General features: G+C 43.4%; 5 protein-coding genes and 1 long non-coding RNA gene across 15 annotated transcripts in view; 3 read left to right on the plus strand and 3 right to left on the minus strand.

The window, feature by feature from the left end:
- PDZK1IP1 (PDZK1 interacting protein 1) overlaps nt 1-7,844 on the minus strand; it is a 10,820-nt gene extending 2,976 nt beyond the window's left edge. The window contains exons 1-3 of the mRNA XM_081009598.1: nt 7,586-7,844; nt 968-1,076; nt 1-61 (exon numbers count right to left, since the gene is read on the minus strand). The exon at nt 1-61 is cut by the window's left edge and continues 50 nt beyond it. Coding sequence (XP_080865724.1) covers nt 1-61; nt 968-1,076; nt 7,586-7,829 — 414 coding nt within the window. The 5' untranslated portion in view covers nt 7,830-7,844. The remainder of the gene's footprint in view (nt 62-967; nt 1,077-7,585) is intronic.
- Nucleotides 7,845-35,384: 27,540 nt separating this feature from the next.
- TAL1 (TAL bHLH transcription factor 1, erythroid differentiation factor) lies at nt 35,385-56,366 on the minus strand. Of its 4 annotated transcripts, none has more exons than XM_081009518.1 (5): nt 56,265-56,366; nt 46,761-47,366; nt 45,177-45,268; nt 41,592-41,639; nt 35,385-36,704 (listed from the first exon to the last, which is right to left on the minus strand). In XM_081009518.1, the coding sequence occupies exons 1-5, from the start codon at nt 56,276-56,278 to the stop codon at nt 36,283-36,285; spliced, it is 1,182 nt and encodes a 393-aa protein (XP_080865644.1). In that variant the 5' UTR covers nt 56,279-56,366; the 3' UTR covers nt 35,385-36,282. The 4 variants fall into 4 exon arrangements, with proteins under 4 accessions (XP_080865644.1, XP_080865643.1, XP_080865645.1 ...); XM_081009517.1 differs by having other exon boundaries at nt 41,592-41,642; XM_081009519.1 differs by lacking the exon at nt 56,265-56,366 and adding an exon at nt 47,860-48,129 and having other exon boundaries at nt 41,592-41,642.
- On the plus strand, nt 51,871-53,221 carry LOC308479191. Its single transcript, XR_013987542.1, has 2 exons — nt 51,871-51,973; nt 52,526-53,221. It is a non-coding gene; the product is annotated as an uncharacterized lncRNA (long non-coding RNA).
- Nucleotides 56,367-61,383: 5,017 nt separating the features above from the next.
- On the minus strand, nt 61,384-81,162 carry STIL (STIL centriolar assembly protein). Of its 5 annotated transcripts, none has more exons than XM_081009345.1 (17): nt 80,613-81,162; nt 78,072-78,140; nt 76,344-76,448; nt 75,365-75,480; nt 74,361-74,548; nt 73,686-73,933; nt 72,388-72,471; nt 72,103-72,189; nt 71,204-71,351; nt 70,230-70,339; nt 69,996-70,107; nt 68,071-69,138; nt 67,361-67,523; nt 66,396-66,615; nt 64,700-64,895; nt 63,938-64,194; nt 61,384-63,009 (listed from the first exon to the last, which is right to left on the minus strand). In XM_081009345.1, exons 2-17 carry the CDS (start codon nt 78,104-78,106, stop codon nt 62,190-62,192), a joined length of 3,957 nt encoding a protein of 1,318 aa, XP_080865471.1. In that variant the 5' UTR covers nt 78,107-78,140; nt 80,613-81,162; the 3' UTR covers nt 61,384-62,189. The 5 variants fall into 5 exon arrangements, with proteins under 5 accessions (XP_080865471.1, XP_080865473.1, XP_080865470.1 ...); XM_081009347.1 differs by lacking the exon at nt 80,613-81,162 and adding an exon at nt 80,018-80,245 and having other exon boundaries at nt 70,008-70,107; XM_081009344.1 differs by lacking the exon at nt 80,613-81,162 and adding an exon at nt 80,118-80,244.
- Nucleotides 81,163-81,333: 171 nt separating this feature from the next.
- CMPK1 (cytidine/uridine monophosphate kinase 1) lies at nt 81,334-93,101 on the plus strand. 3 transcript variants are annotated; one of them, XR_013987446.1, is made up of 7 exons: nt 81,334-81,661; nt 85,419-85,565; nt 86,901-87,053; nt 87,917-87,993; nt 88,078-88,174; nt 89,652-90,473; nt 92,958-93,101. XR_013987446.1 is itself a non-coding variant. In XM_081009579.1 (6 exons), the coding sequence occupies exons 1-6, from the start codon at nt 81,470-81,472 to the stop codon at nt 89,691-89,693; spliced, it is 708 nt and encodes a 235-aa protein (XP_080865705.1). In that variant the 5' UTR covers nt 81,334-81,469; the 3' UTR covers nt 89,694-93,101. The 3 variants fall into 3 exon arrangements, 2 of the variants coding, with proteins under 2 accessions (XP_080865705.1, XP_080865706.1); XM_081009579.1 differs by having other exon boundaries at nt 89,652-93,101; XM_081009580.1 differs by lacking the exon at nt 81,334-81,661 and adding an exon at nt 81,689-81,926 and having other exon boundaries at nt 89,652-93,101.
- Nucleotides 93,102-116,908: 23,807 nt separating this feature from the next.
- On the plus strand, nt 116,909-118,210 carry FOXE3 (forkhead box E3; the record flags this gene model as incomplete). Its single annotated transcript, XM_081009710.1, has 1 exon — nt 116,909-118,210. One exon carries the CDS (start codon nt 116,909-116,911, stop codon nt 118,208-118,210), a length of 1,302 nt encoding a protein of 433 aa, XP_080865836.1.
- Nucleotides 118,211-143,862: the final 25,652 nt, after the last annotated feature.

A 143,862-nucleotide genomic window follows, 5' to 3' on the forward strand; every position in this document is an offset into this window, starting at 1 on the left:
GGGCATCTCTTCTTTGTTGCTGCTCATGGAGATTGCTTTGTTTTTCTCCTCAAGGGAATCACTGTGGAAATAATCAGAAGGTACACTAGGAGACCAGAAGGATAGGTCTTGTGTTCAATTCAATCACATTGATCCTACACTTGAATGCCTCTCTTTCTTTCTTTCTTTCTTTCTTTCTTTCTTTCTTTCTTTCTTTCTTTCTCTCTTTCTTTCTTTCTTTCTTTCTTTCTTTCTTTCTTTCTTTCCTCCCTTCTCTCTCTCTCTCTCTCTCTCTCTCTCTCTCTCTCTCTCTCTGATTTATAACCTGTGCCTTCAGGACCCAAAAGCACCCCCATTATAATAAAATAATGATAAACAACAATAAAAGTCTAGCAGCTATCACAATAAGGCACAGCAATGAAAACACACTATCATCAGTATAAGAACACATCAAGGTTAAAAAGGCTTGCAAAGTAGAAAAGATTTTTCCTTCTCTGGGGAGGGCATCTCACAGGCCAGGGGCCATCACTTGAAAGTATTTCTCCCACGTAACTGCCCACCTCAGCTTGGATGCCATGGGCTACTGAAGAAAAGTATCAGAGGAATATCTCAGTATACAGACAGACTGGTAAGGGGTACTTAAGGAAGGAAACATTTGACTATAATTTATTTATTAACTTTTCGTCTCATCCTTCCTGCCAAAAGAACCAATACAAATGTTGGTGTGATTTAAACATAGTGGGGACAGTAGAAGGAAGATTTCAACCCTACTCCACCAGCACTGCAGTCCCAACCCTTTTTTTTTTCTTTTCTTTTTTTGAGGGGAGAGGGGTAAATGCACTTGCTTTACATATTTTTAAAAGGGTGCAATCCAGTCAGGTATCTACTGACATCGCATCTCGTTTTGTCCCAAAGCAGCCCGATACATCAACACAGAAGCCATACAACCATCTTTGGCTGGAATAATGACAGTGGTGGTGGTACTTACTTGTTGTCCTGGCACCATAACCTATTGACAACAAAGGCAACCATTGCCAAAACCAAGAAGACAGTAACTGCAATGGTGCCCTGCACCCATGGCTGGAGGCTTCGCTGAACTGTCAAGAAAAGGGATGAAAACAAGTTTATTGTGGCTCCCAGTACTGGTAGTCTAGCTAGTTCTGTATTAGGCATGCAACACTATGCTCACCAACTTGGTGGGAAGGGTTCATAGTTGACTGAAGGAACATCTGTTCTGAATGCAGAAGATCTTTAGTACAATTACTGAAACAGTGCAAGATCTGAAACAGTGCAGAATCCCTGCCAGCCAGTGTAGAGTAGGGGGTTGGAAACCTCAGAACCAAGGTGGCCCTCTGAACTTCTTTCTCTGGCCTTCTCTCCCCAAGCCATCTCCCCCACCAGCCCTGTGTTCCACCCTCCTGTGTGAAATACTTGAGCACAACATCACCCGTGGCTTCCAGCAACTGGTCTTCAGAAGCACTACAGCCTCCAACCATGAAGGCAGAGAGCATAGACATTATGGCTAGGACGCATTGCTAGCCTTCTCCTCCATGAATTTGTCCAAGCCACTTTAAATCCTCACTCACAATGTGGGCCCTGCAAGGTTGGCCAGAAAGAAACGTGCCCCCTGGGTTGAAAAAGACTCCCCATTTCCAGTGTAGGCAATACTGAGCCAATACTGGCCTGGCTTGTTGTAATGCAACTTCTTATGTTCCCAACTGTAATTTATCTGGGCAGGGTCCGTTTCTGTTTAGTGACAAACTTACTGCTGCTGCCTAATCAAATTAAATAGAAGTAGCAGTATCTAAATAGCAGTACATGTGCATAAATCAAAAAGATTACAATCTATGCTTCCTCTGCCATAGATGCATTTCTTCCCCTTGTTATATTTTCACACCCTAGACAAGTCCCAAGGCAATTGAATATGGGGAATGCCGTGGCAACATGCAATTCATATTCTTAGCTGGCAGAGATCTCTCAGAAAGCAGTCACGTCTCATCTCCCACCAGGTATCATGCTCATCCAGAAACCTGGTTATTAATTCTGAATCAACCTGTGAGGTGTTTGTTCTTTTTTTTCCCCCTCAGCCTTCCCCCAATAGTTCTGATATTAAGTAGAACTAAAAGCATTTATTTTTGGGGGGGGAGTGTTAAATAAATTCTCTTGGGTCAAACTTTCATGGGGAAAGCCAAATTTACATCCCCCTGATTTAAGTATGTAAGAGTCAGGCTGACCCAAGGTACCGTACTTTGTTGATTAAGAGGAAGGACAAGGTCATCCCCACCAACTCCATGCACAGAAACAGTTGATGGGCAGTTGAATCTTGCTTCAGCGCTTGCTGCCTTAGGGTGGAGCAGCACCAACGCAGAGTGCAAACAAGGACCCCAGCACACTTTGTGTTCATTTGGCTTTTCTTCACTTTCGGTGTGAAGTGCCTTGTGGGAGAATTTGTTCAGGAGCAAAATCTACTTTAAAAAATAAATAAATAAAAATCCTGGCTGGCCTTCAGTGTTGGCCATAGAAATTATTTCACATAAATAAATCATAGAAGTTACCTTAAAGGTAATCTAATCTAGCGTTTTGAGCAATGGCAGTCCAGCTCCCATGGCCCCATCTGATCTGTGCATTTAAAACACCATACCAATTCCCAATACTTGGAACTGCAGTTTCTTAACATTGCTGAGAGTTGTTAAAGGTAAAGGGACCCCTGACTATTAGGTCCAGTCGTGGCCAACTCTGGGGTTGCGGCGCTCATCTCACTTTATTGGCCGAGGGAACCGGCGTACAGCTTCCGGGTCATGTGACCAGCATGACTAAGCCGCATCTGGCGAACCAGAACAGCACACGGAAACACTGTTTACCTTCCCGCCAGAGACCTATTTATCTACTTGCACTTTGACATGTTTTCGAACTGCTAGGTTGGCAGGAGCAGGGACCGAGCAACGGGAGCTCACCCCATCGCAGGGATTCGAACCTCTGACCTTCTGATGTTAGGAAGCCTCTATTCCCCTCACAGAGCTACAGTTCTCAGAGTGGTTTAGTAGCCAATTCCTCTTCCCAGGGAACTCTGGGAACTGTAGCTTTGTGATTAGGTGTCTCCGAACAACTCTCATCACCCTTAACAAGCTACAGTTCTCAGAAGTCTTTGGAGGAAGCTATGGGTGAGATTCATCTAACGAGCCCCATGTTCAGAAGCCCTGCTTGTCCCCTCTTCCCTATATGTGCCCCCCGAAATTGGCTAAAGGGTGTTGGGAGAATCTCCCAGAATAGCACACAGGGGAAAGAGAGGGCAGATCATTCACCCTGGGAGGAGGAGGAGGAGTTTGGATTTGATATCCCGCCTTTCACTCCCCTTCAGGAGTCTCAAAGCGGCTAACATTCTCCTTTCCCTTCCTCCCCCACAACAAGCACTCTGTGAGGTGAGTGGGGCTGAGAGACTTCAAAGAAGTGTGACTGGCCCAAGGTCACCCAGCAGCTGCATGTGGAGGAGCGGAGACGCGAACCCAGTTCCCCAGATTACGAGACTACCGCTCTTAACCACTACACCACCCTGGCAAGCTGCAATGCTTGCACAGTTGGAACATTCATCATAGCTCAAAGTGATTTCCACCCCATGATTGTTCATGCAGATGGGGCCAGTGTAAGACTACAATATCCCAGGTAAGCAGCCATCCAGCCACAGAAGGAAAATAAAAAGATCGGAGGTAGGGAAGTAATCCCTCCTCTAGAATTTTCTGCCAAAAGGAAGTGCTTTGCATTCCGTGTTACGGTAAAACCGCAGCCCTGCCAGTGTTGACAAACACTTTCTTCTCTAAGAGGGCAGGTGGCCCTTTCGCAAGCTTCTTATGACTACCTGTCCCAGCCCATTCATGTTTTGCTGCCCTCTCAAAACCACTTTCCTGGAACAGAAAATGCCCAACCTTTGCCTCACCCTGAATAGAAATCAGACTGTGTTCTCCTCATGCTGTAATCTGTCACTAATTGTTAGGTCGTCCCAAAGAGGAGGATGGTGACTTGGTACACAATAGGCCTGTCAAAAGTGGGGCCAATGTTCCCAGACTGGAATGTTCAACTGAAACTAAAATTTGCAAACATCTCCTTACAGAACTCACTTGACTCTCCTCAGTTTGGAACCGCTGAGCTTTGAATGCTCAGTTAAGTCAATACCTTCTGAAGTGGCAAAGGCCTCCCCTCCCATGTTTGAAATCAGATTCCAGGAGCCTAGTTGCTCAGTAGTCCTCAAACATCTGTGGAATTCTCCATGGGAGGAGGTTCAAAGCTCCAAACAGGGCTACGTGAGGACTGGTGTTCTCCCTTGGTTAATGCTGGACTACAGCAGCTGATGAAAGACAGTCCAAAGGTCTCTCCTGCCATTTTACATCTTGCCTTCCTTTAGGAAGTAGAAGAACATCATTCTGCCCTTTGACTGACACATGCATTGCAATAAAGGAAGCTCTTCTCCTTGGCATCTGGCCACCTTATGCAGAATTAAAATTGGAATTAAATCAAAGGGCACTGGAGGCATTCGTCACTCACCACCATCCTATAGAAATCCTACCCTCTTGTTTTGTCTCCCAACAGATCTAACAGATCATCCAGATAATGTCCAGATAATGTTCAACAGGAAAGGAAAAGGTGCACTGTGTCAGAGGTGCTTGTAGGACAACAGTTGGGTTTTGAGTAAATGCACCTAAAGGATTGCCAGCTTCTAGCAGAGCCCATATACGTTTAACAGCTATGTGACTGGCAGACGGTACCAAGTTAGTGTCAGCACCTGGTATCCTTGGGCAGCTGTTTCCTTGCAGGACTCGCTACTGATGCCAGTCCTGGATAACATGCCCCTGCCCCCACCCACCATTTACTTTTCCCACAATGTCCCAAGGTAGCAGCAGACAAACATGAGGAAAACAGAAAACAGGGAGGGAATGAGGTCTCATAGTTTACAATAGCAAAAGACTTCTTGGGCAGGGGAAAATATAGAACAGAAATGAGGGGGGCTTTTATGAAAGTTTATTGTGAATCAGGTCCATTTTTTGGCCATTTCCCACATATCTTTGGGAAAGAGTGGCAAACTATCTGCGAGGGGTGGCTGCCTAGAAAGATGAGGAACATGTCGCCATTGGCAAAGCAAATCCAGAATTCCTTTCTCTCACCCAGACATGTGCAACAGACCAGAATGCTGATGGAGAATGCATTTAGATGTACATCTGCATAGGCATCTGCATGGACATGGCCACCCTCATTTTCCCCAACTAGTTACTGGTATGTGCAACTAGGTCTGATTAGAAAGTGAAAATTTGCTGTGTGCTTTCCTGGTGATGCTATGAATGAAACTGACATCATGGTAGAGCAGGACAGAGGGTGTTCCCTAGCAATCTGTGCAACAGGAAAACTTCTCCTGTCTCCTTCTGAGTGAGGACAATGAGAGGGATCCATTTGCTCTCAGTGACACTGTCCTGTAGCTAAATCTGATTGGCTATGTGGCACCATGGTTTCATCATGTCACAGTGTGATCCCTAACTGGAATGGATCATACAATAAAAAAAGTCACAGAAATGCCATAATGAAAAAGCAGCAGCACATTGGAGCAGGCATGGGGTGTGGCAAGGGAGGGAGAGAGTAATGAAATGCCATTTGTGATAGACTGCCTCATTTATTTATTTTTTAAGAGAACCTTTTGTAAATTTAGCACAACTCTAGCAAAAATACAGCTGAAAAACTTCCTGAGTTGCAAACCAGAGAACGACAGCTCTGCCATGTGCCCTGCAGTGTGGGCTCTGCAGCTACCTGCCTTCTACTTGATTAGTGCACACAGGTAAATAGTCCTTTTAAGGGTTGGCACTTTCAGCCCTGTCAGCCCATCTACTCAATGAAACAGCATTTACAAGGCAAAGAATGCAAAGACCTCCTTCATGATGAAGGTAGGTAAAAAAGTGCAATAAACAAAGCTAGGTGATGTGCTGCTTTAGCACCTGCAGGCCGGCCAAAATCTGTGCCAAATTCCTCCCAGCCAAAGAGGACTTTAGAAGCCCTGCCAAGGCCAGTATGGGCGACATAGTCTGACTATTAGATTGTGGAAGTACTAATGAGCCACAACCTGTGCAATCTTGCAGTTCTTTGTAGCAGGAAAACGCCCTGCCTTTCCAGTTTGGAGCTCAACCACAGAGCCAGCCAGCTGCATGGGAAACTGCTGCTTGGACACATCCTGCACAAAGACTGCTGCCTGGCTGTGTTCAGTGCAAGCTGTCTTACTCCACAGCTTCATTCTAGCTGTTTCATTGGACAGGACATGGTGTCTGCAAAAAGTTTTCATACCTAATTGCTGCTGATGTTTCTGGCTTACATCTTTTATAGTGTGTGGCATCCTTCTTGATTTGCGTATGCATTTATTTGTTGATTAATTCTGTATCCCACCTTCCCTCCCAAAGGAGCCCACATATGCATCAGAGCTGGAAAGAAGAGAGCTTCCATGGTCAGGTGGAACATATCTGCAGATTTTTTTTCCCTCAGAAGTATTTGCAGGGATCCTTACATTCCACTCAGCAGTGCAAAATAGAAGTGAACAGAAGTCTTCCTATGTTGATGTTGGGAATACTCTTCCTGCAGGTTTTTGGGATTTTTAAAATTTCCTCCCATCTTAATTTTGCACTTAACATGAAGGGTGCTGCTATTCAAAGGTGTCAGGGAGGTCAGGCATGGGTGAAGAGGACAAGCATTGGTGGTGTATTGTTCACCTGTGTCGCAAAGCAGCCTCACCCCTGAAGATTCAGCTTGCTTGACAAATGCACAGAGCAAGTGACCAAACAAAAATGGCAGTGGAAATAATCTGGCACTCCCACAGCTGTGCTGCAACAGCTCTGACCTCGCCATCACCCTGCTCCACCCCAGCCCAGCTATAGTGAGCCCAGTGTGGGAGGGTAGCTTTGCAGCTCTGCCCGCCATGACACTGGCCACAACTACTGCTTATGTTCAGCAGGTGGCTGCATCATGTGCCCTCCTCAGACCATGCCCAGGGACATAAGGCTGTCTGGATGCTCCAGCATCACTTCATTAGTTCATGCTGGACAACCACAGTTCCTTTTGGTTTGCTTAACAGAGACATCTTAGCTCATGCCTGCCCAGAAGTCATGGTCTGTTGTGCCCTAGCAGCTTCCCCAAACTCCAGTGGAGTGGAGGCTGGCTGTGGATATTCAGTGGTAAACTAAAGGAAGGGAAGAAAACTCTGCAAATTCTATTTTTCCACAGTCAAGGAGAAGGATGGATGAAAGAGATGGAAAGAGATGAGATGAGGGGAATATGGGTGAAGAGACAGCTATGCACATTCAGATTTAAAAAAAAAAAATCAAAAGCCTATGATGAAGGAGGAAATAAAGCAGGCCAGTGAATGTAACAATGGAAGATTTTGTCCAAATAAACACAGCTAGCATTAAGCAATGCTGGTGTTGGTTTCATGGTGTCATAATTGTTATAGTAGAAAGCAAAAAACTTCGGGCATAAATTCAAGTATATACTGTAGAAGCAGAATAAATGTCAAAACAAAAGAGGTCAAATATGAGCTGGGAAAGGTGAAGAAGAATCAGCATCTGCCAGAAAAGAAATCTGTTACCTCTTTGGCAGTTCACAGGTTCCAAAGCGACCAAGAGACAAAAGGTCACAGCCAGAGCAGCATTCATTTCGGTGGTGTGGGAAGAGACTTTGCTGATCAGCGCCTTGATTTGTTTGCAGAGGCTCCGTGGACTTGTTCCTTCTCTGAGGAATGCAGGAAGGCAAAATGTGAAATCCGAAGACCCAAGGTGTATTTGGGCACGCCTCCCTCCCGGGTAATAAGCCTGGTAGATGATCAAGCCCATTAATTGGAGGGTTGCCATGCACCAGCAGCTATGCAAATGGAGCAATTCCAGAGCATTTTAGCAACTTAAGGAGGGACAGGATTGTTTTTACTTGCTGCCTCTTTGCTCCATCACACATCAGGTTGTTATGCAGCTCACAGAACTTCATCTTGACTTTCCAGCACCTCGTTAATGGCTTGGAAAGAGTACAGAAAAGAGAAAAGGGGCTCTTTCTTTGGCCCATACCCCACTGTCCCCTTCTGGTGCTGCCCATGGATAAAGTACAGATCCAAATACAGATCAGACACAACTCTGCTAAGCTTCAGTAAGGTAGTCTCCTTGTGTACCTTCAGACCATAGCCTAAGACACATTTTCAAAAGATGTTAAAGCAACCATCTCATAGTCCAGTCTCCCCTGCTATTCTGTACCCTATCATTGAATGAGGCTGTGTACACCATCCCATTTAATCTGCATCCAGTGTGCTCCCACCACTGGTATGGGAAGCAGCAAATATGTGACGTTAGCCACAATCCATATCCTATCATCTTTCTTAGGAAATAGTATATTTTGATGCATTTTCTTGGATTCAAATGGAGAAAAATAATATACAGGAGCTGCATTTTACGTGTACATGGCTTCAGTGATTATCAGGAGCAAAATTCCTCCACTAGTACAATGGTCTTGCCACTTGGCATTCTGGTAGCTATGCAGCCCCTACAGAATGAAGAAGGTAAACATCACTTTGCACATGCCTTTCTGCAAAAAGCAGGTCAGGGTTTCCTTTGGCAGGGTCTGAATCTGGCCCCATTTACCAGAGATAGCATGCTTGGTTTAGCTAGTTGCACACCACTTGCACTGGATACAGTGGGACTTGTTCCTGAGCAAGCATGCTTATGCTCAAACTGAATCTCTCCTCCATTCCACCAGTCCAAACTAGTGTGTCACCATTTTCCCACCACATAAACTGCAGGTTTCCACACACACATCTGGTTGACCACTGTGAGAAGATGATGCTGGACACTAGATGCATCATTGGCCTGATCCAGCACATTCTCAAGTTGTTGTCTTCCCCCCCCCCCATACTTTTTAAAAAGAAAATAAGAAATAAACTGCAGTCTGAATAAAAAATGGGGGAAGCCCTCTGCCACTTTCATCAACCCTACCAACAATATTACCCTACTCTTGCTTAGGAAACTGTTTCATGTATTTCACTTTGTGCTGATAAATTATCCTTTGCTGCTCAAGGAGGAAACCAGCTATTGTGTGTACTGAGATGAGAAAGACAGAGAGATTTGGTAACCATCTCCAAATATTTGAAAAGCTGCCGGAAGAAGACAAGTGAGCATTGTTCTCTGCTTCCAGACTGGGAGAGCAGATGATGGACTTACAAGGCTTAAGTTAAAGGAAGATATTCAGGTTAGGCATTAGGGAAAGGTTACTATGAGAGCAGCAGGGCGACAAAACCAAGTGACTTAAGTAGCTGTCCAATCTCCCACCCTGCAAAGCTTGAATCAGAGGCACCTGTGTTTCAGGCCATACATGATGATCCCTCCATCCAAATCAGTCAACTCTTTGGTCAACACAGTGACTTTAAGAGCCTGTCTGGTGTAGTGGTTAGAGTGCTGAACTAGGCCCTGGGAGACCAGGGTTCAAATCCCCACTTGGGCATGTAGGTCACCTTGGGCCAGTCACTTCCTCTCAGTCTAATCTACCTCACAGGCTTGTTGTGGGGGTTAAATAAGAGTGGGGAGAACCATGGATACCACCTTGAGCTCCTTGGATAAAGAAGTGTGAAATAAATGCAATAAACAAATAAGCAGGCAACAAGGTAACCTGTTTGGCCTCGGAGCAGAGAGAATTTTGAAGTTATGCTCAGCTGTGGAGCCCCTGAGTGACAGGTGTGGGAGGGGATATAGGAAGCTGCCTTAGACCATTGAAGGTCAGCTCTGAATTCCGTAGTTGCTCATTCTGGTTCTCAGCAACAGCATCTTTTTGTCGGTGCTGGTTTATTATTAATCAGCTTGGCAGATTATCTCAAAGCAGAACATGCTGTGATAATAACTGCCTTGTGCAGAGGAGTCTGGCACTGCATCAGAGGGACTGGGAGGGAGACCCAAAGACTAGCTGCAGAAGTCCCTACATTTGAGATGCTCTAACAGGCCATGCATGATAAAGTATTGATGTCTAGATGTTCTCTTGTCAGTACTTGTCAACATCATTGAGCTGCTTTCCCAAGTGATTTTAACGACTTGCTCAGATTCATCTACCTGATTGATCAGCCCCTCTGAGGACTGGAATTTCTGCTTGCCAGACAAAATAATCCCCCCATCTTCTCCCCCCTCCATGTACACCCTCTTCTGGGGGTTCTCCTAACACAACTTCCCGAGACCATGTGGGGGCATGGGGACACTTGGGGGGAGGAGAGGGGCAAGTGCCACTGTGCTGGTGGAAGGCATAGCACAAGGTGCCACTAGTAGGACTCATTCATGCTTCCACTCAGGAAAGAGTTGAGTGGGGGGTATTTGTGGCTTTAATGCATAAATAAAATTACATACCTCTTACTCTTGTTCTCACTCTCTATCTAGCTACCTTTATATGTTTAGGATTTTTTTTTACCACATTGTCAGGAAAGCATTGTTTAATGTCTGGGTGAGATACAAGGATTTGTTAGAAAGTAAAACACCAAGGTGGCTGTCACCAATGGAGGCTAAGGCTCTGAAAAAAATCAATATGGAGACAAATTGGCCAAAATATTGTGAAATCTTAGAACAAGATGGAGATAGATTAAAGTTGCAGAGCTTTGACAAATTAAAAACTAAAGTTCGAGACTGGCTTCATTATTATCAAATAAGGGAGGCTTATAATTCAGATAAGAAGATAGGTTTCCAGGAGGAAAAATCAAAATTGGAAACAGAATTGTTAGATCCTAAAACTAAGAACTTATCAAGAATGTATAACTTGCTGTTGAAATGGAATACACAGGATGAAACGGTTAAATCTGTTATGATTAAATGGGCACAAGATTTTGGACATAACATTATGTTTGCTGACTGGGAACAGTTATGGACCACAGGTATGAAATTTACGGCTTGTAATGCCTTAAGAGAAAATATAATGAAAATGATTTACAGGTGGTACTTAACCCCAGTCAAGCTAGCAAAAATTTATCATTTGCCAGATAGTAAATGTTGGAAATGTAAAGAGACTGAGGGCACATTTTTTCACCTTTGGTGGACATGTCCTAGGATTAAGGCTTTCTGGGAAATGATATATAATGAATTGAAAAAGGTATTTAAATATACCTTTCTGAAGAAACCAGAGGCCTTTCTTCTGGGCATGGTCGGCCAATTGGTGCGAAGGGAGGATAGAACTTTTTTTATGTATGCTACAACAGCAGCAAGAATACTCATCGGGAAGTACTGGAAGACACAAGAATTGCCCACCCGAGAAGAATGGCAGATGAAAGTGATGGACTACATGGAACTGGCTGAGATGACCGGCAGAATTCGAGACCAGGGAGAAGGGTCGATGGAAGAAGATTGGAAAAAATTTAAAATATACCTTCAAAAATACTGCAGTATAAAAGACTGTTAGAAAGAGGTTGGAAAAAGAAAATTAGGTCGTTTTGGTAGATATGATATAAAGGATTAAGCAAAAATGGTTGACGAAATTGATGAAACAGAGGAGGTTTAACTACATTATTTTAATTTTAAAATACGTAAATGAAAATAAGGTTAGAAGGATTTGCTGGAAATACGATCTGAACTAGAATACAAAATTGGGAGGTGAGAGGAGGTCATGGAAATAAGTAAAGGGAAAAGGCTATGTGAAGGTTTAATCTGTTTTCGTTTTATTTTAACTTAATGTATTTTTATATTTTTTGTTAAGTCTTCTTTTTTACTTTATTTTATTGTTCATTTTTATCTGTTCACTTTTCGCTTTGTTATGGTTAAAGTCTTCTTTGTATTTTGTATGGTTTTTCTTTTTCTTTTTTGTAACTTTAAATTTGGAATAAATATCATTTATATATATATATATATATATATATATATATATGTTTAGGATTTTTTTAAAAAGAAACTCAAAAGACACCTTGTACTACTTTATTGCTTCTTATGATCAAACAGAAGCTAAATTTAAAAGAGAGTTTTTGGTAAACGCCTAGAAACGTCTACCTAGAAATAATGAGGTAGGGGAGGGGTTGTTTTGTTTTTTAATTTGTAAGAAGTAAGTGTTGTTTTCAATTAAGCAAATTGCATTATAAAACAATGTGGATTGTCACAGATAAACACAAGGAAAGCTGGTCATATATTGCATGCCTCAGCTATGACATTGCAAAGATCTATGTTAGATACATTCACAAAGCAGTGTCATTTTCCTGTTCCTTAATGCCCATGACCACTATTTATTTTCTTGAGATAACAGCCAAAGCCCTGGAATGGGGAAGGGTCATTTCTGGGAACGGAATTTCTGTGCTGATTCAAAGGCCACATCAATTCACAGGAGACAGCAGTGGACTTACCTGTGATTCACTTCTACACAACTGTGTACAGGATTGCCACCTCACTGTTTTCCTTGCTTTATGCTGCTATCATACACATACTTGCATGGAAGTTACTCCCATTGAATTAAATGGGGCACTTCTGAGTAGAAATGCATAGAGTTGTGCTGTTAGGTAGCAACCTACTTCACAATGAAGTTAAGCGGCTTAATTTGAACTACCTGGAGTAAGTGGGATGGGAATTTGGCTTATTTGATCTGGTCAAGCATGAATGGCTTATTTGCTATCTCTAAGACTCTGCTCTTTATCTTTGAGGAGCTATTTCAAAAAAGGTTGTTATTATGTGCTTTGAGTATCATGGATTTACCAGTATAGCTCTTAAGTATCAGGTGTTAGGGTTCCTTTTACCAGTCTTGCCTTATAAATGAGCTGTAATTGCTTCTCCATTTGGTACAGATGATAGTTTATTGATGGACAAACCATGTAGGTCACAATGGCTGTGCCACTTCATTCTTTATTGGATAATTCTAAACCAGGAATGTCCAAAGTCCATTTTGGGGGGCCTAATCTGGCCCGCCGATACTACCCCGTGGCAGTATAAGTCCTGGGGTAAAATCCTAAAAAAAGCTCAATAACTTCAATCCTAACAACTTTGGTTGGCCCTCACGCATGTTCACTTCATCAAATCTGGCCCTCTTTGAAAAAAGTTTGGGCACCCCTCTTAAACTAACCTAAAGGCAAGAGCTTTAAGCTGGCTAAAGAGATGTCACGTCATTCTCTAACTGATTGATCTGTTAATAAGGTGAAGGTAAAGGACTCCTGGATGGTTAAGTCCAGTCGAATTTGACTATGGCGTGTGGCACTTATCTCTGCTTTTAGGCCAAGGGAGCCAGCATTTGTCCTCAGACAGCTTTTCCAGGTCATGTGGCCAGCATGACTAAACTGCTTCTGGCGCACGAAACACTGTGACGAGTGTCAGGGCCCACGGAAACACCTTTTACCTTCCCGCCACAGCAGTACCTGTTTATCTACTTGCACTGGTGTTCTTTCAAACTGCTAGGTTGGCAGAAGATGGGACAGAGCCACGGGCACTCACCCCGTCATGGGGATTTGAACCACCAACCTTCCAATCAGCAAGCTCAAGAGGCTCAGTGGTTTAGACTGCAGCTCCACCTGCGTCTAACTGATTGATCTGTTAATAATCTTGTGCATCTCAAAATCAGACCCAGTTGGTCACAAATGTGAAATGTCAGGAGTCCACTGTGCATTCCTACAGCCAAGCATTGATATGAAACAGTCCACCTATGAGCTGAATCTTCATGTGAATTGGCTCTTGACTCTTAACAGCAACAATCTTTAGTTTTCATCTGCTTAAACACAACTGTCTTGGTTTCACTGGTTTGTGGCTCTAATGGCTGAGATTGCATACACATTGTTGCTTGCTAATAACTGTGATGTTAAAGCAAATTTTAAAATGGGACTTCCGGGTTGGCGCCATCGCCGAATGGCGGACTCCCTCCGAGCTCCGGAGGGAGCCTGCTCGGCAGGGGCTGGGTCCTACCGCACCGGCGATGCGGGGACCCTTAAAAACCACGGCCACGGAGGCCGTGGACATGGAGACTCGGCTGGCACCGCTAGCGCCCTCCCGACTCGTGAAGGAGCCTTTTTAAAGGCTACGGATCGGGTGCCGGGGAGAAGCGTGGTGCTTTGAGTCCTCTGCTATCCCTGCCGAGCGTAGCCGCATGCCATCCGGCGGAGAGCGCTGACTTCTTCCTTTGAAAATTCGGACTTCTTAACAACAACCCGTGAGTAATTTGGAAACCGGGTTCAAAAGGAGAAAAAAAAAGAATTTTTTTTTTTTCCGGATTGGACACGAGCGGGGGGGGATCCAAAAAGGAAGTCAGTCCCCCTCCCTACTGTAAACCTTCCAAAACAAGGACGGGGAAACCAAGGTCCAAAAAGATTTGTATTGCTGATAAAAACTAAGAATTCCACGATGGGGAACTACAAGAACTGTGCTGGAGGAAGAATTGAGGGAGAAGGGAAACGTAACCCCCCCCCCCCTGGGAACCGGGGTGATTGAGGAGAGAGCCTGGTGAAAAGAGTCGGAGATTTTGACAGCTGTCAAAGTAGCTGTCAAAGTCGGAAAGCAGAGAGGATTTTATTATGAGAACTTTGCTGGTTAAATTTGTTACAATTTGCTATAATCCGTTAAAACTTGGATACAAAATGGCGAAAACATGGATAACAATCGGACTTTTGGACTAGAGAAAACAAAGTTACAACAATCCCCCTAGAGGAGTTTCGGGACATTACAAAGATGGTCGTAAGTGGAAAAATACCATTGGAATTTTACAGGACTGGTTATCTTCTGGGAAAGCTGCAAAACGGAAACAATATTTTGTCTACAGGGTGTTCAGCTAAAGGAGACAATAGAATTTTCTATTGAAGAAAGGAAGGGACTGAACGCAAGTTTTTGTTCCTGAATAACAATAATCCCTGCAGAGTTACTAAACTTCTGAACTAGAACGTTTCAGCAGCAGAACAAGAGGAAATTGGACTACAACTTGGAAAGAACAATGGGGGGAGGTTTATTAAAGATATGAAGTTAAATGTCTTAAAAAAAAATTATAAAAAGAAAAAGCCAGCAAGGAGTTGGGGGAAATAGGTGATTTATGGACTTTAAGAATTCCAGGCAGATAACATGGTTTGGTGGTCAGGGGGAAATTAAACCGGGGACAGGGGGGGGAGAACTAAAATCCAAAGGCTTGTCAACTTTTTTTTCTGAATTGGCTCTTTTTCATCTATTATGCTTTTTATTTCTTATTTCTTATATTTCTATTGTGTGGGGTGTCCTTATCATTAAAAAAAGGGAAATTGTGGAATGAAAATGGGGTGGGCCCTGGGGAGAGAACTTTTGTCTTTTATTAGGGGTATTGATGAGGAGTGTATAAATTTTAAATTCGAATAATGGTCTAAACAAATTAAGTTTCAATTAGAACTGAGAGCTTGTGGAGCCAACAATATGAAAGGGGAATATGGTAGGGGTGGGGGAAGGGGGGAGTCCCGGAAAGTGGCTGTATGAAAATAAGGCTTTGAATATACTTTAATCTTTACTTTCTGTATTTTTGAAAATTTTAATAAATATCATTTAAAAAAAAAAAAAAATAAAGCAAATTTTAAAATGTTTTCCATTGAGCCCAGAGCTGAGTCATCTGAACTGTACCAACAATTTTTTCTGGTATCATGGTCCAGCGGGTGGTGGAGAAACAGTACTTAAAGGAAATTTCATTTAAGCTACAATGACTGACACAAACTAGTCCAGTAAAACATGTGATTATTTTATTTAATCTTTCAAGTTGTGAAGAGGAAGTAAGCGGTGAGCAGCTATAATGCCAGGAAGTGCTATCTCCTAAGATTAAATCTCACCCCTTCATCTGATTTATGATTTCACAGTTCTTTCCATAGTAATAAGTATTTTTGAAAAATGAAGCAGGTCCTCATAAATTACAATTCAGAGTTTTAGAGCAGGGGTTCCCAAACTTTTCTCCCCACCCTAAACCACTTGAAACTTGTTGCGGGTCTTAGTGGACCACTTCATAGGGGTTTGGTTTGGTTTAGTTTACCTATTGCAGTGTGTTGTGCTAGATACTGCAAGACTTGTAATTGTATTTCTATTGCTTCTTTTATTTTTATATTTTTATTTTGTTTTATTGTATTACAGTTTGATTTCCATGGAACTGTATAGAATTCAAATTGTAAGTGTTCTTCACTGACATGTTTGGACCAGAGTTGGGGAACCCCTACTTTAGAGAATTCTCTTCCACCTTAAAGAAATGTCTTCCTCTCTGTGTCAGGATCCATCTCATCCATTTCTCAGATGAAAACAAGGCTGTTGGGTTTGCATGGGAACTGCCATCTTACTCCTCTGGAAACGTGAATGTACAAGGATCAAGAATATGTCACAGAGCTTCACTGGAAGCTTCCTTACATTCTGCTGGCGGGGGGGGGGGGCGACCATGATTATATTTAGGTTTAGTTTAAACCTAAAAATTTGGCTGGCATTTACAGTACTAGGTGTGGTTCCAGCAGCTCAAGGATTTACCTGTTGCCAGTGGGGATTTAAAACAAAAAGAAGTCTCAGAACTAATGTTAAGATTCAAACATGTTGGCACCATTCAAGCTAAAGTTTAGTTGTGTGACTAATGGAAGAGGGAAGTTCAATCCCTATCATCTCCAGGTAAGGTTCAATCCCTATCATCTCCAGGTAAGGCTGGAAGAGAACCTTCTCTGAAATTATGAAGAGCTACTGCCAGTCAGTGTGGTAGATTGGCCAATGGGTCTGACTCAGTAGAAACAGCTTCCTATGACATTCCAGTTTCATACTAAACCAGCATGGTGAGGATCATCTTGAGCACCGAGATGGTGCTTTTTTTGCTTTCCAAACCTTTGAGGCTCAGGCAGCTCAAGAGGAATCAAATTATAGTCACTTCAGAACGTGACCTGTGGTTAAACAGTTTTCTCTGTGAAAATGGGCTTAGCCATTTCTTGGCAGATCTGTAAGCGTTTTTTATGAGCAGAAATGCCACAGAGATAGAAGCAGGGGGGAACCTACCAAGCATCTTGTTACAATTAAAAGCAGATCGCCCATTTCATCTGAGGTCACTTCTAGATGGTGGAAGGAGGGCAGAAAATTCTCCTGTGGGTCAGCTTCCATGACAGATTATCACTTTCATGTGACTTCCAGTGCTATCAGCCTGGCAACTTATCAGCGAGTGCAGCTTTCAGCCAGAAATATGCTCCCATCTCACTGCCAGTTCGATGCAGCATGAAGATTAGGGACAATGAAATAGTCAATTATTCATTCTGCTTGGTGTCCACTGGGCAGCAGAGCTGACCACCTGCAATTAGCCTTTTCGCCTTTCAAAAACCTGCATGTGGGGACATCTTTGAGACAAAGCAGGGGAGAAAGGGGTCCTTTAAAATGGCAGTGTGAGATTATTTCGAACGTGAGCCTAAGGGCCTCTCTGGCCTTGCATTGTTCTCCATTGCGCATGTGCTGACCTCCAACCTCAGCTGTCACATGGTTGACAGCATCACATGACAGTTGCCATAAGACATTGCATAGTACTTTCGATAGCTAGGCGACCATACATCACACTCAGAGGATACACTGAAATGTAAAAGCTCTTTCTTTATTTTTATTTAAACATGTATTTGCAGGGATTTTAAGGCCAAGTGCTGCTTTAACATGTAATCAGTGTATCTTTCACTCCATTGGGCCTTACTGCCTTTTTTAATGGATTAATGCAATAAAATAAAGCAAAGTTTAAATGAACAGGAATGCCATTTTAAGACACACACAAACACACACACACAAACTATAAAGCTCCCAAAGAAATGTGTGTAAACATATGTTTTTTTGGGGGGGTTAAACTGTAATAAGTATTGCAGAGAGCAAGTAAGTGGACACAACTGAGTGCCCAGTTTCTCCATCTTGGTGTCTATAATCTTCTCCTAACAGAGGAAGCTCCAGAACACCCTGAGCTTATGTGGCAGACGCGGGGCTGAAGCATTGAGGAAGAACACAGGGCCACTGCAGAGAAAGAGAGGGCACACAGGAGGAGAAAAAGGAGAGAAATGTTGGCTTCTTATATTGATATTACTTTTATCATTTTCAAATGGGAGGGAGTAGCAAAGACAATCTGCTGCCTGTGACACTCTGCGTTGGCACTGTTGTGAAAACAGCAGCAGAGAAAACCCGTGGTCAGTACTGCCTCAAACAAGCTTCAAGCTGGGGAATGGGCAGAAACGTGGGCTCAGTCATTGTGGGTGAGTGTGCAAAGACGTGGGGCACTGTGACAACTTCCAATTTTTCAATGCAGAGTAAACTTGTACAATGCCATCTAGGGCTGCCTGTCAGAAGGTTTGGTGTGATAGCATATAAAAAGCCACCTGCCCACATCCGGGGGGGGGGGGGAGGGGACTTGATCTGCACATGGTTGCAACTTGTCCAACCCAGATTTGAAAGCTGTGCAAAGATCAGTTCACATGGCTATACTGGTGGTCTCCTTTCCGATCCATTCTGTGATCTCTATATTTCAGGCTGAAGGCTGAGTTTTTGCGTGGCCGACATGGTGACATGCCATCCATAAAGGGTAAAGGTACCCCTGACCGTTAGGTCCAGTCGCGGACGACTCTGGGGTTGCACACTCATCTCGCTCTATAGGCCGAGGGAACCGGCGTTTGTCCGCAGACAGCTTCCGGGTCATGTGGCCAGCATGACTAAGCCGCTTCTGGCGAGCCAGAGCAACACACGGAAATGCTGTTTACCTTCCTGCCGGAGCGGTACCTATTTATCTACTTGCACTTGACGTGCTTTTGAACTGCTAGGTGGGCAGGAGCTGGGACAGAACAACGGGAGCTCACCCGTCACGGGGATTTGAACTGCCAACCTTCCCATCAGCAAGCTCTAGGCTCTGTGGTTTAGACCACAGCGCCACCCGCATCCCTATCTGTGCCACTTACCGACTGGCATTTCAACCAAAGCACAACAAGGGCAGAACTGCAGTTTCTGCATTTGCAAGAAGAGTTGAGCAGCCATCTCTGCTCATGCAGCTGTACTGTAGAACTGCTCCTATTGGTTTATCCCATTCCATCTGAGTTGGAATAGAGATGGCAGGCAACTCCTGCTGTCCAAGATGTAGATATGAACCCAAGCACCGTCCCAATAAATTCTCAGTCACCACAATACCTTTGCATCTTCATCCAGAACTTTACCCAAAATCTAAACACAGCTACTAGCTTTCTTCGCACATGTCAAAGCGTATGTGTGAAAGAGTGTACACTTGTTGATTTGCACAGTTCAAGGTACACAGTTGGAGGTCTGTGCAAGGGGAAATTAAATGGATAAACTATAATCAAATATTATGATGCTTTATTCCGCTGCTGCTGCTAACTGAAATTATCTTCCCTTACCCCAACTGGGTTCACACACAAATTCTCTTCCTTTCAAATGCTAATCCCTACCAGACATGGACTTACAATTACAAATTCATAGGCATCTTTCCCAGGAGCAGGAATTGTTTTGCCCCATAATAACCTCTAAAATGAGGTCTTAATAGAAATTCACTCACAGTCACTGGTAAAGCTTCATTAGCCAAAGAGAAAAGACAGGGCCGGCAGCAGTGGTCCCTAACCACTCTAGGGAAAAATTAATTCAAATTACTTTGTGAAGTAACAAGGCCAGATAATGTGCTTCCTTTGCAGGATTATTGTTTTTTTCACATTCTAATGTGCTTGTAGATTAGGTTGCTGTACTTTATCCTGCAGTGGTCCACAGTGACAAGGCTGGGAACTAGTAGCATCATTGCCCTCTCGGAAAACTTGTTTCAACATGACTTGTGCGATAGCAGGCTGATTTAACACTGAACGCTTCTTCTTTCTTCTAGGAATCTTTCCAATAGCAGTGGCTAGTCTCTGCCAGAGAGCTGAGATCCAAAAAGAGGGAGGGTCTGTGAGTCTACTGATTGCCACTAGTAGGTGATGCTCAAGGAAGGTGGAGCAGCGAGGGGCCGGCCAAGTCTATGCCTTGCAAAGGAGATGTCTGGTCTCCAAAGTAATGCTTTATGAGATTTTATGATGTCTTTGGTTGAAGCCTATACATTCATAGTGTTCTGTCTTTGCAAAAGGTTTCTAGGCTTTTATATATGGTGCTGGCTTAATCACAGAGCCAGAGGCAGGGTTGTAGACCATCTAGTCCAGCCTAGAGGCAGGAAATTCAGGTTTGGAGCACCCTGTTGACCATGATAATGGGTTACTGGAAGGTAAGGTCAAAGCTGAAGACAACTCACATTGGGAGAGGCTATGGAAAACAGATTTGAAATTCACAGCATTTTGTTCACTGAAAGAAAATTATATGAAAATGATGTATCGGTGGTATTTGACTCCAGTTAAGTTAGCAAAAATGTATAGAACGAGTTCAAATACCTGCTGGAAATGTAAAGAAAAGGAGGGTACCTTTTACCATATGTGGTGGACATGTAAAGTAATTTTAAAAAATTGGAAGATTGTATATAATGAATTGGAAAGAATGTTTAAAATAACTTTTCTTAAAAAACTGGTCTTATTAGGAATTACAAGTACCGAGATACCAAAGGACCAGAAAAGACTGTTTATGTGCACAACAGCCGCATGGATCCTACTAGCCTAGAGATGGAAGGAAGAAACAACCCCGACCGAAGAAGAATGGCAAACCATAACTGGGAAGCTCAGAAATCAAGAGGACAATAACTATAAAAAAAGAATGGGGAAAGTTTGCAATTTATTTACAAGACTATTATAAGCAGGTTAAAACATTAACGGTAAAGGTAAAGGTACCCCTGCCCGTCAGGGCCAGACGTGTCTGACTCTAGGGTTGCGCGCTCATCTCGCTCAAGAGGCCGGGAGCCGGCACTGTCCGAAGACACTTCTGGGTCACGTGGCCAGCGTGACTAAGCTGCATCTGGCGAGCCAGCACCAGCGCCACACACGGAAACGCCGTTTACCTTCCCGCTAGAAAGCGGTCCCTATTTATCTACTTGCACTTAGGGGTGCTTTCGAACTGCTAGGTGGGCAGGAGCTGGGACCGAACAACGGGAGCTCACCCCGCTGCAGGGATCCGAACCGCCGACCTTTCGATCGGCAGGTCCTATGCTCTGTGGTTTAACCCACAGATCACACTTGTAAATTAAAGGAAAGTATGGATAATTTTGAAGGATAAATCCTGGATATGCAGTTGTAAATATTGTCACTAGGATCCACGGAAGGGATGGGGGGAAGTCAGAAGATTATGAGTAATCTCAATATTTGGATCTTGAATTGATTTTTGTTGTATGTTTATATTTTTAAAAATTAAATAAAAATTATAAAAAAAGAAAAGCTGAAGACAACTGAGTAGAGCAAATTGAACAAGTATTGCAGGAAGTGGTCTGACATTGGACTCCTTTCCCCTTGGAACCGCTGTCTTCAATTTTGGATGGCATGTATTCCCTTCACACATGATTGTGTCAAATCCCTTAATTATATTGTACTCCCCATCCAAATAAATAAGAGTTAGCTCTTATTTATTTGAATTTGGGATAGAAAATAATTAATGAGATTTAACACCACCAAGCGAAACAGTGGGGAAGGAAATGCATGCCTGTGCTTCTGCTGGAGATGGTGGACCAATGTTCTTAGCAACCGGCTTGCATTAACAGAGGCTGCTGGGGGCTGACAGCACACAGGGATGATGTGGACATGGCTGGGACACAGAGAGGCAGCCAGGCAAAGAATCAAACTGGCATAGCCTAATGATTCACCGCTGTTTCTTCTCATCCCTTACTGATGGACTTCCCTCCACTGACTTCTATAAGCCATGTTCATTTCTGATGATTCTTTCACACCCTAGGCAGATGAGGACTCGGCTCCCATCACCAGTTTCCGAAATGAACATCTGCCTACTACAAATACATCCAGTGTAGTTGTTTGTTTCTAAAGCGGGACACACAGAACCCCTAATAGAGTGACATGTTACTCAAAGCTTCCAGTGCCAAAATTGCTCCTTGCTCAGTCACTCAACCAGTGATTAAGAACAGCCCTACTAGATCAAGTCAATGGCCCAACTAGTCCAGCATCTCACAGTGAACAGCCAGGTGCCCCTGGGAAGCCCACAAGCAGGTCCTGGGCACAGCAACACTCCAGTGACTGGCACTGAGAAACATACTGCCTCTGACTGGGGAAGCAGAACATATCTATATTGACTAGTAGCTATTGATAGCCTTATTCTGTATTCGTTTGTCTAGGGCAGTGGTTCCCAGTTAGGGGTCTGGACACTCCAAGGGGTTCTCATCCCTTGCCTCCCTCTAACTACATTTTTGTCATTTTGGCATGGTAATATCACAAATTTTATGGTCTGTTTTAGTGCTAGGCAATTTTTCAATATATTGGCCAAAATCGGTTTTGAAATCACACCGCGATAACGATTTTGACCTGGCAATGCACAGCAATATATCACTCCTCACGCGAGGGAGAGCAAGGCAGCTGATTTCAAGGCACCGCCGATATCGCACTATAATCTCAGACAATAACGCTGCTGATCTGAGCTGCCTTCCCTCACACTGAGGGGAAACCGGGCAGCTGATTGCCCTCACTTCAAGGCACTGTGGCACTACCTTCCCCTGGCACTGAGGCGCAGCAGCTTTTCTCAGCCAGCAGAAAAGCAGCAGTAGCCACAGTGGACATGTATCTTCGCTGGCTGCCCCGTTGAGGTGGCTTGATACACACACACACACCCGTATCCATTATCTCCCACCAGCGGCACTGCACAAGCCTGTAGGGTGGGCCGGCGTGAGCACAGGGAGGGGGCAGGGCACCCCACCCGCCTGATCTTCATGACTGCTCCTTCCCTCATCCACACGCCTGATCTCCAATTTCTGACATTGTGATATATCAGAATATTGCAATGTTTAGCTGCTGGTAGATCATGATGTCGAAAACCAGATATCGCTCAGCCCTAGCCTGGGTTTGGTTTATTTATTTATTTTTAGTATAAAGGCTACACCCCATATTGTTCAAAAAATTGCTCTGCAGAGGTAACTACCATAGAGTTATCAAAATTTTCAAAAGTAGGCTTGGTGGCTTGGCTTTTGAAAAAATAAGGGGCCCTCAGTAATTAGCTAATTGGGAAGCACTCATCTAAAGCAGTGGTGACGAACCTATGGCATGCGTGCCAGAGTGGGCACTCAGAAGGCCCATTCTTTGGGCACACGCACTGTCACTCCAGCAGGACTGTTGCTGTGGGTTGGCAAAATGGGCAGGTACTCTCTCCCATGCCACTGCAAGCAGGAAACGCTCCCTAGAGCGCACGCCACCCGCAACAGCGTTGGGGAGAGTTGCGCGCCCACCAACCAGCTCCCCCCTCCCCCACGCTGCAATTTAAAACAGACTGGCCGAGCAGGTAAGAGGCAGTAGCTATTTATGTTGTTAGCTCTTATGAAGATAATAAGCAGAAGGTGGATGCACACATGAAATAAAGCCAGCCAGGTACGACTAGTTCCCAGGCAAGTTCAGCCTCCAAAATCAGTATCAGTACCTCTAGCCAACCAGCTCCAAAAATTTAGAATGATAGCATTCTCTTGCAGGACAAATGATTCAGATTTGATCTTAGTTGTGGTCAGTGCTTCTCTGCAATAAGGACATTGCTAGAAATCTGTTTTGAGAGGGGCAGTGGTTACACCTTTACTGAAGAAACCACATCTCAACTTGGTGATTTTGGAAATTACAGACCAGTTTCAAATCCAACAGTTTTGGCTAAAATGGTTGAGCAAGCAATGATTCCATCTCTTTATGACTTAGGGTTGACTTAGGGCTCATCCGCTTGACCCACCACTTTCCCCAGGGGGGAACCCACTCTGTTTCCCTCTGGATCAGAGCAAAGTCAAGTGGGTTTTCTGTGGAATGATGTTTATCCTGATTTAGTGCTGAATAACGGATTGGAAAGGCAAAACATCCTGGACCTGTGCTTTTCCTTCTCTAGGTGGCCTATGTGGTCTGACATATACCTTCTTTCGGCTGATATTATCCTTTAATATAGGGGTAGCCAACATGGTACTCTGCAGGTGCTACTGGATTATAACACCTCTGCCTATTGGCCATGCTGGTGGGGTTGGGTGTCCAGCAACATCTGGCTGCCCCTGCCTGCACCAATAGCCTGCCTTTCCTTCATCACGGAACTCAATGTTAGCATTCATGGGGCTCTTAGGCAAACTCTCATCAAGCAGCAAATAATAATAATAATAATAATAATAATAATAATAATAATAAATTATTATTACTGGCTGGGTTTATTTATTTATTTCTATTTATCTGTATGTGCGCATGCAGACAATCATTATTAGTCCATATTAAATTGCCATGTTGGCACTTTGCAATAAATAAGTGGATTTTGGGTTGCAGTTTGGGCACTTGATCTCTAAAAGATTCACCACCACTAGAGTGTTCCCTTTCTCTTGCTCAATGAGGCCACCATGTGGCAGAGAAAATGAGAGACATAAATGGGAGGGTAGACTGTAGTTCAAACCATTACCGTTGGAGAAACAACATCATTCAAGCTAGCTCTGTCCTCCTTGGATCTCTGAAAATTAAACAGGTGAGGAAAATTAATTTATCCTCTCCCTCACATCCCCATTCCTGCTTTATTTTGTTCACGTTGCAGGTGGAAGCCAAAGAGGAATTGTTGGGAATAAAACAGAGTGCAAACACTCTTCGCTTCCTTAGTTTAGCAAAATAATGTTAAATAGTTTCTACATGTTTGGCAGAAAGCTGGAATCATGTGGCACTAAAGAAATATGGAGCAGCACCTATCCAGAACCAACCTGGTGGCACAAAGGCAGCTAGATGGTGTGCCTGTCTTGGGTCTCTGTTCCCTGGTTTGGTCGATCATAGACATGCAGCCTGAATAATTTCTCTATGCCTGGTAAGAACTTGTAGAATGGCCCTCGTCTCCCCCATGACTACTTTCCCCCATTTTGAAAAACTGGATTATTTTCTGGTGTCTTCTTTTAGTTTCTTTAAGTCCCTTTGACTATGCCAGGAAGGAGGAACCTATGGCCCAGCGCAGATGTTTGGGGGCTACAACTCCCATCCCCCCGACTATTGTGGATACCGGCTTGGGCTGATGGGAACTGGATCCTAGCAATATCTGAAGGTCCGCAGATTCCCCATACTTGGATTACGCCCATGTCTCTGGTTGTCTGGCATAAGACAAGGCAGCATGTCATAGGGATACACACCAGATTCAGTGAAACTCTGCATCCCAAACTCAACCAGCCCAATTCAACCTGTTTTAAAGGTATTCTTTCACAAAAGGTACCCCTGGCAGTGACGCTACCATTCCTCCATCACTTTCCATTATGGAGGTTCAGGAATGCAGCGGCACTAGCATTGTCTGAGGAGGACTGAGGATATTTGAGTGTCAACAGTGATAAATGCATTCAGAGGGGTGGTCTGCAAAACCTCTAAATTGGTTAAGGTTTGTAAGTTTTCAAGCTCCACCTACCGCTAATCCTGATGAGAACTAAAAGCCTGATTTTTGAAAGATAAGTAAGGAGAAAGTTCCAGATTTCTGCATTTGACACCAGGCGTCTGCTAAACGGGCCTGTCCTGTCAGGTTTCAGCCATGAAGGTTTTGAGATCTGTTCCTCCACATAGTAAAGGTAAAGGGACCCCTGACCATTAGGTCCAGTCGTGGCCAACTCTGGGGTTGCGGCGCTCATCTCGCTTTACTGGCCGACGGAGCTGGTGTACAGCTTCCGGGTCATGTGGCCAGCATGACTAAGCCGCTTCTGGCGAACCAGAGCAGCGTACAGAAGCGCCGTATACCTTCCCGCCGGAGCGGTACCTATTTATCTACTTGCACTTTGACGTGCTTTCGAACTGCTAGGTTGGCAGGAGCAGGGACCGAGCAACAGGAGCTCACTCTGTCACAGGGATTCGAATCGCTGACCTTCTGATCAGCAAGTCCTAGGCTCTGTGGTTTAACCCACAGCACCACCCGCGTCCCGTTCCTCCACATATACCCCAGAAAAGCTGGTGGTGGCATGGATGCATTAGCAGCCATTAATTTCCCCAGCAGCCACCCAGATCAATGTCTGAAAGGCAGCCATCGTCTTCCTTTCCCCCCCTTTTTTTCTTTTTAGACCAGAGAGCTGATTGTCAAAACATTACATCCGAGTCACTTCCATAATGAAGCTGAAGGGGGAGGGAAGAACCCATCAGAAGGCAGTGACATGAATCTAATCGCCTCCACTTCCATTCAACGAGCTCCAGTTCCACGCTGTTGTTCCCCTTACAAGTGCACTCAAAACCCCAGCAAGTGCCTAACAAAAGGTTTCCTCTCCCCTTTGGTATCTGTTAAACAAGCTCTTTCTTTGCCACCCGGCATCTGCTTAGCAGTGGCAACGGGCTCCTTGCATTACCATAAGAACACTGGGGTGGGATTTGGCCCAGCTACTCAGGCAAAAGCACCACAACAACTGGTCTGATTGCCTCCATCAAAAAAAGAAACCAACACAGAGAGAGAAAGAGAAGAAAGAAATGAGACAGAGGCACATAACTGCTTTAGTCCTTGTGCTGCTGGCCAAAGCCCAAGTGAGCAGCTGCAGGTACCAGTGGAAACTATGCGCAAGTCTATGTGCTGATGCTTTTGCAGGCAGGATGGCAGTGAGGAGTTAGAGCTACAGAACAGGTTTTTGCATTGAGTCCAACAAGTATTTATTCTTATTTTTAATTCAGTTCAAAACTTGATAAACAGCTTGATCAAAAATTTCTCCCAACGGTGTCCAAATGTAATTATAGATGACACTTGGCTAAAATCCAGAACCCAATTAAAAGCAATCCACAAACCAAGGATGCATAAAATCATCATCATTAACATCAAAGATAATATCGACAAAACTTTTAAAACACATGTAAGCAACTGAATCAAGTGTCTAAATAGGCTTGCCAAAACAAAAATGTTTTCTGCAGAGTATAGTGAGGGTACCTGCCTAAGTGTGACTATCTTTGAAGGGTACAGCCCTCTAAAGGGAGCTTCTTACCTTTGAAAAACAACGAGAGACAGATTGATGGCAAGTCCTGAGAACAGACAGCAAGTGATGAAGGCAAGAGGGGGGTGGGAATTGGGGCTGGGAACAAGCATTCCGTTGGGGGATTGCCCCGGCCTGGGAGAGAAGAGAAGGGCAGACCTCCAGGACCAAAGAGCCTTTCTGATTAGAAAATCATAAGCTGCCACCACTTTGCCCTGCTGAGAAATAGCGTACAAGTCCCTATAGACAGATTTTCAGGCCATGTTTAACGAACTGATAATTGAAGCCCCTTTGACAAATGGCAGGGCACCCCCTGGGGAGCTGTGGAAATGTCAGCTCTGCCAGGATCCCACCAGTCACCAACAGAATTACAATCACATGCAAAGGCAACAGAGCACAACCTGTTTAGGGTTAGGGAGGCTTAAGCCGGTGGTGTCCAAGTCCTGCAGTTTGGGGCAGGAGGGGGGCAGGAGGGCTGGATGCCCTTGTTCCTGAGATCAATGAGTGAAATTAGAAATTCAGAATATAAAGTGTGCACTGAGAGCCAAAGGAATAGAATAGAATAGAACAGAATAGAATAGCATTTATTGCATTAGTTCATAAACCATAGCAGGAGAAAGCCAAAGGGGAGCCAAATGGAGTTAAACTGGTAGAGCAGAGGATGAGAGGGTGGTGGTTAAAGTTGACCCCTGGTTGACTTCCATGCAGTGGTGGAGCTTCATACTCTGGAGTGCCTGGAGGCGGTTGGAGGATGGATGGCGGCTAATGGATTGAGGTTGAATCCTGACAAGACAGAAGTACTGTTTTGGGGGGACAGGGGGCGGGCTGGTGTGGAGGACTCCCTGGTTCTGAATGGGGTAACTGTGCCCCTGAAAGACCAGGTGCGCAGCCTGGGAGTCATTTTGGACTCACAGCTGTCCATGGAGGCGCAGGTCAATTCTGTATCCAGGGCAGCTGTCTACCAACTCCACCTGGTACGCAGGCTGAGACCCTACCTGCCTGTGGAGTGTCTCGCCGGAGTGGTGCATGCTCTAGTTATCTCCCGCTTGGACTACTGCAATGCGCTCTACATGGGGCTACCTTTGAAGGTGACCCGGAAACGACAACTAATCCAGAATGCGGCAGCTAGACTGGTGACTGGGGGTGTGGCACGTGACCTGCAGGGGCATGACACCCAGCGCTGGTGGGGGAGCAGCCACGATGGCACCTCACCGGGATCACGCTGCCGGGGGCGGTGTGCTCCCCCCACACTCCTCTTCCTCCGCTAGTGCTTCCATGCTATGTTGCAGGTGAGCTTGCCACTCAGTCTGATATGAGAACATAGTCTGGACCAGGGAATCCCAAACTGTGGTCCACATGGGGCCCATGGGGGCAGAGGGGGAGTTTGGGAACTACTGGGTTAGGTTATACCAGGTCAGATGCCTGCACATCTGAAAAAAAATTTCTAGAAGGACAGGGAAAAGTAAAGCATTGAAAGTTGGGAGCAGACTAGTTGAGAGAGAGAGAGAGAGAGAGAGAGAGAGAGAGAGAGAGAGAGTACTCTTGTATATCTTGCTTCACTTATCAGGTTCTACAAATGCTATGAAATTACTCGCTGAGTTTGGTGATAGGGGGAATATTCTGGCATGGGGCAGAAGTGGGGGGGGTGCAGGGCTCTTTCTGTTGCACTTCAGGTGGCAAAATGTGATGGGCTGCCCCTGTTGTGTACACATCACTTTCGCTCATAGCTGTCAACTTACAGATTTGAAAACAAGGGACCAGCAGCCTTGAAAATAAGGGACCAGCAGCCAAAATAAGGGACCTGCAGCCTCACCTGTTCCAGTCTTCCTGTCCTCCTGCAGTCTGGTCAAATTCATGCTGGTAGCTTCGAGAACACTGTCCAACCAACTTTGTAACCAGAGGTTCAACTAAATAGAATCTGAATCACATGCACCACAAGGCCTATGCAGCCTCAACTTAAGATGGCTCCCTGGCCTGGCTTTGCACTGCAAAGTTTGCAGCAGCACGTGCAACAAAATGGCGTCCAGTATTCAAAAACCACCTCAGCTTGCATTAACTAGCCACACACAAGGCATGCACGCTCCACCCCCCAGTTGTTCTTACTTCTTATTGGGTGAGCAACACAGCCAAGCAACACAGTTGGAGCCTCCGTCCTCCCTGGCCGGCTGCTTCCTTTGAAATTTAAGGGGCATCATTTAAGGGACATCCGTCAATAAGGGACAGCAGCGGGACATGGCGCTGGAATAAGGGACTGTCCCTTCAAATTAGGGACACTTGACAGCTATGCTTTCGCTACCTGTGCATATATTGGAGATCTGCAGTTGCCTAGGGCAGGAGTTCCCAAACTGTGTACTCCAAGGCCCTTAATATCCTGGAGCCAGCACTAGTCAGTATACCCATGGAACTTTAAAGAAGCCTCTCCTGAGAAGTTCAGTCTACCTGGATATTCATGGTGGCATCTTCCTGTTTTATTTTCAGCACCTTGGACTGAATGAAAAATTTACCATAAACTGAGGTGCTCAGAGGGACAGGTGGAAGCAAGGGCCTTTGACAATCAACATAGAAAATGCTCTAACCTCCCAGCATCATATTTGCCCATTTCTAGCACCTGTCCTCACCCACCGCAGACGCATCAGGTATGGGACAAGTCCAGGCATCTGAGCTCTCCATGAAGCAAGCCCTTCCCATTTTGTTGCTTCATGCATTGTATGAAAGAGTCCTGAGAATCGGTTCCTATTTGTCCGAAAAATGGAATGTTATCATTTTCTTTTTACCCTCTCTTTATTAGCCAGCCAATTTGTCTTGAATAGAAGCAGTGTATAATGCCAATTCTTTCGTATTCTAGATTCACCCAGGAAATCACTCGCAATTTCTCCCTAGGGCCTGGTGGTGGTTCACAGCAGCTTTTGTCCTTCCGTGAGAATAAGCACAGTGAGGCAAGATAACTGGCAGGTCTCTGTCCGGCATATGGCAAGAGGGATGCACTAAGCAGATCGGAAAGCAATAAATTGCCCGTTCCCATTGCAAAGCCTGTATACTAATGAGGAGATGCAGCACTTTGCATCATTATAATTGGGAGTGATTGGAGGCGGGGGGCCTAATTTAATGCATGACTATAGCAGCTCCATTAATGAAACAGATAAGGAAAACTGAATGGAAATTGACACTGTCAGTTCAAATTGTCCTTAACCCACCTACTTTGTCTCATTATAATAAAAATTAGGAGGGTTGTGGGGGGAGCTTCTTTGCTTTTAAAAAACAATTTGCTTGCATAAGAACATAAGATCCCACCAGGATCAGACGAAAGGCCTGTCAAGTCCAGCATTCTGTTCCCACAATGGCCAACCAGATACCTATGGGAAACCACAAGCAAGAGTCATCATCCATTCTTTTCCCCAGCAACTGGTGATGCCTCTGACTCTGGAGATAGTATTTATCAGTCATCATGACTAATGGACTTAAATGGGTATCAGGTATAAACGCAGTGTAAATTCAGCAAACATGTGAGACGTCAAGTTCCTAGTGAAGGAGCTTCATCTGTCAAATTCAGAAAGGCATCCCTTCTTGAGATAGTAGTCTCTCAACGGGCACCATAGCATTCCCCAGGCACCAAACCAAGTTCTTCCTTTCATGGTAGGTGAAAGTTCTGTAACAAGAGTGTGGGCAAGCACAGAACTAAATCACGTGGCTATTTTTCTCTAGCCTATAGGTGAGGCATTGCCTGTTTTTATTATCAGTCACAACCAGACCCAACCAAACCAAACAGATATTTGTATACCAATATCCCAACCCAACCACTCCAAGTATGCTTTGCCGTCCTTCCTAACAGACTTGTTCAGATAATCTGGATTATGTGGAAGTACAGTAAAATATTTGGCAAAAGAAGATGGCATGGAGACGGTGTTGTTGTTTTTTTAAACCTTTATTTAGAAATATCCTTCATATAGTCATTATATATATATATATATTTATATATATATATATATACATACACATTACAACAAATGTGTTTTCAAAGTAGCACATCACCTTGTGGGCTTTTACAAAGGTAATCAGAATAAAAATGTACCAAGTCTGGTTATACTTTACTTCTGCTGTAAAATGCAGGGGGGAAAACAACAACAAAAGGGGGCAAAAAGAATCCATCACACAGTACGACACTGACTTGAAAGTGCTGCTTCTTCAGAACCTAATTTTGTGGGTGTTATATACACCAAGACACAGAGCAGGCGAGGAGAGGCATGGGGAAGCAGAGTTGTACCATTCCAATCACAATTTAAAGTACACATGAACAGACCTCAGATATACTGAAATTGTACTGTGATGAAAAGATATGAGTTGTACCATTCTCTCATATGGATTAAAACAGTCGAAGAGTGTGAGTAATGCATGTGATGTGTGGAAAGCACCTAACATTTTATTCTCCCCAATTTCTGGGCAACAGAACCCACTAAGGAGATTGAGATGTAAGCAGCTTACATCGATCTGTAGTGACCCTCCCAGTTACACCAGCACTATTCAGATGACGTGTGATGCAGGGAAGGGAAGGGAAGCAGAGGGAGAGAGACCAAAGGCTGGATCCTGTGACCTAGACACAGTCTGACATCTGTTTAACTAGGGGGGCAATACTATTGATCAACATCCCAGTAGGCCATTCACATCTCAAAACTCAAGATCAGGCACAGTGATTCTTTCCTCCATTCTCACCCAGACCTCCTCCTCCTGCCCCACCTTCATTGGCTACATGATAATCTCCGACTCAGGTGTAGAATTACTTATTGGTCTCACTCTTAGTCCCTCCCCGACACTTCGCATTTATAACTATCATAGAAGTAGATACCATATTGTTGTTTTCTTCCATGACCTGGAACTCTATGAGGCATTACAAAGGAATGCAAGTTAAACACAGAAGGTTAGATGCATACTAAGCTCGTTTCACTATAGCTACAGCCTTTAACTGGAAGCAGATCCCATTGAACTCAATGGGCTTACATCTGAACAGACATGTATAAGACTGCACTTTTCATTCCCATTACAATCTAGGGGACAAGTCATCATTAGTTTAATTCTGTTGATTACAATAGAACCTAAACTCACCTTAGTCTGGATCCAACCTAGAGTGGCATTCTGCATGTCTGAAGAAATTCACACATTATTTTACCTTATTTCCCACATATAAAATATCTAGGTGAGGGACAGGACTCAGCAAGTTGAGCACCAGCTATTTTTTATGAACAGTGAGGAAAGCAGAAAAAAATTGGTTTATTGAGATGGCATACATGTATAACAGTTCACCAGGGTCTCAATAAATCTAGCTGGTGAGCTGCATTAGGCTTAGTGGTTCACAGACTGGAGCTGCCATCGTTATTATTAATTTTTTGCAAATCCAGTGAAATGTACCAAATAGGTTCACACTGATGGCAAAATCAAACATTCACTGATCAGATGAGGTCAGTTGCTATTTTAGTATATGAAACAACAGTTTGCACTCATCTCTGCTGTGAAGCAGCATGGGAGCGAGGAATTTCTTCAAGATACACACCCCATTGCCTATAACGTCTCAATGGGAGAATGTGAAAGTCAATGTGTACATGAAATCAAACAATGTACATTTGGATTTTTATCATTAGGAAATGCAACACTGCCCGCACACCTCCTTTGCGGAAGACTGTGTGAAAGCTACACAATATAGGTTACTTCAACAGCTCAGGGGAGACACGCCACACTTCTGCAGAGTGACAGTACCACCAAGAGCATAGGGGGACGGATCACTTACTTGGAGCAGTTGAATGTTAACCCATGGTAAGGGCTGGTATTGAGCTCCACAGATATGGTGTTGAGGTCTAGAGAATGCAAGATGTGGAATGAGGTTAAAAAGCTCCTCACACAACTTCCCCGAGCACAGTTCTTTAGACTCACACAAACATTTACCTACAATATTGTGAAGTCAGAGGAATTTGTCCCCTGTGGAATATCAGTTGCAGAAGTTAATTCTGAAGTGGAAGTGCCTGGGGAGGGGGCTTCTCAACTTTATTAAATCTATGCTAACATCGCCCAAAGCCAACTGACATGCCTAAGGGTGAAGCCAAGTCTAAACCAAACAAGACCATTTTGGGCCCTAGAACAATAATACCAAAAACTGGGTTTGTTTTTTAACGTTTTCACTTGAAAATACTTCTCCATATAATATACCTCTCAACACAAACATACATACAGACATTTTAACATAGCAATAGTTAATGTTCATTTCCTCAGAAAACAGAAGGAGGTATCTCAGGGGCTTGCCTGGTGGGACAGAGGCAGGGGCCTCACTGGTGCTTACTGAGGTGGGCTAGATGAATCAGTGGCAAGGTCAGGGCTGTGCAGAAGCTCCCACTGGAGTGTCCACACAGCCCTGGCCTCATGCCACCCAGTACGTGGCAGCAGTGACACTGGTCCTAGGAGGCTCTTCCTGCAGCTCCACTCACCAGGTGAGCCACTCCTGTTTTTAGCAGTTCTGTGAAATCCAGTCATATTTATTTAGGAACAGGCAGCTCTATGCCACAGTTTTCATTGGTCAAAAGACTAGAGAAGGCTGTATCCCATTTCCTAGTTACCTATCAACCTAAGAAAAGAGACTGTAAAGACTGAAATAGGATAAAGTAAATGTGGGGCTGATGAACATGTCCAAAATTTGACCTATGGTAGCTGTGCAGGACCAGTGAATGAATGAAACACACTAAGAGCTCAATCCTATATGTATTAACTCAGAAGTAAACCCCAGGTGTTCAATGAGGATTACTCCCTAGTATGTGTGTGTAGGATTACATCCCAAAACTCAGAATCTGGTGCTTTGCAGTTCATTTAATCTGACTTTCATATTCCATTTCCTATCTATGGATTTCTGCCAATGCTTCCTGTTCATAACAACTGTTTAAACAGAAACTTTTACAAGCAGTGTTTAGCAAGCTATTTATTCCACCTCTACAAACACATTTGGCTGTTAATGGGATAATGGGGAAATGAAGTCCACACACATATGCATAAGCAAGCACATCGTCCAAAAGAGAAATACTTTAACTTTCACCAAAAAACACAAACCCTCAAAATCAGAAACCCTTTGGCACTAAAAACAAAAGCCTTCTGTAAAGCTGTTTGGATATCTATGAGATGTTTATTTAAAAAATAAAACAAGACTTAAGACTGAAACCCAAAAGGCCTTCTCCATTAAGGGTAGACTTCCATTTGTTTGCAAAGCTCTGTCCTTCAGTCATGGAAGCACCCAGAGTTTTCTGAATCGTGCCTTGAACCTATAAAACTGCTGTAGCTACAGAGAGTGCATAAAACAGAAGGAGTCTTAGCAACTATAGCTTCCCAATATGCATCCTAGAATTGTGGGTGTGCTTGCAAACATGTTGCTTTGTGCACATTCACATGCTACATTTTTATCCGCACACTTAGAAGATCTCCTACGCTCGTCTTGAACATGCAGTACAGTATAAGAATTGGCCCTGAGAAGTGTAAAAACTTCCTGGATCTGCAATCGCCACAGAATCATTGCCTGTAACCTTCAAAGCTCAAAGTATTTCTCAAACACTGTCATAGGCTTTATTGTTGGTTTGGTGAGATTGCAGAGAGCTAGGTGGATTCTGATGGGGGGGTAGTTGGAAGAGGTTTTGAACAAAGTACTGGCATTGGGGAAATGCCCAGGAAAGAGCTCACATGCTATCGGAAACATAACATCACAGGGTTATGTTGCACAACAGAATGCACACCAGCTCTGGCTCCCTGCAACTTCTGAGAATAGTACCCCCTGAGCATTGTCCTCCTGGGGCTTCTACTGCAAAGTCTCCTAGGGCACTTCCAGATTGGGGTTTGATTCAATCACATACTGATAAATGCAGGCTGGGCTGCACAACTATAGTTGCTTGGGAGGTCTTGTGCAACAAACCCCCAAATATTGGACTTTTTGCAATAAGTGAGAGGGGGAACAAAATAAAAAAATTCCTTCCAGTAGCACCTTAGAGACCAACTAAGTTTGTTATTGGTATGAGCTTTCGCATGCATGCATAGGTATCTGAAAAAGTGTGCGTGCACGTGAAAGCTCATACCAATAACAAACTTAGTTGGTCTCTAAGGTGCTACTGGAAGGAATTTTTTTATTTTGTTTCAACTCTGGCAGACCAACACAGCTACCCACCTGTGATAGGGGGAATGCACTGATACGCTGTCTAGCCTCTCCACAAGCAAGTCAGGGTGAATACTCCATCTGGAGGCACCCTTAGCATGTCTGGCACACAGCACAGTTGGCCATTTGCCATTCCCAGCAAGAACCTGATTCTGATGACCAACAGCATCAACCACAAATATGGTTTGTGGATATGCTTTTGTGCAACTCCCATTCATTTACACAGATCTTGTGCAGGAGAAGCTCCTAGTGGCTCATGTGACCCCTGACTTTTACGTAAGTAAATCCAAACAAGTCAAAGTGCATTACTGAAACACTGTTTATATCAGTTTTGTATATAAATATATATTTACATACATACACAATTTCTCATCACGCTTGTTTCAGGAAAAATAAAACCAGGAAACCCCAAGATAAGAACTCCAAGGAAATGCTGCTGCTCACCCAGGTTAGAAGAAATCATCATTGTGATGAAATGTCAGAAGTTGGGAAACAAACCCTCACTGATGTACCTTTTTAGTTCAACAGATACTGCAGGTTGGAATTAAACAAAAAAAATTCCACCATCATAAATACAAGACCTCAAACAACCCAAAACTGAGCTAGATTTAATTTGTTAAAAAAATCAGAGAAACCCACAACACAAAGTCAGCTGTTCCTTCGCAAAGGATTATTTCCTTTCTTTCATAAGAAAGGCAGAGCTCTTGAGTGAAGGCAGACAAGTTGCATACATTTTCTCAAAGTGAGCTGGAGAAAAACCACACTGCAGGGATGGTTTTTAAGGGCTTTCATGGCCCCACGGACGCACAATGTTATGGAAGATGCTTGGAACAGATGACAGGGGACGAGGGGCAACACAATACTGAAGCAGTGATAACTCTGCAGAAGGACAGAGTGTCAGGCCAATCCCTTTTAAACCTTGTATGAATACAAGATGAGATGGCTGCATATTTCCACCTTTGAGTGTTAAACTCTTTCAAAAACACAGAGTTAACAAGACAATCCTCCCAGGCCATCAATGCTCTGTCAGTGAAGATGCACTTGATCCATCTGTGTTTTGTTATGCAGCTCTCTTGTTCAAGCCAACAGGAAAACTTGGGAAGTACCCATTTTCTTTTCAAGAGGAGGGGGGTGAAGGACATGCATAAATTCCAGATACCATGTATTCAAGGGCCTGCCTGTGCCTCTTTGCAGGTTCATCATCGCTGTGCACTGTTTTCAATGGGAAGAATAGAATGGTGGAGAGCTCTTGTGTGCTGCTTGGGGTCTAATGGTTCGTGTTCTTCTGTGAAACTGTCTGGGCTTCCTGCTCCATCTAATGAGCTTCCACAGCTTGAGTTTGGAGACAACATGTCCTGAAGAAGGTCCTCTTGCACCAGGCCACTCTCTTTGCTGACTTTACCCCTTTGGTTTCCTTCTTCTTCCTGGTCATTGAGCAGCTTGGCCAAGAAATTGATGTATTTCATAGCCAGGCGTAAGATTTCGTTCTTGCTCAGCTTTTTGTCAGGCGGGTGAGTTGGGATGAGCTTGCGGAGCTCAGCAAAAGCTCCATTGACATTCTGCTGCCTCCACCTCTCCCGGCTATTTGTGAATATTCGACGGACCACCTTTGTGTGAGGACCTAAAAATAAAAAGAAATGCAAGTTTAGCAGTGACAGAATTCATGGGGAAACAGTAACATGAACACATCGAAACAACTTATTAAAGTGTGGCTTTCAAGTAGGGATGGGTGAATCTCTCATTTTTCCCATCTTGAATTCAGTTCACCATATTTCTGCATCAGTTTGCAATTTTTTGAATTAAAAAACCTCACAAAAATTACTCAGCATTTTAGTGTAAATGTCCCCTAAAATACACTTCTCTGTATGCAAATTTTGTTTGTATGCAAATGTTTCAGTTTGTGTATTTTTTCAGAAGTGTGAATTAGATACGGTTGCATAAAAACTGGATTTCTCCTTCATTCCTACAGTACAATCTGTAGATATCTTAGCAGAGCTGGCAGGTACACTTTTCATCACTGGAAAGGGAGACAGAAATTAGACAGGTGCCCAATTCTTTCTTCTCATAAGGTGTGACACAAACTATAATCAGTTCGTATTTCAACCCAATCTCTTCTGCAGCAACATAACCTGAGGTCTCATCCCACAGTGCAACTTGGCTAGCTACTAATCAGAGAATCCTTATCAGAAAGGAATATACATATAGCACTTCAGGGAGACACTATCTCTATCTATCTATCTATCTATCTATCTATCTATCTATCTATCTATCATCATCTATCTATCATCTATCTATCTATCATCTATCTATCTATCTATCTATCTATCTATCTATCTATATCATCTATATCTATAGCATATTGGTGGTGGTGGGTGCTAAATTGACACTTTTCAATATTGGGTCAGTTACTGTCTCTTAGCCTAAGCTACCTCACAGGGTAGTTGTGAGGATATGATGGGGAGGCGGGAAAGCATATATGCCACCTTGAGTTCCTTGAGGGAAAGATGGGATATAAATCAATCAAACAAACAAATATTATGCAGACTGTGAATTGTTTCATCTTACAAAAACTCATAACACCCAGTTGGATAGTCTGGTGTTCATGATATGACACATGCTATGTGTATTGGGGTCCTTAAGATCCACCAAATACTCTTATAACTGAGGCCCAGTGTTGAGGAGGGGGCCAAGAGAGAGAGAGAGAGAGAGAACTTCAACTGCTTGGTACAGAATGCATCCCAAGTTGGCTTTGTTCCAGTGAAAAAAAGCTTCTGCTTGTGCAAGGCAGGGCCCCTAATTTTTGTCACACGTACACAAAAGACCTCCATCTACTGCAACCCTCTGGTTCATATTCCATACTGATCAGGAGGGTCTCCTAACCATCAGAAACAACTTTTCAGGGGACACATGGGTTGCAGTGGGTAGGAGAGATTAGTTGAGGTGCCCATTGAGACTGGTATGGCAGAAGTCAGAGTGGCGCACAGTAGGTGGAACCATGCCTAGGCAGAGCCAACTAATTCTAGTTTTGCCCCATCCTCCTCATTACTGAGTTCCATAATGATGACACTGAGGACTCAGTGATACAGATGCAAATAAAACATTTTAAATGTGTTGTGAAGTGCAATATACAAATGTGACACTAGAGGGCGAAAGTGAGCTATGCCAAATTCAATGTATTTTTCAAAACATTTTTTTAAAAGCATTTTCGCAGCATTTATTTTTTTTTAAATATGTGTGTAGATTCCACCTGAGAGTAATGAGGAGGAAGCTGACAACCAACACTGCCCCTCTCTGGACTCACTATACAAAAGATGGCAGGCAGGTGGGAACTTCGACTTGGGCTGATGGGGCATTGCTCCATTCCTCCAAACAGACTAGCTTCTCCTGGAGATCAGTAAAAATCATGTTGGGCAAACAGAAATGATTTCCACTAGTGCAAAACCGCCACGGATACAGCCCAATAACTGTAATTCACAACCCATTTCCAGCAATTTGCACATACTCAATTTTAGCAGAATTCAATGCCCGTTGGCAGTCACCTCCCAAGGGAAAGGGGCCTAGGACCCAGCAGTTCCCCACAGGTTAGTCCACCCAACAATCGAAGCAGGAAATTGATCGTGTGGGATACGCCCACCTGATCCTAACAGATGATCCTGCTCAATGCTCCAGAGGAAGGCGAAAAAGCCCCGGTGTCTGCCAATGTGCCGCGGGGGGAATTTCCTTCCCGATGCCAACCCAGGTGACCAGGAAAACCCTGTGCATAAGAGCAAGAATCACCACATGTTACAGCAGAAGGCAGTAGCAAGTGTCATTCCCCTGTCTTTTCCATAAGCAATGTTTACCCTTATATTCTGCATGAATTATGCACTGTGCAGTTGAAGGAGATTGCACATACTTGACTTACTAGGCATTGTGGAACGCCCTCCCTTCAGATGTCAAAGAGATAAACAACTACCTGACATTCAGAAGACATCTTAAGGCAGCCCTGTTCAGGGAAGTTTTTAATGTGTGACATTTTAGTGTATTTTTGGTCTCTGTGGAAGCCGCCCAGTGGCTGGGGAAACCCAGCCAGATGGGAGGGGTACAAATAATAAATTATTATTATTATTATTATTATTATTATTATTATTATTATTTACTTCAGCATGAATTTGGCATTTTTTAAATCAGCAGCACTGGTGGCAGTGGTGAAGGGTAACTGGACTGAGTGGGCAGTCAGGTATCAAGGGTCTCTTCAAGTCAGGGGGCTGGAGATGTAATGAGGTCAACTGTTGCAATAGGGAAATCTGAATCGATAGGTATTAAGCGGAGGAAGCTGTTGCTCAAAGCTGGCTTTGGTTCTCAGTTTGCAAAGGGATAAGCACTAAGGCAAAAAAACTTATTGATGGATCCCCTGTCCTCTGATCCAGAAGCCAGGTGAATGGAATTGACAGAGACAGGGTCAACTCTAGGACTCAAGGAGCAAATTGCCCTCTGGCGGGTCTTCTACATTCGTGGGCACTGCAGACTTACGTGGTGGCAATGACATCCCGCTAGGAGGCTCCATTTTAAATTTCACACAGTGCCCCTGACAGAACATTGTCATGGGCCACTAAAGGAATCACAAAATGGTGGTTGTCAGGCTATATTGGCAGCATTGTGGGAAATTTTAAAATGCCAAATTCAGGGCAGACGTCACTGTCAGTGACCTCTGATTCAGTACTGGGGCCTCGGCAGTGGCCTGGTGCTGACACCAAGCCTGGACTGAGATGAATTAATGCTTAAGAAAAACAATTCTTCACATGCTCACAGACACTCTGCTTTTAGTCACACCAAGAGCCAATTCCCTCCTGACAATCCACACTTAATATACAATTATTTTGAAACCTAGAGTGGCTGTCTTCTCCCCCAGCAGCACCACCCTGTACATATGCCTGGGTGAGTCTGCAAGGACTGGCTTCCTGATGTATATGTTGCAAGGAAGAAATAGCCCAGTGCATCCATCTCTGCATACAAAATTACATAGTTTGTCTCTTTATTCAGAGTAGAGATGGGCAATTGCTGAGAAAAGCAGACATGTGTCAAGGATTTATTTAGGACTGGTATTCCAGGAGGTGCCTATTTGAGTAGGGCTGCCATATGTCCAGGAATTGGACTGCCAAAATGGCGTCTGGGTGGATTTTCACAGAATTGCCCAAATGTCGGGGGGAATCCAGATGTATGGCAACTAGAGCAATATTTTTTTTAAAAAATGCTTTAAAAAACACTTATTTTTTTGGAAGATGCTCCCCAAAGGTCAACAACTTTTCCGGATTTTAACTTTTGGGAATATGGCGACCCTGTATTTGAGATCCTTGTGCCCTTGTGCATATACAGATTATAAATCCCTCCTTGCAGGAAGTTCAACAGAAGGAGCTCCACCTGCCTAACAGTTTTCATGACAAGAAGAGTGGCAGTAAAACTAGAAACTGGCCCTGTTCCAGATCCATTTATGCATGGCTTAAAAATATTGAGGGCTTATCTTAAGAACATGTCATGACTGAGAAAACAAATATTACATCTACTTCCACTGAAGCGCTCAAACTGAGAGGATATTTTTCACAACCCATGAGCCAAACTTCTTTTTAAAAAAATAGAAATAAAAATCTAGCATTATCCAAATTGATCTGCCAATCTAAATTTTATATCGTGAGTTTTGATGGCTGAACTAAGCACTAAGCCCTAAAAACTCTTTGACTGTGGAGACATTTTTCTTAAGTTACGGGGGCATTGGTGGCATTGAGCTTTTTTCATTGGATCACAAACTTGGTAGCTGTGAAAAAGTTGTGAGAAGGCAACTCTCTATCCCCCAGACCTTATACTTCAGATCAACCTACTGCAGCAACAGTAGAGAATCTCTGGCCCACAGACTTAACTAGGGCCAGCAAGGGTCCCAGTTTGGTCTGCAAAGCTATTCCCAACAAGCCACACCCAACTGTCAAAGTTGATCCATTGGGTTGCAGATAGATAGTGATCTGGCCCACTGAGCCAAAAAGATTCCCCACCTTCTTTAATATACCAGAAGCCTTATCCTGTGGACTTGATTTCATGCATTTATTTTGGGGTGAAAGAGGGTCTCTGTTTGGGGAACTGCTCCAGGAACCCCAACCATCTTACCTGGCCTTGGAGAAAGTCATGTGTTGCAGGCACATTTGAAGTAATCTCAGTTCATAAATAAGATGGAATATGAACTCTCATCCCACAGATACAAATCCAACTTTTTAGTCCTGGTCCCATCAGTGTACCACATCCAATCTACCGCATCACAGAGATCACAAAGTTCTACCTTAGTTTCCCTGAACAAGTTGGCGTTTTGCCAGTTGATTGGTGCACATCTTTTAGACTAAAAATACTTCCCAAGTCTTGCCTTTGAGGACGAAAAGCAGGGGTAGTTCACCAAAAGCCCAGCTCCCCTCCCTCAAGTTCTTCCCTATGGCCCCTGAGAATTTGGCGGCAGCAATGGAACAAAAAATAATGATGATGTCCTCACCAGCATTGGGACTCTGCTGTCGCATGGAGGAGTACCCGCCATAGGTTTCTGCTGTAGAGGGGTGAAAAGAAGGAGGGTACAGGGAAAATTGTGTTCAGTCGTGGAAAATTGTCCTGAGATTGCTATCTAGGGTCATGGTTTCAAATCCCACCCAACCTCAGCGGTGTGTGTGTATGTGTCCTGGAGACAGTGGGTGTGAATGTAGGGCAACCTCTTGATCACCCCACACACTTTTTTGGTCACTGGCACGAGGCACATGGAGAGGTCCCCAGAGGTCAAAGCAGCCCACAGGCCACCCTTGACATAATGCAAAACTGCATTTAGAATGGATTGAATCAAATATATTAGGATCATTGTTGGTTTGGGCTTCTGTAGGCTTAGGGCTCATTGGGGTTGATCATTTTCTGCTTTCTTTTCTTAGCTTGTTCAGGTGACAGAACCACAGAAATACCCCACAGAGTTAATCCATCACAAAATTAATCCCAGTTTTTGAAAACGCCTGTAAAAATAATTGAATAGCCCTGGCGTGTGGATTCATTGTACTGCTTTTCCAGCAGCCTCCCAACCCAGGGTTGTGGCTTAGTGGCAAAGCATCTGCTTCGCATGCAGAAGGTCTCAGGTTCAATCCCTAGGAAGAGCTGGAGGAGACCCCTATCTGAAACCCTGGAGAGATGCTGCCAATCTGTGTACTTGTCAATACTAAGTTAGATGGGCTATGCCTCTGCATGTCCCCACTTTACATGTTTGCCTCAATGAGGACTGCTCTAGAACCAGTGTGGCAGCAGTTCCATGTAAATTGTTGGTTTGGTCTAAAATGAACACACTGGCAGAAGCTAAGTCCCTCACTGCCACAAGATAACTCTCATTTAAAAGACAGAGGATCCTCGCAAAGCTACTGAAGATGGTGATGCAAGACTAATCTTAAATTGAGGAAATCCTCAATTTAAGATTAGTCCAGCTGCATTGTCATTTCAAATAGCTTGTCCCTGTGTCTTTTCAATGAGGCATCCAAATTATATCCAGTCCTTTTATAAATTGTGGAAATATCAATAGGTGAACAACTGAGTTAGCAACAGACAAAGTCAAATGTTGGATGAAATATAAAAATGGGCTCATTAATAGAGCCAGCACGACTGTTAATGTGAATATTGAGGATTACTAAGCATATGTAAAGCAGCATAGCTAGCAAGCAAGCAACCACCTTGCCAATATGGATGGAGGAAATGTCAAACCTGATATTTAAAATATAATATTAAAAGGGTGGGAGATATATTTCAATCTTTTCAGTGATTTTTTTTTTAGTTTTGTTTGATCCCTAATTTAAACATAAATGATTGAATAAGCGGCAAGATCATGACCACTGGATATTTCTATTGCTTTGAAATACATTACAAATCCTCACCATGTTCTGTAAGTAGCGACCTCTCACTGGGAAGGAGTTCTGACCTCCAAATGGCATTTTGCCAGTTAATTACCCTGGGATTATCAGGCTGCCATGGTCACAATAACCCAATTTCTCCATAGCAGTTCTTGAGCAAATGAGGTGTGGGTGACAGCATGTGTCCCATTCATGGAATTAGTTCCAGGGGTTTTTAACAAAGTTTCTACTTCATGTCATTATCCCACATCAATAAAACCTGTTCTGCACCCTCACTTTGGCTTCTTTGATTCTCGACCTGCACAAGTTGTGCCCCACTAAGGCAAACCCTCTTTGTCATATTGCTGCCTACCTAAGGCTACGAAAGGGCTGTTGAGAATCTGGACATGACTGATTGGGCTGTGTTCAGCTTGGTGGTTACAAGAATACATGCCCAGTTTATACACAGTCCAGACAGGCTAGTAGTACTTCTGGGGCTTAAGTTCATGTCCTCAGTATATATAAGCCAAGAAGGAACATCTCACCAGTCAATTATACACTGATGCTTCACATGGTTCAGGTGTAAAGAAGCCTAAAATCAACCTTTTGCTCATAGGCAGCTTTTAAATTATTCCATGAACTTCAAGGCCAGTATATATACATTCATAGTTTCCAGCAACTGGTGCTCAGAGGCATATGCCTTCTCTGATAGTGGAGGTAGAGCATAGGCATCAGTAGTAGCCACTGATAAGCCCTCTCCTTCATGAATTTGTCTAATCCTGTTTTGAAGCCATCCATGTTGGTGCCCATCGATGCCTCTTGTGGAAGCAAATGCAACAGTTCAATGAGGCCCTATCAAGTACATTGTTTTGTCTGCCCTGAACCTTCCAACATTCAGTTTCAGGGGATGAAGAGAGAGGGAGCGTGACTTCTCTCTCTCCACTTTCTCCACACCTTACACACCTCTATCCTGCCACCTGTCTTACTCATCTCTTTTTGTTTTTTTAAACAAAGAAAGGCTCATGTGTTGTAACCTTTCCTCCTGTCCTGTGATCGTTTTGGCTGTCCTTTAGTTATTCTTTTTCCAGCTGCATAATATCCATTTTGAGGTAAGGTGGCCAGAACTGGACACAATAGGTTCCTATAACAGCATCACGATATTGGCAGCTTTATTTTCAATCCCATGGAATTTGCATTTTTCTCAGCTACAATATTGTGTATTGCTTCAAAATGTGGTCAGCCAGTCCTGCTGCTTTAGAGGACCCTCCTTCTTGTTCTGCTGATTGAGGCCCTGGGCTTCTGCACCCAAGTCCAGCCCTGAAAGCTCCAGAACATCTGGACACATGACCCAGCTGAAGGTCCAAAGGCCTCACCCCCTCAAACCCCATCCAACACTGATGGCTACGCTCCTTTGATTTCCAAAAACTGGTTTTGCTTAGTGCATATTGCCTAAATACATGAATAACTACAGGACCAGGGCAATATAGTAGGCAAATATTGTCTTCTCCCTCCTAGGGTGGTCATCAACTAAGCTTTACTCAGAGTAGAAGAACCACAGAACTTAATGGACCTAACTTAGTCATGCCTATTCATTTCAATGGATCTGCTCTGAGTAAAACTTTAATGAATACCACCCAATTGGTTTCATCCCAACATTTTCACATTATTGCTATTGTCACCATCATCATCACCACTATGAAGCCAACACGGTGCCTTCCAGGTGCTGTAGGACTATAGCTCCCATCATCTCCGGCCATTAGTCATGCTGGCTGGGGCTGATGGGAGTTGGAGTCCGACAACTATGTTAATTACCTCTGATTTATGTACTTAGGCATCATATATTCACCAAATGCAGATCCTTAAGTCGCCAAAATGACGCACCATCCACACACAAGAGGGAAGTGATAGCAGGCTTGGGGGAACCTCAATGTTTGCTAGGTACAAAAATCATTTGGAGAGGGGAGGAAAACCTGAAAGCAGGACAACAGCCCAAGCAGAACTCAGCATGCTGAATGGCTATGGAATGCTGTGGAGTAAAGGAAGCATGACAGGAGGTGTGGCTGGCTGGAACGCTGAGCAGAAGGACTGCTACTACAACGTTTTGTTGCAAGTTCCACCTGTAGATCATAATCTGTCCGTCCCCCGTCCCCCCGCCAGCACAAAAATAACAGGAAATTAACTAGCAGATCACAGTTCTTGAGACTCTCAGATTTAAAAAGCTTCCTCACCATCAGAGAGCTCCACTTCATAGGGGGACGGTCTTCTTTTTACTCGGTTGTTGCTGTACATTGAGAAGTTATCTGGCTCTCCAAAGAAACCACTGCAAAGCAAGAGGCAGAACACAGGAGAAAATGAGGAGAGAGAGTACAGTACTGCAAGGCAGATCTCTGCTAAGGACACTGGGCAGTCTTTGAATGTACTCCCATTCAGCTGAGCATATGCAGAGAGAGTGTGAGTGTGGGAAGGGGGGCATTGTGTGATGAGCATTCATAACATCACACATATATGCACATATTACAGATGCTCATCACACACACCGAGAAACCTTGAGCTGCAATTCTAAGCACATTTATTTGGATGTAAGTTCCCCTGAAACCCATTCACCTTCTAAATAAGATGCTCTTAGGATTCAGATGTATTACACACTGGCCTGAAGCACTTTCAGAGTGCTTCTAATGGAAGAATTAAGGTATACTTTGCAGCACCTTTTTTTAAGCCCAAGGGATGCTTACCAGGGTTAAAGGATTTGTGTAACAAGGGGGGGAAATCTTTGTGGAAGCATCTACTAACCTCAAAGAAGGCTTGGCCCCGGCATGACAGAGCTTTTTAATATACATATGAATTGCGATTAAACTGCATTGCATTTCTGCAGGCAGTGAAAAGGAACCTCAACAATTTCCTAACTAATGGAGGCAACACATTGATTAAACACTCAGAATAATCCCTGGGAGGAAATGTTTTCTCTCTGTTTTTGATCTATTCCACTATAGACAATTTCTCGGCGAGGGAGGGTGGGAGAGGGATCCAGAGCGCTAGCATTACCTTTGTTACTTTAAGGCTATCAACGTCTGCTGGTTAGTAATGCTAGTTAGTTCAATGGCATTTCACGGCACAGCCTTTTTTACAGTTCTAGCCCGTACACTTAACAAATGGCATTAAAAAAAAAAAAAAGACCTGGCAGTCAACGGGTTCCTTCATCATTATTGTTTTAAAAATGATGCATAATTGTGGTTTAGAAAATGACGTATACAGAGGGGCCACTGAATTTGATTGTCAATAGAGAACAGGCGATCCACCAGAGAGAATCTGTTTCCTTCTGGCTCCTATAGACGAAGGTGGCGGCTATTAATTTCGTAGCAAGTACAGTAAGGCAAAAAATCAATTCTCTCTATGGCAAGCGGACAAAAGGGAAAGGCAGACACAGCTCAGGTTTGGCACTCAGAGGGCATAAGAAGGCGAGAGGACACACACACAAAAAAAGAGCGGGGAAAGAAACAGATGTTGGTTTGTAAAAGAAAAATGAAGGAGAGAGAGGAAGCGTGGGGGCATGGCAAAGCCCCCAAACCAGAGCATGAGACTCTTAAACTGAAGGTCGTGGGTTCGAAGCCTACGCTGGGCAAAATATTCCTCCACTGCAGGGCCCTCGTGCTCCCTTCCAATTCCACAATTCTGTGATTCTGTGAAACCGGAGGACATCCTCGACAATGGTGGCATATGACAAAGGCGACCCTAAGCAAACCAAGCCGAGAACGGATGGCCCAGGCAGAAAAGTCCCTTCCTCCCCCCCTCCCTCCCCCGACGCTGCGGCGGACCTGCTGGCGGTGCTGAGCGGGGGGCCGAGGCCGTAGAGCATGGCTCGCGCAGGTGGCTGGAGCGGGAGCGCGGGGGCTGCCGTGGGGCTGAGCTGCACCATGCGGGCGTCGCTGCTGGCGTTGCTGCTGCTGCTGCTGCTGAGGCTGGCGCTGGCGGGGGGCGTGCCCGTGCCTGTCCCCGCGGCGGTGGCGAGGGCGAGGGCAAGGGCGCTGGCCGGCTCGGCGCGCTGCGCTCGGCTGTTGGTGCTGCTGCTGTTGGTGCTGCTGCCTCCGTCTCGCTCGCGCTGGCTCTGCCTGGCGCCGCTCGGCGCGTCCGCGGCTTTTATAGGGCGCCCGGCGCGCACCAGCTCGATCACGGGCACCGGCGCGGCGGGGGGCGCCGGGCCGGGGGAGGGGGGCGGCCGGCCTGTCTCCTTGGCAACCCCATTGAGCAGCGCCGGCTCCCCCGGGAGGGCCATCCCCCCGCGCCTCCGATCGCCAACGCCGCCGACGCTGTGGCTGCCCGAGCCCAAGCCCAAGTCCGGCTCGCCGACGCCCTCCGCTGCGGCTCCGGCTCCGTGCGCGGCATCCCGCGGCGGGTCACTGGGGGGCCTCTCCATCAGCATCCTGGGGAGAAAGAGGGAGAGGAGAGCCGTGAGGGAGGGAGGGGCGCGCGGGGGGGCGGGGGAGGGGAGGGAAAGGAGGAGAAAGGGAAAGTGGAGGAAGAGGAAGAGGAAGGAAGGAAGGAAGGAAGGAAGGAAGGAAGGAAGGAAGGAAGGAAGGAAGGAAGGAAGGAAGATGAAACGGGGAGGGAGACGAGGGAGGAAAATTGCGCTCAGGGTGAAGAAAGGAGAAGGGCGAACGAGACGAGCTTCCAACCCCAAAAAAGGGCTGGAAGACTGGGAGGAGGAAGGATCGGGAAAGAAAGCGACGCCTTCCCCGCCCGCGACGTCGCCCGCTTGTCATTGGCAGCGCAGCGGGCGCCCAGAGGGGTTGGGCACCGGCTCAGGGCCGCTCAGCAGCCGCGGAGGACAGTTGTGCGGCTAGCATGGCGCGCCGCGTAGAGCGCGCGGCCCTTGTGTGGCCCGGTGGCCGGGCAAGCTCGGGCGGGGACACCCACGCGAATCTAAGACGGGAGAAGAGGGCAGAGCAAAGGGGGTCCCTTCCCCCAACCTCCGGCTCTGAGACTTCCCTGCGCCCCAGGAAAGCGAAAGGATTTTCTCTTCAACCTGCCCTCCATCCTCTTGCGGAAAACTCTTTGCCCGCCCTGCCCATATCTCGTTTTTGGTTTTTAATTCCACACACGCACCCTTCGGACTTCGTGGCAATCGGGCGCGCATACAGCGCATAGGTCTTACGCGGGTGCGTTTCCTAAGAGAGTGAGGGTGGCCTCGGGGAAGTCATTCTAACAGATATGAGGTGGGTGGGGAGAGCGGCCGGAGGATCAGATATCTACCATTTGGTGGAAGAGGAGGACGGTGGCAGAGTGACAGTGTCAACCAAAAGAGGAGGAGTTGTGCAGTGGGGAGAAGGAGACGGAGACGAAGGGAAGCCAGCAAAGCATCTTTGTTGCTGAAATAAAAAGAAAATCGCCACCATTCGCTGAAGCAGCCTGCGCGGAAGAGAAACTTTTTCATTCCACATTAATGTCAGGGATAATTGGGGGGGGGGTGTAATAAGAAATCATATCATAATGGAAGAGTGAAAAGGAAGGAAGGAAGGAAGGAAGGAAGGAAGGAAGGAAGGAATTCACCTGTCTGTAATAACCTCTTAAAAAACAGCGCTGTAACTGGGTTCCCATCTCCTTTTTTTATTTATTCTACCGATCCAAAATTAAAATGAAATGAAAACTCAGGTGTTTCTTGAGTGAATCGCAATGCTGATGTATTCTGTTATGGTGTTTTTCCGGATAAAAAGGTAAAGGACCCCTGACAGTTAAGTCCAGTCGCGAACGACTCTGGGGTTGATATCAGCTTTTAAATTAACTTTGCATAGCCATATCGATGCCTTCAACTAATAATACTTTTTTTTGGGGGGGGGGCTAATAGGACTCTCGTCCTAAGTGTTCCGTCTAGCCAACACTTGCCTTGCCTTCCTCGCTGCAACAAAGCGCGAAATAAAGGCACTTTCCCAAAGTCGGCTGCGCCCAGGCTCTGAGAATGAAACCAGATTTGTTAACCTCCAAGCGCTCCACGAAATAGATGAATTATCCCGAACCGGGGCGCGCGCACACACACACAGCCAGTTAAATTCGAATATTTGGGCTTCACAACACATTTTAACTCGAATTCTCCCGATTACGTCAATAGGCCTTTCTCCAAGTAAATGTTCCGATCGGCGATAGTATTGTGATCAGCAGAACCAAACGTGTCTCAGTTTCAACTCTTCTGGCCGCCGCCAACACAGTTTTATTATAACGAACGGAGACCCTCCCCCTCGATCGCTTTGCAGCCATCGGATTTCTGGGGATCGCGATGAACTCTAAGGCTATTTGGTGGCACAGACTGCTGCGGGGGTGGGGAATGGCTTCCGGTTTGATCCAGAAACGCCAAACAACAGGAAGCTGTCTGTGAGCCCAAACTCGGTTTTTCCAACTATCTCCATAATACTTGCAGAAGGAGTAGCCGTGCTGATATCTTGACACCTCTCCCCGCCCCCAAAAGGAGTACTGTTGCACCTCAAAGACTAAAATTTATTACGGCATAAGCTTCATCTTAAATACTTGGTAGACCAGGTAGCCCTTTCAGATGGCAATCCGATATGCACTTAATTGGAAGCAAGTCCCACGAGAATGAGGGGTGCTATCTTCCGAATATACATCCCTAGAACCGTCGTCCACCCACCTACACACACACACACAACACATCGCTGGGGTGATTTTCCCGGAGTCCCTCTGAGTCCAAGGAGATTGGTTCCCGAGGACCGAGTGAAATATGTTCAGGATTTCAGCCTCAAACCGGCGGTCCTGGTTAGCTAGTGAATGGGTTGGTTTCGTTCAAGCAAACAGTAGATCAGGGCTCCCGTTTAAAGCAAGAACAAAACAAAGCACGAAGAAATAGAGGCGTTTGAAACGCAATTTATATTGGGGCTGATTGGCGGAGGGGGCCTACAGAAATCCATATTTTATGGTGTTTCGTTTAAATCGCTTAAATGCAGCGGAATTATTCCCGTCCGGCTTTCTCCGCTGAGCTGCGGGCTGTTAATTTCACGCCTGGAGCATAAATCCGGTCAGCGCCTCGCTCGGCTGCATAGAAAAACCGAGGCTTATATTGGTTTCTGGCGAACTGAAACCACAACAGCCCCCGGGGATCGGCCGAGGAGTTGTCTCTGCCCACCCAGCGGGGCTCTCCTCCGAACATTGGCGCGTCGAAAGGCAAGCAAGACCAGCGGCTGAAGCGGGGAGCGGAACGCGGGGAGCCCAAGACCATTGAGGGCGGGTGGCCTAACCCGACTCCTACGCTTGTTGGACCTCAAAGGTCAAAACACCACACTGAGTTTCTCGAGTACATAAGGAAGGATTCCCAACGCCTTGGCTACTAGTGCATAGGGTCTTAATTTAATAATAATAATAATAATAATAATAATAATAATAATTTTATTATTTATACCCCGCCCAGGATTTATAGCCCGTAAGGACAGCATGGAGAACGTTTAGAATATCTAGCATTCAGACCTGCCCGACTGTCCCCAGACTTACGCTGCAGCCCATAAGACCCATGAACTCGATAGTATTTTATCATTTATCTCAACGATTGGTATGACGCTTGATTGCGGTTGTCTCTGTGTGCAGGAGACCTAACCTATCATAAAAAGACGAACGCGAGTTAAAACTATAAAATCATAATTCATCCTGCAGGAAAAACGACGACAATCTTCAGTAAGTTCAGGGGTGGAAGGACTTGTCTGGCCTCAACTGGGAGGGAGCTGCACAAAATTAGGCCCCGCAACGTTGAAGGCAGGAGGACTCTTTGTGGTTACAAATTGAGCATCATCCCAGCCACCGCCCCCCCCCCAGTGACTTCCATGAAGACTTCAGTAGTCCAGCAGGGATATAATGCATCTGGCGATCCCTGGTACCTCTGGACCGACCCAAGTTGGGAATTAATAATAAAGACCTGACCCAGCAGCGAATATGACAAGTGGCTTATATATGCGATTGTCGCTTTGCTGCTCGGAATTAATCAGTTCGTATGCTGTGGCAGCAAAGCATGATTTAAACCAAGGGACCTGAAGTCGATTTCAAGGCTTTGTAGGCAGACGGACCTGCCCAAGCCCGGCCCAACCATACCAGTGAAGGACCACGCCACCAACAATGTCCCAAACGCCCGCGAAACCAGCAGGATTTCCTTGTTGTCAAAATCTCCGTTTGGGACCGGGGCTTTTCTTTCCATTCCTTCGGCCTCTGCCGGGATGGGTTGGAAGAGGGAGATCTTTGGGTGGCAGCTTTGGAGAGAGTAGGGGGCTGGAGGGGGGCGTCGTGGAGAAGGAGGAAAGCGCCATCAAAATAGCACGACTCTATCTTTGACCAGTCACGACCCCTCCCCTGCTTTCAACTGCCTCGGCAGCAGCACCCACCCAATCCGGCGGCCTCCTTCCTCCTTTTAATTGGACTTTCTGATACTGTACAAGGAGGTAGAATTCGCCTCTGCCAGATGTTAAGCAGCGGCAGCCCCTCGCCTCTTGCCTCCACAAGGCCGCCTCTCCTCCTCCTCCTACCTCGAGGGGGCTTGCATTTAGGGAGGGGCTAGCCCAGGATGCTGCCTCCTGCCACGGCTTAAGCAGAGGAAGAAGCATCTCGGATCAGGAGGGATCCGTCCCGGATATGGGACTGAGGAAGTGGAGCGCGAGGAGAGCTATTTAGATCTGGGCAGGGTAGGGGGTATATTTAACTAGAAAGCCAGGGGAAAATGAGTGTCTGTGCAAATGGGCCATAACATAATATTTCACATCAATGCTCACATCCTAAACGCATTCTCGGTCTGAAATAAGTACAATTGATTTTGATGGGGTTAGTTTCGAAGGAAATGTTAAGGTTCGCAGTCTGGTTTCGATTTCCGGTTCATGCGTCAATTATCATATGTATGTGAGAAGTGCCTTTCCTACCAGTAACCACAGGAGTCCAGCAGGAAGGGGGGGAAGGAAGCTTCACCCCCATCTCTCCATTCCCCACGCCACTAACAGTCTTGTCTCAAAGAAGTCAGTCTCACCAATGAGAGAGAAGTCGTCTACCACTGGTATGTTTAACCTAGTAAAGGAGACTGAGAGGAGATATGATAGCCATCTTCAAATATCTAAAGGCCTGTCACACTGAGGATGGAAAAAGTTGTTTTCTCCTGCTCCGAAGGCTAGGGCCCGAACCAATGGCGTCTAGCTACAAGATTCCGACTAAACATCAGAAATAACTGTTCGACAGTGGAACAGACTCCCACGAGAGGTGGTGGACTCTCCTTCCTCGGAGGTTTTTAAGCAGAGATGGGATGGCTGTCTGTCATGTATGATCTAGTTGAGATTCCTGGATTTAAAGAGGCTGGACTAGTTGACCTTCAGTGTCCCTTCCAACTCTACAATTCTATGATTCTATGACAATTTAATTTCGCTTTATGTACCCCTAAATATTTGCCGAACCACATTTTGGGATGTGAAAAGTCTGAAGGAACGGGATAGCTTCTATCTCTTACCACCCCCTCCTTCTAATCGAGTATGCTTTTGCAGGCAAAAAAAAACCCCTACCCACAATATTATTATTATTATTATTATTATTATTATTATTATTATTATTATTGCAGCTTCAGGCCTGGTGAAGATTCCTGCGCGACTCAGAAGCTTGTTTTTGTACCCTGCCTTTTGTATTCGCTCTTGGGCGCAAAGGAAACGATCATTTTCTTTCCTTCGACGCTTCCTTCCCATTGTATTGTTGTGGGGGAGAGGTGTGGGGCTCTTCCTCTTACATAGAAGGAAGCCGCGATCCCTGCGGTAGTTGTTCGCTCTGCTCCTGACACAAGCCCTGGATCTCCAGTAGCCTTGAGTCTGTCCAACAACGGAACTGCGGGAGAAGCGAGCGGCCAGCAAATTGCGGATAAGTGGCGGAAAAAGTCCGGCGCACGTCTTAGCAGGGTCTGGAGGAGTGAGCTGCGTTTGGGGTTTTGTTGTACGCACGCTGTACCCAGAAAGAAATGTATGAAACGCGAAAATGTGTGTGTTTGGGGGATGGGGAGAGAAGCATTCGAGAGACGTGGATTACACGCACACACCATACTGAATTCACCGTCAGCATATGCACTGCTACAAAATCGAGAGATGGCCAGGAGAAGCAAGTTTGTGGAGGAAGATGACGTCTGTTAAAGGTTATCTGCGGAGCTTCCATTTCGGAGGCAGTCTACCCCTGGTAACCGGATGCCTGAACAAAAGGCAAGAGAGCGGTACTCTCCTCTTGCCTTTTATTCTAACAATAAGTTACCAGTGCCAAATTTAATTATTTAAAATTTACATGCACGGGCTGCTTTTAAAAGACAAAATAAAAGAGTTACAAAAAGATGATTAAGACATAATAAGGATGGCATAGGACACCATTTAAAGCTTAAATTGAATTAAACGAGAGTTGTAAACTAGAGTATCATCCAGCTGCATTAACTATTTATTTATTATTGGACTTATTAGTCTTTTTTACAGACTGTAAACTCAAAACAACTTACAATGTAATCGCAAAACTAAAACCAATATAAAGTTTCAATACAACAACAACACCGATATACATTAAAAGCATTCTGACACAACTGACCTACTGAAAAGGGCCTCAGTAGCTAAAAGTCTCCAGGCTAAAGGTGGGGGGGCGGGGACACGTTCGTGATTGGCTCCCAAAAGCAGCCAGTAATCGCATCAGGCGCATTTCCCTGGAGAGAGAGCATTCTATAAACTGGGAGCCACCACTGAAAAGGTCCCTTCTTGTGTTGTCACCCTGCAGACCTAATTCAGAGGGGGCACATGGAGAAAGAGCTCCCGTGATGATCACAGGGCTGGGGTTGGTTCACCTGGCGAGAGGCGCTCCCTGAGGTAGTGGGGTCCCGAGTGGCACAAAGCGTTACAGGTCGAAACCAGCACTTCGAATTGAGCTCGGAAACTAATTGGCAGCCAGTGAGTCGTGTCAGAATTAGCTTTATACGCTCAGATCATCTTGCGCCCGTCAGCAATGCGGCCGCGGAATTTCGCACCGGTGTGGTTTCTGAACTGTCTTCAAGACAACCCTACGTATAATGCATTGCAGTAATCTAGCCTAAATACGCATACTTCTGTCTGGCCACAGTCGCAGAGAGGCTGCTGAGCCGATGGGCTTGTAAAGGTCATTCTGTTCTGAAGCATAGCTTAGCAGCCTTGTGGGGCCGTGGGTGTCTTCTCCTACAAAGTTATCACACATTTCAAGCGAGATGTGGGTTTCACCATCAGGACATCGCGCAGCCTGCTTGTGTGTTTACCTGATCTGTCTGTCAATAAATCAAGGGCGGAAGCGCGAGTGGAAACGTCTACAGGGAGAAAGCCTCAGTACAGGCTTCTACACGATCTGGATTTTTTTTTGCGTGTAAGCCAATACACGCAGAGGGAAGGAGGAGGAGCTGCTTGGTAAGGCTCCGCCCCCCGATTTGGACCTAGGCGACCTTTCTACATTCCCACACAAACGTCTATCTATCTATCCATCTATCTATCCATCTCTCTATCATCTAAATGCAATGTATTCTTTTGCTCTCAGTTCCTAAGCGCGCAGATGCCATAATTGTGGTGTACATATTTTGATGGATGCAAATATATCACTTTTCTGCTCTACTGTAAAACACACAACGCTCCCTGTATTAGTAGGCAGATGATAGTCTATTTTATTTATTCTTTGTACCACGAGGAATTAGAGGACTGTATGCACCAGCATGCTGGCTGCAGGAAACCGAACGAAAAAAGAAAAAGAAAGGAAACATTTGAGCAGGCCAGCGCCTCGCTTGGCTTTTGGGGCTATATTATTCAGAAATACCGTTTTAAATGAAAATTGGTATGGGGGAGGGGGGGAGTTTTTAAATTGTATTTTAAGGAACCCGTTTTACAGGAAATATTCAGAATCGGAATTCCTAAAAGACGAAGAAGGGAGCAGAGTGCGACAAATTACAGTTCGAAATGTGTTGCATTTTCAGCCTTCTGCTGTTTTTATGCACACGTGCATTAGCTGAATACTGTAACACGGTAGATCTTGACAGCATCTGAATTGGGAGAACGAAATTCCCACCCTCTGAAATATTGCCCATCTGCAAATAGGTTCTGTTTTAAGTTAATAAATAATAATCATAAAATAATAATAATTGCACTGCTCCAAACGAGCTTTCTTAAAGAATCCACCTTGTCTGTTCCCAAATCTTTAGCTTTCTCGCGAAAAACAGGGGACGACAACGCACAGAAGGCCGCCCAAGCCTTCTCTTCGCGGCCTGTTAGGCTGCCACGCACTTCGGTATCCGCTTAAGAGAGATTCTGCGCCTTCTCAGACAGGCCGTCTTTCCTGGACGCTTCCCATCCCTCTCCCATCAATACCTCGCACTTCTTATTAGTCTTTTAGTCTAATGCGCAAAAAAACGCAATTGATTTCCATCCCTGCAAATCCAAGTATCTCAGGAAGAAAGAGAGGCGACTAGAAGCGGGAAACGAGTCTGAATCCTGGGATCTGAGCGCCTGAATCCGCCGGCTAACTCGGTTTGCCGCCTGCGGACTGGCTTGGCTTCCGCAGCCACCACCGTAGACATTTCCCCCGCCTTAAAATACCGGGCCAAGCCTGAGCTTCTTAGTGCTGGTTATCTACAGTAACAGGGATAAAGTCCAGCTGCAGTCTTCTGTACACGCGTGCCGGAGAGCAGACGTGCAGAGAATGCGGGACCGGGTTCGCACGCAACCAGCCCGCCTCCCGCTTCCACTTTATTCCACATTTGCTTCTGGACTCACAGCAGGCCGTTTGCTGGATGGGAACGGGCTCCAGCACAAAGAAAAATAGAGAGTTTTTAAAACAACAACAACAACTCCCAGATAGCAAAAGCAGCTGAAGAGCAACTGCCCTGACGGATAGCTGCCTCGTTTCGTTAGCTAACCTGAAAACATCCAGGGGTTTTGCAGTGGAAAGGCGAGGCAGCGAGCGGGCGAAGAAATAAATGAAAATACACATCCATATAATTTGATATTTCTTTCATCCTGCTTTCCTCCCTTCCTCAGTGTGTATATAGGCGTGTGTGTGTGTGCATATATATGTATATGTACACGTGCGCATGAGAGCGACCTCAGAGTCTGGGAATGGCGCGGGGATTTATATATATGTAAGTATTTCTATTACTTCTCTGGCCGCCTCCCATCCCTCTTCTGTGTCTGAGGCAAGGCTACCTAATCCAGGCCCATTGGCAGGCCGGCTGCGGAGCGAAGATACCCAAAAAAACACACACACGCACGCACAAAATAACCCGCGAGAAAACAATATCGAGCGCGTCTCGATCGTCTCACTCTTTTACTCACCATTTGCTTTTCATTGGTGAAAATGACTGGAGCCATTTTGTGGCCTATTCATGGCGGATGGATGCAATTTTTCCCCCCTCTCCCCCTTTTCCTTTCTCCCCGCCTCCCTCTACCGTAAAAAAAAAGAAAAAAAGAAAAAAGATAAAGAAAAAAAAAAGGAGAAAAGAGAAAGAGAGTGTTGGGTGGCTTCGCAGCGCCGGGATCTCATTCCCACATCACGTCCAGTTTCCTATTTAGTATGGAGAGCGGAACACCGGAGCAATGTGGCCAAGAGAGATAAGGCGCTGGCAGTGGCCCGCCTGCCCTGATAAGCCCCTAAACCCATTATTTATGAAATGATTCATTATTATTTGGCAATTTTATCGAAGGAAAGCGGAAAATTATTGCAGGGATATGCAGAGAGAGGGACTTTGGAATGCATGCCGGATTGCTTTTTTAGACGGGTGCGCGCGCGCAGGGGCGCGCGTTCAGATGCGCTTTAAAAAGAGACAGAGGGGGAAAAAACGTGGGAGGGAAGAGGAGGAATAAAATATTCGCCAGGACTGCCCACATTTGAATAACGATCTTTTCTTTCAGCTTTCTTGGTGGTTACGATTCTCCCCCACAGGCTTCCTCTGCGTGCCCCCCTCACCCGCCCACCCGCCTCCACCGCACACCCGGCATTAAATATGGAACACCTACTCGGCTCTTAATTTAATTTAATGAGCCAAAATAAAATGGATCGAGATATTGAAAAGGGGGAGAAGTGTGCGAGCGTGTAACTAAATGGCTGAGGGGAGCAGCATGTCTGGTACAACTGGGTAAACAAAGGGAAGGGATATAAAAAATCCTTCCCTAGCCAATAAATAAAGAAATAAATAAAATGTGTGGGCATAAACTAGCGATATTTGCTGGTTTAATTTGATATTCGACGGAGGGAAGTGGGGGCAATTAAGGAAATCAGAGGTGGGGGTGCTATTTAGGAATAAAAGCTCATTGAAGTGCGCAGTTATGGTTATTTTTAAATAACCCGTCAAATATGTAACCTTTTCATGGGAAGGAGATGGGCTAATATTCCGGAGGGGGGCATTAAGGCGCTCGGTTGGGGAAGGGACTCAGAACGATCACTGGAGATAGATGCAGAATTGAGTTGGCGGAGCTAAGATTCATAAAGTTCAGAGGCGCTGATGGATGGAAGAAAAACAAATAGAGCCTTTTTATTCCCGTCTATTCTCTCGGATCCTAAGCACGTATTAGCAGGATGTGCGTCCCATTCATTTTAACAGAGCATCGATGAGCAGTAAATGTCACATTTCCAAACCAAATTTCGTCTCCTTTCAATAGAGTCGTATGTGTGCAAGGCGCGTTCTCATTTGCATCGAACTAGGCGAAAAGCAGCTACAGTTAATCTGGAATACATGGAAGCCCTTTTGTGTCGGTGCATTTATCTCAAATCGGTGGGAAACCGTTTAAGTGTACTCCCGGTTAACTACTGCGGAGTAATTACCTCCCTTCGGGATCGATGCAGATATAGCATTCCCGTCCGAGGTGCCTTGAAATAAAAGGATGGAAAGTGGAAGTGACTCCGGGGGTCATTAATAGGCGTTGACATGATTTAGGGATGCGCTCAAGGTTTCTTTTTAAGGCTGCCGCAGCTCCTTTACAGAACAAGGGCTCTTTAAATCAGTCCAGGAATCGGGGTGAGCCCGTCCAGGGTCGGGGACGACGCAGGAGCAGGAGTAGACTTACTTTGTGTTCTGCCACCTAGCTTTGGGGAGCTGGCTTCAGCCTGCTCTCCTCAGACTATTTTGGACTACACGATGCGACTCAGGAAGGCAAGGCTGATAGTTTTAGGAGACTGTTCTACATGATGTATTTGAGATCATCATGCGGTTTACACTCAGACGAATCAGTTTGGGAGAGTTCCACCGTATGAAATACAACCTCTTGGCCTTTTATTTACGTCCACACGACACACCAACTACAGGCGCTATGCTGCGAATCTAGAGGCGCCCTTGTCCTGTGAATCCGATTCCGACTGGGTCCCCCATTAAAATTAAACCCGAAAGTGGCAGCAACCTTAAAAGAATGGTTGTCTGCCCCGTAATAAATATGCTTTCAGCCAGATTGGCTTGAAATCATCCATTGTCCTTCTTAATACAACATAAATTGTCACTTTGCAGCTTCTAGCGGGGTAGTCTCCTGCCGCAAAAAACAATGAAGATGATTGTGGCACGTTAAAGACGAGCGCATTGGTTGTGACATAAGGCTTGGTGGAGTCCAGTCCACTTCATCAGATCAGATGCACTCAGTCCACTAAAGCTTATGCTATAATGCGTGGTTTTTATGGCCTTCTCTGCGGTAGCCCCTTCGTTTTTGGAATGCTCCCCAGGGAAGCACGCCGCAACTTTGCTATCATGTTTTTATCAGGTATTATTGTAGATCTCAGACATTGAGAGATCTTTCGCAACATAAAATTACAAAAGGAAAAACATTGGATTGGATAGTTCAGTTGATAGAGCATGAGACTCTTAATGTCAGAGTCGTGGGTTCAAGCCTCACATCGGGCAAATGATTCCTGTATTGCAGGGGGTTGGACTAGATGACCCTCGTGGTCCCTCCCAACTCTACAATTCTATGATGATATAATAATACAGTGGTACCTCTGGTTACGTACTTAATTCGTTCCAGAGGTCCGTTCTTAACCTGAAACTGTTCTTAACCTGAAGCACCACTTTAGCTAATGGGGCCTCCTGCTGCCGCCGGAGCACGATTTCTGTTCTCATCCTGAAGCAAAGTTCTTAACCCGAGGTACTATTTCTGGGTTAAGGGAGTCTGTAACCTGAAGCGTATGTAACCCGAGGTACCACTGTAATGAGAACAAAAACAAGCCAGCAATCTCTCCTCCCACTTCTATCGCGCTTCTTATCTTTCTGAAAGTGGCTGACCGAAAGGGGAGAGACTGGAAGACGGAGTAGCGATGAGCAAACGTTAAACGCGGGAGTCGGTCTGTCAGTCATCCGGACATCAAGGGGGGAACTAGGGCTTCGTGATCCAGGGAAATACAAAGAGCCCGATCAGCAGATTAGGCCCGCTTCCCTTAGACGCGAGGATTTCCCTAATGATGCTGCTTCAAGGGGACTCAGCCGCCGCCTGACGTCTCTAACCCAGGCTCTAAGATCGGAGGAAGGAGGCCGAGGAAGAGCTTCCCCCTCCCCAAGGGAGGCCGCTCACGACGCTGCTGGGAAGCCAGGAAGATCAGCCCCAGAGCAGTCACGACTTGTCCGCCAGGCCTGTCCTGCACGCTGCATCCGGGAAACACGAGCGCCACTTCCTCTCGCCGGAGAGGAGAGAAAACGAAGGCGGCAGAAGGACGCGATCGCGGGATGGGGATGAATTAAGAGTCACGTCTCGCCCTCCTTAACCCGGCACAAGATCCTAAGAGAGCTCCAGTTAGGCTGGAGGGGTGTCTGCGCTCCCGTATGACCTCGCCACAATGGGCAAAAGTAGTGCTCCGAGCATGTGCAGAGTGCAGCAGCCATGACCCTGAAAAGTCACATTTGGGCACTCCCAGGACTTGGCTGCACCCGCTTGAGCTGCAATATATCTTGTTATACAGAAGAAACCAGCTGGCACATGGTGACTTGCAGATCACCAGAATTGTGAGCTGGTAAAGTATGCAGTAATATTTCAGCTTTAAGATGCAGAGGCAGAGTGGGGGTCTGTCAGCATATCTACAAGAAGCCATGATAGAATAATCAATGCAATTCTAAGCTTATTAATCAGTGGTTAAACACTTGGCATCTTAATAATAATAATACAATAATAATTTATTATTTATACCCCGCCCATCTTAACTGACCTCCATTCAAAACTTCCCTTTGGCAGGGTCTTCAAGCTTCCATTGCATTCTTCAAAACACTCGCTACACATTTCTTGGGACACAGGAAATGCAAGAAAAAGGCAATGAGGCATCTAAGAACAGCACAGATTGGGGTAGAGGAACAGGCAATCTCAGTGCCAGAACAGATGGTAAACAACAGCAGTCTCAATGGAAAAAGCATCTCTCACATCCCTCAATCATAGACAACCGTCTCATGCATCAATATTCCAGTCTCAGCCATAATAGGGCTGAATCTCAGGTGCATAAATGTTGTTGCCAGAGACTTTTCCACATCCATGGTCCCCATACCAAAGGGGCAACCTCACTTTTTTGCAGTATGGAACACAACTTGGAATAGCAGGGCCAGAAGTAGTAGTGAAAGAAATTAGAAAAAGAGAAGGAAGGTTCTTTTTACACAACACCTTAGATAAGGCATTTCTCCACTGTCACATAAAATAAATATTTTAAATATAGGGGAATACAGAGGAAGGAGATGATAATTAAGTTGCCATAGGAGAAAAATGAATGTGAAAAGTGCATGAAGGAAAGGAACAGTAAAAGACGAAGATGTGGTGGTGGGGTAAAGCTTATGGAACAGATTTTGCAGAAAAGGGGGGGGAGGAAGTTATACCTCTGCAGCCAGTCTGTATTTAGCTTGAGGAAAGCTGAAGTATGGAACTTCCTGCTAGAGGGAAATTGCAGTAGCAAAGAATTCAGCAATTTCCAAAGAGGGACTGGATATCAATAGTTGACAGCTAATTAGTGGTACCTTGGGTTACAAACACCTCGGATTACAAACACTTCGGGTTACAGACTCTGCTAACCTGGAAGTAGGACCTCGGGTTAAGAACTTTGCCCCAGGATGAGAACAGAAATCACGCACTGGCGGCGCAGCAGCAGGAGGCCCCATTAACTAAAGTGGTACCTCAGGTTAAGAACGGTTTCAGGTTAAGAACGGACCTCCGGAATGAATTAAGTTCGTAATCAGAGGTACCACTGTATGTCAAACTCCACCTAAATTTTGTGGCTTGTTCTGGCCCTGCATTGCCAATTTGTGCCTATTGGGGCTTCAGTAATTTTCAGTTTTCTCAAGTGGCCCAAGGAAAGTTTGAGAACCCTGTTTTAGGCAATTACCAAGAGTCATATGTAACTTCTGCTAAGCTAATATAATGGATTTCCTCACCACATTCAGCAGTCCCCACTCTGCATATACCAGCAAAAATATTATGAAGTGAGGGACATCACCATGCATAATGATGGATATCATTCCAAATTTTTTATTGGAAAAAACAATGTAAAACAGGCTAAAGGACTTTAGGCCTTCATGGAAGATAATGAATTAAAACTATTATGGTAACACACACAGAAATAAAATAAACCAAATTTAATTTTAAAAAAACCCTGAGTATAACAAGTCTGCATATTACAAGTGTCAAGTACATTTTATTTAGACATTCAAAAAATGTTAATGATTTCAAACACAAATAGATAAACAGTTCAGCAATTTATCCAGCATTTGTTCTTTATGTTCATGCTACAAGACAAAAAACAAGATAAGGGTGAAATTGGTTGTCCTTGTTTTTGTTTCATGATCATAGTAAACATTATGAAATTTTATTTCAAATTTGTGTAAGAATCGGGGCTGTCTAATGAAGTGCATTACTCCAATGCTTGAACGGACTCAAAAAAGGTTAATGCTTTAAACTGAGTAACCAAAATAATCTCATCCTAAACCCCCTTTCCACTTCAGCATTAAGTTGCCAAAGTCCATTTTACAAAATTCATACATATGTTTAAAAAAGTATGTCCCATTACATATATATTTGCTGACCTTTAAGAGCATAAAGACACATCAATAAACATAAAGGTGTAAATATTTATATTTGAGATGACAGTCAAGCCATCACACCAGGCATACATTGAACCCTTTCCTCCCATTTAGTTTATTGCCAAAACCACTTGAAAAGAGTTGGTGGCTTCTTGATTAAATTGAACTACAGAAAACTGGTTCAACTTGTATTGAAAAGTCCTGCAAGGTGTTGGTTGCCAATAAATCAGACACGTTAAAATAACTTGGGTAACTGTCTGAGTTTTTGTACATCAAGGAAAGTACCCACTGAATTCATGTTGTCCACTTGCTTTAAATTATCAACAATAGGAGCTTGATGAGTTTCAGATACAATTTGATTATCTAGATTCTCTTTGTCCGGATGCTGAGTAAACTCTGCTTTTCCAGGTAGAAGTTTCATTTGGGGGTTCATGTCTTTAAAAAATGGATACGAACTCTCATCTGACTGGTGAAGGATTCGAAGTGGAATGACTGCATTTGTAACATTTCTTAATATGGGACCCTCTGGATTAGACAGATGAGTACTAGATAGTTCAGATTCATGATGTGCTGGATTAACAGAAAGTCTCTCATTTCCTCTTTCGTAGGGGTCTTTCTGGCAGCTAAAGCCATCTAAAATAGGGTTTAAATTGAGTTGCAGAACAGGTTTTATGTTCTCTCCTCTACTGAAGTCAGTCTGTTCTTTCTCTTCATCATCACTGCCATCACTGCTTTGCAATAGTCCATACCTTTTCATGTACTTCTTGGTTGCAAATGACATATTGCTTGGGGAAATTAAGCCAAAGCCCACCAAAGTCTTATCAGTATTAGTGTGCAAGAGAGTCTGTACAGATGAAGCCACAGAATTTTTTTGGCTTGAGTGACTCAGAGAAAGCTGTGACAGTTGACTTTCACTTAGGTACTTGAGTGCAATAGCATTTGCTTCCATACTCAGATCTACTCCATTGGGAGTTAAGCCACTCATGCCAACATTAGCAAAAGAGATGTAGTTTAGACCTGGGACTACAGCTTCAGGATTAATACAGGCCAATATGCTAGAAGAAAACAAAGAAAAACAAGTTATTTTAACTTGATGCAAGTAAGTATACAGGGTGTACCTTATTCTACCTAATTGTAGCCATCAGGTCACAAAATGTCAATGTACTTTAAAGATAGGCTATCCTACTAGCTAAGGAGCCGAGGACAGTATTTAAAGCTTAGGTTGACAAGTCAGTCTTTGGAAGCCTAGTTCTGTCCTACAGATATAGTAGCTGCTAACTATGGCTTACCAACTCAGACAACATTGATAAATGCTTTTTGGGTCCTTTGGAAACAGACTGCATGCCAATTCAAACTGCCAATGCTTATATCCAATGCTAATCCTACACAGAGTAGAAGCATTCAAATTAATGAACCTAAGTCACTCATGTTATTAAGTTACTAACTTTAATGGGTCCACTCTGAGTAGGACTGGGATTGGTGAAGCAGACCCCTCCCACATAGGTCAACTTTGACAGATGGAAGGGTTTCTCTCTCCTGCTTTAGATTATGTTCTTGCCTAAATGCTGAATTACATGATACATAAGTGTATCAATGCATATTTTAGGATACAGTGCACTTAGAATGCATATTTAGAAAGAGAAAAACCAAAATCTTCATGTAGATTAAAACGATTTTAGATTATTGTGGGATTGAGCCTGAATAGACCTCTGAACATACACATGTGAAACTGACAAGCACGAAAAGGACACCAACATGAATTGACTGATCTATCCATCCCTACCCACAAAAGTCATTATTTTTGGCCCTTTGGAGTATGGATATGGGAAGCCCTCCAGGTGATGTCGTCTACAACTCTCATCATCTCTGAACACTGACTGAACTGTTAAAGAATATCCGATTCCCATCCCCGCTTTAGAGGGATGAAGCCATTTATAAGCTCAGTCAGACTTTTTTGTTCTTTATTTAGAGCAATCTTTCTACCTGGCATTCTCTACTTTGTGTGCACTGTTCATCATCTTGTCAGGAGAGTCAAATTTTACTCCAAGGTTCCTCAGTTGTTTCAAGGTTGCATTCAGAACAATATCTTTATCACTTAGAAGTGGATCAGGATTGACTGAGCCTCTTCTTTCTGTTTTGTTCATTTTTGAAGCTGTGGTACATTCACTGCTGGTAATGTCCTTTTGTACTGAGGAACTGTTTTCTGCAGAAGATTCCTTCAAGAAGTGGTTCACTTGACCCTAAGGAAACATAGAAAGGAAGGTACAGAGAACTGTAGAAAAAGCTAATCAAAGCTATAGGATATTAGCAGTCTCATACTTAGCATGCTACGGAATAGTTTTGTATGTCAAGGCCAATCAAATATTCACAGAAGATCAGAACTTTTTTCATAATGAAACTTCATTTCAGATACTCAGAGTGACATCTGACTAAGTCATACTCAGAGTCGGAAAGTACAACTTAGATATCACCCCCAGTCATTGCAATCTTAAATTATTGTTGTGCCACATACTATTTGAATTAAAAGATACACGAATTACATCTTGAAAAACTATTCTGGCATGCAAAATATCAGAAATGCGTACTATGGACTGTAAAATGAAACATGAAGGCTCAATAAACAGTTGGACAACACAAATCTGTTTTATAAAAACTGCATTTTTTAAAAAAATAAAGCCTGGTAGCTTCTCTGCTAATACCACTAAGGAGCATTGGGTCAAGGAATGATACATCGAAATAACTTACCAATATATCCTGGTAAAACTTCTGGTCATCTGGTGGGGCATTTGGAAGGTAAGTGATAACATGCTCAATATTTTGTTCATTAACTGCTACCAAATGACTGTCAGCTCTCTCTGATGGGCTGGTCTGCATGCACATGCTAACACTTTCATTCATTGATGAAATTGGGGGAAGTCCTGAGTCAGCATCTGGTCCACTACTAGAAGCAGAGAATAGTGAATTAGTAGAGAAGATTCAAATGAGTTGATTTTGAACAGAAGTGGGAAAGTGGGTCAATACTAGTGTGAAGGCTATAAAATGGGATGGTCATTATCAGCAATGCCATGGCAAAATGCAAAAGCTGTATTACGATGAGTATTCAACCATATTCTACACAGCAAGTTGGAATAACTTCAATAATGAAGAAAAAAAGTATGCCGCTTAAGTATACTCTTGTCATTCCCAAACCTCAAGCACTTCCTTGATGGAGTAAGTTTTGACCAAACAACCAAGTTAGCAACACCTGTACATTTACTGCACAGTAAAGAATTATGCAGAGTCCCTTAATTAAATAAGATTTAATGCATATTTGCAGATCACAACAAGAATTGCTATTTTAACAGCTAAGGCTAGAAACATGGATAATTAATGCCAAAATGCCTGCTAGATCATCAAATGACCTGAAGAGCAGCATAGGTATTAATGGTATTCAAATAATGCAGCTTAAAGTAATCAATTGTGTATGCTAAAAGAGATAAGATTAAATCATGTACTGTCATTACAGGTTATCAGTTACTGCCAGAGAAGTGATTTTTCATCACTCAGAAATTTTTTGAAAGCTCAATATGTGAAAAATCACTTTTAGCAACTGGGATGCAAGCTTCATCAAGAGATTGCTTGCTTGATTACAGTAAGTTCTGTATGCCCATGACTTGTTTCTATAGTTTGAGATCCTAGTCATCAGTAAAGCTGCACATGAAGTTGCAGTGAGGCAGGCATGCTTTTTTTTTTTTTAATTCCTCGCCTCCACAAATAAGCAATCCATTTTTACCCATGAAAAGTGAAGTTAGGATTGATTAATGGGGCTGCTGCATTGTAGCTGCCACTTAACTCAGTCATTAGCATTTCAAGCAAGTTGTCTGCAGTATCTGGTCATATAGGAGGAAAACATCTGCTAAAGATGCACAACTTTGAGTGGCTGTAGATATATTGTAGAATCTTTGCTGATTAATTCATTGCTACAGTCAGTGTTCTACATGGTTTTAGCTGCTATACTGTTTATTTAAAACAGTGAACATAATACAAAGTCAATTAGACTCACTTTTTTTGGGGGGGGGAATGAAAATAGCCTTTTTGAAACCAACCCAAATTCTTAGAATTAACATTTTAGTTCTGACAGGTGACAAACACACATAAAATGGCTTGTTCTGAGGCTGAGCAGAGAAATACAGATGTACAACAAAACAATCATGAATGAGAGATTACTGAACTTAAGTGAATAATACAAACCACTTCAGCTCAGGCAAACAAGGCTGCCAACTGTGGTCAACTTTTTCTACAAATATGCATTATTGAAGGCAAAGGGAGGGAACTGAGGCAAACCAATGTGGAACTGTATGCCTCCACCAGTGTACTCCTGAAAAATCAGATGGGTTTCACACAACATAGTATATGTAGGTTATTAAAGTATGGGGAATTTAAACGAGGGTTGTTTTTTTACCGGAGTCCAGAGGGCTGATTAGCTCCTTCTACAAGAAGATGAATACTATCCACAAAACTGGGTATGTCAACAGCATTTAATGAAGAGGCAATGCTTGCTTCACTCCTGTTCTTCTCAGTGTTCATAGAAATATTGATGTCTTCATTGGATATTTCAACATCATCTTGTTTCACATGCTCATTTTTATTTTCCAAAGTAGCATTCCACATCAAGCTAGCACCTAAAGTAAAACAGGAAGAAAGCCTTGGTTGAATTTAGCTAGGCTGGTGGCACCACTCTCTGTCTCTGCATGTATTGTGTATTCTATCCCAGTCCCAGATGTCCATCAACTTCATGCGTTATAGCAAATCACTGGTACAGCTTGTTGCAATTACTAGCAGTTCCTTAATGTGACACTCAGTGTTTAAGTAACTGAAAATGATAAATATTAGCAGTCCTCTCATGGGCAGTTTCACAACATGATGAGCTTGTGCATTTCATACAAATTTGGTAATCTTGATAATACCAGTTTTGGACTCTAGCAGCAGCCATCAAAACAAAAGTAGTTGAAGTCACAACACACTGAAGTGTGATTTGAGGCTGTGACGATCACATTAGTAACTTCTCTTTAGCAAGACAAGATCCACTGCACTAAAAAAACCCCCACAACTTTAACATTTGAACACTGCTGTGAGCAAACCAACTCAATCACATTAATTATTCCACAAAATTTACAGTCTTTCAAGCAATTAATATTCAGTTCTCAGTCATACTATACTGTATTGGAATCTACCATGATACAACAGTCTGGGTACAGGACCCAAGTTTGTTAGCAGAGCGGAACAAATAGGAAGACAGCACAACACTACTGGATCAAATAGGAAGACAGCAGAGCAGACTCTGAACAGCTAAAATGGTGCTAAAATATTTTCCCACTGCTGAGTTATACCAGTGTAACTTCAATAAGGTGTACAATAAACCAATACCTGTGCTCACTGCAATGCTGACACTTTTCTTCATGTGTAACCCTGTGGATGATTGGGTTTCCATGGCAACAAATTCTAGTTGCTTCTCAGACTGTATGCTACTGTTTGCTATAGTTTTGGTTGAACAGGGCTGAAGAGTTTGTGCTTCTAAAAGCCGCTGAATCTGTAACCATGTAAGATCAGTGTTAATTATACTGCCAAGATAATAAAAGTGGGGAAAGTAATTAGTAAATATCACTGTCATATCAATTTGTCTCTTATGAATACAGAACTATTCTTTCTTTAAGATGATTAAAGGCAGCATCTTTAAGTCCTCTTTATATAAAAATGCAACACTGCTAACTGTAGAACAGAGAAAAGCACATATTGCTATTAAAACAGTTGAGTTTCATTAATTAAAACCTAGTTGGTTTCTATTCTGCACTGAACTTAATTCCAAACAACTTAATGGCTCACTAAATTGACTAGTAAACCAGCCAGCTTAATTCTGAAAGCATAGCTAACGAGCTATGTGAAACTGTTAAAAGACATAGTATTAACCCACTACATATTTCTACTAGGCTCTGAAGAGGCCACCTATTAACAGACAAGTACACAAGGCCAAAGTTGTAATCTGATAATATCGTAAGTACCATGAGTGTAAAGACCATGTTCCTGTGATGAACCTAGTAAATTCTAAGCACGTACACAATAGATTTAACCCAACAAACCTGAGCTTGTAGCAGTTTGATCTGCTTATCTTGTTCAGCAAGAATTTTGTAAACATCTGAAGGTAAGTTCATTATTCCATTATTGGGTCCCAACTTTGATGCATGAGTGTGCACACAAGCCGGATACACTGCATGTGATTGTGCACTGCCAGGGTCTGAAGAAGAAATCTTTACTGTAGCTGACATGTCATCATTATGCGGGCAAAACTTCCCCACTATTCCATGATGGCCAAGGTTCATAGGACTACTTGTGGTACACACTGGGTTGCAGCAAGGATCTATATATTCTATATTTTGATGAAACATTAATTGTGTACTCTCCTGGGAATTACTTGACTGGATTTCAGGTGTGTGACCGGAACCCACTGTAGACATCCCTTGCCAAACATTTGTTGGACTGTATTGCATATGGTCACGTAACTGGCAGCTGCAGACACAGTGGGGACAGCAAGGTGAGCTCTGAGATGGTATCCGGAGTTCCATGGGTCTTCTCATGTGTGGAGATGACAAAGGACAACTGTGCCAGGAAGGCTGGGAAGCTAAATGAGATTGTTTAGAGTTAGATGCTGAGGGTCCATTAAAAGGAAGCTCTCCTTTGCTTTGTGTAGGCTCATTATTTGCCAAGTGTTGTTCTGGTGTTCCAAGCCGATGGGAAGAGGTGTTGGGAGAGAACCCGCTACAAGGAGTTGAAGGAGAAGAAGAGGAAGAAGACCCAGAGCTCTTTCTCGCTTGAGATCCAACTACACCACAGTTGGACTGCTGTTGTAGTGGAGGTTTCTTTCCATTGGAAGGTTTTAAAACTGAAATTCTCTGCTTTATCTGGCTTGGTAACTGCCTTGGAGAAGGCTCTCTGGCACAGAAACCCAAGCTTTGTTTCCCAGAATCACAGCTCTGAAGTTGGTGGGATGGATGCCCTATGGAACATGCCATCTTAGCAGGTTGATGTCCCAATGAAGGTTGGGGTTTTTTATCCATCACCATGACATTTTTGGATGTTGACACAGATTCTGTGGAGATGCCATCAAACACAATAGACAGTTCAGGAACCGAAGGCTGGATCTCTGTCATCTGGAAACGAGGACAATATAAACTTAAGAAATGCATAGATCAACACGTATTTTATGTTACCAATTTAATTGGAATGTTCCTCCCCCACCTGAGAAACTGTTGTAGCAGCTTCCACTACACTATGGAGAAAGAGAAGGCAGACATCACTATGTAAGTCATACCCCATTGTAGAGGAAACCTACTTCTACCAGGAGACCTTTAATAAGATATTATCCCAAGTCCTTGCCAAAATAGGAGTCCTTGTGCCATTTTAATGGAACCTCAAATATTGATACTATACATGTACTGTAGACAGATGCACAGGTACAAGTGTTTCAAATGGAAAGAAAAAGCTATTGCAGAAAAACACTGTTTCTATTTTGACAAAGTGCATATAAGTCTCTCTATTAAAACACTACTAGCACAGTTATTGTCTACATCAAGAGACAGTCATTGGTTCCATCTTTAACTTAGGAAGCAGAAAAATTGAAGGCAATCAACATTTGCATTCTTAAGAAGCCTATCTGTACAGCTCAACCATTATTTCTTCTCCCTCCTTCAATGTGCTTTTAGAGGACCTCCCTAGTAAATTAAGTCAAACAATGGGGCTATGGGTCAGCTGATTTATTTGGTCTACATGCTTCCCACAGTAGAATATGAAGTCTCCTTAAGAGGTTTCTTTATAAAGTTAATCTGAAACATGTACTTGCAGCAATAAAGGGTTAATAGCACCACAGCACAACCTGGTGGTAAGAGCATGGAATACAACTATCCCGGCAGCACTGATGCAGAAGCTGAGTGCTTAAGAATTCCTACTAACTACCCAAAGATACTGATATTTTCTCTAAAAACTTGAAGATACTAAATCTTGGAGATACCTGCTGACTCACTGGGTGAGGACGGGGAAATGGTCTTGGGGATGCATCCTCTTCCACACCAGAGTCATGATCACTAACAGAAAGTTTACTAGCTGAGGAACCTTGTGATGGGCTAAAAAAATAAATAAAATAAAATCAAGTTTTGAGTTTTGTATTACATAGAAAATGTTTTGATTGCATAATAGAAAACAAAAATGTCTGATTAAATGCATAAGTATTTGAAAAAGGTCTCACCTGCTAAAGGAAACATTCTTTGAAATTTTACTGAAGAACTCCACTTCTGCATTTTTATTTTCTGAACTTAGTTCAAATTGAATATGGTATTTATCTGATGGCTCCACGTTCTGAAATGAAGTAGATGTAGTCAGTAAGCTCCATTTAACAATTACCACACAACTTATCCCAACCAAAGTCATGTAAGAACTCTTCAAACAAACCCTAGCAGTAGTGCTACCTTCTTGCTTCCTATGAGTTTTTATATTCAGGGCACCCTGGACTGGAGTAAAGATTAATGTTAAACAGGAAGGTACTTGGTAGAGGATAAGAGCTAGAGCAGTGGTTTCTAACTGGTGGTCTGCGGACATCTGTGGCACATACCCATCAACTATCTAGGACATCCCATTTGGGGACTGTGCTTTTACATGGGTCATGTGACTCACATGGGAACACAGCCCAGAAGACACATGTTTGGTCTTCTGGGACATGTTGGTGCTGGGACAACATTTTCAAAAGTAGGGGGTCCATGCCTTGGCTTCTGAAAAACAGGGGGTACACAGTACTTAGCTGACTGAAAACCACTGAGGTAGAGGATCATTGGATACAGCAAATCCTCAGATATAGCACCAGATCTAGTGTACACAAGTATTTTGGCACACAGAGAAATGAGTAATAATTCCCAAAGGGAATCTGCCTGCTAGAACAAGCTTACCACATTCACAGTCCTGAACAAAAAGCATGGGCAGAGATATTGGAGTACTTATTTGCTTCCTAGTCCTAATGAAGCTGTTCTCACTATAAACTCCTGATTGTTGCTTTAAAGCCATGACAGTACCTGGCCTTCACCTGACATCACATATGACTTCAGAGATAGGGAATGGTTAGTCAGGTTAGGTTTGCTGGGCCAACTTTGCCCCTGTGATAAACAACCGTTGACAAGCACCCCATTGTAGCTGCACAGCCAACTTAAGTATGGAAATCAAGCAACTTACTTTAAAGCAACGTAATGTTTCTTTGCTTGTAAGTAGCTGGAAACCTAGTTTAGTATGTCCACCACAAGGAAGGCATTCATAGAACTCTGGATCTTTATGCGTCAGAGAATAAAGAATTACAAGGAAACTTCCTGATTCTGAAAGTACCCTGAAGAAAATAAAATAAAATACACTCATTAAACAGAAACAATAAATAAAAAAATCATTTGGCAATGTGATGTACTGAATTCAAATGAAATAAATAATTTTTTTAATTGAATTCAAATGGTAAAGCTTAATATAACAAATGCCATCAGATCACCTACAAGAACAGGAAGCAAAGGGGTAGTTCATATTTCAAATATAATTCAGCAATTGTGCTTTGTTGTTAAACTAAGTCCAGTTCATATATCTTCAGCAAGTTGCCCAGCTCACTATCTGAAAATCATATTGCTCACTTAGTTCTGGGGAGCATGTAATTCTGTTATAGAAGCTATAAGGGCTAGCAGGTACAACAGTTTCCAATTCACAACCCAGGCTCAATTAATAGTGCTGCTGATCATCTTTGAATGGTTTGAGTCAGGTTATCTTAAATATTATCTCTTCCTACATTAACCTACTTAGATCTGTCTGGGACAATCAAGCAATCTCCTGCTCCCTGATTTGTTTAATCTCTCTCTCACACACCCATTCTCTGTGGTTTCTGCCCAAAATGGCTGCCACCAAGCAGCAAAGAACAAAAAAACCCAAGGATGTAAGGAAGTAAGTTGTTTGGATAAGTGAATCTGTGGGGGATATAGTGAGGTTTGGTCATAACTCTGTAAGTGTGGATAAATGATTTTTTGATAGTGAGCTTGCAGGTGGCAGGACCTGTGTGTACTTATCATTTATTGAGAAAAGTTCATTTTAATTATTATCACCTTTCTTGAATTGAAGAGTTGAATAAGTAGTGCAGGCTGCAAGTCCAGACTTGTGGGCTGTTGATATGAGAGATTCCACTCAACCAGCTAAAGGAAGAAAAAAAATAGGTTTGATGCTATAAGCCAGTGCATTCTCATGTAGCATATATATTTTACTCAACTGAGTTATCCAGTTTAAGATTAATATTTCTGCAGTACATATTAAAACATTCTGCTTTTCTGGTCAATGCCAAGCTTAAAGAAAGAAAAACAGAGGAAACGTTCATACTTCATCTAAATACTTACATGCCAATCAGTGGCAAAGTATAAGCTTTGGGATCAGATTCAAGAACTAGCAGTAGTTTTCTGGTCTGGTCCATTGTAAGATAGCTGTAAATAAGAAAAAAAAATCCAAACTGTTTGAAAACCTATCTCAATCACTTGAGTCAACAAAAAGCTAGCCTTAAAAAACCCCCAATAAAATCCTTCTGAGGATTTTTCATTGGTCACAATCAGGCATGTTACTGGTGCAGGGAACTTGTGATGCTTTTAAAATATTGGTTGTATCCAATGGTGCTCTTGTGCTAGAAAAAGTGCTTCTGCAAAGGAGGGCGCCTGATTTTCACTGACCCATCCTACACAATAAAGTCCCCTGTGCCTCCTCCCACCAATCTTCTGTGGGTTTAGAGGACCCTCAGCATAGAGTTGCAATTGATAGAAAGGGGATTGGTGAAAATAGGGTGTCTTGCGGAAGTGCTTCCACTAGCTTAAAACCATTTTATATCCACAGGTAATACTAGAACTTAACACACAGCACATCTCTTATAATGATACACAAAACTATAGGTGGTATGTTCTCACATGTGTGTCAAGGAAAACCTGATTTCTAATACCAGAGTGGGCACACAAATTCAACCTTTGACTTATATATTGATTGAAAGAAATGACTGAACTTGCTTGTATAGCACCAGTTTTAATTTCAAAATCCAATAGAAACTAAGAATCCTCTGTGTAGGCCAATTCTTACACTAGAGCTGTTGAGAAATCTTCCGTGTGGTGGAGACACAATGTGTAAAAGCTGCATTTCATATGACTAATTAGTGCATTTTTCCCATTGTGTGGAGTTTCAATACCAGTTGATATACTATACTGACCAGCAAACTGTTCACAGGATAACAGGCAATTTACGCGGCAGACAATATTAGTGTGTTACAGACACTGTCTTAAGCTGCATTTTCAGCAGCTTCCACATGACAATAAATAAATCCATTCATGCTAGGCCAGTAATTTAAAGTGAGATATAGAAGGTTGCATCAGTTAATAATACAAAAGAGAGACCGTGTAATACAGCACAGTTTAGCTGTGACTGATGAAAATAGTTTTTAAATAGTGTCAGATCTTTATATTCAAAACAAAGAAACTCCCCTAGCCCTAGTCAATTATATAAAAAACCTGGAAATCATATTGGATGATTTAAAGGGACTGGAAGCTACTTTCCAAGTCTCCTTAGAAATTATGCATTGATATATTTTACTCCAAGACCAAATGAAACAATACAGACAACTGAAATTTACCAAAGTGAATAGAAATGAAGCTTAACATACCCACATTTGCAGGTACCCTGAACTTGTGTAATGCTCATGTGGCTGCTCAGATTTCTAGCAAGAGCTGTAGGAATTATTGGAACAGAATTCACAGGAGTGTATTTTAAGGCATTGGCAAATGTAACAGCTGCCCAGTGAAAGTCAAAGTTTAGGTTGTCCATATCTTCTGTGGAATAAATGTGAACTCTTAAAGTCAGCAATTTCGAAGGTTCCAAAGAATCTTGACTGTTCAAATTCTGTTGCAGTATCTATAGGGGAAAATTATGTCCGGATTAGTCTCAGACACAAGCATGTTAGCAGGGTTTGTTCAAAGTTTAAGAACAGTAATGGCATTCTTTTTAGGCTAGGCATCTAAACTTCTGAAAAGAAACTTAGCTGGTCAGAGCTGTGATATATGGAGATTATTTTATTTCCCCTCTCCTATAAGAGTGCTCCAGAGAAAAAGATGTGAGAGAGTGAAAACAGAAATAAACAGAAGGTAATGTTAAAGAAAAACAGTCGCCCTTTCCAAACTTATACTGAATAAAAAAGCTACACCCAGATACAGCTTTTCATGTCTAAGCATCTATCACTGTCCGGGACAAACTGAGAATAGCCAATGGATATTAACATAGAAAGACAGCAGCTATTCAATAAACAACCTTTGTGTTAAAATAAGGGTCTCAAGTTTCTTACCTTAAAAGCCAAGCTGAAATCTTCAGAACTGTGCACTATGACATCACCTGATGAAAATCCCCAAGCACTAACAGTACATGGAATCAAAAAATCTCCAGGAAGCGATGCTGTTGGTATTTTCCCCAAGCCACCAGTTACTTCACGACCCGGATCAAAACGATCTATTGTTAGTGATACACCTTCACCATCTGTGCCAGAGAAGTTAGGCAAGTTAGAATACATTCTATGAAGATGGCTCACTGATCCCAAATTTCACCAAGGCTTAAAACAAGACCGTTTGTTAGACTTATCAGCACTATGATGCTCACTCACATTTCAACGTTCACACAAACCCTGCCCAAAGTAATTAGACAGCTGTAATTTTGATGAAGTCTTATTTAAGTGATAGTCATCTTTGCATACAGCAGGTTGCTGGTTCAACATTTCCAGTTAAAAGGACATAAGGTAGCAGAACAGAAGATATTTTCCTGAGGTTACAAAGTCACTGCCAGTTACAATAGACTAGTAGACCATTGAGGTAACACTGTAAACAGGTTTGCATGTAAAGTAACACAAACATCAAAATGCACAGTTCAGTGAAATAGTCATCAACATGCCATCACTGTACAGTGCAACCTCAGTTGTAGAACGTAATCTCTAGTTGAAAGGATCTCAAGCAGCAGGGTTGGGAAAGTCACCTCAGACCTTGAAGAGCCATTGCCCGTCAGGAGAGACAATATTTAGATAGAACATGTGTAACCAAGAGGGTCCCCCACCCCCAATATTGTTGGATTACCAACATTGTGAGTGGCAAGGGACATTGGAAGTTGTAGTCCAGCAACATCTGGAGAAAGCAATGCTGATTCCACTGGCCTAGAAGGATCAATAGCCCAACAATGTAAGGCAGGCTCATATTTACACCCCTTGGTATCATTCACAAAATAATCATGTTATAAAGACACACTGCTGTAAGGCTTATTTGTTGAGTCAAATAGAATGGCAATGGCCTCTAACAAGATACCTACCTTCATCTACTGCAAGATTTCCAATCAGAAAACATGTGAAGGGTTTTCTTCTACTCTGCCTAGCATGACGATGGGTCAGTCGCAGTGTTTTCTCATGCATTATCAGTTTAGGATTTCTGAAGAAACACAAATTAAAGTTTCAGTACTTGAGTTTACTATTTCTAAGTATACGAAGACTGATAGTTATCTCAAAGAATAATTCACTACTGCCACAAAATACAAATGATCCATGTTACCAAAAAAAAAAAAAAAAAAAAAGGAAAGCAAGAATTGATGTGGGAAAAATTGGAGAAGCACCTTGAAAAAGTTGCTTAGGTTTGAAATTGTTCATTTATGTGTTATTAGTCCAAAAGCAACCATGATTCATTGTAATTATTTTTAGTAATTTTCCCAAGCTCAAATTTTGGATTTATTTTACTACATAGAAAATAGTTGAGTCAATCAGTTCTGAGTTGTTTATTGATTTAAAAAAACCATTACACTTCACTGAAATTATCTTGCTCCATGTATGGCAGAAAAATCAACTATGTCACTCTTGTGCCACATTACAGAAAGCGCAAACTACAGTATTAGCTGTGGCTTCTTAGGGACACCTTTTTCTCTGCCCTAAATACAATTTGTACTTGCCCAATGTCTTTTCTTGGGGTGCTGTATGATTTGTTGTTCCAATGGGTAAAATTGAAGGAAAGCAGTTACTGGCAAAACTTTAATAAAAGCTTCCTTACAGTACAAAATTGTTCAAACATGGAACAGACCACATATGGAGGTACTGGGCTTCCCTTTACTGGAAGTATATAAGCAGCAGGTAGTCATCCATCTGTCAATAATACTGCTGCTGCATCCTGCATTAAACAGGACTTGGACTAGATGACCTCCATGGTATTATAACAATTGGATTCAGAGTTGGAGGAAGAGTTATTGATAGATGAGTAAACAGTTCAGGGCAAGAAAAACTCTTAATCTATATGAGACGCCATACCTATAACACAGGTGAGAGACAATGCTTTCTCCAACAGGAGCTGGATTCCAAAGTGCACATTTTGATGCAGGAAAGCTGAAAGGCACCATTTTCCCCAAAACACCTCTGAAAAGACATACAAATTTACTACTTTTTATTTGGGTACAGTTGGAGATAAGCAGAAGACAAGTTTACCAAATTCTCCCAAAAGAATAATAATAATAATTTATTATTTATACCCCACCCATCTGGCTGGACTTCCCCAACCACTCTGGGCAGCTTCCAACAAAATATTAAAACACAGTAATCCATCAAACATTAAAAGTTTCCCTAAACATGGTAGGAGTGTGCTCCTTTAAGATGGAAAATGTAGGTTTTTCATATTCTCTTTAAATATATGTATTGCAAAGCAGTGGGTGGTATTCACCTAACTTTTATGCAGAGTAGACCTCCTGAAATGGCTCTAAATTAGTTATGTGCATTAATTTCAATTGGTTTACTCCAACTTAATTGAATACCACCCATTAACTACTTTTACGGTATTTTGCAAAAGAAGCCATTTCAAACAGAACACTTTCAGCTTAATTCAACCCAGTTGTAAGCAGTGCTGAATGTTTCATACACAAACTTAACTTAAAACTCCAGGGCATACTAGGACTGAGCTGAATAGTCTTTTTAAAGAATCATTCAAGGGCTGAGGAAATCAAATAGGTCCTCAAAAACAGTGCAATGGGAAAAAGCTTTGGACAATTCTGCTCCTTTTTTGTGGGGTGGAGGGTTGTGTTTGCCTTATTTTACATTACAAGTTACCTGAGGGGAGCTTTATTTTTCTTTAAACACTATGTTTAAGTAGCGCAGCCCTCTCATGCTGTCTTCCACACTAGCAACAATTCCTGAGTTGCCCACATGGTCATGTCAGGAAATGCTGCCAGGCTGGGAGCTAACTTGCAGAGAGCTCTGGACTGCTACGAGTGCATGCAAGGCTTTAAACACATGTGGCACAGTCAATGAATATCAATATGATTATCTCAAGGAAAACAGCCCACACCTCTGGTTTTCCCAAGCAACAGTGGCAAACTGGTGTAGTAGAGGGGAAAGGAGGAGGGAGTACACCAGCAAGTAATATCAACTACAGTGGTACCTCTGGATGCAAACGGGATCTGTTCCGGAGCCCCGTTCGCATCCTGAGCAGAACGCAACCCACGTCTGCGCATGTTACGATTCACCGCTTCTGTGCATGACATCATTTTGAGCGTCTGCACATGCATGAGCGGCGAAACCCAGAATTAACCCATTCTGTTACTTCCGGGTCACTGGAACACAACCTGAAAACGCTCAACCTGAAGCTACTTTAACGCGAGGTATGACTGTAACAGATACATATTACTGTTACACACATAAACAAAGTCAAGCTACTGGAACATATCATGTTGTCCTGGGTTCCTTAGATGGTAGGGCAGAACCTAACTTTAATAAAAATAAAATAAATATCAGTGACACATTTAGGACTGAACTGTTATAATTAACAAGCAGTGATACAATTTCTAGCTATCCATACTTTTCAACGTCTTCAGGGTACTCTGTTCTATTTGCCTTTATAGTGACTGAGTCAGAATCAGGGCCTCCGGAAATAAACATAAAAACACCTGAACAAATAGGAAGTGCTGCTGACGTGTGACTTGGATCCCTCATGTGACAGGCTGTAAATCATATTCATATTGAAAGAGATCAAAATTTCTGCAATAATACCTTTGGTTTTGAGACACAGGTGAAATTAGTTCCATGAGGCTTTAAGCATCCGTTTGATCACTTCACCCTCTGAGAAAATGCAAGAACAGGAATAAGTTAAAAGATACAGTTAAGTACCGCGAAGTAATCATGTCTGATACCAGTATTTTAGCATATTCCATTTCTGATATATCAAGGGAAGTTATTTATTGTCTAACTTGCAACATCTAATCTGCAACCTACCAGCAACATTTTTTTCCCTAGTCAAATACAGTAGTTGTATCTTGGCTCTCAAGTTTTACTTTTACATTATTCCAGTGCTAGGTCTGGTATGCCCATGTACATAATACCCACGTACATAAAAACATAAGAGCCTGCTGAATCAGGCCAATGGGCCATCTAGTTCAACATCCTGTTCTCACAGTGGATGAACAGTACACCTCTATCATGGTTATCACAATTTTGTGGAAGGGCTGTTATTGACCATGGAACTTTTAAATAACAAGTAGTCAATGTGGTGCCCTCCAGGTGTTCTTGAATTACAAGTCCCATCATTCCTGATGACTAGTACTAGTCATTCTGGCTGGGGCTGATGGAAGTTGTAGTCCAACAGCATCTTGAGGGCACATTGGCTAACGCCATTTTAAAGGCACAAATTCAATAACCGTCTCATTCCCCAGCATAAGTTATTGCTACTGTGTTCTACTGTTTCTTCCAACTGCTCAAAATCACAGTTAAGGTGACTAACAGTCATAATTTAAAATTTATGAAACAAAAACTTTTGTTTAAAGCAAACAAGAGTTTGCTTTCAGAATAGAAAGATATCTGTATTTGAAAATCAGCAGTGAATGATTCTACACTCCCCAAGAGTTGGTAGTCAAAACTCCATCCATCTGACCTGCTCATTTCTGCCTGCCCAAGATTTCTACTTTTTAAGATCACCATCACTTTTTATTGTGCTTCAGTGGTCTTTGGGGGCTTTGTCTATTTTGCCCAGTGAAAGAAGCGCTGCACTCAAGAAAGCAAACAGCAATGCTAGTTCAAACCACTGCTCTCAGATTTCCCTCCCACCAGGTCACCAGAACCATCCCCCACAGGTCAAATACTAGTTGGCAATCATCAGCTTAATGTGATGAATTACCGGTATTGAAATCCTATTAAATTCATAGGTAGCCAGCAACCAAAAGATGGGCTAAAGTGGCATTTTTTTGAGCCAATTCATAATCAAAAGTGATCAGTATTAGAGGAATATTAATTTATGAGCATTTTATATAACTGGGTGGTAGGCAACATCACCCTAATTTCAAATATTAACTGCCTCAGTTTTTATGACTGCCCCCTCCCAAACCCATTTAATTCAAGGTTTGGGTAGTTTGCCTACCCATGTGCTAGTCCTTCTGGTGTTGTGCACTGCTACAACTGCCAGTATTCTTGGCATATACTTTTATTCTTATTTTTGTATACTATTGTGCTATTTCATAACGGTGAGCCGTTTATACCTAATAACAATAATGATGATGATGATGATGTTGGGGGGAAAACCTTAATAGTAGATAAAACAGCTGCGGCTCTGGATTTTTCCCAAGGCGATACACTGAAAAACACGGATCTGAGCCATGTTTCCCCCAACCCCACCTCCGCGTCCCAGCCCCTACTGCACCTCACGGCCAGGCAGAGGGCAGGTGGGGAGACGAGGGGACTTCACCTATTGAACGTCCACGAGGCCCACAAGCTGTGACAGAAAGAGACAGAAACGCTGATTTGCTCGTGGACACAGCTCTGTGTTTTTAAAGATGGGGGGCGGACAACTTATTTGAAAAGGGAAACACCTGGTCTAATAGACAGGCGCGGGTGGGGGAGCTAGTTATGAGGGCAGCGCACAGGGAACCGAAGGGGCGGAAAGGAAACGGCGGGCGACGCGGGCAGAGAAAAGCCACCCAGCTCAGGCGCAGCGGTTCCCCACCTACCTCACGACTCCTCGCCAGAGCCCCCTTTTCCACGCGCCGCCAACGCACTCTCGGCGCTTGAGAGCCTGGCGCGGCGGCCAAGATGTAACCGAATTCCTACCTCCTCCCTGTTGTGGCGGCTCCGATGGCGGCACGGGCGGCCAATCAGCGATCCCTCTCCCGCGAGGTCCACCCAGCCAATCGTGGCTCTCGACCCCTTCTATTAATCGCTGACATCGCGTCAATCAAAACCGTCGCACCCGCCCAGCAGGTCTCCGTAACCAATCCAAAAGCCCTAAATGAGACTAAGGCCCGTTGCGCGCGCGCGGACCTCTTGTGGGAGGGATATTTAAAAAAACATGGCTTTGTTTTAAACGGTCGCAGCAAGGGAGCTATTGCGCAAGCGCAGAGTCTGAAAGTGGAAAGAGGAAGGGGCGTGATTCCTTTTGTTACCTTAGTGATAACAGATACCTAGGCTTCGAGCGATGCTTCAGAAAGTGCTTGGGTAAACATAGTTGTGGGACGGTCTATTCAAGTCATGCTTACATATAATCTTGTATACGTTTTCTTGAAAGTAAATGCCGCTGTATTTCAGGGGATTCGCCCCAGTAAGTACCTCCGAGGGTCGTTGGTAGGACTACTCGGCATGTCTTATTCAGAGCGAAGTCCATTTTCAGTGGGTAAGCGGATACAGGATGGAAGCCTAAATACATCGCAGCAAAAACGTTATTTTGGCGCCTTAAAGACGAACAGGTTTAAGTGGCATCATCTGCAGACTGGTCTACTTTCAGCTGATATATGTCATCCCCGGTTGCAAGATGCTTCCTCTACTACACTCTCACCTGCCAACTAGAATGCATCTGAGGAAGTGGACTCTTGTCCACAAAAGCGGGAGGGGGCCACAATGCTTCGGCTTTGTGGTGCTTTGTCTTGCCCTCTTCCCAAACAATGCCAGCATAGTAGCATTTCTGCTGCCAAAAGTTTGCAAGCAATCGCAGAAAGGACAGAGACCTACAAGAAGCTCCTTTCGGGCGCGTATCGCATGCATAAATCCATATATACTTCCAAACGAGAATAGGTATTTATAGATGTCTATCTCTGTGTGTGTGTATATGTGTGCGTGCGCGTGCGTACACACATACGCGTTTCTTTGTTTCTTTTTTAGTTGCTCCTGAAAGTGTCCCCTCCTCATCCAAGGAGGATCCCTCCTAGACAAGGCGACCCGCCCCCCATCTAAAACAGCCTCTCCTCCGGAGCCCTTCACGGGACGCCGCGCGGGCACAAGCGCCCCGCCCCTCCCTGCCCGCCATGTCGCCCCTCCCCCAGCAGCAGCGAGAGTGACCGGGCGGGAACCCGGAAGCGCTTTCCCTTCCCGGTGACACCTCAGCAGCCACCTCAGCCGGAGGAGTGAGGTGGCGTCGGGACAGTTAGCGAGCCCACCATCCTGCCGGCGCGGCGCTTCCCCCCCGGCGTATGTTCTGTCGCTGCCTCTTGGCTTCCGCGGCTCGTGTCGGTCCCTCGGCTCCTCGGCTGGGCGCGGCGGCGGCGTCCTTGGCTTCTTCCGCCCCTTCCCCTCGCTTGCTGCTCCTCATGAAGCCGGTGGTTGTGTTCGTTCTCGGCGGGCCTGGCGCCGGAAAGGGGACCCAGTGCGCCCGCGTTGTGGAGGTAAGGGACGGAAAGGGCACCTCGTCTCTTCTCCCTCTTTCTTCCCTCCGCGATAGAACTACCATGCCTAGCAAGCAGCGCGCCCTTAGAAGCGCCCTAGTCCCTGTCAACCGGCGCCCAGAGGATGATGGGGGTTGTAGTTGTGACCGACTTGGCTTGTGGCCCTCGAGATTCTCAAAAGGTTTGGACCCGACTTGATACCGGTGGGATCAAATATGCTACGAGTCTGGTGTTGAGGCTCGGAGCTAGAAATAGCAGTTGCACGGTAAGCAGGGCAACGGATCGTATAAGATACACGTGATAACACGTGATAATAAAAGACTCTTTTCTTTTCAACAGAAAAAATAAATAAATAAGCAAAAGCTGTAGACGGCTCAGGGATGCTTCAGGGGAAGGTATTCCACAGTCAGGCACAGAAAAGGACAGATCCTCGGTAACTAAGCAGGTGCTTATGGAAGGAGGTGGTGGTTATATTGCGGGCTAGAAAAAGCTTGGGTTCAATGCGCATCTAAACCTCTGGTATGATTGTTTCTGTTAGTAACTTATGAAGATCCTATGTATGGAGGGTAAAGAGGGGGGAAAGCAATTTTGTGCACCTTTGCATTCATTCTTTAATTGGGGAATGGTTCAAGCTATTCAACTCTCATGGCTTCCAACTAATTGAAAGAATCTTCATAATCAATAAGCTGCTGGTCTTAAGATTCATTGGGAGATGCTGTTGGGTTTAAACCGACTTGAGTTTGTAGTATAAGTATGCCCCTAAGTTCTAGAAACTCGCATCAAGGTGTAAAACCATGTCCACCTTCAAGGCTACAATTACACGTTGAGGGGGGATGAGGCAAGTACACACAGCACTTCTGCCTTAGAAAGCTTGTTGGGAAGAACCAAGGAGTGGTCTACTTAAGCCTCTCTCTCTTGAGGCAGGCAGGGTTTCCTTTGCAGGCTTGGAGACCGCAAACATAACTTGTTAAAAATAAGGGTTGGTATGAGTCCCAAATTTTGTGGCACTATAAAACCGTAAAAGTCCAATTTATGCTGAAATCAAAAGTTGGCAACACAATTAGGTCATAAATGGTACAAATGCATGTTGAGTTATGTGTTCTAATACCTTATTCCACTCTGAATGTAACCTTTTCTGTAATCTGTGGTGATCATGAAAGCATACATTGTGGCTCAGTGCTTAATCCTTCGGTTTAGCTTTCAACTTAATCAATTGAAACAAAAAATACGATTTTGACTAGTTTCTCAGTACCATTGCAGTACTACTAATGGTAATCTTACACCACATACAGTCATGAGCAAAGGAAGGAATAAGGCATAGGTCACATGTCAGAATGATTCTTAGTAATGACTTACAGCTTGGGTGTGGCTCCCAACTGTAAAACTACTTGCATTGCGTCACTAAGATCCATTATTTGTATTGGCAAAATGCTGACCAGAAAAGATTGTCTTACAAGGCAAGGAATGCAGTACACATTTTACCCCAGCCTTTTAAGATCCTCATAACTGAGGATTTTTGCTATCCAGTATATGAAGGAGAGAACACAATTTTGCCCTTGCTGCAAAAGTGCCCTCAAGTGCAGTAATTTACTTGTCTGAATAGGTATGACCAGAAAAAACTCTGATGTATATAGGATAAAGTAAAGGGTTGCACTTTGGAATACAATCTGTTCCCTGCTTTGGATGACATCACTATTTTGAAATAAGTGAAGCAAAGACAAGACTTTCCATATACAACAATGTCGTATCTTTCATTTCAGTCCTGGCTACATTTCCAGCCCTGTCTTAAATGTTGCACAGCAGAATGTCACAGGATTGTTACCTTACTTATCTAATTACATCATACAGCCACCACATTACAATTATCTGGGTGGTTGTAAAAATTGAGGTCTACAGTTGCACTCTCTGCAAATATAGTGAATTCTGGAAGTGGAGTAAATGGCTCTATACAGGCAGTAGGGCACATTTATTTCAGTGCAGTGCTTTCAAGAAAGTATACATAAAATTGCATCTTAAGATTTTTTTTAAAAAGTTTAATGTATTGTACAAAGCAGTTAAGTCAGAATATGCTAACTGAGTTGTGGGTTAGATTTACGGGTACATAAATGGGTGCCAAATAGAGATTTATTTCTGCCTGTTCTCTTCTATAGAAAATGTTTTTAAAACCATAATCCTCAACTGCAGACAGAAATACTGCATGCTGGTGTGAGGGTTTTCAGGGTAAAACTTCTTATGAAAAGCTTTGATTTAGGTTATAGCTTCTGTAGGTAATATTAGGAATAACAGACTTATTATTTATATACAACATTAGTTTAAAATATGTAGTAAGGCTATGGAGCACACCACTAGGATCCTTTGAGAGATATCAGTATGCAAAATTTTGCCTTGATGTTTTACAAAATAACATACATTTCACTGAGATTTAGGTGAATGTGTACAGTATTCCTAACATCGTCTTCTAGCATAACTTTCCTTTAGCCCTCTGTTGGTGGAACAGGAATTCAATGAAATTGTTCCTGCTTTGGCATCTGTTGGGTTGGTGTAACATCTACATATTGTGCTAGCCAAATTAACGTTCTAAATTCAGAGCAGTAAACAGTAATTATATAAACAAGCAGAAACTTATGGTGCAATTACACCCACACCCACACACCCTGCTCTTTAGCCAGGTGGCTTACAGAGCAGTAAAAGCAAGGCAAGGTAGACTCCTGCCCTCAGGCTTGCAATGTAAAAGATGCATCAGAAAAAGAAAATGGAGAGGAAGGAAGGAAGGAGAAAATAAGCAAGCTTGGATAACAATTCTAAGTTACAAGTTCCTATAATGATTAGTTAGGATGGAAGCAGTACAGGAAGAGGAGAAACCAAAATCTACTGCTCTCCATTGCCTTGCATCCTTTCTCTTTTTCTGCTACAGCTTGATGGAATGATTCTGTTCAGGTGACAGTAGTATTTGATAACACTTGTAACAAAATGATAACCTTATTTTCTGTTAATTGTTCAGAAGTTATCAATTGCTATTAACAGTTATGATTGTTGCATGCTACTTTCAAATTCAGAGGCACAATGTTTCTGAATACTAGTCACTGGAGAGCAATGTTGGAGAGGTCTACAGGCCAATTGATGCGCGTCCAGTTGACACATGACCTTGCACATGTGCATCCACACAACCTGGAAGTGGCTGGGAAAGGGAGGGGGGCAGGCTTAATGTGTGCTTCACCAACAGCAGGGGAGTCAGGAAAACAACCCTTGTGCAAAACAGTCGTTGCCTATATTGTCCTTCCTACTGTACTTGTGGGTTGGCCACTGTGGGAAGCAGGATACTAGTCTAGATAGGTCCCTTGTCTGATCTGATGGGGCTGCCCTTATATTCTTAACATTGCCAGCTTTCCTTGACACCTGGATTGAATTGTGAGTCATTTGTCCAAGTGAGCTTGCTATAAGGGAAATTCAGCGTATTTTAAAATCCTGTTGATTACATGAAGGTGTTGAGGAAATGGAAAACATATTAACTAATAGGTTTCTGCAAAGTTCCATAGAGGAAATAACTCCAACAAATGTGAGAGTTCTTACAAAGTTACATATTAAACTTTGGTGAGGGAGCCTAAAGGAAAATGTTCTATGCATATGTGGATTGCATGTTTTCTTTTAGTAATAGTGATGCATGTGGTGCATTTAAAAAGAAGAATACGTACCAATTTCATTTAAGATGTTGCTTATACTTAATTATAAGATATTTAAATGTATATTTTTCTTTTAGAAATACGGTTACACACACCTCTCAGCAGGTGACCTGCTTCGAGATGAGAGGAAGAGACCGGGCTCTCAATATGGAGAGCTCATTGAAAGTTACATTAAAGATGGAAAAATTGTTCCTGTTGAGATAACCATCAGCTTGTTAAAGAGGGTAAGATTTTAACACTGCGCTGAGTATACAGTTTTCCATGGGGAGCTATGACAAAACAAAACAAAACAGCTTAAAACAAAACCTTCATGTGGTTAGATAAAATTTGCTTTACCTTTGTTAGTAGCTAACAAAAACATGCAAGGCCGGGGGGGGGGGAGCTTTTTCAGCCTGACCGCTGCATTCCCTTGTGGGTAGTCTTCCAGGGAGGGGCACATGCACACATTCCAGCCAGGCAAAAGAACTCTCAAGAGCTGTGTGGAGCAGAACTAATGCTAAGTGGAAACCCAAGTACCAGGCAGAGAGGTCTGGAGGACTACATTCAGGCTCCAGGCCTGAGATTTCCCACCACTGTGCAAGACAGATAGATGAATTACTTTTGTACCTGTTATGTTTTTCATAAAAAACAATGCTTTTCTCTTTAGGGTTGCCAGAACCCTATGTGGAACAGAAACCAGCAGATATTTGGTCTTTATGAATACACTGATCCATTGGGACTTCTGTCTATATTATTGCACTTTATATGTTGTTAAATGCAAGATAAACATTTGATATTGTGATAAGAATATATAGAATAGTATTGTTTATGTGAATGCACAGCCGGTTACGTCTTGTGTGCTTTAGAGCCCAGAGATAGGCAAATCACTCATCTACGAAGGATGTTTTTTATTAATAAATGCTGTACTCCATTGCTGCAAGTAATTGGACTATATGGGCTATATATTTAGGATTCATTTGGCTAGAGCATGATGCGGATAATGTCAAGGTTGCAGGTTCGATTCCTGTAAGGGACAGCTGCATTTACCTGTATTGCAAGGGGTTGGACTAGATGATCCTCAGAGTCCCAATTCTGTGATTGGATCCAGAGTTGCCATTCTGTGAATGGAAGTGGCTGAGATCCTGCAAGGACTCCCTTTGGAGAAAAGGAAGGGAGAAGCAATTCTCTTTCATCCCTTTTGTAGCTCTCACTGCCATCTCCTATTCTGATCTATGAAATCCTCCGCCTTTCAGAACATCTTCTCCTCAAGTTGCAGAGTGAACAAGGAATGAGTGGAAACTGTCTCTCCCCTGTTTCCTTCTGTGTGAATGTCCCATCTATTTTATTTTTGTGGTAGACATTTGTTCATTAAAATGCTTTTCCAGTTGTGCCATAAGTATATTGGTATTAAGATAGTATGGAATTAACTTTAAGGTTGCAGGAAATGTATTTGGTACACCTATAACAGTTCACATGAAAAGCACACGTGTATTTGTAGTACAGGGGGATTATTACTTAGATGTCACAATACTATGCTTGTAGAAAATCATGTTTAATATGAGCTCTCTGTTACCCATCAGGCTATGGATGAAACTATGGAAGCCAATGCACAGAAGAATAAATTCTTAATTGATGGATTTCCCAGAAATGAAGACAATCTTCAGGGCTGGAACAAAACCATGGATGGAAAAGCAGATGTATTGTTTGTTCTCTTTTTTGATTGTGACAATGAGGTAATCACAATATCAAGACACTTGCAACTTTCCTCTGTGCTGTATGAAGAGAGACAATGAAAAATGTTCCATTGTTCCATTTCTCTTTTCCCTTCTATACATTTTGATACTAATTACAGTATGTGTTAATTGGTTCCTTCCCACAATAAGCCTAGATAATTTTGTGGCAAAATTGTCTCGCAATTACAATTAACTGACATGGTGGAAAAAAGTTCTATTGAACTGTCCCATAGCAGAAAGAAGTATTGGTTACCAGAGCACAATTAGAATTGTAGAAAGTGGGAGATATCTTTTTTCTTTTGCTTCCAGCAGTGAAGAAGTCTTTGCGAGCACTGATATTCTATAGTATTCAGGCAAAATTAATTCTTATATCAACCACCTCTTTCCCCCAGTTCTGTCATCTTGAAAAATCACTTTGTCCTTTGCATTAGATAGGGTATTCTCTTTAGGAAATAAAAGACTGCATACATTCTTGGATGCTGTACATAAACGATAGTTCAGTATATGTGTTGTATTTTGCCTGGTACAGTGAATTTCAGTGGATAATTAGACTTCAAGGGCTTTTACCACAGTATGCTAGGTCCGTTTTGGAGATGCCTTTCTGTTCTACTGATTGTGAAATGTCAGATTTCACGTTGCTGGAATAAGGTCTAAGTTCTTATTTCACTTAAAAGTTTCCAAAAGTGGTGTTATCGATATACAGCATAAGTAATTGAAGGTAAGCTGAATATATTAATGCAAAATGTTTAATATATAGCTTTAGTCTTGTACCTTAAAAAAGCCAAGTATTTTGTTTACTTTTTGTAGCTTCATGTTTTGATAGTGGCTTCATGTTTCAATAACACTTTTATTTTTGTTTGAAGGTATGTATTAACCGTTGCCTTGAAAGAGGAAAGAGCAGTGGCAGAAGTGATGACAACAGAGAAAGTCTGGAAAAAAGGTACTGTGTCCATGCATAATTTCTGTGTTAGACTTCCTTATGCTTTTCAATTTCACGACTTTGCTGTATCTTTCTTTCCCTTAGAATCCATACATATCTAGAGTCTACCAAGCCCATAATAGACCTCTATGAGAAAATGGGCAAAGTTAGGAAAGTAGATGCCTCTAAATCTGTTGATGAGGTAAGTTGTGAAGAGAGAAGGTTTGGTTTTGAATTTCTTTACATGACCTATTAACCACACACAAGCACCAGGATTTTCTTAGGGCTTAAATATCCCAACTCTTCATTGCATTTTAAATTATCTTCTTTCTCTTACATGGGGAAGATACCAGGTAAATCTGTGGTCAGCGTTAAAACAGAAATGTCTTAACGGTCAAGCAATTTACACCTATTTTCAGTTCATCAATTCAAAACAGCTACCCACATCCCAGTCACAAGCATGGCTGCACATAAGATTGAAAGTGTGTGCAGGGGGTTTCTTCAGGGCACCATGCGTACAGGAATAGGGCATGGATCCAAGTGCAGTGTACTTCATCCTACAATTGGCATGCCCTTATTGTCTAAGACAGGATGGCACAATGGTTGATGTGGTTGGCACAGTGAGACAGAGCTGCAGCAATAGCATTAGCATTGCTTCTACTTACCAGGAGGGGGAGCACTGAGGTGGCACTGAGATTGGAATTTTGAGAGCACATTGACATGAGCACTAGATTCTCTGCCAGTATGTCCATGCAGTCCTGACCTCCCTTGCCACTTTGCCCTTCCTCTTCTTGGTAAGTGTTAGTGACTTGGCTGCAGAATCCTGAGCTTGCACTCCAGGGATCACACTATAAATTTGATTGCCAGGATTGGAAGCTCCTTGAGACCCTCCATTATAGTTTCTGATTTTTGTACTGCAGATGACATTCAAATGTTCAAATCAGTGCAACCAAAAATTAGTATCAAGGGGACAATCTATATAGTGAAGACAGGCAGTTGAAATACAACTATGGCCTTCTGTCAGGAGAACAGACACCATTAGTTTCCTTCTATCCCCTGAAATCCTCTATGCACCCCCAAAATCTGCAAAAGATTTGGGACCCTTGAGCAGATAAGTAGGAGAGGGGCAGAAGTCCCATTGTGTGAGTGGAAGTTTTCTTGTGCATCACAGTATCATCCACAGGCCTCACATTAACTTCAATGACAGATATATCAGTTAGAAAATACTGATTTCACTGTCAATCCCGTCCCTTCTGTGTTTCATTGACTACCTGACTTCCAAGCTGCCTCCATCACTGCTCTAAAACGTTTACATCTGTTTTCACCTCTAATTGCCTTAGGCTGGGTGCTACATGTGCATGGTGGTAGATTGTAACTTGAATAGGCCTGTTGAACATAGTGATTATAAGAAACTCACAGTTCCATCCCTTTTAAGGCTCTGAACGCTTTGTGTTAGTGTTTGTCCTGCCTTTTTATACTATGAATGTGTTTTTAGCTTTTACTCTCTTTTAGCTTTATGTTTTAATGTGCAGTGTGTGCTTTTTTGATACATCACTTGAGTTTATTTTTTCATTTTTAAAAAGCAGCTAATAAGTGCAATAAATAATTGTTTGCAGTATTCATGAAACGTGCTTGTTGGTATAATGTAGAAAAATTATGTAATGTCTTTTCTTTTGCAGGTTTTTGGCAAAGTTGTGAAGATCTTTGATAAAGAAGGCTAGTTCTCTACTTGAACACTGTTTTCAAACTTGCTTGAATCTTGCTTTAAGAGCTGCTACTATAGTTCATTTTATAATGGTGATAAAATATGCCTTTTTAAACACTTTTGTGTTGAAAACAGTTTAAAAATGGTTAATTTGAAAGCCTGGTTTAAAATATGAGTTAGAATTAGATATGGCTTGTCATTAAGATAGATACAGTCAAAAAGATTTGCAACTGGTAAAGAACCCTAATTGCAGAACAAAAATAGTAATTAAATGCTAATCCTAGCTATTTTCAGAAAGCATCTGGTGATCCCCTTAATTTGTCTTTTCTTACTGTCCAAAGCCATGTTATTTTTTAGAATCCCGCATACTTAAATTGTAAATATAAGTAAGAGGGCCTGTTGAATTTCTTTTCAGTTTCTTTTTCTTTTAGTTTTGGACCAAATATGGGGAAATCATATGTGTTTTTTAAAAAAATATATGATATTTGCTGTTTTGAATGACAGGCAATTGCTGTAAGCAAAAGTTTTAAACAGAGTATCCCCTTTGTATTGAATAGTTCTTGTTTAGTTGGTTGCTAATAATGCAATGACCCTCATGAGGCACCCCAATATTAACCACACTACTTGGAAGTTGTCCCGTTGCTTTCACATTTTGGTGCTCCCTGTATCCCACACATGCTTGAAGGCGAAGCCTCTGAGAAAAGGAACCACACAGTATGCAGAGTGTGTGCAAGTGTGGCAAGAGGGACAGCTCCTTTTCCAGAGATAATGAGGAGCAACAGTATCTGGAAATCACGTACGTTATAGTTTATAATCGGTGGGTTGGATTCAATCTACGTTGCACTTAGGTCCCACTGAAATCAATTTGAAAAGTTTAGTCATGAGTAATTTTAATCCCATTGATTTTAATGGGAGAATGCAATCAGCAGAGCAATCCTTAACAGCTCCTGCAGGATCCATCCTGATAATCCCATTTTGCGAGTTTTGCACTGTCTATCCCCCTGAGCACAGCAGAAGCCTCCATCACAGCAAAACCAGGCAAATACATACCATCTCAGAGGGTTAGGACTGCAGCCTAACTTAAGTTGGGTCAAGCCTAGTGCATTTAGGACTGAGGATTCAGATTATGTAGGTGCTGCACACATTTAGGTGTCTGTGTATTTGCAAGTAATATGGGCATTTTGTATTTGCAGTACCCACAAGGGTTAAGAAATCAGATATTTGAAAGCAGCTATTACGGTAACATTCACTTGCGACACAACTCTAGCTGCATGATAAAATAAATCTAGAAGCTTTGTAACAAAATTATTTATTCAGTGATTTGAAGTGTATGTTTTGAGATAGGTTGGAGGGAAAATTCTTATGATTATATTTTCTGCTAAAATTGTATAACTTGGACATTTCGACTCAATTATACGCTTGATATGGTTTGACCAATATAAAAGCATACTAGATCGTTATTGTTTAAATTTAATGTGTTGCTGGTGGCAGAAATGAGTTTTTAATAACTTGATTAATTTGGATAACAAAAACATGCTGAAATGCTTGCACAACTGTTCTAATTGCACATTTCTTTAATTTAAAAATGGCATAAAAATATGGGGCTGGTTACTTAAATCTGTGGGGTTATTATTCTTTTTTCTTTTCTTAAAATGTCCATTGAATAGGATCTGGGAAATGTGATGATGCATACTTATTAGTGCACTCATTAAGGTTTCTTGTGATGGTTGCTTCATAAGCTACCATTTTAACTATGTTTACAACTATTATTTTTCCTATTTTTGTCTCTCTCTCACAGAATAGCTTTTAGTGATATATTTTGTCTTTTAATTAAAATATAATTAAGGAACTGCAATTGACTTTGGCCAGCTGAACATTTGTGCTTTGACTTCACCGGTGTTCTCAAGAAGTAGAAAGCCTAAGTGAAAATGTGCGGTATTAGGATGAGATTTTTGCATTAAAATACACCATGTTATTGAGATTAGTTGCAAAAACTTTGAAAGGTGCAGCTATTTTGTGGGGGGAATCATGGCCAACTTTTCTCAGAGCGTGTACAAACCAACACATAGTCTTATTCTAGAGAATTGGCTTTTCAGTTACTTCCCCACAGGGAAACCTTGATTGTCTGCAAAGAGAGCCCTGTATATCTGCCATAGAATCTGCTTGTTGCACAGGATTCTGGGGAGTATTTTGGTGTGCACTCACAAAGGACTTTAGGAAGGTCTGTTGCAGCCCAGCTGTTACTCCTTGCAGACTGAGTACTCCATGCAGGACACACATTCCAGGAAACCCTCTCCTGATCCATTGTTACCAGTTTTGTTTAGTTTTTCTGAGGATCCCTTAATAAGCATCTATGGAACTCTTGGTTCCTTATGACCATAGTTTGAACCACTGTTATAAATTAACATACTGCTCCTACTTGTAGTAACAATCACTAAAGCTGATTAAAATCATCATCAATTCCCCCCTTCCCCCACAAAAATCATTCTATATACATCTTTGAAAATTGGAAAATCTACTCTTCTCCCTTTCTGCTGTGAAGGACAATCTCTGCGATTTGCTTATGCCTTAGTAGACATGCTTAAGGCCTAAAATAGTGAATTTGGGAGCTGGGATCCTTCTTGTTGGTAGCTAGCTAGCTAGCTGGTGAGCATTTCCTGGAAGTGGGGATGAACCTGGTGTTTATAAGCATGCTGTGTTCTTGGACTTGTCTCTCCCAAAAAGGAAAGGTAATCTATTTGTAGTGATTGTCTGCTACAGCAGGAAGACAAAAAGGGATTCAGTGGAACTAAATTCAGGCCTGAGTCAAAGGAAACTTGAAGATGGATGGGTACACAAAGGACTTCTTCAACTGCTCAGATAGGAAACCTGTATAACCATAGTTTGTGTGCAGAATACTTCACATGCTTTGATTGTGGCATTTACTGCACTTCAATGTGCTGGGGGTAATGGATCTATGTATGTTGATCCTGTCTGTATCCTATCAAATAAGCCAACATAGTATCAAATGACCTGAAGTGTTACCAAAAAAACCTTTTAGAAAGTCCTTCCGTAAAGTTAGTCATTAGATAAGAATCCTCATTGTAGTGATATTGCGGTGTTTGAATTTTACGAATATTAATCGAAGTGAGTATGTTTTCTTGCTATGTATTCTGCTATCTGTTTGAAAACTGAAACAACTGTATTTTTTATTTTTAAAAAATATGCTACCAATATTGAATTTGGGGTTTAATCGTGTCGTTTAAACAATTGGGATTGATTCCTTTTGTCACTCTTACAGATGCCATGAATGCAGTGTTTTTCTCTCCAACCCCCCTCCCAGCGCCATTTTCTGCAACCAGAAAAAAACTGTATAATTCCATGGAGCAGCAAATTGTAAAAAAACTTCTAAAATGTACACAAATAAAATTTTGTTCTCAAATAACCTACTGGTGAATCATTGCCATTATGTGTCTGCAAAACATAGCGGCTCTACTTTAAAACACACCACTGTTTTTTGTAGGAACACATGTGGGGGAAGTAGGGCAGAGCTGTCTGAAAATCCAAACACCATCCTAGTGATATTTGTACTTGACTATAGATGGGAGGGGGGAGTGTTTGACTAGTAGCTATGCATTTTGGAAGAAAGCCCTGCTAAATGTCAAGACTCAGAACGTGGCCGTACTCATCTTCATTACTCCAGATTGCCACAAGGAGGAGTGCTTGTTTTGTATAGAATGGCTCGAGCTCGCAGGTGAGAGGTTTAGGCTCTGTACATTACTGCTAAACAAAAGTTTGTTTTAAGTGTTCACAAAGTAATGATGTGGTTCAAAGCGGGTGAATTTCCTGAGCCACGAACAATTTTTTATGGTTTTACGGACTTTTCAAGCTGCCTGTGGAATCTGCGAGAAGTCTCTAGATAAGAAATGCAAGATCAGTAAGAAGAATCAAGTGCTTCAGTGTAAGCTCTAAAGACTGCCATCCTACAGAGCCTCCAAATCACAACTTGGGAGGTTTGGTGTACTACGTGGTAGCAAGCAAGAGCAAATGCAACGGGCCAGGTACAAGTACTTCCTCCAAAACCTCCTCCAGAACAGCAGAGAGGAGGTGTTGTTTTGTCTGGGAAGTAGAAATGCTTGTGCATGCAGAATGATCAAATCAAAACAATATTGAATTTCTCCCCGTGTTCTTAGCAGTCATCAACCAGAGTGATGAATCAGTAAGAGATCTTGTGTTGCATGTCTTATGAGACTGAGCTTCAAATGAAGATCCCTTGCTTGAGTCTTGCCACTGCCATGAACTTACCATCTTTTTAAAAGCCAGTATGTCTCTGAGCCTCAGACCCTCTCTGCAATACAGAGCTAATAATACTGACCTACCTTACAAGGTTGTTGCAAAAAGTACAGTAAGGCGATTTTGTTATTGTTATTGCTATTATTGATATTAAAAGTTGTATACTACCCTTTATCCGAAGATCTCGGCAGTTCACAGCATAAAAATACAATATAAAACAGCAAAAACAAACCAACAGATGATCCTCGTGATCCATTCCAGCTCTTCAATTCTATGATTTTGTAATAACCCTCCTCTCCCACAAGCACATTTAAAAGGATATAGGATGTGAAATGCTTTGAACGCCTATGTTGTGATGGTGTGACAGCACTGCAGGGCCAACCTCCTGACACAGGGACCACTATAGTTTATCTGTTTCGGGCAGGACAGTAGTAGTGATGTGTTGGGGCTGCACAGACGCACCAGCAGGAATCCCAGGTTGGCTCTGCCATTACATCTGTGCAGCCCTGTTGCTGTAAACCGTAGCAACTCGGGGCTTGTAAACCGCCTGGAGCTCACTTGGTTGCCTTTTGGGCTTGGGAGTGCCCTGCCCTGCCTTTCCTAGAGACTGAAACTGGAACCTTTTGCAGGCAAGGCATGTGATCTATCACTGAACTATAGCCCTTTCCTTTCCCAACTATTTGCTCCCATTGAGAAAACTTCAGCCCACCCATTCGGGGCCATTAGCCACTACAGTAATCTGCTTAGGCAAAGGAAATTTGGTCAGTCACTAACAATATTAGTTTTGATGAATCTGGAGAGTCTTTTCTTTTGTAATGCTTATGAGACATTAGGATGGGAAGCTTGAAGAAGGATGCTTTGAACTTGAAATGTCAGTGTTACTGTAAAGACAGTATCATTTTTGTTGTTGCTGTGATTTCCTTTTTGTGTCTGGAGAAAGACATTGTGCCCAGGATGGGGGAAGGGGAAGAACTTTGCGAAATAGTGCTTTACTTTGCACGAAAATGAAAGATTTGATTATTACAGTTTGGATGACATGCTTGTTAAAAGTTAATTAAAAAGGCTCTCTTAATTAAAGTGATAAGGCACAGGTGACCTTAATAAAATGTCTCTTCAATATTAAGGTAAAATTACTCATTTTAGGGATGAATGTGACCTTCTCTCCCACAGATCATTCACAGTAATACTTAATGTTTGTGAGTTTCAGACCTTTGATTTCTACAGTGCTGAAGTGGGTTACTGGTTACCAGATCCTTATTTGCATGGAAGTTTGAAACACAAAGGAACTATTAATAAGGGCAGTTACTGAATTGTTATTTTTCTGTTGACAATTGTTCATTAATGAAGGATTTTGTTATTGACCTTATTCATTAGAGAAACTTATCTTCTTCTTTTTGCTTTTAAATATATGAATCATGATAATGGCAATCTCTCTCAACTGGGTCAGTTATTCAACAACACACCTGTGCGCCTTTTGCTACAGACCGTTCCCCTTATACTGCCTTGAGTGAGTGCTACTGAGGAATAAAATGATGAGTAATCTTAGAACAGGAATTTGTGACCAGAGATAACACTGGACCTTCTCTTTGCTGACATGTGGACTTTTAAAGCTCTCCTGGTCCCTGAAGAATTCAAGGAAACTCAAAATTTGAGCCCTATTTTGTGCCATTTTGATTAGCCTGTTAAAGGTGTCAGCATCGCCCTTGAGCCAGTGCCACCAACTGGACTCACACTGGACTGGGCTAGGCGAGCTGGGTAGCACTTCCAGAGACCACCTTCTGCACAGGAACAGGTCAAAGTGCTGTGGACTCACAGCTTAGAGTTGTGAGCACCGGATTCACTCCAACAAGAAGACAGTCGTCGCACAGCAGAGTACAGCAGAGTATAGCAGAGCATAAACGACTCGGAGAGCAGCTCTGTAGAATATCTTCTTTTATTCTATCTACAACTATAATACAGAGCTATACAGAGCTAAATGAGGTCTAAGCTTAAATGAATGCTGAACTGCACTGAGTGTCTGCAGCTGCTCTTAGCAGCAACCTTATCTATACACACGATCTCTCTCTAACACTCAGTCTCTCTCTCTCCGACACACTGACTGACTGACTGATGTTAGGCTGGAGCAGAATAAGTAGGGAGCAGAACACCGACCCTCCTCTCTGGAAAATCACCAGACTCATCAGCAGATTCTTGGATATGGGAGGGGTGAAATCTCCTCAAAAGGTATTGCCCATTTTAGATTTTTCCCCCCTTATATACCAGTACAGCTACCTTTTACTGCTGTATATTTAGTCCAACTTCAACTACTCTTATATGAGATTATATTTGATGCAAGTCAGGCTAAGGAACACAAGTAGGATTAGACTGGACATGGAGGTTTATTGGGGGACAAGCACTGTGGTTGAATGGGCTTAGGTATAGAAACATCTTGCACCCACTGATTCCAGGATCCACTTAAGCTATTGTTGAGTGCTTTGCATGAGAGACAGGAGGCTGTATTTTTACCTCCTGTATTGCTGCCAATTCCGAAAAAGTAATGTTGCTTTATGTCTCATGCATGTGAGGGCCACTGCCTACATCACTTGTTTTTACTTTCCTGGTGTGCACCTGCTGTCTGGTTTAATATATTTACAGCACTGGGGGCAGGGGATAGAATAGATCACCATGTTTTGCATGTTCCAATAAACTTGTGTGGCTCATGGCATTTACACTACAGCATTCCATGTGGTTGTATCTCATCACCTCATGCTGTTTAACACCTACATGAAGCTGCTGGATGTGGTTGGCTCTGGAATTTATTTACAGTGGTACCTCAGGTTAAGTACTTAATTCGTTCCGGAGGTCCGTACTTAACCTGAAACTGTTCTTAACCTGAAGCACCACTTTAGCTAATGGGGCCTCCAGCTGCTGCTGCGCCGCCAGAGCCTGATTTCTGTTCTCATCCTGAAGCAAAGTTTTTAACCTGAAGCATATTTCTGAGTTAGCGGAGTCTGTAACCTGAAGCGTATGTAACCTGAGGTACCACAGTATTAAAAAAAATTATATACCAGTATATCATAAAAATATATCACAAAAATAACAACAATATACAACCAAAATCAGACAATAAAATCATAAAAGTTAAAAAGCAGTTAAAAGCAATAATTTAAAAAGTGAACATCAGTAGACTGTTGTGGGGGATGTACTCTTTAACTGCCCACTTAGGCCAGGCAGAATAGACAGAAATTCAGCAGGTTTTTAAGAGTTGGCACAGAGGCACCCACTGAATCTCTATTGGGAGGGTTTGCCACAGGACTGGGCTGATAACGCTAAAGGCTCGCTTTCTCATTGTCAAATGAGCCTCACCAACTTGGAGAATTGCTGTAAGGTGCTGTCAATACCCAGCTCTGCTTCTCATTTCATGCAATCAAAATGTCACATTGCAGGCCCTGAAAAAATTCACAAAGTAAAAGAGGGAACAAAGGCTAATAAACTGAAGCTACTGTTGGTCGGTGAGATGTTCTTCATCCCAATCAAGATGAGGTTGTATCTCAACCATTCAAGATGCAGTTCCCATGATGCCAATGCTTTTAGATCCAACCTTTCTTGTGGATTTGATTCCCTATGGCTGCCAAGTTGGGTTTGGGTATGGCCAACTTTCCAGTACGGAATTAAAGATGCGACCCTAGTGCAAAATTGTTTATCCATCTCAAAATATGGAGCCACATGTTTCTACAAGCCAAATTCCATATAAAGAAGAAACCAAAGCTCTCTCTAGCTGTGTGTCTGGGAAGAAAAATGCCATAAAAGCCTAATAAAGTCAAAAGCTTTTTATTATTCTAAAATGAGTTGCTCTGTGCTTTTGACCTTTCAGTACATATTGAAGACTTACCTGCCATAAAGATTTAGTCTGGGCCCAAATCCCATCACCTCGCTCCTTTCTTCTCCAGAAAGAGAGCTGTCATCACATTGCTGAATCTTTTAAGTCTGCCTCAATGCTTGTCGTCTCTCTTGCTTAATAAAAAAAGAGAGAGAGGGGGATAGGAGCTATGCATTAGGTCACCCTTCTCTTTTATGGTGGGCTGCTTGTTCTTTTACTATTTTCCCTGACCGCCTGCTTGTGGTAATTCTGTCAAACAAAATTTCTGATTGAACGGCTTATTTTAACAGAAACAAAAGAAAACAAACAAGGATTCCCACATGTCTCGATGCAGGATGAATTGGTTCGGCTGCCAAGTGTCTCTCTCTCTAATAGGGGAAATGTATTTAGAAGTTTGCTGCTGCTGTGCTGTTTTATTTGCTTGTTCCTTTTTGTGATCACTTTTTTAAAAGTCCCCCCCCCCACCACAATATTCTAGTTTTATACTTGAAGACACTTCAGAAAGGTGTGTCAAAAAGGTGACTGACAAAAAACTGCAATCTTGCACGGAATAGAAAAGAGAAATAGCTTAATGTTCTTTTGTATACATCAATCCATACATACGTAATTTTATTTGTATGCTGCCTTTTCACAGTTCAAACCATGCTCAAGATGGCTTACAGCATGAAAAACTACATAACTACAACATATCAAAAGTAGTCAGAAACATTAAAAAATACACAACCAAATGGCACAATTTCCACATAAATCACAAGAAGATCTTAAATAAAGATTGGGGGGGGGGGGGACAACAGCAGCAGCAGCAAACCCACCCATCCCCCCCCCCCAAAATATCTTCAGTAGCCTCAGGTTTTTGTAGCTGGAGTTAGTCAGGGCCACAGCTTCTCAGGCCAGGTGGGAAAAGACCTGCAAGGTAGGGGAGCAGGTCTTCCAGGATTCACAGCCAAGATGGCATAATTTGATCTGCAAATAAGTTTTTGCTTTCTCGACTCACCAAAAGTAGGTCTAGATTTTTTATTATAGGAGGAAATTGTCAATTTAGTTGTATAGGGAACTTAGTGGGGACTGAGGGAGGAAAGGAGAGAGGGAGCACCAAAAGAAGGGATATGTGGAAGAGGAAAGTGTACATGCACATTTACAGATGGAATGGACCTCAGTTTAGTCACTCATGGGATTACTAAAATTTATCAGAATACTCCCAGAGGGAGTTGAAAGCTGCATTTTCAGATTACCCCTAGAAAAATGTGAAGGGGGGCAAAATCAATAGATTTCTTCTGGCGGCACAATGCTAGTAATGCAAACAATAGCTTCTGAGGTGGAATTTATTATTTATTAAATACTGGAGGAAAGTAAGTTTGATAATAGGTCATATATTTTTCCTGTAGAAATTAAGCCTTCTGGTATAGCTGTAGTGATTTACTGACAGCGTTGGTTGTTCAAAATGAGCTCTATAAATTTACAGCTAATCTCAGAATCATTGCAAGAACAGAATTTGATCATAAACAGAAGAATTGGGGAATGCTAACGCTTATTAACATGAGTATGGAATACTAAGATGAACTATATTCATGCTATATTTAGGAATGGAAAAGGAGGCGTATTGCCTTAATTCAAACTGGAACCTCTTTATACAATCTTGAGGTAAAATACAATCAAAACCAGTGTTGGAATCAATTCACAAACTTTGCTTTCCTGGGTAATGAATATTCCTTGAGGCGCACGCCCTCATTTTACTTGTTTACCTTATTGTAAGATGTAAAAGTAATTAATAACATATTACGGTATCTGGCAACTAATCCCAAATGTTAGATATCTGACACCGACACGAGAAAACAATGCTTTGTTGCATGTCAAGAGACTGACATGTCAAAATCAGCCTTGAAAGCCTTTAGAACACAAGTGACCCTGTAACAAGACCTCCTGGGTTGACTGGCAGCTTTTAACTTCAGCATTCGAGATTAGCTGACCTTGTTTATCCAAGATCCACCTGAGATATAGCAGACATGCCCATGTCTATTACATTTCATGCTGTAAATGTTTGCTCAGGTATCAGAAACCAAGCGGAGTTAAGGGATCATAATAGCCATTTGGCCTCAGTTATAGGTCCTTGAGAACAATGCTTAGATGGGCTAGCATTAAGCACAGACTAATGCAACAGTTAATGGTCAAGAGAGGCATTGAAATGACAGTATTGCTTCCAATTAAGCTTTGGCCCCCCAAATATCAGCAGAGATTTTGGAACATATCTGTGGGGGAACAGAGGCAGTCTTGACCTACAAGCTGTTAGTAATGGGAGATCTCGCTGCCTTGACAGGAGCCAGTCTTGACAGACGTCTGTTATGACAACCCTGGGATTGTCTCAATATGTGATATTTAATAGTCTCTTACATTTGTATCCGTTCTTTCCTATCAATGGAGCCCCGGGCAGCAAACACACACAAAAATCAAACCAATACAGTTAAAAATAAAATCTAAGAATTAGAAGCATCTGAAAACATTAAAAAACAATTAACATCCAAAACCAATCACATTTCCCCACTTTGCCAAGTGCTACAGCTGGTCCTGGTGATGCGCGCCCAGGAAATGGAAGAAGCAAAAGCAGATGTGCTCATGCCGACTAGATTATCGGCACACTGCCCAGTAATGTGATTCCGATGACTCAAAACAGGCTTGAGTTGTGGAAGAAGGGGATGGAGGTAGAGGCTGGGATAGCTCTCCAAGACAAGGTTTCAAAACAATAACAGCTACATTTGTATATCTCCCCCTAGTGGGGAAGCCTGTGAGCAGGGAATCTGTGGCTATTACTCGGTGTTCAAGTTGGCAACTTCAACCCTCATCAAGGGACAAATCAATTTTGTGTGATTGTTTTGAAAGTCTCCATGCCAAGCCAGCCCCAGGCCCTTCTGGGCTACTCTCTATCCCTGAGACACAATGAATGATGGCTCCCCGCAGCATCAAGAAGGACCTGATACATTTACTGTATACAGGTATATGTGCTTTAAAGGAGCTACAGTGGTACCTCGGGTTAAGAACTTCATTCATTCCGGAGGTCTGTTCTTAACCTGAAACTGTTCTTAACCTGAGGTACCACTTTAGCTAATGGGGCCTCCCACTGCCGCCACATGATTTCTGTTCTCATCCTGAGGTAAAGTTCTTAACCCAAGGTACTATTTCTGGGTTAGTGGAGTCTGTAACCTGAAGCGTCTGTAACCTGAGGTACCACTGTATTTGTAGTTACTGCTTGTGGCCACAGGGTGTCTTACCTGATGAATTATTGTATTTTAATATTTTGCTGGAAACCACCGAGAGTATAAATTTATTATTATTATTATCATCATCGTCATCATCATCATCATCATCTCCAGTCATCTGTAGGACTTTGGGTGCCACTCTAATAAAATGTATAATGTCTTCACATTCCAAGCAAGCTCAGTGTCACAGAATCATAGAATTGTAGAGTTGGAAGGGACCCTGAGGGTCATTTAGTCCAACCCCCCACAATGCAGGTCCCTTTTGCCGAACATGGGGGCTTGAACCCACAACCCTGAGATTAAGAGCATTGTGCTCTATCAACTGAGCTACTTGTTCTCTTGTTAATAGCTTGGGAATGTAGATCAGGCCACATTTGTTTCTCTCCCAACCCTCCGTTCTTACTGAAAACACCCACTAACTACCATTTAATCCTTTGTTTCTCCTGCAACCATTGCTTTCACATAATGCAAAAACGGCTTCGTGTTAAGTTGACCCCATTATAGTTGAAAAATCCTGTTGCACTGCAAAGTATCTTTTACACAAACAAGCGATTCATGGTACAGGACAGGAAACAGGCTAAGCGCGAGCCTTCCCCTTCTGGCTCTGGATTACGTTTGTGGAAACGAGAAGCCCGCCATTTGGATATTTATTTAAGAAAATAAATATTATTATTTCAGGCGTTGGTAGCCTTCCGGGGGAGATACACCAGTGTGTAACAAGTGTGTGTTTAATGCAACTCTCTCCACTTGGATGTTATTTTCCTTCACAGTCAGGCAATTGAATTTAAGACAACTCTGGTTCCCTTGAGCAAACAAGAATGGTTGCTAATGCTACTAATGGCTCTACGCTGGGAGCTGCAACTTCAGTGCATCACAGGAACTGACTTGATGCTTTGCTTACCTTCAGAGCCTCTCTGTCCTATCAGTCTCAAAGCCATAGGAGCCAACTCCTAGGGGCCGGCCCCACCAAATAATTTTTTTGAGGGGGCTGGCCCTCCCAAAGCTAGGCATTGCCATTCAAATGGTGTGTGTGTGTCATGTCATGTGGTTGATTATGTGGGACAGGGCTCACCTGCCCCCCAATATTTTATTCAAGTTGGCACCCCTGCTCAAAGCTATGGGAATATTAGGGTTGGATCCAAACTGAATTATGCCACATGGAAATCTATGAGAAAAGTTAATAATGCCCAGGGATTTTTTTCCCAGCAGGAACTCACCAGAACTGATTTCTGGCACCTCTCAGGTGGGCACCACTGCCATTATAAGAAGACAAGGGAGATGTTCATAGTTCCGGCATAGTTTTTAAAAAGAAAAATAGTGCTGGTGATAATAATAATAATAATAATAATAATAATAATAATAATTTATTATTTATACCCCTGCCCATCTGGCTGGGTTTCCCACTAACTTCAATGTGAATGATGGATTCACATTGATGGATAACTGGTGTGAACTGCCCTTTGGACTTGCTCCTCTGTTAAGTGAAGTGTTAACTCTAGCCACAAATTAATGCAAAGCAAAGTTTAGTCGGAAATGACTCATGCGAATTCCCCCAAGTTGTTTTGGAATATTCTGTTTAATAAATGTAGATTCCACCACCACCCTCTCCAGAACTGTCCAGGTGGCTAAATATCTTGTCATGTGATATACCCTTGGGGTAAAGAGGACAGTGTGAGACACAGCCTTGAAGAAGGATGCCAATTAGAGAATGGTATAATAGTAGCCTTCCTTGGTGTTATCCAAGGTATGGATAGATGACACAGGCATAGCTTTCCTTAATGGTGCCTAAAATACACAGCTACCAGCTTTGCCCAGTGAAAGCTGCTGGCATTATCATTCCTTCATTTGATTTCTTACCCACCCTTCACTCAGGGCAGATTATGACAATTTGAAATTCAATATTAGAAATGGTTTAAAACAAATTACAGCCCCCAGAATAGGGTGGGTCCTGAAAATACATACCTTGGGTGTCAAAGGCCAGGGTAAGCAAGTCTGTCTTCAGCATACTATGGAAACTAATGAAGGTGCCAGACCTACCTTTATGGGGAGAGAATTCCATAGCCTAGGAGCTGCTGTAGGGGATGAGATCTCCTGGACCACCCTCACCCTCCTGAACCTCTGAGGGCAGTGGAATTACCAAGAAGGTCCCCTCTGCTGAGGGTCTGCAGGGAAGGAGGATAAGTTCATGAGCTGTGATGCAGCTAGTCCTGCAGAACCAATAGGACTTTGGGCTTGCCTATTTACCAAACTGCCCTGAATGCTGCATGGCAAACAGCTTTTGAAGTTTGTGATATGCCATGGAAGTGGGCTGTAAAACAGACACACATACATGCATGGAGAAATATCAGTGGAAATGCCCATGTCATTGGACATGTCTAAAGTAGATAACTGGACAGTTTAAACTGGGGTTATTGGGCATATAAAGGGTTTAAATGTGCATCTCACACACACAAACACAAAGATCCCAGATTTTGTGTTTTGCTTTTAAAGAAAAGCAGCTTGAGAAAGCAGGGAGCGCTTAGCCATATGTCTGCTTGCCTGCCTGCTTCTTTGCTCTAAATTCCACTTCTTAAGTGGTTTTTCTTTTTAAAAAAATAATAATGCTTCAGGACCTTATTACATGTGTTTGAGCATAATCTGTAGTCAGATCCGAAGAGCAGCAGGAAGAGGATTGTAGAGGAAGAGATATTTTTGAATGAGGCAGCATTCCAGATGTGTGCACTTAGCATTGTAGGGCTCGTCCTTCTTCTTCTTCTTCTTCTTCTTCTTCTTCTTCTTCTTCTTCTTCTCCTTCTCCTTCTCCTTCTCCTTCTCCTTCTCCTTCTTCTTCAACTATTAGGAGCATTGTATTTGGAAGGGGTTGGAGTAACCCAATTTCAAATGCCATCACTGCCAGGAACTTCCTGACTGGCTTTGGCAACTCATTATCTCTCTGCTCCCCTTTCCCATCTGTGAAACAAGAATGACAGTGAGCAGCCTCCACTGGTTCTTCAGGAGGCAAAAGACACGGCAAAAGAAAATTGTAAAGCACCCTGCAATTTAGGATTAGGAAATACCATTGTTGTTCTTTATCCACCGAGAAATCTTCCCGTTTGAACAATGCTTGCTAGGCCGGTTTTGGACAGCTTCATATCAGAAAGGATGCTATTTAAAAAACACCCTTTCCCCACTAGGTAAATGTCAGTGTGAAAACTCAGGCATAATTACTATGTTCTCCAAATCTCTCCCTCCCCCCTTCCTTTTTTTTTCTTTTTTGTAATTGCGTGTCAGACCAAGTGCACTCCAAATGCAAGCACTGTTGGCTACAAGGAGAGTGCAACAAGATAATCCATGTTTTCATCATTCATAGGCCACTCTTTTCACAAGCCATGGTCCGTACTTTATTAGGTTGAGCAGCTCTGGGTCTGCAAGAAAGACCCAGGCCTTTCTCATCAGTATGAGAACGGCCCAGTGAATGGTTTCCAAGTGTTTACTCAGCATTTGTCTCGTGGCTCATCAGAGGAATGGGGAGGGAGGTGCCGACAGATCTTTTGTCCGACTGAACTGCCTGATGTGTTATGACAATGTTCCATGAATATGCAGAATGGCAGAAGGGATTAGGACCAGTACAATTCCCCCCAGGCCTCTTTTTTTTTTTTGCCTAGGATGTTCAGAGCTTTAAGGATGACCTGTTCGCGGTTAGGGCACTAAACACCAGATTTTCCTGCAGATAGGAGTATAAAAATCCCACACTTGTCCAAAGCTGTTAACATCTGACTTGAAGGTCAGCCAGTCTTATTCACAGCCCTCTATCATTTTCCAGCAGGCAAAGGCAGCCTAATCAAAAGCTTTGTTTCAGAGGAGACATGGACATGGTACATTGTGAATGGCAGCCTCGTTCAGCAGTGCACATCCAGCCAAATACAAAGAGGGCAAGGCTTCCTTGCTCTGAGCAGATAATAATATTCTGGTCATCTACTGTTACTTTTCTGTATGCTGACTTCCTGCTGCCTGAGACAGCTCTTCTCTCAGTTTCCAATTTCAGGTTACCCTGGAACTAAAATGCCTACAATAACGTTGTGCTACAAGAGATTGCCCATCTAATAAAGGATCTGGGTGCTCACAAAGAAATGTGATAACATGCTCTTTCATTTAAAAGGAGATTGTGTTTATAGCTCTCAAGATTTTATGGGGGGCAGACTGGAAATGAGAGGGGTGCTGGCAGTGGCAGACTTTGGGCTCTCAAATTTCAGTGGGGCCCTGTGCATCACTAGAATTTGGTGCCCCCCCACCTCTCATGCTCCACTGTAGTGCATTGTTGTGGTGCCTCCTGCAGCCTGACACCCAGGGAGACCACGCCAGTCACACTACTCTAAAACCACCTCTGGTGCAGTGTTGTCTATAAGTATTTTGATACCCTAGGCAAAAAGCCAGCCCAGCTATTTGGGTCCTTCTGAGTCTAGCATCTTCACTAAATCTCACCAGCCCAGCTCCTATGTACTCTTAGAACCTATAAGGAACTCATACCTCTAGTTCCTAGAAACCTAGTTCCTAGTTCCTCATGGCTCAAAAATATTCTATTTACTGAAATCTTTCTCCCCTGATGAAACAGATGGATTCCAGGGCTCTCCTGTTCATGAAGCCTTGCCTAATTGCCATCACTACCTACTGAATTCCTCAGTCCACTACACTGCTGTCAGTGAATGTGGTCTCATGTAGAAGGAAAGAATGGAAGAAATACTGTGGTCCAATGACACAAGCCTATGAAGTATGGATTGGCTGCCTATTTGTTGTTTTTTTAAAAATGATATTTATTCCAAGTTTAAGATTACAAAAAGAGAAAAAAACAGTACAAAATGCAAAGAAAAATTTAACCATAACAGAGCATAAAGTAAAAAGAAAAAAGAGAACAATAAAATAGAATATATAAAAAAAAGCAAGACAAAAGATATAAAAATGCATTAAATTAAAATAAAACAAAAACAAATTAAACCTTTACATAACTTTTTCCCTTTACTTATTTCCTTGACCTCCTCTCACCTCCCAATTTTGTATTCTAGTTCAGATCATTTTTTTTCCAGCAAATCCTTCCAACCTTATTTTCATTTACGTATTTTAATTTAAAATATTATAATTAAACATCCTCTGTTTCATCAATTTCATCAACTCATTTTTGCTTAATCCTTTATATCATATCTACCAAAACTGCCAAATTTTCTTTTTCCGACATCTTTCTAACAGTCTTTAATATTACAATATTTTTGAAGATATATTTTAAATTTTTTCCAGTCTTCTTCCACCGACCCTTCTCCCTGGTCTCGGATTCTGCCAGTCATCTCAGCCAATTCCATATAGTCCATCACTTTCGTCTGCCATTCTTCTCGGGTGGGTAATTCTTGTGTCTTCCAGTACTTTCTGATGAGTATTCTTGCTGCTGTTGTAGCATACATAAAAAAGGTTCTATCCTCCCTTCGCACCAATTGGCCGACCATGCCCAAAAGGAAGGCCTCTGGTTTCTTCTGGAAGGTATATTTGAATACCTTTTTCATTTCATTATAGATCATCTCCCAGAAGGCCTTGATCCTTGGGCATGTCCACTAAAGGTGAAAAAATGTACCCTCAATCTCTTTACATTTCCAACATTTATTATCCGGCAAATGATAAATTTTTGCCAGCTTGACTGGGGTTAAGTACCACCTGTAACTCATTTTCATTATATTTTCTCTTAAGGCATTACAAGCCGTAAACTTGATACCTGTGGTCCATAACTTTTCCCAGTCAGCCATCATAATGTTATATCCAAAGTCTTGTGCCCATTTAATCATAACAGATTTAACCGTTTCATCTTGTGTATTCCATTTCAACAGCAAGTTATACATTCTTGATAAATACTTAGTTTTAGGGTCTAACAATTCTGTTTCCAATTTTGATTTTTCCACCTGAAAACCAATTTTCTTATCTAAATTATAAGCCTCCCTTATTTGATAATAATGAAGCCAGTCTCGTACTTTAGTTTTTAAATTGTCAAAGCTCTGCAGCTTTAATCTATCTCCATCTTGTTCTAAAATTTCACAATATTTTGGCCAATTTGTCTCCATATTAATTTTTTTCAGAGCCTTAGCCTCCATTGGTGACAGCCACCTTGGTGTTTTACTTTCCAGCAAGTCCTTGTATCTCACCCAGACATTAAACAATGCTTTCCTAACAATATGGTTCTTAAAGGCTTTATGTGCTTTGACCTTGTCGTACCACAAGTATGCATGCCATCCAAAGACGTTGTTAAAACCTTCTAAATCCAAAATGTCCGTGTTTTCAAGAAGCAGCCAATCTTTCAGCCAACAAAATGCGGCTGATTCATAATAAAGTTTAAAGTCTGGCAGGGCAAATCCACCTCTTTCTTTAGCATCAGTTAAAATCTTAAATTTTATTCTAGGCTTCTTGCCCTGCCAGACAAATCTCGAGATATCTCTCTGCCATTTCTTGAAACAGTCCATCTTGTCCAAAATTTGCAATGTTTGAAACAAAAACAACATCCTAGGCAATACATTCATCTTTATCGCAGCAATTCGGCCCAACAATGATAACTTCAATTTTGACCATATTTCCAAATCCTTTTTCACTTCCATCCAACATTTTTCATAGTTATCTTTAAATAAATTCACATTTTTAGCAGTCATATGAACCCCTAGATACTTCACTTTCTTAACCAATATTAATCCTGTCTCCTTCTGAAACCTCTCTTTCTCAGTCTCTGTTAAATTTTTCTCTAACACCTTAGTTTTCAACTTATTCAACTTAAATCCCGCAACTTGACCAAATTCTTGAATTAATTGCAATACTCTTTTAGTACTGGATTCTGGCTCCTGTAATGTCAAAACCAAATCATCAGCAAAAGCTTTCAGTTTGTACTGTTTAGCTCCGAGTTGTATACCTTTAACCAATTGGTCTTTTCTAATCATATTGAGCAAAACCTCCAGGACCGATATAAAAAGCAATGGGGAGATTGGGCAGCCCTGTCTTGTTCCTTTCTCAATCTTAAACTCTTCTGTAACTACGTTATTCACAATTAACTTAGCTTTTTGTTCTGAATAGATTGCACCTATACCGTTTTCAAAACCTTGGCCTACCCCCATTCCCTGTAGATTTTACTTCATAAAACTCCAAGAAATATTATCAAAGGCTTTCTCCTGGATTGGCTGCCTATTTGAAGGGTGAAGCTGTGCCTAAGAATCATACAACCTGTGGCACCCCACTATCCTCACCAACAGATTCACGGCAGAACCAATCTGCACAGCCCTGAACTCACCCCCACCCTGCCCCACCCCACCTCTGTCCAGGTAAGCTGCAGCGACACTAGTGCAAAGGCATTGAAAGAGCCAATACAACACCCGAAAGGGGATGGACCTGTTATCTAAGGTAGGTATTGAGAAGAGTTAGAGGAGGAAAGTGAGAACTGTCTGCAACACGGGGGGAAACGGAGAGTAGAATGGGCAACTGTGGATAGAGTGGGATAGAGTGAAAGCAGAGAAATGAAATATGAACTGATATCTGGGGTATCATAATACTTTACATGAAATTGGATGCATAGTCTGAATATTATTAACTGTTTAAGTTTGCACTTAGGTATTATTATTTATTATTTGTACTTAATTGCCCTCCCTTTAAGTTGCACTTGTGTATGTGCTGTCTGGAAAAAAAATATTACCAAAAGGTCAGGCAACTTAAGGCACAAAGTTAGGGCAATTTTCATGCTACCTGTTAAGGAAATTCAAAATTCAACAATGCTATCAGTTGTGAGTTTGGTAAAATCTAAATCAATACATATCAATATCAATACTGAATACTGGTGAATTGAACAGATTAGCAGATTTCCAGTGCAATATGAGTAGGTTCGTTTTTAATCCATGTTGCCAGGGACGGGCAGTCACTGTAATTTCCACCAGACTCCTTTGGGGCTATTGTCAGCTGCCCAAAATGAAGAGCTAAAAGAAGGTTACCAGACATCCCCATTTCCCGGGGACAGTCCCCGGATTTACTAATCAGTTCCCTGACAAAATCCATCTATTTAGTAGGAAGTTGAAAAGTGTCCCCAGATTCATTGAGAAAAATCTGGTAACCTTAAGCTAAAATGATTAAAGTTGGAAGGATGTACCCCTCTGTCCCTCCATAGGGGTACACACAGAGCTCTGTGGAAGATCCTGAAGAGAATAGTGTGTCTTGTGGCACATGAAAGACCAACAAATATACTACAGCATAAGTTTTTGTGGAACAGAATCCATGAAATCCTAGAGATCCTCGTTTGCCAATCACTGTTCTACAGAGCAGTAAATGAATTTGGAAGCGTTCCATCTTCCCATCAGTATTATTTTAACAGCTCTGTCTATCTACTGCAAAGCAGTGCAAGTCCCAGTCTTCTCTTGGGGATTTTGTTTAATGCAAACGAACTTCCCCCTGCAGTTTTTGTTTGTCTGCAATTGGAAACAGAGCAACAGAGACACCTAGCCAGATAGGTGGGCTTTGGGATCTTGGTTTCTAAACCATTGAGCAACGTCAATACAAGCTTCAAAATACTCGCTGCAGGCTTACTGCATTTAAGATTTGAGACAGGGAAGGAAATGCACCTTGACACACAGATTTTCACAGCCTTGGGGGCAGGAAGAGCCCATCTTGTTACAAATGAACTATATCGCTACTGTCAAGACAATTAGACAAAGAACTGAGACAAGGAGGACCAAGATGACAATGGAGGATATCTTAATTAGCAGCCTAACTGCCCAGAAACTTGAGTGTTGGCATCATCAGGAGGCCATGCTGTAATGTGCATATGCCAATCAATCCACAAAAATGAAAGTGACCTAGGATTCTTAAAGACCTGAGTTCCACTCCCTGGTCCTTAGTCATGACCCAGAAAAACTGTCTGCTGACAAACATCAGCTCCCTCGGCCAGTAAAGCGAGATGAGTGCCGCAACCCCAGAGCCGTTCACGACTGGACTTAACTGTCAGGGGCCCTTTACCTTTACCTTTTTAAGTCAAACCTTGGTCCATCTAGGTACACTGGGCAAAGTATCTGCTTTGCTTGCAGAAAGTCCTGGATATAATCCCTGGCATTTCCTGGCAGGGCTGGGGAGAGAAATCCCAGTCTGAAATTCTGGGGAGGCTGTGCCAGTCAGTGTGGACAATACAGAATTGGCTGGACCAAAGATCTGGCTAAATATGAGGCAGTCTCCTATGCTCCTATACACTTGGCAGCAGCTCTCCGAGGTTTTAAAAAGGAGACCTTCCTGGCCCTACTTGAAGATGTCAGGTGTTGAACTTAGAAGCTTTTGCATGAGGAAAAAAAAACCTGGAATGATAGCCATTCCCCACAACTATAGCCATGCGACAACTTCAGCTTCCATCTATGAAACATCAGTGAGTGACTAGCTTTGTAAGGTTGCTATGGGGCTGCCTCTGAGGCTGGTCTGGGAGCTTCAGCTGGTGCAGAACTCAGTGGTGTGTCTGTGGTGTGAGAGCCTCTAAGGAACGAATTAGACCTGTATTGAAATAATTACACTCAGGGTTGGTCAGTTTGGCCCCCACCAAGAGTGCAGGTCCCCCTCCCACCCCTCCTTCTCTAACAGGCAAGCACCAGTTTAAAACCCTCCTGTGCACCCATGCCTTTAGATGAATTCCCGCCCTGCCCCCTGTTTTTATTGCTGTTTCTTTTATTTTGTTTTGATTTTATTGTCAACCTGTTCCGGAATGCTGTTTCAGTTTTGAACTGTGGGCTATATATACTATTTCAAATAAGCAAACTTATAAAATGTGCTACTTACAAATGGTTAGACTGCCTACCAGTCTCTTATATGTCTAGATGCTGAACTGTAAAACACTTGGAGATGTTCTGAAACAGTCATACTCAGAGCAGACCAGTTGGTTGGTTGGTGTGCGTGTGTGAGAGAGAGATATACAAATGACATGAGAAAACTTGGTATACTTGTTTGTATAACATTATTCTTGTTTATAAAACCCAATTTAAAAAAGAGTAGGCCAGTTGAAATAAATTGCATATGAATTTTGCAGGTGGACATCCCATTCCGTCCATAACCCTGCATGTGTTAGAATATATTCCTTCCCAATCAGGACCTTTGGATGGCAGGAATCTTAATTCAGTAACTGATAGCAACCGGGCATATGAAGACCCTACCCTGTTTCCCCTGGAGGTTCTGGCAAGGAGGGAGGGAGGGAGGAACAGGTACTCTGATCAGCAGTAGAAAGGGGTAACCTTAAAAGTCCTGAACAGCAGAAACAGTAGTTATAAACCATATTTTTCATCCCACCCAATCTTGAGAAAACTGGAGGGTCACACCATGCCCAAATCTCCAAATATGTTCCCATCTGAACAGAGTCTATTCCCTCCCCTTTCACCTTGACTTCTGCATTTCCACGAGGGGAGGAAACTGGGAGCAATTAAGCAGGCAAAGAAACGGAAAGTGCCGGTGAAAATCTGGGCAAACAGAGGTAAAACCTCACCACCGAGTGAGTCTTTTTGTGTGTGTGCTGATCATGCCAAAGAAGCAATAGTTGTCTGCAACCATCAGGCCCACTCTGTGCTACCCAAGAGAGTTCACCTGAGTGAGCCTTGGTCTGCAGAGAAATGCAGTGGAAGGAAACATCAGCGATCCACTGTCAAGGTTTTAGGCAACCATGTTTTATTCAGGGCCCATTGAAATCAATGACCTTAACTTGGTGGTGTTCAGCAGGTCTACCCTGAGTAGGGCTACCATTGGCTACAACCCTATGACTATTCTGCGCAGCATTTCGAAGATTAAATCGCTTGCATCCACCATCGGTTAGGCATTTCGGTCTGCGGATGAGTCCAGAGAAGCATCTGGTCCTTATTTTTTTGGATGAAAGCCAGCTGTTGTGGCCGGAGGACTTGGAATAGCCTTGGAAACGAAACAACTCCCATCAGCCCCAGCCAGCATGGTCAGTGGTCAGGATGATGGGAGTTGTAGTTCAGCAAACTCCGGAGGGTCGGCAACCCCTGCTGCTTCGCGCCCGTACGCGGAAGTTAAAGCAGGTGCCTTACATTACGATTGCCATGCTTTCTGTGCATGAGCGGAAGTCTAAATAAAATCGTCTGTCGAATGGAAGCTTTTTCTTACGTCCTAAAATAAATGTGTGCTCACAGCTCAGGCATATCAGCCGGGATGCCCCGAAGGAGCTCCTTTCTAACTCGTCTCTGAGGAAGTGGAAGGCGATGCGCAACGGGGGTTGCCAACTGGCATTCACTTCGGAAACTGTTTGCTGCAGTTGGCACGATGGCAAATATGGGGTGAGAAACGGAATTACTTCGGAGATTTGAAATTAAAGTGCATTTATCACAACAACACTGTTATACTCTCAGTCACATCTGGAGTAGTGCGTGCGGTTCTACTGGCCCTTGCCCCAAAAGGTCATTGTTGGAGCCACAGACGATGGAGACGCCAGCGTGAGTATGAAACTTACTAGCCTATTATAGAAAGGTAATATTGGCATTCATTGCTCCACCTGCCTTTGCATCAGGCGGCATCACTGGCATCACGTGACCCCCAGAAAATAATAGATCTCTCCGGCTGCAAAAAAAAATCCCACTCCTGATCTAAACTATCGTCCCTTCCCCTCTTTCATAGGACGAACTCCTAGGGGCTGAGGTCCCTTCGCCCGCCCCCCCTAAAATATTTGAAGGGGCCAGCCTCCCAGCAAGTTTATGGGCATTGCCATTCAAATGGTGTGCAAATGCCGCGTCTTGTGATAGATTACGCAGGGCGGGGCTTACCTGGGTTCCCCCAATATTTTATTCACGTTGGCGCCCCTGCCCGCTTTCATGATATTGCACAGAAGTCCTACCACTGGCAAAGTGAGGGCTGGTTCAAGAAGGAGCAACGGGACCGGGTTCCCTCGCCTGGTTTCGTAACATTGAACAGCATTGCAGCGCTCTGTGCTGCAGCTCAGCCTCCAAGTAGTTTCTTCAGAAAGAAGTCCCACTGAATTCGGCGGGCTTACTCACAGGGAAGCCTGCATACGGTTGCAGCTTCAAGAAGCCTGGATGCTTCTTACAGTCACATTTGCAGCGCCGAGGACCTTCTCCAATCCACAGCCGCCCCGATCAATGTGGGGACTGTCGCTCAGGTCGAAGTCTTCTTGCTCATTGGAGCAACAGTTTAGGGACCTGTGCATCCGAAACCCGCTCAAAGGCTCCCTTGCGTTAAAGAGGAATCCTGCACAAGGGGTTCCATGGGGCTCTCTCTAGTAGGATTGCAGCTACAGTCTAGGATTGGAGACCCCGAGCAGCAAATTACGCTCCGGGGAGTCATTTCAGCTGAAATCCGCGGCGATTACTTCTGAAAGGAACGTGTTTAGTGCAGTGGGGCAGGTTTAAGCGCGCCTGGTGGCGGCGGTTCAGTGGAGCAGTGAAATGACCATCACTTACCTTCCCCGACCCCGAACTAATTTAGTAAACAGCTCCCAAATAATTTCAGTTTTGCACCGTGCAGGATCTCTCTGTGTTTCCTAACTAAGCACCCTCGTTTGCAAAAGTTAAAAACAAAAGTAAACCAGCATTAAAGCAGCAGTGGGAGGTGTTTTGAACGCTTTGAGAAAAGGTAGATAAGCAGGTGCGTAGGTAGATTATTTATTTTATTATTTATTGCATTCGTATCCCACTTTTCCCTCCAAGGAGCTCTTCTCCCCCTCCTCATTTAATCCCCGCAACACCCCTGCGAGGTAGGTTAAACTAAGAGGCAGGGACTGGCCCAAGGTCACTCAGTGAGCTTCATGGAGGAATGGAGATGTGAACCCTGCTCTCTCCAGTCCTAGTCTGACACACTAACTACTAGACTTAAGCTGCAGCAATACGTTGCAGCGCAGCTGTGCGACGTGTTTCTGTTCTGGATTCTAACTAGCCAGTCAAGTCCGTTTTCGGGGTACTATTGCGCGTGGACTGTTTCGATGTTGATGTTAAGCTTGGGGGATCCCTGCTGACACCCCCCTGCCTCTTGTTTCTCCGCGGTCTCGTGTTGGCTAGAATACCGGCCGATCGCGCTTCGCAGAGGAGCTGGCTGTTACCTATTTCGCCCCTTAAGGCTGCCATCCTATGGGATTCCAGCGGTTGCAAACGGAGTTCTCCTCGATTCGCACTACAAGTTTGCGTTGCAAATGAGAAGTCGCATTGCTCTCGAACGCTTGTCCATAGAATTTACAGCCTCAGTGTGTAAGCAGCTAGGAAGCTCGCCTGAGCAAATCTCTTTGATCTGAAGGGGAACCGCGCACCTCTGGACAGCTCCCAATTGACTTCAGCAGCGCTGAAGTAGGGAAACCTCCAGTGGGTCGTAAAACAGAATCTGCGCAGCTCTAAGGCACGCAGATATCTATAAGGCGAATCCCCTGGAATTGACTGCGCAGTCCTAGAGTAAGTCACCTGTTGAATCAAATGGGGCTTAACTCCCAGAGAAGTGGCTCTCTGATTGCAGCCTTGTGCTATTACAAATAGGTCTAGGATGGCCATTTTAGCATACTTCCTTTGCAAGAAAGCCCCTCTGGGTGGTGGTGGGGGATAGGGGAGAAGTGGGGCTTGGTTTCGAGCGCACAAGGTCGGGATTGGACTATTCACAGAACAGCCCAATCCTAAAGGAATCACCGAGATGTACTTCCAACAGGCATCGAGATACCGCTGGGAATTCAGGATTATTAAGTCAATCCTAGTTAGAGAATTTTAGACATACGTACATCAGTTTTGTGATATTTGATTGGGTACCGGACAATTTTGGGAAACTCAAGAGGGCAGGAGAGACTAGACCAAGACCAAGCAATGGTTCCCTATAGATAAAAAATTGAAAGCAGCCTCCGTTGGCCCACGGGAGCGGGCTGGACGCGGGGAGCGCTGGAGGGCCCAGATCAGAGGTGCCAACTTGAATAAAATATTGTGGGAGCCCAGGTAAGCCCCGCTCCGCATAACCGGTCACATAACGCGGTGCACACACACCATTTGAATGGGAATGCCCATCAATTTTGGGGCCCCCGGCCCCCTCAAATATTTATTGTGGGGGCGGAAACCCCCACGGCCCCTATGAGTTGGCTCCTATGACCTAGATCCACATTAGGCCAACACCCATATCGGGACCAGCTAAGATGTTACATAATAGCGAGCAAGATACTGAGTACGTCAGAGCATGAGGATGCATGTTAAAACCATGTGGGTGGTGGAGCGGATTGGAAACGACGCTGATAATGATCTCCAACCAGTTCAAACAAACCAGTTCAAATAAGCAGGAAAGTCGAGTCCAGTTTTGATGCGGTGAAAACACAGCTACTGACGATGCCCCCAACCCTCTCCTTTCACCATATGAAGGGGCAAAAAGAGGAAGGCGTGCCTTGAATTCACGAAATTCCCTACACTACAGCCAGGTGTATCATGTACTTCCTAACTGAGGACATCAGGTGGGGAGGACTTGGGTCGGAAGGAGGAAGCTCCTGCCTAAATGAAAACGAGCACACCCCTGCTGTACTCACAAAGGAAAACGAAGCCCATGAAAGGCATAAGAGAACTTTGAAAACGTGTTCATAATCCAACACAATAGGAAAAAATAAAATCGCGGTTTTCCTTTGCCTATTTTCCTCCACGCCCCTCCCTTAGCTTGAATCCCCTTGGCAAGCCTGTCGAGTTGAAGACATTCTGTTTTCGTTTTAAGGAGGATCTCCGTCCCTTGATCTAGGAGTTAGAGAGTGTGCTAAGTAATTTGGAGACAGCTGGAACAACTCCGTGTGTTGCTTAAGAAAAGCTAATCATAATTAATGTCACCCTTTCCCATCTCATCCTTCAAACATTTCTGGCGTGTGTGAGAGAAGTCTGTATGTACATCGCAAAAGAATGATATACGCGCTCTAATTGAATGTGTGGACGAGCAGAGAACCAGAACTCCCCTGGCAACCGGCTCTGAAACAAAAGCGAATCCAACCGAATCCCATGAGATTTGTTTCTGCCCATTGGCATTATTCACCAGGAAGTTCTCCTGCGCAAATCTCAATGGGAACTGTGCCAGCCCACCCCCCTCTTGCGCAACTTCCATTCTTTTAACTGAAGCATCAGCAGAAGGACTTGCCGGCCGAGTCTGCGCGTCTGTCTTCCTACATCCCGCTGGCTAAAGCATCTGCAAAGCACACTTCCTTCCAAGTAAGTTCTCTTGACGTGCACGGACAGTCTTGCCCTTAGGAGCCAGTTGCCGTTCCAGAGTCGCCTCGGGGAATTCCCAGTAGTTCTTCTACGTATCAGCCCGTCTCCAAGCCGAAAAGGAGACGATGCGCTCCGCAAACGTCTTACTGAAAAGAAATCCCCTCGTCGTAGTTGCTACGGGCTAAGGCTACAATCCTATAATCCAGCCATGCTTACTTGCAGTAAAAGTCCCCTTGAACGTGGTGCGACGCACTTCTGAGTTAGCACGCATAAGATCGCGCTACACCATGGGCTGGAAACGAAATCCTCCTTTACCTCCTCTCTACCTGGTGCAGACGAAGAAAGGAACCCCGGTTTAGTTTTTCACATACGAAATGCTGGCACTGGCTTGTGGAACGCTGTTTTCTGACAGCTCTGCGTGTGTGTGTGTGTGTGTGTGTGAGAGAGAGAGAGAGAGAGAGAGAGAGAGAGAGAGAGAGAGAAGGGAGAGAGAGAATGCATGCGAGTGAGGAGGGGCAGCGTTCAGGTGGGTGGGCAATAGCCGAGCCATTGAGGGGGTCGCACCAGGGTGGCGCCAGGCCTGATCTATATAAAGCAGGTCGTCCGTCCAATACCTGGTCCCCGAGGGAGCTGTGCTGTTTCATCTGCCTTTCCCTCCCGGGAGCTTCCCTTGTATATGAACCTGGCCGGCTTCTCCTTTTTCTCGGGTATATGCACCATGACAGCGGACTCCCTCCACTCTCCTAGTCAGGGGGCTAGCCCGGGCTCCCCCACTTTGCAGAGGGCCTCCCCGTCGGGCTGCAAAGTGGAACCGCTGCTCATCAAAGCAGAGCCCAGAGGCAGCCCGGCAGAGAGAGCAGCGGAGCAGCCGGTCGAGGAGCAGCCACCTGGCCCCGGCGCAGGTGGTGGTGCGGGAGGCGGCGGCGGCCGTCGGAGGAAGCGCCCGGTGCAGCGCGGCAAGCCGCCGTATTCCTACATCGCGCTGATCGCCATGGCCATCGCCAACGCGCCCGATCGGCGGCTGACGCTGGGCGGCATCTACAAGTTCATCACGGAGCGCTTCCCTTTCTACCGGGAGAACCCCAAGAAGTGGCAGAACTCCATCCGCCACAACCTGACCCTCAACGACTGCTTCGTCAAGATCCCCCGCGAGCCGGGCCACCCGGGCAAGGGCAACTACTGGACGCTGGACCCGGCCGCCGAGGACATGTTCGACAACGGCAGCTTCCTCCGGCGCAGGAAGCGCTTCAAGCGCACCGACCTCACCACCTACCCGGGCTACGTGCACAGCGCCAGCGCCTTCACCCCCAACCCGGGCCCCGTGGCCCGAGCGGGGCCCGGCTGCGGAGGCTCCGGAGGCGCCGCTTACCCGGGCGGCGGGGGCGCCCTCTACTCCCCCGGCGGCGCCGCCGCCTACAGCGCGCAGCTGCCCGGCCTGCCGCAGTACCCGGGGGCGCCCCCGGCGCTGCCGCCGCGGATGTTCAGCATCGACAGCCTCATTAGCTCCCAGCAGCAGCAGCAGCAGCAGCAGCAAGCAGCCGCGGCGGCGGCGGCCCTGCAAGGCTCCCCGGTGGGGCCCGAGCTGGCTCACCACCCCTTGGGCCTGAACGGCGCCGGGGACCTGGGCAGCTGCCCGGGGAGCAACGCCGAGGCCTGCTTCCAGACGCAGCAGGTCAGCCCCGGCTTCCTGGGCCGGCAGCCCCCGGCCATGGCCTACCCGTACTCAACCTCGCCGCCCGCCCACCTGGCCTTGCCGCCCGGCGCCTATTCGCCTCCCAGCGCGCAGCTCTACGGCGCCCCCAACAGGCTGGCTCTGCAGCCCGGGCGGCCCGCCGCCTCTTCTTGCGCCGACCATGCCGAGCAGCTTTTGGGCCTGGCGGCCTCCCAGCTCAACGGGCTCGGGCAGTTCGGAGGCGCCGCCAACAACTCATACATGAGGCAGCCCAATTTCCACTCCGGCCTGGAAAGGTACTTGTGAAGCCGAGGAGGGAAGCCGGCCTTGGCTGGGCAGGCGGGCAAAGCCGCAACGTGAATCACCTAGGACATTTTAAGAATCGGCACGTGGGAAGGGAGCTGCGCGCCTGGTACTTGAATGGAACTCTTGTCTGCGCGTGTGCCCCTGAATTGCGAGGAAGCCCACGGCGGGGGCGCCCACAGCAATGTCTGAACGGCATCCAAGTGGTTTGGAACCTGTGGAAACTACACGTGAAGCATGCCGGCAGCAGCGCCTCCCCACCCCACGTGTCCAAAGGAACATGCGGTGGGGCATCCCCATGCAAAAAGTGAGGACTGCCACAGGTCTTTTGAGAATATTGTACATATGTAACATTTTACCTTCCTCCAATAGGATCATGGATTTGCAATTTAGGACTTTTACATAGGGACTCTCTGCCTGTAACAGCTGCTTGAGAGGCACAGAGCCCCTCATGAATAGACATTATGGAGACCCTACCTGAGGTGTTGCCCACTGTGCTGGAAAATGTGCCGCAACATTGAGCAGGGAGCTTGAAGATCCAAGTCTTGCAGTTTGGCTAGTCCAACAGAATAGGAGATACTGAACAGTATTTTGCTTTTTGTTTTTAAATGATGTGTTGATTGGCCCAATAAGTTGTGTTTTTTTTTAAAGAGCTTTTAATGTCATCTGATCCCCATGTTCTGCAGAGGTTTGCAATTGTGCCATTTCCAGGTCACAGACAAGAAGAACTTTTTTTCCCACAGTGGCAGTCGAATCATGAGACAGAATTAAGGTCCCACCTCTTCAGGTGGCACTTCTGACCTGCAGTTTAGAGATGGCAGGTTAGAGGAACTTGCCATCTGCTAGTTCAGCCTTCTGCAGCCAGGATAGGGAGGAGGAGATAGAGAAGAAGGCAGCTGATCAGGGCTGGCTTAGGTTAGCCTCTTTGATTTGGCACTAAGATTGGCCCTTTCTTGCCATTGTTTCTGCTGAGGGAAGTGCTGAGGTGGCATTCCTGTTGTCTGCCCTCAAAAGTACTTGTTCTGACAGGTTTTACAGAGCTTTCCTCCTTGTGGGCTCTGTTCTGACATTCTCAGTCCTTTATGTAAGAGAATGGCAGAGGACATGCTTTGCATGCAAAAAGTCCCACGTAGGGCAGGAATGAGCCCTGTCAAATTCTGGAGAGCTTCTTCCATTCAGTGCAGACAATACTGAGCTAAATGGACCAGAGATTTGATTCCCATGTTATGCAGCTGCCTGTGGTTTCTAAGATCACCCAGGAAGCTTTGTGGCTGAGCTTGTATTTTTTTTTTTTTTAACCTTTTGCACCAGTGATGGGGAACCAGTGACTCTCCAGGTGTCATTAGGCACCAGCTCCCATCAGCCCTTGCTATCCTGGCCATTGTAGTCCAATAACACCTGGAGGATGGCAGCTTCCCCACCCCTGTTAGATAGATAGGATTCCATTATATCCACACAATTACTCAGATAAAGTTAGGCTGAGAGATGGTGACTGACTGAATTTTACCTGGTGAGCTTCGTGTCTGAGTGATGCTTTGATCCCAGGTTTCCTCCAGTCAACTTCAATGCTATATCTTCTAAACACTGCACTGTCTTGGAGATATCAAGAATGGCCAGTAGTAATTTTCTGGGACGCGGGTGGTGCTGTGGGTAAAACCTCAGCGCCTAGGACTTGCGGATCGCATGGTCGGCGGTTCGAATCCCCGCGGCGGGTGCGCTCCCGTCGTTCGGTCCCAGCGCCTGCCAACCTAGCAGTTCGAAAGCACCCCCGGGTGCAAGTAGATAAATAGGGACCGCTTACTAGCGGGAAGGTAAACGGTGTTTCCGTGTGCTGCGCTGGCTTGCCAGATGCAGCTTGTCACGCTGGCCACGTGACCCGGAAGTGTCTGCGGACAGCGCTGGCTCCCGGCCTCTAGAGTGAGATGAGCGCACAACCCTAGAGTCTGTCAAGACTGGCCCGTACGGGCAGGGGTACCTTTACCTTTACCTTTAATTTTCTGGTATGTAGCACCTCATTCAGTTTTACAGACCACCTAGTGGCGCAGCAATAAAACTGCTAGCGCATTTGCAAAGCTAAGTCCAGTATGGTTTCAGATTGGATGATGACATTCCTGCATTGCAGGAGATTGGACAAGATGACCCTTAGAGTCCTTCCAGCTCTACAATTATATGATTGTATGCTACTTTATTCTGGCAGTGAATAATTGCACTTGACAAAGAGCTGCCTAGTTTTCAAAGCTGGCAAATTTTACACAACAGGTTGGGCCAACGACATACCATGTTTTCTTCCTGAGTGTCTCCTTATCACTGCATAGGCAGTGTATAGTACATTTCAAATGTATAACAGTTCCATTTTTTACCATACGTTACGTATGAAAGTGGTTTGCTTTCCCCGTCAGTAATGTTTCATAACGTGCAGGTAATGGACAATCGTCGTCATGCTGCACGATGCATGTATTATGCAGTGTTGCTCGCTGGGCTACTGTATCATGTTACAACACCAACATGTCATGCTGCATATGAAATGTACAGTGTATATAGTGCATATTGCATATATAGCATTAGCATAGTTTGTAGTGCATATTGCATAATGAACAAGAATGTCTTCGGAATAATGCACGGTAGTGCTTTGCATGTATGATGCATTTAAATATCCCAGGATGTGGGATTTCTTGATAACCTATAACCAAATATCTCAGTTTATAACTTAGTTAAGTGTATTTTTATTTAAGCATATTCAGATGCAGTCATAAAAATGTGTCATTTAAAAAGTCAATTTCATTTAAATAATTAGGATACTATTGATTCCACTGATTTCAGTCAAAGATTGCAAATATATTTGGGATCAAAGCCTATATTGATTTAAATCTGAACTCTTAAATGGACTGTTGATTCATTGGTGATGCTTAAATAATTAGTAGCATTAAGTATTTCAATATTAATATTTAATACATTTAAAGCCTGGTTCTCACTGAGGTGATAAACCTTTATCTGATCCGTTCCACATCATACTGCTGGTGAGGTCTCACATGATGCAACTCTGTACCATAAATCAGTCAATCCCTGCACATAGGAAGGTGGCATGTTTGGAAGAAGGCAAGGTTAGGACCCTTCTTCTCTGACACATATTTCGTTTTGTACAGAGAAGCATTCCTTACCTGCAGTAGGGAAGTGGTACGTTCTAGGCACAGGTTTAACACTTCAGTGACAATTAGTCCTGCTTATTAAATTAAGCAATTCTTTTTGTAAGTAGGAGAAATTTATATTTTTCTAACTTAGGAAAAAAATTAAATACTCATTTTAGACATGTTTAAGTGTGCTGGTCCTGTTTTGACTATGCCTCTTGAATAGATGATTTATTATTTAAAAGGAAAAGAAAGCAAGAACAATTCTTAAGCTTTTCAAATCTTTTTTGTGACATGAGCTTTACCTGTGTGTTTTTGCTCCCATATTTGTCAACAGGGGAGTCACTTAGCTCCTTAGTCTTCCTTTGAAGTCATGGACCCTGGTAACAGGGGAGTTTTTGCATGATCGGGGTGGCAGGTCATAATGAAGCATTTGCACATGATAGTATACACGCAAAGCTTCCTGCACTACAGGGGGCCATGTGGTTTGTGCAAAGGCTGGGAAGCAAGGATTACTCACGCTGATGTACAGTACAGCAGAGCTATCCAAACTGTGTGTTGTGACATGTTAGTGTGTTGCCGTGTTGAACAAACACTCCCCATACTCTTCCAATGGCTGGAAAGGGGTCAGTTTAACTTCCGGTTTGCTACTAAAACTGAATTACTGTGTTGCGATATGATGCTTGTCTAAAAAGTTTGTCACCCACGTGAAAAGTTTGGAAAGCTCTGCAGTAGAGTCTCATTGACGGTTATGGATAGTTAAGCGTGTGCTTAGTTTCTCTCATTGAAATCAGTGAGTTTTAAGCATTTTTGTTTCTTTTAATCATGCCCCATGTCTTGTATGTCAAATCAGTGAGTGGTCTCAGTTAGGGGAAAAAGAAGTATTAAGTACTTCACTGTTTCATTTGTTGAAATGATCTAAAAGGCAGTTGTGTCCAGCAACCTTATTTGGGCTTATTCAGAAAGTTCTGTGCTTGGAAGGCTATGCTTGGAAGATCCAGCTAGAGTAGTCTAAGCTACAATTGCTTCTGCAACACAGCAACCCTGTCCTGTTACACCAAGTCTTGTGCTCTGTTATATATAGAGTTGCAATCTGGCAAAGGTTTTGTGGTTAATTGCTTGATCTAGTACACGTTTATGTGTCTGACTGAGTTCCACAGGACAAGCAAGTTTGCCGTGACAGCCTGAGGGCAAGTATTGCTAAATTCTGAGGAAATAGGCATGGCACAGGGCTGTCCATAATCTGTCTTTTTTATTTAATTCCCCCAATCCATAATTGGGTAAAATAATTTTGGCAAAAGATGTAAATAAATAATTACCAGCTCAATCCTATATATCACTACTCAGAAGTTAGCCCTTTGAATTCAGAGTGGTGCTTTCTCCCATGGAAGTGGGTTTAGGATTGCCGCCTCAGTGAAATTGCAATACTTGGATATAGAATTTTCACATCCATTAATTTCAGTGTATCAAAATTCCCCTATAGTGTATCCCCTTCAGTTGATCTGGGCACCACAGTTTAAGAAGGACACTGACAAACTGGAACGTGTCCAGAGGAGGGCAACCAAAATGGTCAAAGGCCTGGAAACGATGCCTTATGAGGAACGGCTAAGGGAGCTGGGCATGTTTAGCCTGGAGAAGAGGAGGTTAAGGGGTGATATGATAGCCATGTTCAAATATATAAAAGGATGTCACATAGAGGAGGGAGAAAGGTTGTTTTCTGCTGCTCCAGAGAAGCGGACACGGAGCAATGGATCCAAACTACAAGAAAGAAGATTCCACCTAAACATTAGGAAGAACTTTCTGACAGTAAGAGCTGTTCGACAGTGGAATGTGCTGCCAAGGAGTGTGGTGGAGTCTCCTTCTTTGGAGGTCTTTAAGCAGAGGCTTGACAACCATATGTCAGGAGTGCTCTGATGGTGTTTCCTGCTTGGCAGGGGGTTGGACTCGATGGCCCTTGTGGTCTCTTCCAACTCTATGATTCTATGATTCTATGATTCTATGATAGTGGATTACGTGACCTGTCAGCAAGGTGTGATAGTTTAAAACATCACTATCCTTCCTTCCTGTGCCTTGAAAAGTATTGAAAGGAAGAGCCAAATGTATGGTCAGATCAAAAGGATTGTCAATGGAGCACAAATCTGGACTTCTGTCAATTGTTCTGGAAGCTTTTTGGCTTTTGTTTTGCATTTTGAAATAGTGGAGCATAGCATATGCAGGGCTGGGGTGCCTGGAATGTTAGGCTCCTGTTAGAAAGCAATAGTGCATGCTTTCTTTTTTTGAAACAGATTATTTATAATTTTCATTTTATAAGAAAAAGCAAAAAACTCTTTAAAATCAAGTCTTATGTTTACAGTATAATATTTTTACTGCGTTTCTAAACTATATAGTGCATGCTTTCCGCTTCTGTGAATGCATGACAGCATGTGCATCTTGATCAGAAGAGTTCTCCTTCAGTCCTTGGTTACTCATCTTGGTCCAGACTTGCTTACTCCTCTGGCCAGTGGGATTGTGTGAAGATCTAAGTGGGAAGCAGTTGCCCACTTCCCTTTAAGAGTCATTAGCCTGAGCAAACTGTAGCATTGTTGTAATGGTTTAAACATATGGGAGGAAGATAAGTCAGAATAGTAACTTTCATTTCTTCATTTTTGACCTGTTGCTGTTGGGAGAACAGATGAGCTTTTTCACCTAAGGAAAATGACCAGAAGGTTAGCATATCCAGCAGCAAACTTTAATCTTTAGCAGGGCTCCTTTGTCTCTAGCTCAGATAAATATACATTTATGACATTTTGGGAGACTGTGATGCATTTGATATGGTTCTCGCTAGGCAGTGTCATTAAGGCCAGTGAAACGTACCTATCTCTGTCTTTGGGAAATGGTGCTTGAGCTATTCAAGCCTTTTTCAGTTCCCTGGCAGTCAGAAGAAAGCTTGATCTGCCTGGGAAACTTCTCAGAAGACTCTTGAAGATCTCTGCAGTCTTTGGTTTGGGTGAAGTGTGCCTGGAGCCAGCAGGGCTCTGGTTGTCTGAAGAGGTACATTATCGCTCTCTTTTTAGCTGGCTCCTCCTTTGCGCACTTAAAGTTGTCTTCATAGGCTCTTAACATTTTCAAGCATAGCCTGATGTGGAATGTTGCAGCATTTATTTTCCAAAGCTTCACTTAGCCCTGACGACTGTAGTACTATCTATCTGCCCACCTGCACGTGCACAAACAAACACACATATATACACACAGTGTAGAAACTCAGATATATAAGTTAGGCACCAAATGAGCACCTTAAAAGTAGGTTACAGTTGCCACTATGGAATGTCTATTCTATTTGCTACTGAGTTTAACAAGATTACCCTTGGGGTCCCTCTCAACACCACAAGTCTATGATTCTATGATCTCAAATACATTGCTTGGCTGTAGCTTGCTCTTGCAACAAATCACTTGTCTCAGTAGGCAAGAAGGAGAAATACATACAGTGGAAATGGAAATGGCATTAGCAGTGGACTAAGGCAGATGTTTTTTAAGTGTAGTTGCCAACCTGAGGCCCAGAAATCTCCACATAGTCGCAACTGGACCTGCGCCAGTAGCAAAATGCGTCTGGGGAATTTCAAACACCGTATACATCCATATAAAGGTAAAGGTAAAGGACCCCTGACAGTTAAGTCCAGTCGCAGACTACTCCGGGGTTGCGGCACTCATCTCGCTTTACAGGCCAAGGGACCCAGCAGTTGTCCACAGACAGTTTTTCTGGGTCATGTGGCCAGCATGACTAAGCCGCTTCTGGCACAACGGAACACCGAAACCAGAGCATCGCATGGAAATGCCATTTACCTTCCTGCCAGAGCAGTGCCTATTTATCTACTTGCACTTTTGGCGTGCTTTCAAACTGCTAGGTTGGCAGGAGCTGGGACTGAACAACGGGAGCTCGCCCCGCCACAGGGATTTGAACCGCTGACCTTCTGATCGGCAAGCCCAAGAGGCTCAGTGGTTTAGACCACAGCGCCACCTGCCTTTTGGATTTGGTTTTGGATATGTGTGTATGTACCGTATTTTTTGCCCCATAGGACGCACCGCCCCATAGGACGCACCTAGTTTTTTTTGGGGGGGGAAATAAAGAAAAAAAAATTTATTTCCCCCCCAGGCGCGGGGCTGGCGCGGGGGAAGCCCGAGCTTCCCCCGCCCCCAGCCCCGAGAACAGCCTGCTATCCGCAAGCCTAGGGAGCCCGGCGGGAAGACTTCGCGCCGGGCTCCCTAGGGCTGCGCAGAGCTGTGTGAAGCCCGGGACTGCAGGCAACTCTGCGCAGCTCTCGGGAGACTGGCGCGAAGTCACGCCAGTCTCCCGAGGGTTGCGCAGAGCTTCCTGAAGCCTGGAGAGCGAGAGGGGTCGGTGCGCACCGACCCCTCTCGCTCTCCAGGCTTCAGCAAAAGCCTGCATTCGCCCCATAGGACGCACACACATTTCCCCTTCATTTTTGGAGGGGGAAAAGTGCGTCCTATAGGGCGAAAAATATGGTATATATGTGTACACACATATGTACACATCCAAAACCAACATAGTAACCAGGAGCCTTATTGGCAATATGTTACTGCTTCTTAAACAGTTCTTACCACAGAGATCAACAAGCTAAGACTAAAGTTCACAAAGCACTTAATTGTCATATTCATACTTAATTAACGGAGTTCATCTTGTTTCAGTGTAAATGCTTTTATTTAAATCAGTTCGGGATTGCCAGCTTTCACATCTGCATAACAAACATCACCACTGGAATCTGGGCTGGGGATAATTAAGGAGCTGATGAAATAAAAAAATTAGTGGGTGCCTCCTATTTACTTGGTTCTGTTCACAATCTGAGTACATTCAGAAACATCCTTAGCGCATCCACCAGGAATGAAGCTAATCCAAACCGATTAAAATTAATAAAGAGATATGCTTTGCTGAATTCAGAGGACCTGTGAAAAAGATTCAGGATGAAAGCTGAAGTGGGAGAAGTTGTAAGTTTTCCCGTACAACCAGGAGGTGAGCAATATGGTAATACATATTTTTGGTGGCCTTCTTAAACTCCTGTGGGGAGTTCCTTCATGATTATCTTAATGTATCACAACTAGTCTTTTAAGCTTTCGTTTCAAAGGCTTGTTTATAGCTGGGGTGAATCAAGCAAATGAGTTGGATTAAAGTGTCGTGAGGGGCATAAGCCTAGCAGGGCCAAAGTGGATTTAGGTTGAGGGGAAGTTTATGTTTGCCTTGCCAGTAGGGTAAAGCTATGCTTCTCCAGGTAGGTGAACCTCCAGCGTGAGCAATTATTGTTAAGAAGAAAAGGCAAATTATAAATAGTTAGCCTTCCTTTGCTTAGTAAAAGGAAGGCGATGTAGTCTGTTTTAACTAATGGTATACTTACGGAGGACTGAATTGAGCTTTCATCATAAGAGGCAACAGCAAATTACCTAAAGACTTTCTGTTCCTGATGGGCAATGAGAAATGTATATATTAAAAGTGAAGACGTAGAAGCACAAAACAGAAAGAGGACCAGATGTTGCCCCAGATGCCATTACCAACAGGTTGCAATTCACCTGCAGTATCTAGTTGCTGCAAGATATGACCTTCCAAAAGCTCTGAGGAATTTTAATGAGGTTCCATTGGAGAGCTCTTCAAGCAGATATGTAATGGAGCAAATTTATCTTCTACTGAATGAATACATAGAAAATGAGTCAGTTCATCTGCAGTTTTGCTGCAGATACATGGGACGTCTCTCCTGATTATGCTGGGAATTTCGTCCTTCTCCCTAGCAATATGAACTGAAACTAACACAATGTATGGTGGCTTAGCGTGAATGTGTGTTAGAACAATTTGGTTCTAGTTCAGGGATGTATTTTATGAGCAGCTTCATCTAGTACACAAAAAAGGGTGTGTGCAGCTAGCAGGATCTTATGGGGAGCTTTAATACATGGTGTTTTGGAGATGATGGGTGTTTTGTCCAGTACTGAAAGACCTAGGCACTTGTCATGGGGAGAGGCTGAGTACCAGGTGGTCAATGAAAGGTGAGAAAATAGTGGGATAAAGAAGGGAGAATGTTTCCCAATCTATGTGTATTTTCAAAAGTATCAGTGGCTGCTAAAACGTATGCAGCTACTAGTTGTATCACTAGTGATTTTGGCAAAAAATAATATCCCCTTTACAGTCTGGTTCTTCTGTAACTGATCTATGTGTTTGGGCATGATTTCCTCCTCATTTGTGTATTGTTAAGCACAAATTGTGCAATTATATGTATACTCTTTCCTTGGTGACAATATATGTAAAGACCTAAATTCATATCTTTCCAGGGGCATCTAGATGGGAGAAGAGTTTCATCTAGGGATGAGCAAATCCGTTCTCTTGGTTTCTCATTTTTCCAATCTTAAATTCAGTTCTCCACATTTTTGCAGCCATTTTAATGTGGCCCTCTTCTAATACACATTTTTCTATGCAGTTTTGACTAGTGCAAGCAGTTTCCCATAATATACTGTAATGCATTTTTGTAAATTATTTAGTCATTTTTCTGCATTTTTATAAATGAGGATGGTTGGAGAACAGCACCTCAGAATTCTGATACATGTGAATTATCAGTGAATTTCTACTGCATCCCTGGCTGCATCTGCTTTTCCAAAGTGCAAGCTCAAAAATGAATTACAGGACTTGCCTGTCTTTTCTCTCTCTGCTCCTCACTGACCCAACCCTTACCATTCTAAATGCTCAAATAATATGAAGGAAGATGTGTACTGAAAGGTTAACTGCTTAAAAAGGCGGGTGTTGAGGCTGAACAGCTCAAGTGCAACCCCTGCTGTTGTGTAGCAAAGTAGCAATTAAGATGCAGTTTTGCGTTATCTCTGCCTATAGATCCAGGTATTTTGAAGGTATATCCATCTTATTTCATAAACTTTTGGCATGGATGGATTTCTTCCAACAAGGATTAATTTTTATTGTTACCCTGAGAAAGGTATTCGCACACATGTATGAAAAGAGAAATTAACACAGTACGACCGCATTTGGTCAAAACTCCAAACACTTCATTTCCTCAAAAATATTTACATTCTGCCTTTAATCAAAAGTTCCCAATGTGATCTAAAATGCAATGCAATGTTGGTGGAGAAATAAGTTCTTTCTTGTCACCACCATCATGGAAGATGAACTCTGGCCCACATTTAGTTGGACTAGTTTTCTTTCATTGTCACTCTTAGTGTTATTCTGTGAATGGTAAACCCAAATTAATCTGTGGGCTTAATATAGAATTAGGGGTGCTCACTGCCACTTAAATGAGAGATCTGTTCAGGGATGAAGACAGTTGCCCTTGGAAGACTGGGCTAAAAGTAGTCCACACCTCTATGCTAGGTCTTACAGGGGGAGCACTGAAAGGATGATTGCTAAAATTTCCCCTGTGAATGAAGAAAGTTGAAGTTTAATCTACTCACATCTCTTCCATCCCCAACACATTTTCAAGGCAGAGTCCTGGCTTTTGACCAATAGCAGCCTGCACCAACTTGGTGCCCTCTAGTTGCTTTGGAATACAAATCCCATAAGCCTCAGCCAGTGCAGCCATTCTGGCTGGGGCTCATAGGAATCATAGTCCAAAACATTGGAGGGCACCAGATTGGTAAAGGATGGCCTATAGTATCAGACAACTGGCATGTGGCAATTCAGGTGATAATGGCCTGTGAACCTCAATGCCAGACCTGCTAATGACCTGTCCATTCCTGTTTATGTACCCTCATGACTGTTGGGGGAAATGCAAATCTGGTAAAGCAAAGTTTTCCAGTTCTGAAGAAACAGTCCAGCCTTCATAGGCCAGTTTTGGAATTATGTTTGGGATATTGAGTTCCTCTAATTTCTGTTGTTGAATGTGGATGGATGCCCATGGGTTGTTCTGATGTGGACTCTATAGGGTTGCTATTCCTTCCTGCATAAATCACTGGAATCGCTGCGTATGCTGAAGACAAATGAACCACCTGGAGTTTGGGAGCCTAAGCCTGCTGCCTAATTTGATGGTGTGGCTGTGGGTAGATGAGCCAATGAAGCTGCTTAAAGAAGAAGTTACAACAAAGTAAAATGATGGTGCTAAGCACACATCATAGAATTGTAGAGTTGGAAGGGACCACAAGAGTCATCTGGTCCAATCCTCTGCAATGCAGGGATCTTTTGCCCAACGTGGGGCTGGAACCCACAACTCTGATATCAAGAGTCTCGTGCTCTACTGACTGAGCTACTATCTCTCAGTGGGAGCATGGTTTTTGGAAATCAATGGCATGAATGCATTGAATGTTCCTCGCTCTGACATTCCCCCCCCTACAATGTTTAAGCCACAAAGGGTTACATGGAAGTTGGCTCTGACTCTGGGCCCAATGAAGTGTGTCGCACTGGAGCCAGCTAGATGTTCCGCACCATTACCCCCATTATTCCCTTCGTTTCACACCCTGATCCATTGTTTGCAATGAAACTGTACCAGAGACATGGAAAATTACACTTTTGCACACCCCACATTTTGTGCTGGGACGCGTGGAAGTTTTGGAACAATATGCAAGCTCCTCTTTTTGCTGGTCCCAAGAGCCTCAGGTAACGTCTTAAGCTCAAAGAACTGAAAACGAGCGTGCTATGTGAACATGATTTGAACAGGCCATGTAGATCTGTCAGAAGTTGGGATGGGGAGAAGCAAGGGCAGGGAAATAACTCAGATTTCATTACTCCATTTATTAGCACCAATGGAGAAATTCCTTCCAATGCACATGGCGGCTTCAAAGAAGTGGTTTTTGTCAGGTCTGCAGCCAGGGAGGAAAGGGTTAAACTCTCCCTCCTTGTCTGATGTTAAGCATAAGAAGCCATGAGTCATGCTGGTCCAGTAAGAGGGGAAAAAACAAATCCTCAGGCAATACCTTTATGAGGACCAACCAAAATGTCACAAAAAGTGAGCAAGCTTTTGAGTTCTCCATATTGCTTAATTAACATCCAGGCTGCTGAAAACTGCAGAAATGGTAAGCTTGTTTCCCATTTCATGACATTTCAATTGGTTCTACAATAAAGGCACTGCCGGACTGTAGATGTTTGACATTTTATTATGTTTTTATATGTGTTGGAAGCCACCCAGAGTGACTGGGGCAACCCAGCCAGATAGGTGGGGTATTATTATTATTATTATTATTATTGATTTTTGCATATAGATAATAAATCTTATGTCAGGGTTTTGTTTTGCTTTTTTGCAAGGGGAAATAATACATTTTTGAAATAATTTAGCCCCTGGGACTCTAGGGGGGAAAAGGAGGAAGGTTCTGTTACTGCATTTGGCATTGCCACTGGCCTTCATGGCTGCAAGGCACCCTTGGCAAATCCCCCCCCCCCCAAAAAAGTGCTCCAAATCTCAAATTTGGAAAGGGTTTCTGGAACATTTCCTGCAAACTGCTTAGAGATGTTACTACAATTGAGTGGATTATATTTTTTTGTTAGATAAAATAAATAAAACAACGCAGGAAACTGTTTTACAGCCAGTCAGCCCATACCTAGCTCAGTAAGCGTACCCTGACTGGCAGTGGCCTTCAGGGTTTCAGGCAGGGGTCATTCTTTGCCCTACCTGAAGATGCTGGGGATTGAACCTGGGAGTTTTTACATGCAAAGTAGATGCTCCAGTGCTGTGCTTTGGCCCTTTGCGTCCTCTCTCCAAGGTTGGGAAAGGGTAGCTTTTTAGCTTGCAGCCAGAGACTGGTTAACCTGCTTCTTCTTTGATATCCAGTAGATGGTGCTAGCATATAATGGACTTCCCTTATACGTATTATCATCATGATCATAGCCAGAGGGAAGGATGTCCTGGAAATACATGCTAAATGTTTATAGCCTTTTCCTGTTGATCTGGCTTGTAATCACCACTCTTTCAATCAACTGCCCCCAGCCCTGATGTGCTGTGTATCTCCTTTGTATGGCAATGTGGCATATTTCTTTCAGAAACTAAAATAATGTAAGAGACATCCAGTGCTGAATTTAATCACACGTCAATGGGAAACTGGTTCCTCCGTGCTAGAGGGGAAGAAAGCTACATTTGCTAGCCAGGGGTTGGGTTTTTGTGGGTCTTTATGGAGCGTTTTGTCTAATTTCTTTACAGAGTGATTATATGGCAACAAGCATTCATCCTGATTGCTTGCGGGGTGCTAACACTTCTCCATATTATTCATTCATTTTATATGTATGCTGCTGTTACACACACACTATACTCAAAGCAGCTTACAAAAAAAGAAACAGGGATGCATTTCAAACAAAAATAATTTCATAATAACACAGCAAAACAATAGCAAATATAATAACATACCAAGAAACCACATTCCAGTACTATAAATATACCAAGATTACGTAAATGGCATGCAGAAACCAATAGCAAAAATAGCAAGGGAGCTTCACAGTTTCACCTTAGTCCCTGGGACATTCCTCCCATGGTGTTGTTCAGTGTGCCTCTCCTGTAACAATTTCTCTTAAGGCTTCCAAGGGCAAAGGGTGGGGCAGCTGAAAACACCCCTCCCATGATGGTGCTCATTCATCCCACACTTTTTAATGCATTTGCCTGTCATTTTCCAAACCACAAAATATCAGGAGTTTTAAAAAGTAGGGGGCTTTTTTCCGTTCAAGGGCAATTAATCCACTTTAATTGTGCAAGCCTAATTTTCTGGATAGTGTTCTCAAAGCTACCAGCATGAGTTTGACCAAACTGCGGGAGGCAGTGGAAGACAGGAGTGCCTTGTGTGCTCTGGTCCATGGGGTCACGAAGAGTCGGACACGACTAAACAACTAAACAACAACAATTTTCTGGTATGCACTTGAATTCCTACTACAAAAAGAGTGACAGTCTGGCAACACCCTATAGCAACTTCTATCATTTGAGAATAGAAGCTCTGCAAACTGGCAGCATGATCTTGAATTTCAATGGCACATATCCTTCTTGACTTCATTATTGGTGTATATTGAGCTGAAAACTGCCTCAATACATGGAAGGTTGAACCATCTAGAATCCTATGTTTGTTTGTTTGTACCTGGGCACAAAGCTTGGAAAGAGTATGCCAAATCGTTAAATCATTGTCATCCCTACTCTTGTGGGTTTGTTTTCTTTAATGCTCAAGTACATTCTTTGCCATCTCTTTATTTCTGTGTCATGATATCTGTGTGATTTCAGCACATCAAGAAGGTAAAACAGTTATGTAACATTTTTGCCCCCAAATGTGCAGCTTGTCAGTCCGTATATTTAAGAACAAGAAATGGGTTAGACATGGTATTCCTTCACTCAAAATATCTGCTTCTTTTCATGGGATTGTTAAAATACATATATTGTACAAGAACTGTCTGTTTGATTCTTTTCATAGCAACAGTTAATTCACGCTGGTCAGCCATCTTTAGTCATTTGTACATCATGCACATTGCCACAAGGTGGCAACCTAATAATGCATATTTGCAGTGCCTGGGAAAGATTGAGGGCACAAGGAGAAGGGGACGATAGAGGACGAGATGATTAGACAGTGTTCTCGAAGCTACCAGCATGAGTTTGACCAAACTGCGGGAGACAGTGGAAGACAGGAGTGCCTGGCGTGCTCTGGTCCATGGGGTCATGAAGAGTCGGACACAACTAAATGACTAAACAACAACAAAACCACCAGTCTTCACAGATTTCTTCATATAGTTTTGATTGTAAGATGAATCTTGTTCTCTTGCTTTGATGCTCCTACACCAATTGGCTGGCTTTTACCCTTGATTTGGTCACATGCATTGGTTATGGAAACAAACCACCTGGGATTTCCCTTCCGGCACTGACCCTTCAAAGGCTGCTGCCCTCCGGTAATATTCTTTGGCAACCGGCGTTAGCAGTTTCTTGTGCTTCCTTGATTTTCTTTCTCATTTGATTGACAAGATGGTGGTTGAATGAGGATTGAGAGATGGAAACAGAACTCTGGAGGATGTAGATCTGGAGCAACACCTTTGCACAATCCCTAATACTGGAACTCACTTGTTCTAAGTGAGAATACAGGCTGTCAATCAGAGTTTAGTCACAGAGAGGTGAAGGACACATAGATGTTGAGGTGGTGTGTGTGGCACTCAGAAATCTAGCCTGTATGGAAGCTATAGGTTTATCTTAAATATCACACTTTACTCCCTAGAACTGCTAGGCTAGGGACATAGCTCAGAGCATCTGCTTTGAATTGAAAAGATCCTGGGCTCAATCTCCAGGAACTCCAGGTAGGTCAGGAAGAGATCTCTGTCCGAAATCATGCCAGCCAGTGTAGACATGCTGAGCTAGATGGACCAGTGGACTCAATAGGCTTGACTACTGTCATTCGCTGTACACGGGGCTGCCCTTGAAACTGTCCCAGAAACTCCAGCAGGTGCAGAATGCTGCAGCGAGGCTCCTCACAGGGTCCCTGCCATGGGATCATATTCACTCAGTGCTTTACCAGTTGCACTGGCTCCCGGTGGAGTATTAGGTCAGGTTTAAGGTGCTGGTTTTGACCTTTAAAGCCCTTTGTGACTTAGCGCCCTCGTACTTACGGGACCGCCTCTTCTGGTATGCCCTGCAGAGGACCTTAAGGTCCATGAATAATCATAGTTTAGAGGTCCCGAGCCCTAAGGAAGTTAGATTATCCTCCACCAGGGCCAGGGCCTTCTCAGTGATGGCTCCGACCTGGTAGAATGCTCTGTCCCATGAGACCAGGGCCCTGCAGGATTTAACTTCCTGCCACAGGGCCTGTAAGACAGAATTATTCCACCTGGCTTTCAATTTGAACCTGGCCTGATCTTTTGTTCCCCTTCCTTCCCCCCCTCCCCTTTTTGTGAAGATTGCCTGCTCTGGGATCCCACAGCTGGTTCTCCCCTGGTCTCCTCGTTGGCCCAAGTGGGACTAATTTAGCCAGCTAGCCCTGGTGATCATCTAATGTTTATTGGATGGATTTCCCCCCTAAATGGATTTTTGATTTTTGATTTTATTGTTATTTACACTTTATACCATATTTTATGCTGGTTTTTTTTAAAAGTATCAATTAAGTGTTTTAAATTTGTTGTTAGCTGCCCTGAGCCCAGTTTCCTGAATCGGGGATGGCGGGGTATAAATAAAAAAAAATGTATTAAATTTATTATAAAGCTCTTCCTATGCTCCTATGACATCCCTAGAGCCCTGCAAGGAATAGAAGGCATCACAGGCTGCACATGGCGTCACCATGTTTGGCCATGCTTCTTGCTAGTGTGCCACAGTTGCTGGTGTTCCATTATTCTGCACAATGTAGACATTTGAGCCAGACTTCCTATAACCAACCCTTCAAGCAAACACAAAGAGACCTTGCCAATAGCTTCAGTAGTTCCTTCCACTCTCTTCTTCTCTGGTCCTAAGAGAGCGAGGAGCATATTCTGGGATTTCGTCCAGGAATTCTTGTGTGGCCAGAAACATCTTTGGTGGCAAACCAGTTGGATTACCACCAGATTAAGAGAACTCCTTGCACAAATGGATGATGTCAGTGGAACACTAGGAGACAGCTTTGTGACTCCTTTGGAAGGGCTGGTGCAGTGTCTGAGCATAGTTTTGCATTTGGATACAGTGCAGAAGTTTCCATTTTGAGTGAAAAAGTCATGTGTTAATAACTTGTCTTTTAGAACAAGGCAGTGAGCTCATCCATCTTTAAGCAGCTTCCTTTTCTTCTTGAAATGTGCCTTAGGTCATAATTTTGTCTGGAACTGAATATGCAAGACTGAATGGCACCAAGGCCAAGAAAAAATGGAATCCTGGAAACATGAATAAGAAGGGGCATTTTTAGTGGACTTTCCCATTATTATATATTTACATAAAATATATTCAACTTTCTTCTGTTTCATTTTGTGCAGCTAGCCAGCTAGCTTTCTATTTCTGATGTTTCATTAAAGAATAATTTACACACATACACATTTCCTACAAAAAAGAAATACTGAACTGTTAATAGGAGAATGAATGCGCTATTGGGCGCAAAATTGCTCAGCATCACACTGCAAGATAATAGCAAAAGTCCAACGTGAGTAAGGCTGTTTTGCTTATTATAGCAACCTCTATTCAGCTAAGTCACGTGACCTAGCAACCCAACGGAAGCAACGGGGGCAAAAAGGGTGTATGAGTCCAACTCATTTCACCTGGCTCAGCCAGCAATAGCCCTTCTCCAGAGTTTGGAATATTGGTAAATTACAGTGGCAGATCTGTCTACCTATCCTTGTATTTATCCAGGGGAAGTCAGCATGGTAGGGCAGTGATGTTGAACCGCCCTCCCAACAACAGCATCGCTGCCACTTTCCTGGGTGATATGAGGGCAGGGGAGCAGTCAGGCTGGGGCCATCCAGGTGGGCAGCAGCAGCAGCGATGTTGTTGGGAGGGGGCTGCGCTGTGCACCAGCTGCTCCTGACCCCGGCTTTTCTCCAAGGAGCTCAGGGTGGCATATGTGGTTCCCACCTCCCCATTTCATCCTCACCATAAGCCTATGAAGTAGGTTAAGCAAAGAGACAATGAGTGGGCCAAGGCCACCCAGTGGGTGAGGAAGCCTCCCAAGTCCTCGTCCAAACATCTACACCACATTAGTTTGTTTCCCGACATTCTTTTTCCCAGAAGGCACACAGCCAGATTGTCTCATGAGAGATCCTTGGATGAACTAAGTTTCAAATTAAATTTCCATGCGTAATCCATGATTAGAAAACTAATTGGTGACACAAATTAAGCAAAGTTAAAGCAACACTTTGCAATATTTTAAATTAATCTGAAAGGCGCTTAGTGTTAAGGCTTCCAGCGCCACATCTGTATGCAACCAATTTAGGATCCAGCTTTGATGCTAGCCAAAATGAGGGTTTAAAACCCATTACAGTGTTGAGTTAACATTTGGGACTCCTTAGTGAGGGCTTTATTAGCTTCTGTGTAAACTAGAAATGGCTTCCACATTAGAAGGAAGACTTCAGGATTAGCATGTTTCATTGTTTCTTGGGCTCAGTATGTGAGCTTCTCCCACCCTTTATGCAACAATTATTTCACCAATAACTTTTTATAAGACATTGGAGGTCTAAGGAAAGGTGGGCATTAACTATGGATAGGAACAAATGAAGCTTCTTTATATTAAGTCAGACCATTGGAACATCTAGCACAGTATGTCTACACTGGTTGCTAGAGGGATCTCCAGAACTTGAGTCAGGGTCCTCTCCCAGCAGTGGGGAAGCTGCATGCTCCGCCACCGGGGGCAGAGAACAGGGTGGGGCGTGGGGCGCATCCCTGGGGCATGGCAAGTCACCCACGAGGGCATGGCATGCCGCACGCAGGGGCGTGGCACACATTCTGGGGGCATGGTGCGCCTCCTGTGAAGGCATGGCACCCGGCGCAGTGTGTGTGTGCACAGTGCATGTCTGGGGGGCCCGCCACGATGGCACCCTACTGGAATAGTGGTGCCATAGGTGGTCCACTTCCTCCGCACTCCCGTTCCTCCGCCAGTGTCTCCCAGCCCTGCCCTAGGAATTTTTCTGCATTCGAAGCAGATGCTCTAACACTGGGCTATGGCTATGTAAATTATCTCCTTGAAGAGCTCTCCTGTAATTATATTTCAAATTTTCACAGACTGGTGAAAATTATTGGATTGGCATCCACATACCACATACAGTGGTACCTCAGGCTAAGTACTTAATTCGTTCCGGAGGTCCGTTCTTAACCTGAAACTGTTCTTAACCTGAAGCACCACTTTAGCTAATGGGGCCTCCCGCTACCGCCGCGCCCCCGGAGCACGATTTCTGTTCTCATCCTGAAGCTAAGTTCTTAACCTGAGGTACTATTTCTGGGTTAGCGGAGTCTGTAACCTGAAGCGTATGTAACCCGAGGTACCACTGTACTTTGTGCCTCATGCTGAATCTAGAAACAAGATGCGCTTTCATTGTTTCCCTTGATCTTAGGCTGAATCTAGAAACAAGATTGCAAGAAGAATCAATATGCAGCAGGTGAACTATCTACTCAGAAGTAAGTTTCACTGAGCTCAACGGGGCTTACTCCCAGGTATGTATGTAAAGGAGGGCGGTCTTAGTCACCCAAAGTCATTAGGACTCAGCAAGATTTGTAACCTCTTTCAGCATCTGTAGAGGTGATAAATGGCTTGAATTTTAAATAGGCATGTATGATGAAGTCAGCCTGTTTTGTCCATGACTGCTGGAAATGTTTGACATTGCTGCCTTCCTTACCAAAGTGCAACCTGCAGCAATGCTTGTCTATCATACTTGCTGTGTGTGTCGATTTTCAGCTGCCTAAGTAGTTGCATTGACCTCTCCTTCCTTTCTACCCATTGCTCAATAGGCCTTAAGTATCTGCATAAATTCTGTGCTACAATTCAACGTTTACCAAACATTCATATGCATGTCTACTTAGATTTAAGTCCCAGTTTGTTCAGTGGGGCTTATTCCCAGGTAGCCGTGCTTAGGACTGTAGATTTGCAATGCAAGCCTATGGGTGTCAGAAGTAAATCCTGTTGAATTCAATCAGCCTTATAGGTGAGTGTGTACAGCAGAGCTGGGGAACCTGTGGCCCTCCAGAGGTTCCTGAACTACAACTCCCATCATCCCTAGTCATTGGTCATGCTAGCTAGGGTTTATGGGAGTTGGAGTCCAGCAACACCTGCAGGGCCACAGGCTCCCCTTTAAGATTGCACTCTTAAAGTGCTGAATTTAACCTAGCCTTCATTAGCATGGAGGACTGAAAATTTCATCTTAGAATAAGCATCCCACTCTGATCAGCTTTTTCACAAGACCTGCTTTATATAATCTCTTTAACTTGTAAGGCATCAGTTGACCTGTATCACCAGAGGTGGGTGGTTTCCCTTTCCTCAGTCCTTAAGACTTGGGCTGAAATTGTCAGAAATGTTCTTTTGACTGCAGACCTTATCCTGTAGATTCCAGTTTTCCTGTATTTTTGTTCTAGGACTAATGGACTCAATGCAGAAAGTTTACCTGTGAACTTGAATCCTGCCATGGAGATGGAAGGAGTCTTTGAGAAATGGGATATAATTGGAATACACAAAGTTTGCTTTCATCCAAATTTAGACAATTGGATTTCAGATTTCAAGTGTCTTTGATAGTCAGATAATCTTTTTTAAATCCTCTGCACTGATTTGCCCACCTGTTCCTGAAATTCTCTTCCTTATATACTGTTGCCAAACAAATATTTTAGTTTTGTAAGAGACTATGAAATAATATCCTATGAGAAACTGAAGTAACTCCAAATGCTTAGAGGATTAGAAATAAAAAGAATAAGGGCCTGCTTGAGTGGTGGGCAGTGAGTCGTACCATTTCGTGATTTAAAAATAATAATAGAAAACTCTAAAAGTACAAGGCTAAGAGACTGAAAGTGAGGACCTTTGCTTAACCCCAAGTTCTGTACACCATTCTACATTTTTCATTGTATTAATTCCTTGGTTGCTACCCTACTCACAGAAGTGACATAGAACAAGCACTCATTTTAAGTCAATCTAATTTTATAAACTATGATTTAAAATTTCCCGAAAGGCAATATCTAAATTAGGGATGGGGAACCTGTAAGTTCCAGATGCTGCTAGACTTCCACAATCCCCAGCCAGCATGACTAATGATCAGGGATTATGGATATTGTAGTCCAAAAGTATCTGGAGGCCTATTCCTGATCTGAATATTTCATTTAGTGCTCTGTCCCTGAAAGCCTTGGGTATACTTTGAAAGCTTTCCAGCATTACCTCTTTGTAGTTTATCTGAGGTTTGCATCCTTTGTGCATAGTAAATTTTATGTAGACCATCATGTGATGAGCACATATGCACTTATTTTGCCACATGTACATGCCATGGGAACCTGACTGTCCGCCCCCTCCCTCCACAGAATCAGGGCTTCCTAGGCATTGGACAAATACGCATGTATGTGCTCAACATGTGAAGCAATACGTGACGTACATCCCATTTCCCACACAGAACTAATAATCATTTGGGGACAGAACTTGTCCAAAACGGTCCTCCGTATCTTCAGCACCAGATGGGGTGGTGAATTGAAGCAAAGTTTGACAATGTGGTGGGTAAATAATGACCACAGTTCTGCAGGTCCTTCTCCTCTCGTGACTCATAGAATTGTAGAGCTGGAAGGGACCGAGGGGTCATCTGGTCCATGAGGGTCATGTAATGCAGGAACTGGGGCTCAAACCTACAACCCTGAGGTTAAGAGTCTCCTGCTCCACAGTAAATCAGTTTGGCTGCGTCTTCTCTACCACTTGAATATCCAGCCTGAAGAAGAATCCTGTTTTATTTCAAAACTTCCTTCCAGAATTTCAAATGCTCACTGGCCTGCCCAAGTTCACAAGATGTATTTTTTTACTCTGTTTCTTGCATTTCTAATGCAGATACAGTGGTACCTTGGGTTACATACACTTCAGGTTACAGACTCCGCTAACCCAGAAATTGTACCTCGGGTTAAGAACTTTGTTTCAGGATGAGAACAGAAATTGTGCTCCGGCGGCGCGGCAGCAGCCGGAGGCCCCATTAGCTAAAGTGGTGCTTCAGGTTAAGAACAGTTTCAGGTTAAGAACGGACCTCTGGAATGAATTAAGTACTTAACCCGAGGTACCACTGTACTGTACAAATGTTTGAATTTCACCCTGACTTTTGAAGGCTTTCATTAGCAACTAACACTATAGCCTCTAGATGGCATGCTTAGCACTGAACTAAAAATATGTATTTTTATATATATATATATATATATATATATATATATATACATATATATACACACACAGGGAGGGGGGAGGTATGCAAATGTCTACCAAGTACTTGAGTCTGAATTTATTTTTCTGAATGCAATTTAGACCGCTTTAAAAGGTGGAGGGATTCAGAATGGATCGTTTCCTGGCCTTTTTAAAACATTCAGGCAGACACATTTTCATGAGACCGTAAGGACTGAACACTTCACTTCTGTACTGGGATATATGCAGTTTTCTTTAAAAAAAAATAATGAAAATATGAGTGCAATGATTAAATCACTGAACTGGCAAAATTAAATTTCATGTTTGTTGTCACTGAAACAGCTACCACAAAGGTACACACACTGCAATACCAATTATCTTTAATCTCTTTCTCGTAGGGTGGGAGGGGGACAGAAGTTTTCATATTCCTCGTTAACACAAAATTATTATTATTTAAATGTATGCTCATGCTTTTGTCAAACAAAAGGAGGACTTGGACTACTGTCATGCTCAGATGATGGGATTTCCTTTCCTCCACGTTGTTCCTTAAAGGTAAAGGTAAAGGGACCCCTGACCATTAGGTCCAGTCGTGACCGACTCTGGGGTTGTGGCGCTCATCTCGCTTTATTGGCCAAGGGAGCCAGCGTACAGCTTCCAGGTCATGTGGCCAGCATGACTAAGTTGCTTCTGGTGAACCAGAGCAGCACACGAAAATGCTGTTTATCTTCCCGCCAGACTTGCACTTTGATGTGCTTTCGAACTGCTAGGTTGGCAGGAGCAGGGACTGAGCAATGCGAGCTCCCCAATTTTACATATTTTAGTCCCTTCCCATCCCCGCAAAAAAAGAGGCTTTGTATATGCAAATTAAATATATGCAGAACTGTGAATTTGCATGACAAAAAATTTTGATGGAAAGAATTTCTGATCACAGAAATTTAGACACCATATATATATATATATATATATATATATATATATATATATAGTATCCAGGTATAACACACATTTACTTTATTTGGTTGCCTGTCAGCTGAAGCACTTTGACAACTTGGTTGCTGAGCTATGGAATATTTGCTATTCATGTGCAACTTGGATGGACAAGATCTAATCTGGGTTTAATTGTTGTGTTAGGATCTTTTACAGATATTAATTGCTTTGTTCTGTCTGTTAATAGCAGCTTTGGAAGGATCTGATAAATATTGAACAACAAAAAGTTAACACCCATGGATTAAAATCCAAAACTAGTCAAAGCTTTTGCTATAGAAGTTTTGCTATGGGCCTTCACAGGATACAGATTATACTACTAATCATGCGGTTGACCCCTTTGCTAACACATGCACAAATATCTCCAATATCAGCATATAACAGTCTTGCATAAATCTGAACAAGTTGTTAGATAGCTTTGCCAAAATTCTGACTGAGTTATAGTGTGACAATATTTTTTGGAGGGGGGTTGGCAGAGTCCAGGCCATATTTTTAACAGCCCAAATTTAATTACTTACATTTGGAAAACATTGCCCGATATTCTAATTTTATTTTGGGATGTAAAATAATAATTTGAACCAATTGATGTCCACAAGACTATTTTTCTTTTGTGGTAGGTGCAGTTCCCACACTATGGCCTTCAGTGTGCCTGTGTAGGTGCCAAGTCATAATTGGCCTTGTGCAATTTGGCTAACATGTTTTTAGTGGCAAAGAGTGAACTGGCTTGGTCTTATTATTTTTTTAAAAAAATACACATGGCCATTTATGAGTTGAGATCACCAAGTTCCACTCTACCACCTAGGTGAACAAACATCTCTTCACAGACGTTTGGGGGACTGTACAAAGAGATTGTGGAAAGGTCCTCATAAGGTGGGGGAAGAATTATGGTAGCAATTCTAGTTTGTCCACCTGCAATGCTTGACACTGGGGGTTAACAGGTTATTTAAGCTAGAGAGTTTCCTTTATGGTGATGAAGTCAATGGACTTAAGCCAATTTACATACAAGTGTGCCCATTTAAGTACCATGTGGATTGCAAGGTCTACCTTAATTGGCTGGTGGATCACAGCCAAAAAGTGTAGAGAATTTCTGCCCATAAATTTGGAATCAGGTTAATAACACCTCTTGGATGGAGAGAGAAAGAACCATCATTCAAGTGTGTAAGCAGGAACAAAAACAGGACAAAAAAGATAACCCTGAAAGACTTTAGGGATGCCAGAATCTATGGAACTCAAAACCAGTGCCGAGTTGTGAGATGACCATAGTGGAACACAAGAACTGTTGTCTTGGTGCATGTTTGGACAGGGCATCACCATCCTCATCCTGTTCTGGCCATACCTTTCTCATTAGTCAATCCATCCCTGTTCCCTGGTTGTCTCAAAGCCCTAGCATTTCCTGTTAGTGCTTTTATGTGCAAGAAGGTCATCATCTAGCCTGCTTTAATGGACTGTGTGTTGTCCTCATCCTGCATTACCTGCCTTGCCTCATTTAAGCCTGTGTGAGTTCCTGCCTTATTTCTTGTCTGCTATTCTGCATTAGAAGTCATTTCTCGTAGCGCATTGCCTAGATGGAAGAGCATAACTTCTGCTGTGCTTTGCTGAATGCAAGGAGGAAGGCTTGCCTTTCGCTGCCCAATTCAGTTCTCCTGCATGCAATTCATTGCTTTTTATTTTTATGTCATCCTGCATCTGAGCAAATTGTTCCTTCTGGATATCTGTTTTGAAGTGCTTATGCTATTTTTGAAGCTTGCAGGAGTGGAGGAAAATTAAGTTTCAAAACTGAACAGAAGTACCGGCACTGTTTTTTCTAGACGAAAACGTGGAGGAAGCAATAGAAGAATGACCGTTGGCTCATTATATTTCTGAAATGCAAATGGTTTCTTCTCCCACTTCTAAGTAGGACTATGCATTATATGTGCTGATGATCTCTAGACTTGCCCAAATAACAACTTTCCAGCTCAGACTTATATCTTCTTGTTTCCCTACAAACAGAGAGCCATAGGTGGTGGGCGTATTTGGGGGGGGAAACAAGGGAGGAAATACATTGCTATTCAAACAGGCTGATCATATAAATGTGTCTAGGTGTCTATGCTCATGCTGCCCCTTCCAAACTATTGTGCCTGGGTAATTATGTGTCCCACTTATAAAGGAAGCAGTTCTAAATAAAATGACCATAATAATCAAGATGAAAAGCATCTGAGGGCAATAGTACCAATAAGGCAGCTTAATCTCTGTAAAGGATGCAAGAGGCTGAACTTTCACATTGAAGCTTCTAGCCCACCCAGTGACCAAGTATCTTGCTTGGACAGGTCCAGTGAGATTTTAGGGGGGTTGAAGCAACACATGTTCATTTCATGTTCCTGTTTTCAGCCTGAAGCCTGCTGGAAAGTGAGTGGGAATGGTAGCTGCCAATTGCAGAGTGAGCAGCACACAGCTACTGAATCTTGGTTAAAGAGTAACTGGCAGCAATCACACACAAACACATGCTTGTAGGTAAAGGAAATAACAAAGTCGTTTATTGTCAGAATGCGTAACTTGAATAGAAAAGTTTCTCATTCCAGACTAATTAGTTTAGAAAAGAAAAAGACAGCAATTGCTTGCTCTCAGAGGATAGTTAAAAATGACCTCTCATCTGGAGGTCCAAGAGAGAAATGTGAGGAGGAAGAAGTTGTAAACAGGATGCAGCCTAAGACAGTATCAGTCTAAACCATGGGTAGGCAAACTAAGGCCCGGGGGCCAGATCCGTCCCAGTCACCTTCTAAATCCAGCCTGCGGACGGTCTGGGAATCAGTGTGTTTTTACATGAGTAGAATGTGTCCTTTTATTTAAAATGCATCTCTGGTT

This window comes from Podarcis pityusensis, assembly GCF_964106645.2.
Source record: "Podarcis pityusensis genome assembly, chromosome: 6".
Lineage (NCBI taxonomy): Eukaryota > Metazoa > Chordata > Lepidosauria > Squamata > Lacertidae > Podarcis > Podarcis pityusensis.

Bases quoted from the DNA above. Each gene is read 5' to 3' on its own strand.
- TAL1 (XM_081009517.1), bottom strand. The intron at 45,269-46,760 runs GTCCGCCGCAGC...CTTGCTTTGCAG, and splicing joins CCGCTCAGCACCGCCAGCAG to TGGTTTCTTTGGAGAGCCAG. The intron at 36,705-41,591 runs GTGAGGACATCA...TTTTATTTTTAG, and splicing joins ACAGCAGAGTCCCAATGCTG to GTCCTCACACAAAGGTGGTC.
- STIL (XM_081009345.1), bottom strand. From the start codon at position 78,106: ATGGAACTAATTTCACCTGTGTCTCAAAACCAAAG. The intron at 72,472-73,685 runs GTATGTTAAGCT...TCTTATTTACAG, and splicing joins CAGGGTACCTGCAAATGTGG to CTATCTTACAATGGACCAGA. The intron at 72,190-72,387 runs GTAAGTATTTAG...TTCTTCCTTTAG, and splicing joins ACTTTGCCACTGATTGGCAT to CTGGTTGAGTGGAATCTCTC.
- CMPK1 (XM_081009579.1), top strand. From the start codon at position 81,470: ATGTTCTGTCGCTGCCTCTTGGCTTCCGCGGCTCGTGTCGGTCCCTCG. The intron at 85,566-86,900 runs GTAAGATTTTAA...GTTACCCATCAG, and splicing joins CCATCAGCTTGTTAAAGAGG to GCTATGGATGAAACTATGGA. The intron at 87,054-87,916 runs GTAATCACAATA...TTTTGTTTGAAG, and splicing joins TTTTTGATTGTGACAATGAG to GTATGTATTAACCGTTGCCT.